General features: G+C 52.4%; 7 protein-coding genes across 28 annotated transcripts; 2 read left to right on the forward strand and 5 right to left on the reverse strand.

Moving 5' to 3' along the window:
• Positions 1–1,173: 1,173 nt before the first annotated feature.
• Positions 1,174–15,597, forward strand: GRK6 (G protein-coupled receptor kinase 6). 4 transcript variants are annotated; one of them, XM_087816449.1, is made up of 17 exons: positions 1,174–1,272; positions 5,139–5,234; positions 6,186–6,298; positions 6,406–6,483; positions 6,821–6,921; positions 7,240–7,332; positions 7,435–7,498; positions 7,638–7,778; positions 8,065–8,255; positions 9,018–9,055; positions 9,147–9,236; positions 10,166–10,374; positions 10,467–10,604; positions 13,744–13,881; positions 13,962–14,096; positions 14,289–14,290; positions 14,768–15,597. In XM_087816449.1, the coding sequence occupies exons 1-17, from the start codon at positions 1,221–1,223 to the stop codon at positions 14,856–14,858; spliced, it is 1,770 nt and encodes a 589-aa protein (XP_087672575.1). In that variant the 5' UTR covers positions 1,174–1,220; the 3' UTR covers positions 14,859–15,597. The 4 variants fall into 4 exon arrangements, with proteins under 4 accessions (XP_087672575.1, XP_087672571.1, XP_087672572.1 ...); XM_087816445.1 differs by lacking the exon at positions 14,289–14,290 and having other exon boundaries at positions 6,144–6,298; XM_087816446.1 differs by lacking the exon at positions 14,289–14,290 and having other exon boundaries at positions 14,768–15,596.
• Positions 15,598–18,947: 3,350 nt separating this feature from the next.
• Positions 18,948–28,174, forward strand: PRR7 (proline rich 7, synaptic). Its single transcript, XM_087816453.1, has 3 exons — positions 18,948–19,033; positions 26,817–27,472; positions 27,630–28,174. The coding sequence occupies exons 2-3, from the start codon at positions 27,061–27,063 to the stop codon at positions 28,025–28,027; spliced, it is 810 nt and encodes a 269-aa protein (XP_087672579.1). The 5' UTR covers positions 18,948–19,033; positions 26,817–27,060; the 3' UTR covers positions 28,028–28,174.
• A 573-nt stretch (positions 28,175–28,747) lies between these two features.
• Positions 28,748–42,892, reverse strand: DBN1 (drebrin 1). 3 transcript variants are annotated; one of them, XM_087816452.1, is made up of 15 exons: positions 42,686–42,892; positions 37,915–37,970; positions 37,211–37,323; positions 36,970–37,044; positions 36,728–36,874; positions 36,510–36,587; positions 36,104–36,255; positions 35,935–35,998; positions 32,593–32,652; positions 32,381–32,504; positions 31,535–31,672; positions 31,030–31,200; positions 29,896–30,599; positions 29,510–29,612; positions 28,748–29,342 (listed from the first exon to the last, which is right to left on the reverse strand). In XM_087816452.1, exons 1-15 carry the CDS (start codon positions 42,769–42,771, stop codon positions 29,272–29,274), a joined length of 2,142 nt encoding a protein of 713 aa, XP_087672578.1. In that variant the 5' UTR covers positions 42,772–42,892; the 3' UTR covers positions 28,748–29,271. The 3 variants fall into 3 exon arrangements, with proteins under 3 accessions (XP_087672578.1, XP_087672577.1, XP_087672576.1); XM_087816451.1 differs by lacking the exon at positions 31,535–31,672 and having other exon boundaries at positions 42,686–42,890; XM_087816450.1 differs by lacking the exon at positions 31,535–31,672 and having other exon boundaries at positions 35,935–36,255.
• Positions 42,893–51,463: 8,571 nt separating this feature from the next.
• On the reverse strand, positions 51,464–66,154 carry PDLIM7 (PDZ and LIM domain 7). 7 transcript variants are annotated; one of them, XM_087816454.1, is made up of 14 exons: positions 66,088–66,138; positions 65,053–65,159; positions 61,224–61,408; positions 61,114–61,144; positions 60,581–60,699; positions 60,205–60,225; positions 59,815–59,951; positions 59,616–59,652; positions 58,602–58,663; positions 58,216–58,453; positions 57,059–57,239; positions 52,101–52,221; positions 51,897–52,012; positions 51,464–51,749 (listed from the first exon to the last, which is right to left on the reverse strand). In XM_087816454.1, exons 2-14 carry the CDS (start codon positions 65,146–65,148, stop codon positions 51,663–51,665), a joined length of 1,431 nt encoding a protein of 476 aa, XP_087672580.1. In that variant the 5' UTR covers positions 65,149–65,159; positions 66,088–66,138; the 3' UTR covers positions 51,464–51,662. The 7 variants fall into 7 exon arrangements, with proteins under 7 accessions (XP_087672580.1, XP_087672582.1, XP_087672583.1 ...); XM_087816456.1 differs by having other exon boundaries at positions 51,465–51,749; positions 58,602–58,672; positions 61,224–61,375; positions 66,088–66,137; XM_087816457.1 differs by having other exon boundaries at positions 51,465–51,749; positions 61,224–61,375; positions 66,088–66,136.
• Positions 66,155–73,201: 7,047 nt separating this feature from the next.
• DOK3 (docking protein 3) lies at positions 73,202–77,671 on the reverse strand. Of its 2 annotated transcripts, none has more exons than XM_016203248.2 (5): positions 77,191–77,671; positions 75,961–76,266; positions 74,248–74,347; positions 73,983–74,155; positions 73,202–73,888 (listed from the first exon to the last, which is right to left on the reverse strand). In XM_016203248.2, the coding sequence occupies exons 1-5, from the start codon at positions 77,437–77,439 to the stop codon at positions 73,202–73,204; spliced, it is 1,515 nt and encodes a 504-aa protein (XP_016058734.2). In that variant the 5' UTR covers positions 77,440–77,671. The 2 variants fall into 2 exon arrangements, with proteins under 2 accessions (XP_016058734.2, XP_087672075.1); XM_087815949.1 differs by having other exon boundaries at positions 75,961–76,263; positions 77,191–77,256.
• A 1,361-nt stretch (positions 77,672–79,032) lies between these two features.
• Positions 79,033–84,298, reverse strand: DDX41 (DEAD-box helicase 41). The gene is made up of 17 exons (XM_016203249.2): positions 84,163–84,298; positions 83,963–84,073; positions 83,548–83,707; positions 83,400–83,474; positions 83,211–83,271; positions 82,947–83,083; positions 82,486–82,558; positions 82,239–82,392; positions 82,025–82,161; positions 81,045–81,207; positions 80,788–80,919; positions 80,434–80,505; positions 80,205–80,301; positions 79,916–80,065; positions 79,765–79,836; positions 79,566–79,676; positions 79,033–79,388 (listed from the first exon to the last, which is right to left on the reverse strand). The coding sequence occupies exons 1-17, from the start codon at positions 84,187–84,189 to the stop codon at positions 79,252–79,254; spliced, it is 1,869 nt and encodes a 622-aa protein (XP_016058735.1). The 5' UTR covers positions 84,190–84,298; the 3' UTR covers positions 79,033–79,251.
• Positions 84,299–87,041: 2,743 nt separating this feature from the next.
• On the reverse strand, positions 87,042–119,315 carry FAM193B (family with sequence similarity 193 member B). Of its 10 annotated transcripts, XM_087816464.1 has the most exons (11): positions 118,079–119,096; positions 113,238–113,298; positions 104,903–105,136; positions 103,834–104,071; positions 102,312–102,699; positions 99,008–99,209; positions 97,882–98,121; positions 90,520–91,543; positions 90,311–90,386; positions 89,347–89,444; positions 87,042–87,430 (listed from the first exon to the last, which is right to left on the reverse strand). In XM_087816464.1, exons 3-10 carry the CDS (start codon positions 105,014–105,016, stop codon positions 89,348–89,350), a joined length of 2,379 nt encoding a protein of 792 aa, XP_087672590.1. In that variant the 5' UTR covers positions 105,017–105,136; positions 113,238–113,298; positions 118,079–119,096; the 3' UTR covers positions 87,042–87,430; position 89,347. The 10 variants fall into 10 exon arrangements, 9 of the variants coding, with proteins under 9 accessions (XP_087672590.1, XP_016058783.2, XP_087672586.1 ...); XM_016203297.2 differs by lacking the exons at positions 113,238–113,298; positions 118,079–119,096 and adding an exon at positions 119,106–119,315 and having other exon boundaries at positions 104,903–105,115; XM_087816460.1 differs by lacking the exons at positions 113,238–113,298; positions 118,079–119,096 and adding an exon at positions 119,106–119,315 and having other exon boundaries at positions 99,008–99,206.
• Between the last annotated feature and the right edge of the window lie 17,226 nt (positions 119,316–136,541).

Below are 136,541 nucleotides of genomic sequence, written 5' to 3' on the forward strand. Positions count from 1 at the left end.
CATCTTTATCCTCTTGCTAGCATGTAAGCAGGGAGCCCGGCTATCTTGCCGGCCGCCGCCTTCCCCTGCACCTGGCTCGGCGCCCGGCGCAAAGCGGCCGCTCTGTACTTTTGGACGAATGAATGGGGAGGTGACAGAAGCCCCGCGGACCCTGGTTCTGCCCTACTCGCTGCTGAGCCAAGCCTCCGTTTCCTGGCGTGCGAAGTGGGGGTGGCGGGAATAGGATGTTGAACTAGAAGGTGTTGATGAGCTGTAAAGTTTCGGCCTTGCTTTCTCACTAGTCTCCGGCCAAAGCGCCAGCCCCTGGTGCCTCAGCTCCCCACCTGTGTAATGGGTGTGAGCTCATCCCAACCTCTCGCGGTGGCAGCGCTGCCTTATAAGGCCGCGGAGGCCGAGGGAGGGCGAGGCTGTGTGGGTGGAGAGAAATCACAACATCCGGCAGCGGGGACGGGGGTGGGGGGTGTCCGCGGCGGCGCAACCCGGGGCCCGGGAGCCGCTGGGGAGGCCCGCAGCTTCCTCGGCGCCTCTCTCCCCGCTTCCGATGCGCGCCCTCCAGGATGGGCCAACCCAGAGGAATTCGGCCGCACACACGGCCCAAAGCAGCTCGCGGCCGGGCCACAGGAGGCCCAGGACGCCGAGCGTTCGCCCTACAAACCCCAGACGAGCCCAGGCCGGCCGAAGGGACCGGGCCACACCCCCGCCGGACGGCCCAATCAGAGCGCGCGCCCGAGAACAACTGCACATCCGGCCTCTGGGCGTGACCCAGAGAGCCCGCCTCCGTTGTCCCAGCGGAGGGCTCGGCCCTAATTGGCAGTTCGGCAACCTACGAAGGCCCAGAAATTCGAACCTAGGGGCCGAGCCCCACCTCAAACCAACCAGGAAGAGGTGACGTTTAAGTCCTGCCTCCCTGCTTCTTCGGGCGAATCCCGGGCCCGGGGGGCGGGGGATGATGGACGGGCTGTCTAATGGGAGGACGGCGCGGGGAGCGCCCTCCGGGCTACTGGCCGAGTAAACAGAGGGTGGGGCGGGGCGGGGCCGGCCGGCGTCGGGGTGGCCCCCGGGAGGGGGCGGAGAGTGCGCGGCTGGCGGCGGCGGCCGGGGAGGCCCGGGAGGCCGCTGTGCGGTCACTGCGAGCCGAGCGGAGCCGCGCCGATCGCCATCCGGCCCCGGCTCCCGCGCGCGATCCCGGCCGGCGGCGCGGCCCGGCGGCGCCGCAGCCCATGGAGCTCGAAAACATCGTAGCGAACACGGTGCTACTCAAGGCCCGGGAAGGTGAGGCGGCCGCGCGGGCGGCCGGGTGCGAAGAACGCGGGCGCGCGGCCTCTGAGCTCGGCGGGGCGACCCCGCCACCGCAGCTCCTAGGGCAGCGCGCTTCGTGCCCCGCACCCTGCGCAGACGCGGGTCTTTCCGGCCCGGCGCTCTCCTCCTCCACACCTGCTCCCGCGAGCCGGGCCCAGGAAGGGGCGGGGGTCAGGCCACCGCCCTCGCGGCGGGGGGGAGAGTGAGGGGGTGAATAAGCCGGTCTGGTGAACCGAGAGGAAGGAAGAGGGAAGGGTGAGACCTGAGACCCGGGAGAGCTTCTCCGAGGCCTCTCCCAGGTGAGAGACGAGAAGATGCCCCAGGAAGGGGCACCCTGCTCCCACGTGCCCGGCCCAGGTCCCGCGCACAGCCTGGACGGGCACAAAGTTGATGCAGGGTGAAGGTGCGGAGAATGAATGAACGGCCATCCGACTTGGGGAAACTGCTGGTCACGTATGCCACCAACATGATTGCCACTTGCTCGGGGCCTCATGACACTGGGGACATAGATGAATGGGTCATGGTTTTTGCCTTCAGGAAGCACTGTCTAGTGGGGCAGACAGGCACAGAAATAAGGGGGAGGCAGCTTCGGAAGAAGAAAGCATGCTGGCTGGCAGGACTGTAAGTGCAAGGGCTGGCCGAGTGAACCAAGTATGTGCTGAGCTCCTCATGGCTCCCACCCAAGATGTTAGCAGGCACCTGCTCTAGAGGGTCCTGGGAGACACAGAGGACCAGACCTGGTCCTCACTGCCTGGTGCTAGGCCTGCCCCTCACCTGCTATTGTCCACTTTGGTTACAAACACCCAGTCTGTGCTGTGTCCTGTCCAGGGTGCTGGCGACCAGCGGCAGTGAACAAGACCCTTCTTTTCGGAACTCTAGAACAGGGAGGTCATGACAGTTTCCTCACTCTGCTGGGCTTCCAGCCTGAGTCATCTGTTTCACCTTTCTGCCCCATTTTGCAGGGACTGCCCTCCAGATTACATAGCAAGACTGTGGTTGACCCAGGTGTAGCACATAGGATGCCCCGAATTCAGTCTGTAGGAAGCCCAGAGGAGCCCTCCACTGGCACAGCATCTGGTGCTTTCTGCCTGCCCAATAGGTATTGACCCAAGGGAGGTGCTGCCTGGAAATAGGCATGTCAGGCTGGTCCTTAGTGCCCAGAGCCTTCCTTATCTCCTGTCCCTTATCGAGTCGAGTCCGGTGCCGGGCCTTCCTCCCAGCCTCTGGGGGCATCTGCCGATTCTGTTCTGCCTCGTCATCCAGCCAGCCAGGGAGGAGGGGTGAGGAGAGCCTGGCCTGCCTCCCTCCTATTGCTGTAGCCAGTTCAGGCCTCAGGCCACTGAGAACACTGCCTTGCCTGACCAGAGAGTATGGGCACCTTCAGACAGGCTTCTTCAGGCCATGGGTGAGGCGTGGGGGGGATGGCCAAACCAGGGACCTGTGCCTCCACTGGGGAACCCTCACCCCACCTGGCTCTGTCCCTCCCACCTACTTGGCTCTGGACAAGTCCCTTCTCTCTGAACTTTACTAACTTTTTTTGTGGAATGGTTGGGGACAGGACATGAAAACTAAAGGAAATCCCGATTGTCTCTGAGTCCTGAACCCTGGTCGGTGGACTGGCTGCATCCAAATCCCTTCCTGAGCTGGCTGACAGCTTGGGGCCAGGCCTTTGCCAGCTTCCCAAGTGATATGAGGCCCTAAGTGGTTTGGGAACCCTGGGTGTATATATTCAGGTGATACCTAATAGATGCCTGGCATATTTGGGGTAGGAAAGGAGCTTAGGTTGTGGTCCCATGGACCTGGGTTTGAATCCTGCCTCTGGTACCTCCAGGTTTTGCAATCTTGGACACAATGGTTCATTTCAGGGTTTTGGTTTTCTCATGAAATTGGGCCGCGTCTGGCAGAGCTGCTGTGAGGATGAATGGGACAGCCCTGGGTGTGTGAAACCTCTCTTAGTCCTTCCTTTTCCAGGTGCCCAGAGGCACAGTAAGGGGACCAAGTTAGGGTGGGGAGGAGCCCTACTGACTGGTGGCAGTTTCAGGACAGGATATTTGCATGTGACTCTGTGCTGCTGCCTTAATGTGGCTGGGAGGGGGGGGAGGAAGTAACTGAGGGGAGGCAGGCGGATGGAGGGTTGGGTGAGGGATCTGCGGGGATGGGGAGGAGTTCCCCTTCTAAAGAGGCCTTGCCTGGGTTGGGGGTGGGGGGGTCTGTTGCTTACAGTGGAGCAATGACTGGGATTTGCTGGGTGTGGGCTGAGGAGGGCTGCTAGTGGGTTTCCCAATGGGTGCCCTGCAACACTTCCTCCTCCGGTCAGCTTGGGTCAGGGAGCACACGGAGGGACCCAACTCTGCTTCCTCCCTAGAAGGCAGCCTTCCCCTTGCACTACCTGCCTTCAGCAAGGCCAGATGGAAACAACACTGGGTAAACCAGAGGGGAAACTGAGACCAGGCAAGGGAAAGTGGTAGCTTGAGATTGCCATTGAGTTGTTGGAGCTGGGGCCCACCTCTTGCCACAGCCATACTGGGTGCTGGACATAGGCTCTCCCAGTCACCCTCATAATACCTCTGGAGGTGGCTTTGAACCCAAAGTACACATGGAGAAATTCAGGTTTATAGTGGGCAAGTGATGGACCTAAAGTGTGAATTGGAGATTCCAACTAAGGTATGTGACTTCAAGACTTAGGCCCCTTCCACCATTCTCAACCTCATAGCCCACAGGCCACATCTGGATAGCTTTCTTAACATGTTTTATTTGACTGCAGTGGGAATTTTTTAAAAATATGAACCAATATTTCATGTAACAGCCTGGATTCCCAGCTGCTTTTGAAAAATCAGAAGAGCTGGCCACACAGCCAGCATTCCTGCCTGGCAGCAACAAAGCATGAGCTGGAGTTGTTGCTGCAGCTTCCCCCATTAAAAAGGGGAAGGCGTGGCTCATTGGTTGAACATCAACCTAGGATCCAGGAGATCGAGGTTCGATTCCCAGTCAGGGCACATGCCTGGGATGCGGGCTTGATCCCCGGTTGGGGGCATGCAGGAGGCAGCTGATCAATGATGACTCTCTGATCACTGATGTTTCTATCTCTCTCTCCTCTCCTTTCCTCTCTCTCAAATCAATAAAGACATTTAAAAAAAAGAGGGGAGGAAGGCCTAGTTCAGTCGACCACACTCTCCACCACTCTCTGTTGTCTCCCATTTGGTCCACATTCACGATATCGGTCTGACTTTGTAGGCATTTGAGCTGTTACCGTGGTCTCAGCAGCTGCAGTTAGGCGGTCAGCTAGGTAAAATGAGACAGGTATCAGGGCCAGAAAAGCCCTTGTATGCAGGGGTAGGCATCCTGAGTGCCAGCCCTCCTGCTACCACCTTATTTTAGTCTTTTATAGCCCTGATGCAGGGCCTGATGACTCAGGTGGCCCTTTGACTCTGGCAACTCTCAGGCATGTCCCATACATCCTAGAATCTCTCCCTTCTGGGTGTTGATTTACACGATTTCCACCATTGTCATGTTCTTTTCTGTTTTCTTCACCTGGGAAACTCTACCTGGTAGGTAGCAGCTGAGGCTTGTTGAGGCTGCCCAGAAATCCCACCCTCCCCCAGTGTCCTGGCCTTACTGCCCTCTTGGCTCTTCCAGCCCAGGAGCCCCTAGCAGGAGGACCCAGGGGGCCATATGTATCGGAGAACCCAGCGAGGGTATGTTGGAGCATGTACAAGGAAGCCCTGGGGTGCCTCTTTAGTGAGCTGTGCCTAGGCTGGGCCCTGAAGGCCTCTGGATCACACTGAGGGTGAAGGGGAGGCATGGTGGTGGCCAAACTCAGCACCTGTTTGCTCCCACAGGTGGTGGCGGGAATCGTAAAGGCAAAAGCAAGAAATGGCGACAGATGCTGCAGTTCCCCCACATCAGCCAGTGCGAAGAGCTGCGGCTCAGCATTGGTGAGGCCTGGGTGGAGGCGAGGATGACCTGCTGGTGCCGGGGAGCCTCCCCTGAGACCTCACCCTGGGGCTGAGGGGCAAGGTTGGGGGCTCCAGGGAGTAGATGTAGGCTCACCACCCACCTCGGTTTCAGTTCCTGGGCTTGTGATGGGTGTAGGGCAGAGAGCAAACAGAACAGCAGGGGGCCGGTGGAGTGAGTGTTGGGGGGTAGGGCAGGGTCGGGTCAGATTTGGGGCTGAGAGAAGCAGAGGAAAGAAGGGCCAGGCCTAGAGGGAGCAGAGCTCAGGGGACAGAGAGTACAGTAGGGGCTGGAGCCAGCCCACAGATTGACTGTGTTGGGAGCTCCACCCAGTCGGGTCCTGGGAGGCCCAGCAAAGCCTTGACCGAAAGGGCCCAGGACTCCAGTTCCTGCTTATCTTGGCTGAGGCCACAGGTCTGAGCAGCTCTTGAGGTTGCCCAGGTCCCTCTGACAACCTACACCTGGGCAAGGAGTATATTGTGGCTGCTTCCACTGCCACAATAGGAGATCTAGCCTGGAGCTCGCAGGAAGCCACAGCTTCCTCCGGTACTTTCGCCAGGCAGGCAGCAGGTGTGGGCCCAGCCTGGGCCTGGCCGGAACCTCAGACCACACCCAGCCCCAGCACTGTGACGAATGCAAGTGGTGTGAACCAGGAGACAGTGGGGGAGGTGAGGGCCCTGATTCTGGAGCCACGCTCCTGGCTTTGTGACCTTGGACTAATCACTTAGCCTTTCTGGGCCTCAGAGTCCCAAGCTATAATGTAGTAGAGGTACCCACCTCAGGGTTGTGGTGAGGGTTCTAAAGGAAATAATGGGTGCTATACTATGGGGCTGGAAGCTGTTGTTGGGGTCCAGGGCCTGGTGGTGTGGACAGGAATGCCCCGCCGGCAGGCTCCAGGTCCAGGAACCCAGCAGCTCCCACCTCTGCTGCAGAGCGTGACTACCACAGCCTATGTGAGCGGCAGCCCATTGGGCGCCTGCTGTTTCGAGAGTTCTGCACAACAAGGCCTGAGCTGACCCGCTGCACTGCCTTCCTGGATGAGGTGGTGAGTGCAGCCCAGCCCTGAGGCTCAGCCCAACACCCACAGTGCCCCAGTACCCCACACCTAATTCTTTCCCCAGACCTCAAGTCTCTCCACCTCCCACCCTGTAGGCTGAGTATGAAGTGACCCCTGATGAGAAGAGGAAGGCATGTGGGCAGAGGCTAATGCAGAATTTTCTGAGCCACACGGTGAGTGAGCAGTGATGGAGGGATGACAGCGGGCAGAGCTCAGTGATGGGAAGAGGAATGACCACCACCTGGGCAGATATGCCCTGGAGCTGCTCCAGGCTCACAGGCAGCACTGCGGGCACGGGGTCTAAGGGGGGGCCAGGCAGCCTGCCAGCGCCTCTGCTTCTCCCTGTCTAGTGTAGAAGCAGGAACCAAGTTCAGCAACCAGACAGGCGAGGACACCACCAGCATGCAGCCGCCCCTAGCTTAGGCCCAAGATATCTGCCATCTCTGCATTAGGAGTGGGCAGTTGGCCAAGGGGGTCGCCTTCACTGACCTGTCTGTGGCCTGTCCCCAGGGTCCTGACCTCATTCCTGAGGTCCCCCAGCAACTGGTGACTAACTGTGCCCAGCGGCTGGAGAAGGGGCCCTGCAAAGACCTATTCCAGGAGCTCACCCGGTAAGCCTCTCCCTCCCACAGGCCTAAAATTGTGTCTTGAGGAGGGGACTTCTGTGGGCCTGGAAGACTGAACAGCTCAGCTGCTCAGCCTCTCATCCTAGCCTTGACCCTGCTGTGTGACCTTGGGCAGGTTGCCTCCCCTCTTTGTAGCATCCTCAGCTTCAGCACAGGTGTGTGTCTCCATCCTAGGTGGGTTAGCAGGAGGGTTGGCTGAGGATTCTGCCTTTTGTGCTGAGCATGCATGTAACAGGGGACCTGGTCCATCAAGTTGAGAACCTGGGGTATCAGGCTGATCAGTGGGCTGGACCTTCCCAATAGGTTGACCCATGAGTACCTGAGTGTGGCCCCTTTTGCCGACTACCTCGACAGCATCTACTTCAACCGTTTCCTGCAGTGGAAGTGGCTGGAAAGGTGAGCTCCTCGAAGGCTAGGCCAGGGCAGACCAGGTTGTTGGGGCTGTCATGGGCCTTGGACCCCTGCTCAGCCATTTGCTTCTGAAACCCTTGCCCACAGGCAGCCAGTGACCAAAAATACCTTCAGGCAGTACCGAGTCCTGGGCAAAGGTGGCTTTGGGGAGGTGAGTGGCCAGGCCAGAACCCTGCAGAGTGCAGAGGTGGGATGGGGTGGGTCCTGGACAAGCCCTTCCCCCACTAAGCCCCTGTACCCCCAGCAAGAGCACAACTCATTCCCATTTGCCCCATCTGCCCTGGCTATAGGTGTGCGCCTGTCAGGTGCGGGCAACAGGCAAGATGTACGCCTGCAAAAAGCTGGAGAAGAAGCGGATCAAGAAGCGGAAAGGGGAGGCCATGGCACTCAATGAGAAGCAGATCCTGGAGAAAGTGAACAGTAGGTTTGTAGTAAGTACAGACAGGAGACCCTGCCCTGCCCCCTGGCCACATGCTGGTCCTCCCCTCTCACCAGGCTAAGGTCCTTTCCACCCACCCCACCCCTCACTCCCTCCAAGCACCGCCTTCCATTCTTGGAGATGCCTGGGAAGGGCAGGTTTGGAGTGTTGACACCAGGCCTGGGAAGCAGGCTGGGCCCCTAGAAGTGGTACTGAGGATTTTTTGGGTGGCTGGCACCAGCCCCTCCACCAGGTGGCCTGTGTCCCCTGCCTGAGGGCTCGGGTCCCCATGGCCACAGGTGAGCTTGGCCTATGCCTATGAGACCAAGGACGCGCTGTGCCTGGTGCTGACGCTGATGAATGGAGGTGACCTTAAATTCCACATCTACCACATGGGCCAGGCTGGCTTCCCAGAGGCACGGGCTGTTTTCTACACTGCGGAGATCTGCTGTGGACTGGAGGACCTGCATCGGGAGCGCATTGTGTACAGGTGCGAAGCTGGAGTGAAGGTGGTGGAAAGATGTGGGTGTGCAGCCACAAGCCCATCTGAGCCCTGCGAGGCACTGGCTGGAGGCTCTGTACACGCCCACATTAGATGGACTTGAAAGACTCAGAACCCAGGCTCTAGGATCTGGCTGACGGGTGTGAATCGAGCATTGTCACCCCTCTCAGTGACTTTGGGCCAGTCTACTTTCTGCTCGTAACACCATTTCCTTTCCCGGAAAGCAGAGGCTATAATTCCTGTTTGGTGGGTTATAGGGACCAAATGAGATGATTTGGTAAAATACACTGGAACTGGTCCTGCAGGGCTCAGCAGTGAGGGCTCTGCCTATTACTGTTATTGGTGATTATTTTCTTGGAGCCTCCCAATAGCCCCAGGAAGGGAAGAATGAGCAGCCCAATTTGATGGACAGGAAAGGTAGAGTCAGGGTTGGAAGGAGGGAGGGGGGGAGCCCCTCAACACTGGGGTAAGCAAGGCTACTGATGATATCTGCGGAGCTTACCTAGGTGGGAGATGCCTTCCACTTACCTAGTGAGTCCCAGGAGTCCTGGCTCTATAGATCCTTTGTTTGCTCCCTTGAGCCGGGGTTGCTGTAGGTAGAGGGCAAGGCTCTCTGTCACCCTGACAGCAAATGGCTCCTACGCCTTGCTATACATCACACCCAGGAGGCAACCAAGCTGGGAGGGTATGGCCCTGTCTGGCTGCCTGGCAAACTGAGCAGCATCTGACCCTGCCCTTCTCTCCCCACAGGGACCTGAAGCCAGAGAACATCCTACTGGATGACCATGGTGGGTGGGGGGGGTCACAGAGGTAGGGTGGCGTGGGGTAGGGTCCAGCCCATCTGCTTAACAGGCTCCCCACTTTTCCACCCACATTCAGGTCACATCCGAATCTCTGACCTGGGGCTAGCTGTGCATGTGCCCGAGGGCCAGACCATCAAAGGCCGTGTGGGCACCGTGGGTTATATGGGTGAGTCTTCTCACTGTCCTGGGCCTGCTCCCCCCAACTTCTGAACTTCTGTTTGGGAGCCTCCTATGTCTCAGGGAATAGAAAGAGCTGTTGTCCCTCTTTCATAGGGCAGAAGGTCAAGACTCAGCCAGGGCCCCACACACATGTGAAACCACTTCCTTTACTAAATACTTACTGAGCTCCTATTGGCGGGGCTTACAGGTGGCTGCCAGTGAAGGGACTCAAACCCATGTCTGTGGTCCCAGCCCTCCACTCCCTTGACCTGCCCACACTCAGAGTGGGAGTGCCCATCTGGGGAGGGGCCAAGATGAGGTCCTGGATTCCCCTCTGGGACCATGTGATACAGTAGGCAGAGCCCCAACTACAGATGGCCTCTTCCCCACCCCCTGCTTATTTGTGTCCTTGGGCCAGCCACTCCCAGCCTCATTTTCCCTGACCTTCATCATCATACCTGCTGCCAGGGTTGCCTCGAAGATGAAGAGTCAATAGAGGCAACTCACCCTGCCCTGGAGGCAGTGTAGGCATCCAGCAAGCAACTTTCCTCCTCTTTCCTTGGTCTAATATTAAACCCATAGGTTGAAAACTGGTAGCCACGTGGGCCTCATTTGGCCTGCGTTTGTGTTTCAATCAAATTATTTTTAAAACAATTGGGATTGGTTGCCAACATTGAATAGGCCAGACAGCTTCACATTAAAAATACGGATTTCTGACTTCTTTGGAAAATTAGAAGACCTGGCCCTCTGGAGGGCCACATCAGCTCCCTTTGATGAGTCATGTGTTCTCCTACTCACCATGGTCCCCACCAGGCCACTGACAGTGCCTGCCTGGCTAGTGGGTGTTCAAGCTGATCCCCTGCCTTGACATGTGCTGGGCATTCCCGGGGCACCCCTAACTCCTACTTACCCCTAACTCCTATGCCACCTGCCCAGCTCCCGAGGTGGTGAAGAACGAACGGTACACGTTCAGCCCAGACTGGTGGGCACTAGGCTGCCTTCTGTACGAGATGATTGCAGGCCAATCACCCTTCCAGCAGAGGAAAAAGAAGATTAAGCGGGAGGAGGTAGAGCGGCTGGTGAAGGAGGTGGCCGAAGAGTACTCTGATCGCTTTTCCCCCCAGGCCCGCTCCCTCTGCTCCCAGGTACAGCAGCCAGTGGGAGACCCCCACCCCCCAGGGCTGGGACTGGGGGCACCTCTCCCAAGGCTACCCTGACCACCCCTCCCCTGCTACAGCTCCTTTGCAAGGACCCTGCCGAGCGTCTGGGGTGCCATGGAGGCGGTGCCCGTGAGGTAAAGGAACACCCACTCTTCAAGAAACTGAACTTCAAGCGTCTGGGAGCTGGCATGCTGGAGCCACCCTTCAAGCCTGATGTGAGTGCCACCCATTCAAAGTCAGGACCAAGCCAGTATGGGGGCTGGGGGCTCTTGGAGTCAGGACACCTTCCATTTGAATGTAAGAAAACCCAACTCAAATGGCTTAGCCAACAAAACATAATTCCCTGGGCTCACAAAAATGAAAAGCCCTATCTGGGGCTCCAACCGTGCTGTAGGAATTCTCTCTCTTCCTCTTCCTCCCCATGTACTAGTCAATGTGCAGTCTTTTCTCTCAGTCAGCTCTCCCCAGGGTGTGGCAGTGGTGAGCCCAGCAGCTCGAACCCACATCCTACCAGCTCAGCCACCCCAGTAGATAAAGAGAGTCTCTCTTGCCCAATAATTTCAAAAGTCCTAAAAGGGGGGATAAAAGGCCTAAGGCTGATGCTTATTGCCTCTGATTACTCAGAGGTCCCTCAGTGCCACATCCAGATCGTATGCCTACCTGAAGCACTGCCCATGGTTGAGGCCAGTTCCCCAAAGGAAAACCAAGATGTTGTTAACAGCAGAGGGAAGTGCTGTTGGGCTGGCATAACATCAGCTGCCCACCATACCTAGCCATGCTGACCTTCCATCTGTGGGCAGAACTCTCCCTCTTGTAGAGTCTCGCCAGTTTGCTGACATCTCAGTGGGTCAGGCATCCTGCAGGCAGGAATGTCCTTGAGTTATCAGAGTCCAAGTGGCAAAAACCCACCTCAGACTGACTTACGCCCAACGTGGAGTTTGTTGTTTCATTTGGCCAGGAAATTCCAGTGTAGGGCCAACATCAGGGTTTCATGCCGTGTTGCCAGGACTCCATCTCTTGGTTCTGCTTCAACCTGTTGACTTTCCTCCTACTAACTTCAGGCTTCTGTGTATGAAGTCACAGGGAAGGTTCTGACTGGCCAAGATTAGGTCATGTCCTTACTCTTCTCCCATGTGTAAGAAGCCTGGGTCCTGTGTTCACCAGGGACACGGGGGAGGCAGGAAGGTGATGGGCAGACTAGGTTGATAGCTCTCAACCACACACATGATCGTTTAGTCATTCAACAAATATCTGAGTGCCCAGATGTGCCAGAACTCTGAGATCATGGGGTCAACAGGACCCAGTCCTGCCTTCATGTTCTAGTGGGAGAACACGCCAGTATAAAGCAGTAAGTGAAAACATTTTAGGTAATGTGAAGTGCAGTGGTGAACAAAAAAGCAGGCTAAGGAGAAGATAAGGAGCCTTGGCCAGTTTGCTCAGTGGTTAGAGTGTTAGCCCGTGGACTGAAGGGTCCCAGGTTCAATTCCGGCCAAGGGCACATACGTCGGTTGCAGGCTTGATCCCGGCCCTGGTCAGGGCACTGCCATGTGGAAGGCAACCAATCGATGTGTCTCTCTCACATCGATGTTTCTCTCTCTCTGTCTCCCTTCCACTCTCTCTGAAAAGCAATGGAAAAAATATCCTCTGGTGAGGATTAAAAAAAAGAAGATAAGGAATGATGGGAGGGGGAATATTTTTAGACATTATGGTCTCTGAGGAGCTGATGGTTAAGCAGAAGCCTAAAATATGTGGAGAGAGCCCTGCCAAGATTCGGAGTGTGAGCATTCCGGGGGGAAGGAAGAGCCAGGCAATGAGGTCCTGGGTCAGGGACCAGCCTCAAGAAATGACATAGCAATGAGGGGCCAGTGTGACAGGCGTGTCTTATTCTGAGTGTGATGGGGGCCTTTGGGGAACTTTGAGCAGGAATGTCGGGATGGGGGTGGGCCATAGAGGAGGCGAGTGGACATGAGGGGCCCGCTAGCGGGCTGCGGCCTCTGAAGGATTGTGTCATGTAGGCCTCACTGGCACCCTGTGATGTGGGCATTGCTGTGGGTGACTGAGCCTGAAGTCAGCAGCTGCCTGGGCTGCGCTGCCACTCCTGCTTCCCATGCACATCACCCAATTTAACCTTAAACCACCCACTGCCCCCAGTTTTTCTTTCAAAGTTGGAAAATCAGTGCCTTGGACTTTAACTTTTTAGAAGCAGCGAGTGAAAAGCAATATTGTTTTTAACAGCTTTATTGGGATTTAATTCACATACCATGCAATTCATTCATTTTAAAGTATTTAATTAAATGTTTTTTAGCATGTTCGGAACTGTGCAACCATCACCACAATCAATTTAGGAACATTTTCATTCCCCGTTCTCTCCTTCCCCTGGCAACCACTAATCTTTCTGTCACTATATATTTGCCTATTCTGGACATTTTATATAAATAAAGTTATACACTATGTGGTCCTTGGTGAATGACATCTTTCCCTTTGTGTAATGTTTTCAAGATTCATCAGTATTGTAGCATATATCGATTCTTTTATATAACTGAACAATATTCCAGTGCATGAATGTTCCACATTTTGTTTGTCTTCATTAGTTAATGGGCGTTAGGGCTGTTTCCACTTTCTCCCTATTGCGAATAGTGCTGCTGTGAATGTGCACATACAAGTTTTTGTGGGGACACAGGTTTTCTTTTCTCTTGGGTATATATCTAGGAATGGAGTTGCTGGCTCATATGGTAATACTATGTTTAACCTTTGGGGAACTGCCAGAGTCTTTTCCAAAGCAACTGCACTGTTTTATATGATGATGTTTTAATTGATGTCCTTAATAGTAGGATTTAGAAGACAATGTAATGATGAAAAAGAAAGTGGCCTTCTGGAGTGAGTTGGGCTCCCAGCAGGGTGCTGGGGAGGTGATTGGCTGTGAGGCATGAGGGGATGGAGCAAGTTGCTGAACATCCCAGGACAGAGGACCCCTCAGCTCTGAGCCCTGCATGCAGGTGCCCCGCTGAGAGTGCCTGCTGAGATTCAGCCTGCACGCCCAGACAGCTGTGTGCAGATGCAGGGGGTACTTGTTAGTAGTTCCACCAGGCACTGTGGAGGCTGCTGGATGCAGTGGGTCAGGCACCACCAACTGGACAGTGAGGGAGAATAATCCCGTTTATAGAGGGGAAGCAGCCTTAGAGGGAAGGGACTGCCATGCTTAAGAAGTACATGGGTCGCTGGTTTCTGACTCCAAACCAGAGAGCTACAAGCAGCAGAGCACAACCAGGCCAAGACTGGAGTGATTCTCAGGACTGAGCTGCCCTCCCATGCACGGGTGGTGTTCTTATCTGACCACTGCCTTTGTCCCCCCAGCCCCAGGCCATTTACTGCAAGGATGTCCTGGACATCGAACAGTTCTCCACGGTTAAGGGTGTAGAGCTGGAGCCCACCGACCAGGACTTCTACCAGAAGTTTGCCACGGGCAGTGTGTCCATTCCCTGGCAAAATGAGGTGGGGCCTGCCCAGCTGGTGGGGTGGGCTCCAGGGGTCGGCCCTGGGGGCAGTTCTCACAGCTGCCTGTCCTACGGCAGATGGTGGAGACTGAGTGCTTCCAGGAGCTGAATGTCTTTGGGCTGGACGGTTCAGTTCCCCCAGACCTGGACTGGAAGGGCCAGCCACCTGCACCCCCCAAGAAGGGACTGCTGCAGAGACTCTTCAGCCGCCAGGTAACCCCCAGTAGTGTCCTACCTGGGCCCCCAGCCTTGCTACAGGGGACGGTGGGTGGGAGGCCGAGCCAGTGCCCACATGTGCTGTGAGTAGGCCTCCTCCAGCCGTGTCAGTGGTGCCCAGGGTCTCTGGCCTCATTCCCACCTGTCCCCCACCTCTGGCTGGGCTCACGGCCTCTTTTCTCTTTCCAGAGGTGAGCAGTGTAGGCTCCCCGTGGGTTGGCCTTGCTGCCTGGCCTCGGGGAGCCACAGGCAGCCCTTCCATGCAGAGGCGAGATGTGGGAGAAAGAAGTCCGGTGCCCGCTCCCCACCTTCCCCTCCCCACTGCTTCAGTTCCCTGCACCCCAGCACCTTCAAGTTGCTAGCCTTGCTTAGCCATCTGTTTTCCCATGCCCTGCCTCCACCTGCCCCAGGGAAGAGTGGCTGGATGGGGCCCTGCCCTGGCAAAGCCTGGGTTCCACCTGGTCCCCCTTACTTCAGCCTATAGTTGGCAGCCTCTGCACTTCTGTCTGGCCTGAGCTGCTGCTCCAGGCCCCTCATGAGGTGTCCCTTCCCCAGAGCATGGCCCTGGGCAGTTCCTGGCCTGCCCTGGCAGGGCCACTCAGTGATGGCACTAGTGGCTAACAGCACTTGCTCTGCCTCTCTCCCTCCGTGTCTTCCCTGCCCTCCAGGATTGCTGTGGGAACTGCAGCGACAGTGAAGAAGAGCTCCCCACCCGCCTCTAGCCCCCAGCCTGAGGCCCCCACCGACAGTTGGCGGTAGCAGCTACTTCGAGTGCTGTTTACAGTTTTGCACAGTGGTCCTCCCCATTGTCCACTCAAGTAGTGGCCTGGGGAACACAACCGGAGCTGTCCCCAATGTCCTCTGCCCCTCAGCCCCTGGTCTGGCTGAGTTTGGCAAGGCCTAGGCTATCCCTGGGACAAAGGTGCGTCCCTTCAGCTCTCGTCTGTGGAGCTCGGGGCTTTCTGTATTTATGTATTTGTATGAATGTATATAGTGACTAGAGCATTCTGAAGACCCACGCTGGAGCTGGCAGAGGGGCCACTGCCAAACTCAAGGCTCCTCAGGCCCCGGAGCCCCCAGCACTGTGCTCACCACCGCGGACCTCCGAGTGAGACTCGTGCCTGCCCCTGCTGCCCTGGGCTCAGGCCACCCTCTGATGTCCGATGCTGTCCCTTCTCAGCACTTGTCAGAGCTGGATCTGGGGCATGTGCCAAAGTATGCCCAGAGTCTGGGCTGACCCTGGGATCCATCAGTCCACTGCCCAGGCTGTCCCAGATGGGTTTGCCTCTGCCTTCCAGCTCGCAGGGCTCCTTGCCCTCATGCTGGGCCCTGTCCTGAAGACACCTCTTACAGAAATGCCCCATCCCAGGCAGGGGAGGAAGAGTATCCCTGGCCAACCCTCAAACATTCCAGACTTCCCTCATAACAATAGACACATGTGCCCAGCAATAATCCACCCCTCCCTATATGCGTATGTGTGCGTGCGTGCGTGCGTGTGCGTGTGTGTGTGTGTGTGTGTGTGTGTGTGTGTGTGTGTGTGTGAGGGGGCAGGCTGAGGCCATGTGCCTATACCCCAGACCCCACCCCAGCCCTTCCCAGACTGGATGGCCACCCTCGTCCAAGTATTGGGGTATTATAGGACCCTGGTTTTTCCATATTTAAAGCCAATTTTTGTTACTCATTTTGTCCAATGTAAGCTGCCACATGTCTCTATGTGAATACAGTCTGAGCACAAAGCTGGCCAGCTGCCCCTGCCTGCCTCTTTCTTGCTCCTGGTGCTTGAAGGATCTTCCTGCTTCCCTGGCCCTGCTAGAAGTGGGGAGGGATTGGAGGTGGCCCTGGTGGGGGCTGCCCTTGCAGCAAGGCCCAGGAGCCCCAGGGCTGATCTTGGGGCAGCCTCTCCAAGCACGCAGGCCTTGGTGGTCTTTGGGTTCACCCTTTGGGTTTCTCAGCTTTCTAAGTGGGGTGAGGCCTGAGGGAAGTGGGTCCCCACTGAGGTATGGGCCTGGCTCTGCCTGTGCTTGAGAGGCAGGCTTAGCTGGCAGTCCCCCCTTCCAAGGCCAAGGTGGCCTGGCCATCCATTGTGGGCTTGGAGCAGCCTAGAGAGTGTGGTGTGAACACCTGCCCAGTCTGTCTTACCTGGATGCCTATTGTGTGCCTGGCCCAGGGCCAATGCACATGGATTAGAGCCACCCTTCTGTGTGCCCTTCTGTTGAAGCAGGAAATGTGGCCAGGCAAAGATAAGACAGTGGTGATACTGGGCATTAGGCTGTAGCAGAGGCATGTGGGCATCAGAGAAGGTCTTCTGAAGATAGTTGAGCCAGGCCTTGAAGGAGACACTCAGCTGGGGACAGAGAGATTAGGAGAACATTCTATTCCATAGCGTCCCACCTATGCAAAGGCTTGGGGTGGAGGCAGTTTGTTAACCACAAATCTGTCCAAGACTTAACAGCTATCATTCCATAATCTCCCACCTCAGCCTCCCACTCCCCACCCTCTGGGATGCCCTGTAACCACCATAAGGATTTGTTCATTGCCTCTGGTCTGGGTGCCCCATTGCCATAAAGGCCACATAAGCTTTGCTATTAGTTCTGGGTTCAAGCCCCAGCCTGTTTACTTTTCAAGCTGGCTTTGCATAGGCCCTTGTCTGGAAAGATGAGTGTGATACCCATTGCCTCCTCACAAGGCGACTATGAGAAACCACAAAAGCATCCAGTCACCCCTCCCCTTGAGCCCTAAGGTCACTGACAGGACTCTTGCCTGCCAGGGGAGTGGGTGCTGGGTGCCAAGCTGATAGTTACCTCAGGGGCAAGCAGAAAGAAGGCTCCAAGCAACAAGTCAGCAGATGGAGCCTCTCGGGCTGTCCCAGGTCTTGATGGTGAGTGAAGTGTACACTACTTCTTGATGGTAAGAAGAGGGCCTTGCCAAGGTCTTCCAGCTGGTGAGTGGCTGTTGCAGGGTAGAGGAAGGCAGCCAAAAATGAAGCTGGATCCTGCCCATGAGGTTGAGGCCCTAGGTGCATTTGCTCCTCTGCTCCAGGCTCTGAGGAGAAGGGCAGTTAGGAGATACCAGCATGCAGAGGCTGAAGCCTAGCCCTCAGCAGGTGTGAGTGACAGTGGATAAGAAGGACTCTGTGGCACACCACCTGCAATGGGTCCAGACCTCCCATCAAGCCCCACCTTGGGCTATGGAGGCATCCAGGCTAGGGTTCAGCTTACCTTAAAGCTCACAGTACACTACTGGCAGAGGAAACTCCCAGAATCATTTTCCAACAAGCCTTCCTTAAGCTCACCTCCTGCCTATCCAGCTCTGAGAAGGGAGCTGGGGACTCTGAGACAAGGCCCCTGCCAGCTTAAAGCTCAGCCTGGTAAGGAGGCAGACATGGGAACAGTGTGAGCAGTGTGGCAGAGATAATTCAAGGGCTGGCAGGGCTGGGACTGCCATGGGACTAGGGAGGGAAGCCCCTTGGGCCACAAAGGTGTCGGAGTTGGCGCCCTCCAGGACATAGGACTAGATGTATCTGGATAGTCTAGGGCCTCTAGTGGTTTAGGATGGCTGAACGTGGGGTGGGGTGGGGTGGAAGAAGGGAGTGACTGGAGCTGAGGTTAGTGAGACACAGCTATGTAGGGCTTTGAAAGCAGTGTTAAGGATGTGGGGCCTCATCTGGAAGGCAGTGGAAGGGTGCCTGTCCAGCATTTATAAAAGCACCCCAAGTTTCCTTTGGGAAACCCTCCACTCAATATATGGGTTTAGATGGGGCCAGGCTTGCACCCACTGTACACATACACCATGCACACCTAGAACTGTGTGACTCAGGTGGGACTGTTAGGGGTCCTTGGTTGCAAGTTAGAAAGTGTTCTTTTAAAAAAAAAAAAAAAAAAAGTAGAGGAAAGTGATTGATAGGAAGAACCAGACTGGCGCAGCTCTGGGGGCAGTCTTAATCGCAGACCCCATTCTCATGAGATATAACTCCCAGAAGGAAGATGCTACCTACAGTCATGTTTCTGTCTGCATTGCTGCGCCTGACTCCAAACCCAAGGAGTCTGAGTAACCAGACTGGAAACCTGCCCACTGTGCATTGGGAGAGCAGGGCACTTGGGTTCATCGGTCCACCACAATAACATTCCTGGGATGCAATGATTTCCCCCATGAAACAGAGAACCCGGTTAAGACTTTGGTAGACAACCAGGTTCAGGCCCACTCTAGACAGTGGAGCCCTCCGTGGGCTCAATTCTGTTGCTGGGAGTGAGCAAGGTCCATGGAAGCCAGCGCTATGGATCGACACTGGGTTCTCCTGCTATTTCTAAGTAGGCAAGTGGTGATGCAGGCTTGCTGGAGACACAGTGGGAGGGGCCTTGAGTTGGAAAGAGGCCATGAATTCTTGAGTTGGCGACACACTGGGGTACCTGTGTGCAGTGCCTGTCAGTATGTCAGGGCCTGGACTTGTGTGTGCTCTCCAGGCGGAGGGGGTGTGTGTGAGAGAGGGGTCCGAGCCTCGGCTGCTTGGCTGAGCATCCTGTGTGCTCTGCCGATTGTGTGCATTGGGTTTGCTTGCATGTGCCAGGCCCAGACAGCCTGTTGCCAGAAGGTGTGCTGCGTGGCGAGAGCACATCCCCTGTGCAAGGGGAGCCCGGCGGGAGGGGTACGTGGGTCCTCAGCCTTTGGCTCCGAGGACTGTCTCCTCAGCGGCGAGGCGCGGGGGGCAGGGGCCCTCCGCTGGCGGCCGCGCGCCCGCGCACGCCAGGCTCAGGACGCGCCGTGTACGCGCCCGTGCGCGCGCCTCGAGGCTCCAGCCCCTCTTTCGGAGCCACCTTCACTGCCACAGTCAGCTCCCCCGGGCCGCCGTCGCCTCCCCCCGGCCAGGGGCTCTGTCCACCGGGCCGCGCCGCTCCCCCGGAGCCAGGAGGACGAGCTCAAGGAGGATGCCTGGGCCCGTGAGTACCGCGGCGGCGGCAGCGAGCTGGTGGGCACGGAGTGCGGGTGGAAGACAGTCCCCGGGCCGGCCCCCCTTCCCGTGGGCAGCTCTGCGCCCCGGTTCCGGGTCGCTGCCCTGGACCCTCGCCCCGGCCAGCCCTCCCCCCAGCCCCCACCGCAGGGAGGGAGGGAGGCAGAGGGAGGGCGCCAGTGAGCAAAGGAGCCAGAGCAGGGCACGAGCAGCCACTGGTTCGCTTGGAAACGGTTGCCACAGCAACGGGGTTGCGCTCCCCGGTAACGCGGCTGTGGGGCCGCGACACCCCTTCCCACCCCTCCCCCACCCCACGCGGGGCTGCAGCCCTAGGGCGCAGTGGGAGAGAGGATGCGGGGACTCCCTCTCTTGCGGTGGGGGGAACTTCGCCCCTCTGGGCGGTCTGGGTGTGCCTGCCTCCACAACCCGTCGAGGGTGGGGGTGGAGGGCGAGTGCTCTGTGGAGCAAGATCTGGCTCCCACGTGGCTGCAGTCGTCGCAGCAGGGCTCCTGGGGTGGCTGCAAATGTGGGGGAGCCCTGGCCTGCCGTGGCAGGAGGAGGCATGGAGGTTGGGTCTAGGCCCCACCACCCCCACCGCCACTAGCACCACCTGCCTTTGAAATGGCCCAACCAGAGTTGGGTGCCCCAGAGACGATGTTCCTTACCTGGGGAGAGGAAAAAAGCTCGAATCCCTCGTCCTCACGGCCAGGGCATGTGCCAAACGCGGCTTGGGCCAATAGCGGGTCTCTGATCCTTATTCCAAGCCACCATTCTCCAAGGAGGGGTGGGAGCAGCGTGGGCAGAGGAAAGGACATTGCTGACCTGGGGAAGCTGAAGCTCCGGCCAGATGGGAGCGCCCCAGCCCATTGTCTGGATCACAAGTGTCCCTTTCTTGTCTGAGCACAAAGCCCAAACTGTGCTGGGTGGCATGCAGGTTGGCTGCAGGCTGGCCAGTTCCACATGGAGATGCCTTGACCTCCAGGAGAGCTCCTCTGGGAGGAAAGTGGCAGTGGAGACAGAGGAAATGACCTCTGGCTCCCCTCCTTACCTCCCTTCAGCGTCAGTGTGCTGGGGAGAGAAACAGTCTTCTAGCCAGTTCTCCTGGGCCTGACTCAGCAGATGCCAGCCCCTACTGACCACAGACCTCCACCACAACCGCCACCCTTGGCTTTCCTTTCCTGTCCAGGGAGGTGTCCTGGGCACCAGAGATGACCATTACCCTGGGCATTTGAGACCTTAGCATAGATGCCCATAGATGGGCGGTGCCCTGTGTTAGGCCCAAGTCTCCCTCCCACAGACAACAGTGCTTTGGGGATTATTCACAGGCCCTTTTCATTCTATTCTTGCTCTGGGGTGAGGGCTCTGCATCCATTGTTCCTAATCCTTACAACAGTTGAGCAAGGTAAGTCTGTTATCCTCGTTGTAGAGTTGAAGACTCCTCAGGTTCAGGGAGATAGTGACTTACCCAGGGTCGCACAACCAGTCAGTGTGGAGTTAGGTTTCCAGGGCCAGATCTGTTGGCATAGCCCCTCTGCCTGCTACACATCTCTTGTGAGCCAGGCAGGCAAAAATGGTGGAGCCTTCTAGAGGAGCATTCTTAACCTTCTTTCACATTCCTTCAGTGAGCAAATGTCATCTTTCTGGCCTTGGTACACCTTTCCTTCTAGAAAAATCAGCCAGATTCTTGCTCCCCCAGATGTTCTCTATAGAACTGTTCTGCTGCCAGGTTGGCTCCCTCCCTCCCTCTATTTTCTCTCTCTGGGAAAGACCAAGCAGTGAGGTCTGCCTCAGTCTCCTGGGAAACCCCCAAGGTCCTAGTCCTTAGTTTGTGGCCTGATCACCTTGCTGCCTGGCTGTGGGAGAAGGAATTTAGCAAAGAATGGCCCATGTGGTGCTGGCCCCTGTGGGTGCTCAGTCCAGCTCAGTGGTTGGAGACCCAAATGCCTCCAGGGCCCAGGGGGCAATGGAATGAATGAGGAATGCCAGGGAGCTACTCAGCTGCAGTCAACATCACCATGTGAGAATGTGGACTAGGTATGACCAACCAGATTGTCCAGTTTTCAAGATGAGCCAGAAATCCATACTTTTATGTAAAAACTCCTGGTTTTTAAATGTTGGCAACTAATTAGACTTTTTAAAAAAATTGATTGTGAGCCAACAAAACACATCCATGAACCTTGTCCAGCCTGTGAGTCACAAGGCTGAGATCTCTGGTCCACAGTAAAGTGATGGCATTTTTTGCCAGACCATGCCAAGCTTGTGTAGACATAGTACAATGGTCTGGTTTCCACATTTGAGCCTCTTGAGGCTACAAGATGCTAGCATTTGGTTTGTCACATGCAGCTGTATACACTGGTTTTGAGTATTTTCACCTCCCTCATCAGTTTTATTCCTCCTTGTGCTGCCAGGCAGGATACATCATCCTTGTCTTACAGGTGAAGGGTCTTCAGCTCAGGCCTGAGACTAGCTGGGATCAGGTCAAACAGCCCCAACAGGGAAGAGCAGGACAAAAGCAAAATTTGAACTCAGGGCTCCCCTTTCAGTGCTCTGTGTGTTACACCAGGCTGCCCCTCAGAAGAAGGGATCCTCATTTCCCCCTTCACCCCCCAGGTGTAGCCAACTCCCATGGAGGGACAGGTCCGAGTATAGTAGATACTGACCCAAGTAAGGTTTCTGTGCCCACAAGCCCCCTGGGGCACCAGTCTCTGTTGTCCTATTTGCAGTTCCCCAAGCCCTGGGTTCCTGGCCCAGTGCCAGGGTTGGGTCACAGAGATGCTATCTACAGGTAATGGGTGCCAAGCCAGTACCTTGGCCTAGCTAGAAAGGAGGTTCTGCCAGCTCCATGCCTGGCTGACTTTGGCAGCTGGGACAATTCCCATCATCTCTCTCTGGCCTGAGTTCATCTGTCTTGGTGTGGGAGGGGTGTAAAAATGTCACCAGTACCTTCCTGAAATGCCCTTCCTGCCAGGACAGTAGACTTTGCAGTCACCTGGGCTTCACAGTGTGGGCCTGAGCTGGCCCCAGCTCCTTGTCTGTAGAATGGGGATGGCAGTAGCACCTTCTGGGCGTCACTGAATGTAAAGAGGCTAGCAGTGAGCCTGGCATGTGCAGGGCACACAGGACAGGTTAGCAGCCACTTCCTTCTCTTTTTTTTATTATAAAGCATTTTTTAAATTGAATTTATTGGGGTTACATTGGTTAATAAAATTATTAGGTTTCAAGTGTACAATTCTATAATATATCATCTGTATATTATATTGTGTTCACCACCCAAAGTCTAGTCTCCTTCCATCACCATTTATCTCCCCTTTACCCTCTTCTACCTGCCCCACCACCTACAGCAGCCTTCTTCCACCCCACCTTCACTCCTCACACACACTGTCCTCCCTCCCGCCTCTGTCCCCTGGTCTTAGTCCCTCTTCCTTCACTTGGCTAGTAGCTCTGGCCTCACATGTAGGGAACCTCATGACCCAGAACCCCAGCTGCCTGGGATTTCCTCTGCCCAACCCAGAGATCCTGGCAAATGCTTCCATGTAGTCTTTTCCTCTTAGTTACTCAGATGTATGGTCCTCGACTTGCTTATAAAACAACCTGCAAGGACCCAGAGCTGGGTGATGGCCTCTTTCCCAGTGACATTTTGATGAATGGCCAACATTTCCCAGGAATGAATTGGATGCAGACCCGGCTCTTGAGGTGTTCCTTGTCCCTATGGCTAAGAGACCAAATAGGTAACTGGACACCTGCAATCACTCCTTCAGCAAGTGTTTTTTTAGCTACTGTGTGCCAGGTGATCAAGACAGATGCAGCCTCTAGTGTTGGACACAGGCCGCTAGAGAACACTGTAATATCTTTGGGCTTCTCATCCAGCCTGGGGGGGTGAGGTGGTTCAGGGCTGACTTATCCAGGGAAGTGACAAGTGAGGCCGTGAGGCTGAGTAGTGAGCGCTGGGGCACTAGCAGTGAGGCTGTATTGCAGGCCCCCTGGAGAGAGAAAGCAGAACTTTAGGCAGTGCAGAATGGAAACATGGAGCCCTGAGAGGTAAGGCTGAAGGGGCCTTGACAGAAGCTCATCTTAGAGTCCATAATCTAGGTCAGTGGTTCTCAAAGTGTGCTCCCTGGACCAGCAACACCAGCACTTGCTGGAAATTTGTTAGAAATGCCAGCTCTCAGGCCCCACCCCAGACCTGGGAGTGAAGCCCAGAACTCTGTTTTAACAAGCCCTCCATGTAGCTCTGATGCTTACTCCAGTTTGAGAGGCTCCCATCTAACTGTGTTAAAGAGCTGAGCTGTCTCCTGAGGCAATGGGGAGTTGCTGGAGGGTTCAGGCCAGAGAGGGCCTGGGGAAAATGGGCAATGTGGAGAGTAGGTAGACTGGGCAGGAACAGAGCGCAGAAGTAGAGAGAGTGGTGGCAACCATGGTAATATGGGCCTACGTGAGAAATGCTGGTGGTCTGGCCAAGACAGTGGCAGGGGGACCAGAGGGAGTGGACAGATGAAGACACATTACACTGTGAGTAAAAACAACAGGATCTGGTGGATAGAGTAACTGTTGGGTCCTTTGCTGAGATAAAGGACCAGTAGCAGATCTTTGGGGTCTGCGGCTGGGGAGCTGGGGTTTTTCATGCAGAGAGGCAGTGTGGTAGGTGCCTGTAGGGGTGCACTAGGCTCAGAATGAGAGATCTAGGTGACCTTGGGTATCATTTAATCTCTTTGAGCTAAGTGTTCTCATCTGTCAAATGAGAAAAATGCTAACGCGTTCTCAGGATGATTGCGAGAACGACCTGTGGGTGGGTGGGGAGCACCTTGGGGACACACACATCTCTGTTGAGCATCTCCAAACCCTTTGCATGGATTAGCTCAATCTTCACCATAGTCATTGAGGGGGAGACTGAAGGGACATGGAGTTTAGGAAACTCACTGCCTTGGGCCTCTCTTTCATCCCTCTGCTGTGCTCCTGGTGAGCATGTGCCATCAGAAAACTGTACAAAGCAATATGCTCACTCTACAAATAAATCAAGGCGGAATCCTAAAAAATGTTCAAATAACTCACAAAAAGGTAAGAAAAGAGAAAGAAGAAACAAAACAAATCATAAAATGGCAGATTTAAGGATGAGTCCATCTGAATGCATCACTCCTAACAGCTGGAGTAGGACACAGAGCAGGTATTTGCCATGAACCGTCTGGAGGGGCTGGGGAAGATGAGTGGCTTTGTACAAGAGGCTACAGCAGTGTCTTCTGGAAGCATGACAGAGGCCCAAGGAGCAAAGGGACAGCTCCTTGGGGAGCCCTTGAGCAACTTGGCCTGATCAGGAAGCAGTTTTAGAAAAGCCTGCACAAATGTCTTGATGATGATGGATTGAGCACCTACTGTGGATTAGATGAGATGGACTGAGTAATTCCTGTGGGCCAGATACTGGGCAGGAGGCAGGCCTCAAGCAGGGTCCCACACTGGAGTGTTGGTGCCAGTGTGGGGTCAGAGGGACAGCTCAATTGAAAGACTTCCTCTCATGGACACACAGTGGCCTAGTCTAAAATGCAACAGTGGTTTCTGCCTCCTGGAGGGCACAGTGGCACTCAGCTGGTCTTGGGTATAGCCTGCCCCAGTCTGTCCTAATGCCCAGCCAGCTGCTCTAGGCCCCTGAGAGCAGGGTCTCTGTGGTTTTTTTCCTGGTTAACGCTGGAGCTGCCATCCCGTTTCTCCTCCACCCTGTAGCCTTTTCCCACTCTTGAGCTGAGGGCTGATGGCCAGAAGGGCCAGGGCCTTGGTGGGAAGGAACAGGAAGGCACATTTTGGCTATAAGCTGGCCAGTCTGCCCATTGTCCCCGTGGCTGCCAAGTCCTCATGTACATGCTTATGTGCACCAGGCTTTTCATGTACTGCTCAGTTGTCATGTAGGGGAAGGTGTTTTGACACTGACTTTGGATTCAGACTCAGGCTAAATCTTAGCTCCTCCCTTATTAGCTGTGTGACCTGGGGCAAGTTCATTTCCCTTTCTGAGCTGGTCTCATTTGTCAAATGGACCCCCCACTGAGAAAGCACTGTTGAAGATCACACAAGATTCTGCATGGAAAGGGCCTAGAACAAGGCCTGACACGCAGTAGACAGGCCTTGGCAGGTATCTCTGTCTCTAATTCAGCTAAACATCACCTCCAGCCTCAGAAGTGCCTTTTCTGACCCAGAGCTGTTTCTGTTTGCAGGCCAAGGGGCCTCCTAGTTAGTACCAACTTCCTCTGAGCATTCCTGAAAATTCCTGCGGGCTCAGGAAAAGGAGAACAACAGATTTAATTAACTCCCAGTGACTGGCAGCATCGTGTTTTTATCTGGGCTTCGTCACCATGGCAGCCTCATGGCAAGGTTCTGGAGGGGGTGGGTGGAGCTATTGTTCCTGCCATTGTCTGTTCTGGAATGCAGGCCCAGGAGAAAGGGACTGGCACAGGCACCAAGTGGCACATGGCACAAGGCAGCGGTGTAGTCTGACAGGAACCCTCTTGGGGTGGCCTGTGCCCTGGCTTTTCCCGTTTGCTGCCAGACCAGTCTGAGATGGCTTGTTGTTGAGCACCCAGCTTGGGGCTCAGGCCCACCATGGCCCCCAGAGCTGAATGTGTGTGTTCCTTGGACATGCTGAGGATAGGGGTGTCCAAGAGACCTCATAATGTAGTGCAGGCAGCAGCACTCTTCCACCTCAGGCTAGGATTTTGTAGCCAGGCTTGGACTTAAATTACAGCACTGCCACCTGCCATCTACACAGCTAATTGCTTCCCCCTTCCTCATCTATAAAATAGGAATAATTAGTTACCCCAAAGGGTTGTATTTGAAAGCCCCTGGGTATAAGGCATTCAAGAAGGGCTCATTTCTGTTCTGCGGGGGTGGTGAACACTCGCTTGCCATCTGTCACTCCGCAGTCAGAGTTCCCTCCTACATACCTCTTAGGAATGCAAGGTTCCCCTCTCAACCCTGGCTGTGGAGGGGAGTTGGAACGAGAGGTGCCCATCTGGAGTGATGCGGGACCAGGTGGTACCGAAGACAGCTACTTTTCCTCCCCTCCGCGGAAAGGGAAAGGAATTGAGGAGAAGCGACCCAACGTCCTGGAGCTAGAAGGAGGGCAGGGCCAAGTGGGGCTGCGCAGGGGTAGGAGGCGAAGGAACTGGGATCTGGCGGTGGAGGCGCCTAGAGGAAAGGAAGAGGGAACAGCCCACGCTCGGCGCGTATTTGGCGCAAAGGCAGGTGACACGCAGTAGCAACCGGAACCAGGAACCACCCGCCCGAGCCCCGCTACAAGAGCGGCAACAACCGAAGGTCGCGGTGCTGGCTGGGATGTTCCGTGCTTTGGGCAGCCAGGAATGGGAACGGGTACAAGACCTAGAGTGCCAGGGGCTGCTAGGCACATGCATAAGGCTGAAGCTGGGCGCCGATGGTTGCTTGTGGGGCTCTAGAAGGTGGGCCACCCTTTCCCCGCCGCCAGGCAACGGAGCTGTGCCGGGGGATGGGGGTGGTGAGTCTCCCTTGCGCAGAGGCTGCCTGGCCTTCGCGCGCCCCCTGCCGGCCTGCCTGGGGTTCCCTCGGCTCAGCCGCAGCGGCCGAATCTCAGAGCCGGGAAAACCCTACACGGGAAACCTCGGGGTATGACGTCACCCTCCTCGGTGACGTCACCGCCCCCCGGGTTGTGTGGGGGTTCCTGCAAAGAAGGCATCCCCGGGACTGCGCAGGGCACCAGCAGGGAAGTCGTCGGGGGCTGCAGCGCGCCTTCACCGCGCCTTATGTCTGTCCCATAGGTCCCGCGCGGCCCCGGGTGAGGCCTGCCCGCGCGCCCGCCGGCACCATGGGAAGGAGCGGGCACCGATGCTGCTGCTCCCCGCCGGCGCGCGCAGGACTTGAGCCCCTCCCCAGGCAGCCCCCAGCCCCAGGTCCCCGAGTGACACTGGCGGCGCCTGGGTGTGTGGCGCGGGGGCCCGGGGCCACGTAGAGGAGCCCAGTGTCCAGTGAAGCAGCCGAGGACCCGCCGCCCGCGCCGCCGCCATGGTTATGTCCCAGGGCACCTACACGTTCCTAACGTGCTTCGCTGGTTTCTGGCTTATCTGGGGGCTCATCGTCCTACTGTGCTGCTTCTGCAGCTTCCTGCGCCGCCGCCTCAAACGGCGCCAGGAGGAGCGACTGCGTGAGCAGAACCTGCGTGCCCTCGAGCTGGAGCCCCTAGAGCTCGAGGGCAGCCTGGCCGGGAGCCCCCCCGGCCTCGCGCCGCCGCCACCACCGCACCGCGGCCGCCTGGAAGCGCCGGCGCACGCGCACCAGCACGTGCACGTGCACCCGCTGCTGCATCACGGGCCCGCGCAGCCACACGCCCATCCGCACGCACACCACCACGCGCTGCAGCATCCGCAGCCCCCGCACCTCTCAGTGCCGCCGCGTCCCTGGAGCTACCCGCGCCAAGGTAAGTGCTGACCGAGGCTGGACACCAACGGGGTGGGCGGGGCCTCGCCCACCGCCCAACCTAGGAGGGAGCGGGCTGGGCCTGGGGCTGGCTAAGGTTTCTGCGGGAGGCTGGGAACCGGTCGCCTCACGCCTTCGGACCGCTTCCCACTTCGCAGCGGAATCGGACATGTCGAAGCCTCCGTGCTACGAAGAGGCGGTGCTGATGGCCGAGCCGCCGCCGCCCTACAGCGAGGTGCTCACGGACACGCGCGGTCTCTACCGCAAGATCGTCACGCCCTTTCTGAGCCGCCGCGACAGCGCCGAGAAACAGGAGCAGCCGCCGCCCAGTTACAAGCCGCTGTTCCTGGACCGAGGCTACACGTCGGCGCTGCACCTACCTAGCGCCCCGCGGCCCGCGGCGCCCTGCCCTGCACTCTGCCTGCAGGCGGACCGCAGCCGCCGGGTCTTCCCCAGCTGGACCGACTCGGAGCTCAGCAGCCGCGAGCCGCTGGAGCACGGAGCTTGGCGCCTGCCAGTCTCCATCCCCTTGTTCGGGAGGACTACAGCCGTATAGAGGGGCGCCCGGCGACCCGAGCCCTAACAGCCGATTCCTGGTCTGACTGCGGGGCTTTTTAAATGCTTCCTTTGGACTGCGGGGGGTGGGAGGGATTTCTTACCCCGTTTGTTACATTTTGAGGATAATAAAGGTGTGTGATCTGGTTTGGTACAAGCGGAAGGGGACACCCACTGCTTGCGCCCAAGGTTCTGATGGCGAGGTGTGCCTGGGCCTTGGCAGGACGAAAGCTGAATGCGCTTTTCAGCTGTTAAGTGGCTGGAGGATGCAGAACTATACCTGAGGTTAGCCTGCTTCCCCCAAGAGCCTCAGACCCCACCTTCCCTGCTCAAGAAATCAGTGAGGGCGTCCCTTGCGGCCTTGGAGGTGGGAAGAATCGGGAAAGGGGGTCAGGGCAGGCGGCCCAGCAGCAGGCCCAAAGGGATCTGGATTTCTTTATTAACAGACATGAGCACGACCCGTTACAGAAGTTTGTGCTTTCCAAAAAACAGTTACTGAATGTGAAAAAGGAACCCAAGCAAAGAGGGAGGAGTTGGGGAGGAGCCACCCAAGCCCCGGGCCCCACCCATAGCCCTGACCTGAATCTCGCCTAAGGCCTCCAGCCTGGGACCCGCCCAGCAGGAGGGGGCAGGAAAGGGCTGGGAGGCTGAGGGGCCCCAGCTGGGCCTACTACTTCCTTTGGGCCAGGTGGGTAGGGGTCAAGAGAAGGGCGGGGAAGGGTTCCCAGGGAGCCAGAGCCCACGAGCCATTTATTGCCATGTTTTCAAATTCGTGCAAAATATCTGAAGCCCTGGACAGAGAATACAAAGTGATCTTTTTCCAAGAAACATAAAACTAGGAAAAGAGGTGGGGGACATTTTCCCACCAGAGCTCCCCCCTCACCAGGCCCCAAGCAGGGTGAGGCCTCCACCCCGGCCAGCTGAGTGAGCAGGGAGGGCTAAGCGCTACAATCCGGACCGGGGAAGGAAGGGGGTGAAATTTGCAACAGCGTCTCAACTACCAACGGGAGGAAAACCAGTCAACTGTACAAGTCTCCTATCAACTTTTTTTTTTTAAAAAAAAGAAAGAAAAGCTGTAAAAGTCAGGCCCTGTGGGTAGGGAAGCGGCCAAGTCCCGGGACAGGGCCGGAATCCGGAGTGGGTGCCAGGCGGAGCTGCTTCGAATGCAGGCGCGGCGGGCCATCTGGACAAGGCCGGCGCAGGTGGGTAGCCTTGGCAAGGGCAGCCTGAGGGCTGGCGCCACTGCTAATCACCACCTTCGAAGCCCTCCTCCTCTTCAGGGACTGGGTCTGCATCCCAGCAGGTGATGTCGATTTCTATGGTGTTGGGAAGGGAGGGGAGTTAAGGAGATAGCCAGCAGATCCACAGCTGTGTCCCCCAACCCTTGGCAACCGTGCCAGCTATGTGGGGGGGAGGGTGCCTTCCCACACTTGAACCCAGCACCCTCATCAGATTTCCAACCCATCATCCATACCCCTACTACCTGGAGGCTTATTGTAGAACACAGGAGGCGGAGCCTTTGCACATAGATCTTCTGATTGGGCGAACTCCTCCTCCTGTGATTGGCTGAAGTACCCCTCACTGGCCTGTGAGGAAAGCACCAGGTTACTGTGGCCCCACCCAGCAAGACTAGGGCTGACCTACCAGGCCCCAGCCCGTTTCCCGGGCAACCAGTGATTCCATCCATGGTTGCCAAGGAAACAGACACCTGCCTTGGGAACAAAAGCAGAGCTGGCCCAGGGAAGGGGAATGGAATAGAGCTTTCCCCTAATAATGTGGGTCACAGAGAAAGGGGGTGCTGCTGCAAGCCTAAACACGAAGGGTCAGTATCCTGCTCAAGCCCTGACTTCCAACCCTGCCCTGCCCTACCTGAGTCCCCTCCTTCTGGGTGGTCTCGCCATTGGTCAGCAGGTGGGGCTCAGACTCTGGCTCTAGCTCTGGCTCTGGCTCTGGCTCCAGCTCTGGCTCCTGATCCAGCTTCTCTAGAGCAGAGGGTGGAATTGAGGCCTGGGGGACAGCCAGGGGCTCCCCTTCCACTTCCTCCTCTGGGTCACAGAAGGTGGCCGGCGGCTCAGGTAGCTCATCAAAATTGAGGAGACTGGCACAGACTTCACCTGCTGATGGCAGTGGCTCCTGAGCCCCCTCATCCAGCAGGGGCACCTCTGCCAGAGTGACCTCAGCACCTGAGGGTGCTGTGGGGGCCCTAGGCTCAGCCTGGGGTGGGGAGGCACCATCCCCATTGCCAGGCCATAGGTCAATGAGGCTGGCAGCGGCAGGGGTGACGGTGTTGGCAACAGCGGTGTCAGCAGCAGCAATGTTGGTTTCAACGGCAGCAGCTGCCTGGGTGTCAGTTGCAGTGGTGTTGGCTATGGCAGGCTCCAGAGGGGCAGCCAGGACAGCCTGCTCAGGAGCCACCATGAACATAAAGTCCTCTATGGGGCTGCCTTGCCCCTGGGGAGGCTCCGGTGCCTGAGGGGGCTCCTCCACGGGGCCAGCCCAGGCCTGAGGGGCTGCAGCTCTGGCCTCCTTGCTGGTCCCTTCGCTATCCAGGCCGGGGTCAGGCTCCTGGGTCTCTGTTACAGCACAAATGGAGGAGAAATATGTGACCAACTTCCATCAGGGAAGGCCATGGGCAGCCACCCTACCTACCCTGCCCATGCATTAAAGATTTGACGACCTCCTGGAAAGAAGACCTCCACTAACAGCTCCATGCAGAGCACCCTCCAGCACCCACTGGGCCCTGCTGCCCCTTTACCTAGTGTCTCCAAGCCACTCAGCAGCCTTGGGAGGAAGGCCTGATTCCCACTCCACGGAGAGACACTAAAGTTCAGAGGGTAGATCTGACTGCCATACCAGGGCTCCTCCCTGCCACAGCTACCTCCAGGACAGTACAGTTTGGGTGATGGGTGGCCCAGGTCCCTGGGGAATTGTTACCATGGCCACCTGGGTTTCTCAGCACAAGGACTGGTGAGAGGCCCAGTACAGCTAGGGCCCCTCATTTACCTTGGGTTTGTGGGGGTGGGGGTGGCAGTGGTGGAGGCTGCGAGGAAGTGACCTCATCCAGGGCCCGCTCGATCTGCTCGGAGACAGGGGTAGAGGCTGTGCTGGAGTCAGATGGGCTCCGGGTGGGGATGGGGGTGGGTGCCATCCTCCGGTGGCTGTCCAGGTGGCTGCCTATGGAACAAATCCCCACACTGGTCAAAGAGGGCCCTGAAGCCACGTGGGACTAGGATTGTACACCTCAGGGCCTGGCCAGCATCTCTTCTCTGGAGTCTGGGTGGGGGCTGGGAGCTCACCAGGCCCCCCAGGGGCCACCACAACTCCAGACCCTGTAAGCCAGGCCCCTGGGGGCCAGTGCCCCTTCAGGGCCAGGGAAAAGAGGCAGGCAGTACCTGCTCTGGGGACAAACACCAGAGATCAGTGGTCAGGCTGGGGAGTAAGGGCAGGGGTGCTTCTGGGAAGCGGGGCCCTCCTTACCCCCCTGCCGAGGCCTGGGGCTGCTACCTACATGGGAGGGAGGAAGAGAGGTTTGGGGTGCGGTGACAGGTGATATAGGGAAAGGGAGTCCGTGGAGGGGAGGAGGAGGAAGAGGAGGAGGAGGAAGGCCCACTGTCCGATGCCTTTATGAAAGGGCAGTACGGACGACCTGCCGAGAGAGACAGACAGAGAGAGAGACAGAGGACAAGAGAGGGTCAGTCTCCCCCACCCCCGCCCCAAGGCCTCACCCACCCCCAGAGCTGACCCCGGATGTCCAAGCTGCCTTTGGCCAGGGTGCACATTCAGCCAAGCTGGGCTACAGCCTCAAGCTGTCAGATGACTCCCACCAGCACCAGCCACAAACAGCAAGGAGCCTGCCCAAAGCAGCCAGCCTCTGCTAAGCACACGCCCAGGGACAGCCTGCCCCACCCCTGAAGCCCCAGCACAGGCCAAGCACACACACAGTCAAACACTCAGACCAGCAGACAGGGAGCAGGAGGGTGCTTCTGGGAAGGCAGAAGCTATAAGAACCCTGACAGGGAACCTGGGTGCAGGCTCCAGGACGCCAGCCCACCTCACATGCACCATAGCCCTCAGGCAGGACCTGGTTCAACCCCAGCAGGGCCACCCCCTACTGTCAGGGGGGTGCCTTAGCCCATGCCAGAGCTGCCCAGATGGCCTCTAGCACTGCCCACTGCTCAGCCAGCCTTTTCAGTCCTGCCACCTGGGAGGCAGTGGGTGGGAGCACGTTTAATGAATAACCTTGCCTTCTCCAAGGTTCCTTGGGCAAGATTTCCCTTCCAAAAAATAGTGCCAAAGAGGCTCAGGGCCAAAACCTGAGGAGTGGGGGTCAGGTGGGGGTGGGACCTGGGACTACCTGGTCGATGGTTGAAGGGCGAGGGCACATCGCAGCTGCCCACAGAGGCTGATGCGACTCGTTCCTGCTGCTTAAAGAACTCCCGTGGGTTGTCAGGACGTTGGGCAATAATAGCTGCTGCCTCCTGGGGGCACAAGAAAAGGATCATGGCCAGGCTGGCCAGGCTGAGGCAGTCCCTGCTGGACTCACCTGCCCTGTCCCCCAGCTCTCACCTCTACCTCCGATTCTGACTTCTTCATCTGGGTCTCCTCCTCTTCATCTCTCCGGTCACCCTGGAAACCAAAGGGACAGTGTCCTGGGCACCCCCCACCAGCTCTTGCCTTCTTATAGCCCCATGCTTCCTCCACAATCTGGCAGGAAGAGGTTTGCAGGTGGCACATCTGCTCCCTTCGCCGCCACCACACAGCTCCTCTCCATTCAAAAGGCCCTCACCCACCTCATCTCCAGCCTGGACAGGTGCCTGGGCACCCAGCTCAGCTCCTCCTGCTCCTTCACCCCAGGCACCCAGGGTCATCCAGGAGTGCTCTCTGCTTTGTAGCCAACTTTTCCTGAGCCTCCTACCCCAGCACCCGGCCAACAGCGCCACGCCCATCATTGCTGTCTGGATCTCATAAGCATCGTGACTGAGGCTTCGTCATTAACCCCCCCCCCCACCTCCACCTCAGGCTTGGCCCACATTCCCCTCCCCCTGCCTGACCTAGCCCATCACCTCTCCAACAGCTCCCTTCTACCCTGACCTGCCCACACATGCTGAGATGTAGATCTAAAGTCATCAGCATGACATAACAGTTTTCATTCCTGGAACATGCATACCATTTACCACTTGGTATGACTCTCTCCTCTCAAATGCCCAATTCCCACCCCAGCTCCAACTCTTCCTGCTTCTGGCCTCAGCTTGGGCACTGCCTCCTTGGGAAGAGGTCCCTGGCCCATTTAGGTCATTTCCTTCTTTGGGTCCCCACAAGGTGTTCTAGGCACACACCACAGATTATACTGTGTCAGAAATCTCCTGTTTTGGGGATAAGTCCCCTGCCCTTTGTGGGTTACAGGATGAGAACTCAGGTCTGTGTGTGAGTGGCCAGCACGAGGTTGAGTTGACACACGTTTGCTCAGTTGAATTCACTACACCAAAAGCCTCTTAATCGGTGTTCCCTGCTGCTCCTGTGGCAAATGGAGCAGGAGACTGAAAGGCGCGAAGAAAAAGCTGCAGGTAAGGTGGAGAAGTAACAGGGCTCCTTTGTTTTTCAAAGTATCCCCCTTCAAGAGGGTTGTCACCCCAACCACAACTTCGAGTCTTCCAGAATGAGGTCTAAACTCCTCTGACCTTGCTCTGTCTTCCCAAATTCCCCGGCTCTTCATCCCACTGCGCTCCCATCAGTCTCGCCTTCCCATAATGTATATCCAATCAGCATTTTTGGATACTCTGCCCTGCCTAGTATAACCTCTCTAGGTTCCTCTGCCTCATTTGAAAAAAAGGCCAGAGGCGATTTTTCACCTACCAACAATGTGAAAAACACTGTAACAAGTTAGAGCTGTGCATAGGAAAAAGAGATCAGTACACTAACTATAAGGGTGACAGTACTGCTGTACCTGAGCATTTGCAGATCAGGAGCTGCCTGGCAGCCCAGGCATAAAGGGAACTCAGACAAGGAATGCAATTCTTATCAGAGGAGAAGAAGCATTTTACAGTTCTAAAGTCCAAAGTTTCTCACATGAGACCTTCCTTAGAGGACCTGAACTTGTAAGGCCACTATAATGACCTGCTAGAACATCCACTGTCACTACCACACGAGCCACACTTGAAGGGTCAGATGGGACTATAAAATAATGGTGTAAGTTCCTTAAGATTTTGCTTGAGCCCTAGCCCGTTTTGCTCAGTGGTCAGAGCATCGGCCTTTGGACTGAAGGGTCCCGGGTTCAATTCCAACCAAGGGCATGTACCTTGGTTGCAGGCTCAATCCCTGGCCCTGGTCGAGGCACGTGTGGGAGGCAACCAATCGATGTGTCTCTTTCACATCAGTGTTTCCCTCTCTCTCCCTCCCCCCCCTTTCCACTCTCTAAAAAAGCAATGGGAAAAAAATATCCTCTGGTGAGGATTAAAAAATATATATATATATATATATCCTTGGGCGAGGGAAAAATTTTTGCCTGAAATATTGATAATTAGTGCAGATAAGTGATCAGCTCAGGGGTACTATTCTTCCTACTTTGAGTGTGTGTGAAATTTCCCATAAAAAGCGTTTTCAAAAAAGCCCTTGCTCTGAACAAACTAAGTGTAGTATATAGATACAATGGAATATTACCCTTAAAAAGGAAGGACACATTGTGACACATGGATGAACCTTGAAGAAATTATATTGGGTGAAATAAGCCAGTCACCAAAGGAAAAATTCTGTATGATTCCATTCATATGAGGTACCTAGAAAAGTCAAATTCATAGATTGCCAGGTGCTGGGGGGAGGGGAGAGTGGGGAGTCAGTGTTTAATGAGTACAGAGTTTCAGTATGGGAAGATGAAAAAAAATCTGGAGATAAACAGTGGTGATGTTTGTACAACATGAATGTACTTAATGCCACCAAACTGTATATTTAAAAATGGCTAAGATGGTGGGACATGTCATGTTATGTGTATTTTGCCACAATTAAAAATAAACTCTTCAGTTAATTTCATCTTGCTCACCTTCTCCCCCATATTGCTAACACCTGGCACATGGCAGGTGGTGACAAGGGTTCGTTAAATGAATGAGGCTGGAGCTTACCAACTGCACATCACCTCCATCCATCCAGAGGCTGGTGGGACTGGAATAACCTATGATAGCTATTTAATGCCAATTCCTGTAGAGTGCCCTGCCTCCTCCATCCCAGTCCCTGTGGGTGTAGCCCTGAAGCTCCTTTGAGTCCCCAAGGCCCAACATTTGCCCATCCCAGTCCCAATCCAGAGGAATATCGCCCACCTCCCATCCCAAACTACCTCACCACTAAATGACCTTAATTCAAAGCATGAGGATTTGACTCTACTGTGATTTTCAAAGGGCCAATCCACTGGCCCTATGGGACACCCAATGTTTGAAGGTTCAGAAAGCATCCCTGGAACAAGGGACTGCTCCAAAAAAGACACTACACACACACAGTGCATTAGATGCTCAGAGCACCAGCCCAGATTCATTTGTGTGGCTCTGCAGCACTAATGTTGTGGGGACCAGGTCTCGAGCCCCCTAAGTGCAGAAAACATGTCTGATCTACCTGAGCCCCTCAGGCCTTGCTTGGCGGGGGGGGGGGGGGCAGGGGAGCCTGGTCAGTAAGGGTCTGGGTCAAGGTAGATTTTCCTCTTTCAGTCTAAATTAGAAGCTTCTCCAAGGATGTCTCTTTACACAGCCAGGGGCCAGACCTCACATAATAGAGTGGCAGGCCTGACACTTCATGACACCCTATGCAGCAGTACCCAGAATACCCAGCACTGTCTCCAAGCCACTGATATCCCCAAGAGGCTCAGGAACACAGGGACCATCCTCATTTCCCTGACCAGGAGACTGGGAGCCCTAGCTAAGCACTTACAAAGATAGACTGCTCCTTCAACCGCCTCTTGGCCTCCTCAGCTTCTAAAGTCTGCTGTTTCCTCCTGAAATGATAAGTGGGCATAAGTGGGCACACACCCCTTACTGAGGGCCCACGTGGACCTGCCTGCCGCAGAGTGGGGCCTGCAGCATGGCAGGGCTGGGCACACCTGTGTTCCTCGATCTGCTGTTCCCTCTCTCTGTAGCGCCGTTCCCGCTCCTCCTGCTCTTGCCGCTCCTGCTCCATCCGCTCTTGCTCAAACCTGAGTCTCTCATCCAGGGCCTTCTTCCGCTCCTCCTCCTTCCTTAGCTCTTCCTCCTTCTGCAACCACCCATGCCAAGGCAGTGTAGGCCCTGAGCCTGGGGGCCCCCTTGTCCCTCCAGCCCATCCCCAACCCAGGGATGGTGAGGTATGGGTTCTGGGAAAGGATGAGTCCTCTGGGCATAAGGTTCACACTTTCAGCTGATGGAGCACATGTGATGGGACACACTGTTGATAGGGGACTTGGGGAGAGCTCAGGGCTACCCTATGGGGTCAGGTCAGCTCAGTCTGCAGGCTGGGATCAGGGTCCACACCTTGGCCTGCTCCCAGAACTGCTCACGGTTAATCCGCTTCATTTCCACAGCTGCATCAGTCTTCTGATAGGTGGTGCCCTGCAGAGTCAAATGGCCTGGCATGAGCTCCGAGAGCAGGCTGAGTGCTCCGAGAGTTCCTACCAGAAAAGGCTGAGGACTGAGAGAGCCAGAGTAGGCAAGCCCCGGGCAGGGCCAGCCGGCCTCAGACACACACTGACCACCGGCTCAGCATTCTCATCTTCGCGCAGCCGAAGTCGATGCAGCACAGGGCTGGAGAGCCGTGCCAGTCCATTGGAAAGCCGCTGCCCAATGGCACCCGCATCTATGTCTTCCACGCTGCTGGCATTCACAATCACATCGACTCCCTGCAGCAAGAAGGTGTGTTCAGGCAGTGTGACTCCCTCCCATCACCACCACCAGCATACGGACCCTGGGTAGCTGGCACCATCCCCACTCGCACCTGGAAGAATTCAGCCACCTTAGCCACATGGCTGGCACAAGCGCATTTGCGGGCATCAGGCACGTCTTCACCAACCTGCGAATAAAGAGGGGGTTGGACAAGAAGGGACAGTAGCCCAAGGCCCTGGGCTCTCTTCCCAGGGGTGTAGTGGGGTTCTCTCCAGAAGTGTCAGTGGGTGGGGCAGGGTGGAAGATAACTGTTCTGGGGTCTCGGCCCCCTTCCCCAGCCCACAGCTGCATACCCAGTTGATGAGCACGTATTTTGGCAGAGCAGCCTGGGAGTCCTTGACGCTGCAGAAGCCGTACATCACCTTCTGGTTCTCAAAGTGGCCTGAGAGCTCCTGCAAGCCCCCATCTGGGGGAACCAGGAGGGTGTCAGGACTCCAGTCTCCTAACCCTTACCCCACAAAGGGCCTGGAACCCAAAGGAAAGACTCCTCTTGTGGGCTCTGCAGGCACCCCCCCAGGAATCTGGAGGTCGCAAGTTCTGTGTTGGTGTGAGAATGGCGGGCAGGTACCAGCTTTGCCTTTGAATCCCCAGGGCCTGATTTGGGGTAGGACTGAACCTTCACACATTCTCATATCTCACAACATACTAGTGCCCAGTTCAGCAAAATAAAGCATTTGCGCTCTGGAGAAAGTGGGGGAGATCTGGGCCATCCCTGCCAGGCCCCTAACCCCATAGCTATGTGATTTTGGGCAGTCATTCTCCCTCTCTGAGGTTGTCTTCTCATAATCAAATAGGGAACAAGGCCCCCACCCTCCCCACCCTGGGGAGCTTAGGGATGACCAGGAAGGACACTTGTCAGACAAGGGTGGGTCTGCTGGATGCAGGCGAGGAGGTGGCCAGGAGCCAGGCAACCTAGAGCCAAGTGGGTGGGGAAGAAAACAGAGGAGGGGGGAGGATAACCGGGAGAAAAAGCCAAAGGAATGGCTGGAATTCTTACCTCCTGATGCTGCAAGCTTGAGGTCATCTGAGCCATCCTCATATGTGTACAGTGCCCTGGGGAGAGGGAGGGGTGGCTCTTAGAACTGTCAAGGCCTAGGCTGCCAATTTTGGGTGGGGACAGCTGTAGGGAGGAGGAGGGACACAGAGGACAGGACAGGAAGGGGGTTTTGCCCCAGCACTCGCTGCCTGACAATAGAGCTAGGAACCACTTCTAGAGGGAGGGAAGCTCTGGAACCTGGTAGAGGGGAGCCTGGGTCAGGTGGGGAATAAACAATGGGGGTGAAGCAGAAATCACTGCCCATGTGTCACATCCTGAGAGCCCTGGTCCTGGCAGCCTACAACCCAGCAAGCCGGTGTGAGATGGAGATTCCAAGGCGATGGTTCCTTGGTTACTGTTCCCTGGCTACCACGCTCCTCATCCCCCATTGGCTGTTGCCAGGCATATGTCTTGGTACCCACTGCCCCTCCCCTCACAGCAGGGGAAGGGGAGGAGAGAGAACCTGGTGCTCACTCTGATCAGGGCATCCCCTCGTAACCATGGCAACCCAGCGACTGGCACATGACCGGTCCAACTGCAGTCTCCTGAACACAAAGGACCCCAGGGACACGCCCTCAGCCTTAATCTCTGCCTCTCTGAAATGTGGATGAGGTCACCCAAGTTACTCTTGCCCAGACTGTGGCCCCCAGGGTGATTTTGCTCTCCTGGTCTTCCAGCCCCTAGGCCACCTCTGCTCCAGCTGAGACCCTGGCCTCCTGGGATTGCCAACCTTTCCTTTGGCCTTAGCTTCACCAGAAAGCTGACCCAGCAGCCTTCCTCCTTCCTAGCTTTTCTTCCCCCCAGGTGGTAGTGGCACAGCATCCATTTCACAGAAGGGAAGGCAGAGACGTCTGCTCCCGAGGACCCCCTTTGAGAGAATAGGCCTGGGGCAAGGAAGACGGGCCTTGTTCCAGAGGCTCCAGAGGGCTCAGCCCCTTCCCCAGTTCCCTATTGCCAAGGCTGGAGGCATGGACTAGGAGGGGTGGCGGGAGCACAAGGAAGCCAGAGAAGAGAAAGGGAGTCAGTGGAAGAATCAAGGGGAGGAAGAAAGAGTCGACAAAAGAAAGGAAGTGAAGGGATAAAGAAGAAATAGGGGAAGGAGAAAGGAAGGGAAGGGAGAGAAAAAGGCGGAAGGGATAGAGGGAGGAAGCAGGAAGGAGAGAATGAAGGAGGGCCTGGCCTAGCCCCATGAGGTCAGTACAAGTCGTTGCTAGGGACACACACACACACACACACACACACACACACACACAGATTCCCAGGATCCCTCCCTCCTGAAAGGACACAGGTGGGCTGTGAGGCGGGCAGCTCTTGGTCCAACTGTTGCCCGGGCCCCAGTGCTAGCAGCTGCTTTCCAGAACAGCTGTCCCACCACCTGTCTGGCTACCCTAACCCACCACTGGGAACAAAGGGCCCTCAGAGAAGCAGGGTCTGTCCTTCCCAATTCCACAAATGAGAAACTGAGGCAGAACTCTGAGACCCTGGTTCCCAGACACTGCTTTAGACAGCATATCTCTCAGGGATGAATGTCAGCCTCTCAGAGGCTCTGAGGGCCCTTGCTACTCCCAGGAACACTTTCCCTGGCCCTTCCACCCTCAATCCCTGCCTACCTCCCTCCAGCCACCTTTCTGACTGTGGCCACAGCCATGACCTGGCAGAAACCATAGCTAAGTTCAAAGACTTCAACAGGCCTTCAATCCTGAGCTCTACCCACCTGCCTTTCCAGCTAGACCTCTGTATCCACACCATACACCTGGGTCACACTGGATGGCTTCCTGATGCCAAACACAATTCTAGGTATTTCCCACCCTTGAGACTTTGCATGTGATGCCCTTCACAGAAAGGTCTGACCTGTTTCTCCACCCCATGCCCACCTCTGGCAGAAATCCCTCAGGGTCCCAATGCCAGCTCTCCAGGAAGCTGTGCATCTCCCCAGACCACTTACCACATCCCAGCAGGGATGGGAAGAGGCATCTGAGCCCACCCCAGATCTCACTAAACCATGCTTCTTAAATACATCAGAGGCGGCCTGGGCCTAGATGGCACAAGAAATCAGGAGTGGGAGAACCAGGAATCTACATATCTCACCAGCTCCAACCTCTGGAGACAGACACTGCCTTGGACCTAAGCTTCATGAAGGCGGATGTCTGACTCAGTCAACCAACACTCTCTGGGTCCGGAGTCCAGCACACAGCAGCACCAGTAGGTATTTGTGATACTGACACAAACTCTGAGAAATCATCTAGGCCAGAGAAATTGGACTGAAGTGAGGTGGGAGCTGGAACATAGCAGCTCCAAGGAGATGCTGGGGCCAGCTGAGGTGAGAGGCTGAGGGTAGGCAGACCCTTAAGATAATCACACTCTCAGGATGTTAGAGCTGGAAGAGCCCTGGATGGTTGAACCCAATCCCCTCTTCTTTCCTTTTACTTCTTTTATTAAAAAAATATGTTTATTGATTTTAGAGAGAGAGGGAGGGAGAGAGAAAGAAACATCGATATGAGAGGGGAATATCGATGGGCTGCTTCCTGCACATCCCCTCCTGGGGATCGAGCCCGCAGCCCCGACAGGTGCCCAGACAGGGAATCGGTGGCTGGGAAGATGCTCCACCAACTGAGCCACACCAGCCAGGGCCCCTCTTCTTCTTTTCAAGAGGACCAGAGAGGAATGGGTCACACAGTAAATCATGTCACATACAGGGCAACACTTGCTCTTCCCACTACACTGACTTCCTGGGTTTCCTGCTCCCAGCGACTGGGCAGTGGTCCATTTCAGAGGCTCTGCCACCAAGAAGCAAGCTCCCTACCACCCTCACCATTCACGCAAAGTAAGGGAGAGCAATGACAAGCTCCCTTTACCCAGGCAGCAGTTTTATCCAAGACACCTTCCTCTGGCCTCTGAGTGCAGGGTCTGCTCCTGAGTCCTGAGACCCCACTGGCAGCTGGGGGCATTCATGCCCCCACTGCAGGATGTGATCTTCACACTTTTTACAAAATGCTATCTAGGCCCCCGAGAGTGAACAAATGTGTGCACATACAAGGGTGTGTTTGTGCATCTGCGTGTGTGTGTGTCCCACACAAAACCCAGATGGGAAGTGACACGTGGCAGTGATGAATAACTAGCTTTGGCCACATGGATACTGCTTGGTGATGGGAGCCCAGGCCTCTACTGAGCAGGATGCAGGCCAGCAGTGGCTGTGTGGTCCAGCACTGCGCCTCCAGAGTTCTGCTTTTGGGAGGTTAAGGACAATGGTATGGTGATAGACAGTACCCCTAGACTGAGGAAGAGGGGGGCATTCTGAGGTGGACAGTGCCCCTCTCCAGGCGGGGCCCATAATATCCCAAGGCCAGCTCCTCTACCAGGCCAAGTCGGCCACTTGCCCTGAACTCCTCTCATGATCTCAACCCCCAGGAATAGGGCTGGGACAACGGGCGGGCCGCCTGCCCACTTAGCCTGTACTGGCCTCTCCTGTGACTGACCTGCAGAACATGGGAGCTTGTCTCCCGCGTCCATCTCTCCAGGCAGGCCTGGCTGCCCGCCAGTGCTGCAGTACTGTGGCATGGACATGGACGTCTGGCCATTTACCCCTCCTCCAGCCCCCAGGTCAGTATCCCTATGGGAATGCCCTCCCTTACTTGGGCAAGGCCAGCCCAAGTGAGGTCCCTCAGGTCTGACCTCACTCTGTGCCTCGGTTTACTGCCTGCCAGGGGGAGTAAAGGTCTGGGAATAGAATGAGCACCTGGCCCAAAGATGAGTATTTTTGGGGGGGGTTCCTGAATGGGGCAATGTGGACCCCCTTGGCTTTCTAACCACCCTGGGGATTCCAGCCCCAGAGCAGGTGGTCCATCCTTCCTAGAGCTCAAGGGGAGACAATAGCTGGGGAAGTGGAAGAGGGGAGCCCAGCTCCTCCCCCACCAGGGAGCTGAGAGCCCCTTGCACTGGGTGATGAGGCCAAGGGCTTAGAAGATCTACTCAGCTCCTCATCCCTCCCAGGGGATCCCTCCAGGCTTGTGTGCTTGAAGGGTTCCTCCCAGGGTCTCTAGCTGGCCCTCTAGGTAGGCAGCTCAGCCCCCTTGGCATCTCCCAGTCCAGGTGCCCAGTTCCTGAAATCCCCTTCATCCCTGCCTCCTCCGCAGCCCCGGAGAACAGGAGTCACCCGGCGGCTGCCATGTGGCAATGAACATCTTTCCATCACACCCCAACTCCGAGAGCCCCCCTGGTGGGCGGGGCGCCCGGGCCCCTCGCCCTCTGCTCCTCCCCCGCCCTAGCGTTCCTTTGTGCTGTGGCCGGCGGTCCGGGCTGGGCCAGGCGGGCTGAGCTGGCTCCGCCGGCTGGGTCCCCGCCCCGTCCCCGCCCGGTCCGCGCCCGCTCGAAGGTAGCGAAGGTGCCCTTGGCCGCCCGGTGCACACCTGTCCCCCAGGCCCGGGGCGGGGGATGGGCTCCTGTAGGGCCAAGAGCCCGGGGCCACGCGTCCGGACCTCGCATCTCTCCTGCCCGCGTCCGGCCATCACTCCCATCCCGCTCCTGAGCGGCCTCGGGGCGCTCGGGGCCGGCCCGCACCGCTCGGCCCCTCCCCCGGCGCGCACAAAGGCAGCCCCGCTCGCCCCTCCCGGGCCGCTGCACCATTTCGGGTTCGCCCCCACCTTTCCCGACGGCCCGGTGACGGGCCGGATGGAAACAAAGGCGCGGCGGCGCGGGGACAAAGGGGCCGGGGGGCGGGGGCGGGGGGGCTCACCAGTCGGCCGCGCTCTCCTCCCGGATCACCTCCTCGTACGCCGCCAGCAGCTCCAGGCGGTGGCCGCTGAAGCTGACGCCGGCCATGCTGCGGGCCGGACCGAGGCCGAACGGTCAGATGCACGGACAGACAGACAGAGGAGGAGGGAGGGAAGGAGGGAGTCACCGCCGCCGCCGCCTCGGAGCCTCTGCAGCGCTGCGAGCGGAGAGAGCCAGCGGCCGGGGGAAGGGAGCCGGCCGGCGGGGGGCGGGGGGCGCTGGCTCCGCCCGGCTCGTCCCTCTGCGCTCGGTCCTAGCGCCGCCCTAGCCCGGCCCAGGGGGAGGTCCGCCCCCCCTTCCCGGCCTGCCTCGGGCGCCCCCGCGCCCCTCACCCAGCGCCCCTGCAGATCGTCCCCCCCGCTCTCGAGGCCTGTCCCACCCGCGTCCCAAACCCTCCCCTACCGTGGCCCCAGCCGAGGCGCTCACCCTCTTTCTCAGCCCCAAACCCGCCCTGTCCCCAACCTCACCAACCTCTCTCTAAGCCCAGCTTCATTCTTCTTATCAGCTCCAGGTCCCAATCCCAAATCCACTTCATTCCAATCCGGCCCAACCCCATTCCTTGCTTAATTTATCTCTATCCTGGCCTCACCCCCATCTCTGGTCCATCTCTACCACAGCCCCAACCCAATTCACAGATCAGCCCCCACCTCCCATCTGCCACCCATCCCCACCTCTGATAGGCCCATTCCTAGTCCATCCCGGTCACTGTCCATTGCCATCTGCGTCCCAATCCCAAATCCAGCCCCATTTCTTTCCTACCTCAGCTCCAGCCTCATTCTCAACTCTATGCTTAGCATGCACCCCCCCCTTCAGGAAACCCCATCCCTAGCTGCACCCTCCACAGGCCAGTCTATCTGGTTCCCATTCTGATCCCAGTTCCCAAACACACTCCTCCATCCCTGCCTCCTTGACCAGCCCTAGCCCCAACCCATATCATTACCCCAGCATTGCCAGCCTCTTCCACCACCTCTGCCCCTCGAAGAGGCTCAGCCCCCCTCCCTACCAGCTGCCTCCCGGGCCCTCTCAGAACCAGCCAAGGAAATCCTTTGCCTTGTCTCCCAAGCCTCAGGCCTCCCAGAGGATCCCAAGTAGACTTCCTTCCCGAAGTCACATCTAACCCGACTCCCAAGTCAGGGTTCCTTCAGGGACACTCTAGGACCAGCCTCCTGGCACCTTTATTTCCCAAAGTTCTGAGCACACAAAGCATTAGGGCCCCAGAGAAGTTCCCTGCAGGGAAATGGGCACCACCAGGGCCTCCTGAAACATCTCCACACCTTACTGAAGTGGGACCCTGGAACCCTCCCCAGCTCTTGGAAGCCTTTCCCACCACCTACAAAGCATCCCACCCCATCTTCCCACGGGAGGTGACAGAACCCGAGCCAACTTTACCTAGTCCAATTTGGGAGGTAGAGGAGAAGGTGATTCAGCTGGGCCTCTGGGTTCTCTGAGTTGGCCAAGAAGAGAAAGAGCAGTGTGTGTATTGACCTCCAGCAGTGGTTCCCAGCACTTTAGAGTAGGACGACCCTCTTAAAACTAACAACATTTTGCAGACCCCTGCCTGGGAAACTGTGCCCACTATGCCCATGGACCCCTGGCGCTGGCAGTTTTTCCACACTTGAAACAAGGTCCAGGCAGGGTCAGAGAATTTGGGGAAGAGAGAAGACCCCACGGCAGGGCTAAAGGGACCTAGGACAAGGAGGTAGAGAGGGATCTTGGACCTCAGCCCTGTCCTGCTTCGTTTGACTTGTCCCAGCTCAGAATTCCTCCCACCTCCCCTTCCCTGGCCCCCTTCCCAGCCTCCTGCTCACTCAATTTCACATCCTCAAAACAGAAGCCCTACATGCATGCTTTCCCTTCCTCAAATTCCTGCATCCCCCATCCCCCACCCGCCTACAAATTCTCTGCAGCCACACCCACTCTCACCTCTTTGCCATCTATATTTTCTCTTCTCTTCTCGAGCACCCGTGTGTGTGTGTGTGTGTGTGTGTGTGTGTGTGTTCAAATCCAGTTTTATTAAAATTTGGGAATTTCAGAGTAGTACAAAGTTTTTGACTGACCACTGGACACACCAGACATGAGCTTATGTTTTTGCTTTATTGTGGGTTTGGGTACATGTACTTTTCTAATGCGATCTATATTTTCAAATAAACTTCTAATTTCAGAACAATTTTTTTTTTTAAGTATATCTTTATTGATTTCAGAGAGAGGAAGGGAGAGGGAGAGAGAGAGATAGAAACATCAATGATGAGAGTCATTGATCGGCTGCCTCCTGCACGCCCCCGACTGGGGATCGAGCCCACAACCCGGGCATGTGCCCTGACTGGGAATCGAACCCTGATCGCCTGGATCCTAGGTCGACGCTCAACCGCTGAGCCACGCCCGGCCAGGCAGAACAGTTTTAGATTTACAGAAAAATTACAAAGATAGTACAGAGAGGCTGCCTATGTGGGAGGAAAAGGGTTACCTGGTTGGCTGCCCTGGAGCCCGCCCGTGGCCTTGGCACCTGATCCTCTCCACACCATCTTCCTCCTACAACCTGTATACCTGTGATCTGTCTCCAGACTCAGGGCCTGTTTCCTCGACCTGTGGGAGTGGGGTGGCTACTGACTACTCCCCCTGTAAGCCTGCCTCCCTTCAGCCCTGGAACCCACCCACCCAGCCTTGGTGGGCGGGTGCTGGTGCCTCCTTGGAGGTCTTCCCACCAGGACTTCATGTCTACCACCCCCCAGCACTGATCACCCGTTAGGTTGCTAACATACTGGTCGCTCCCACCCCCAGAACGCAAGCTCCCCACACACATAAGGGGAAGCTGGTGCACTGGCTTTTGGGTCCCCAGAGTGGAAAAGACAACGAAGAGGGGGGATTTAGATCCAGAAGCTGGTCACTTGCTGTGTGACCTTGGCTAAAGCACTTTCCCTCTTGGAGTTTCCTCTTTGGTAACATGTTGTAAGGATAAAAATGTGACTGGATGGAGGTTTGGAAAATGAGAACCCCTCCTTTCCTCCTCACAGACTCCCCCTCCCCCCTCCCCCACCTTCCTGTTCTGTGCTCCCCACACCTCTCAGGGAAGGTTTCAAAACTGACAGATCAGCTCAGGACTTTTTCAGCAGAGGCTGGTGGAGCCTTCTCTGCCCTCAGCCTGCCTCTGCAAGTTCCTGCCAAGCACACAGTCATAAGTGTTCCCTCATCCTTACTGAGCGCTTCCCAGGCGTGGGCCCTGGCATGGGATCAGCCATGTTCACCACATTAGCTGTGCTCCTGACAAGCCAACTGCTGCCCAGACCTTGCTAACCATGACCTTAGACTCATTGCTCAACCTTTCTTGTCTCATCAGGGATGGTAATGATGGTACCTACTGCATAGGGTCTGTTTGAGGATTTTAAAACGGTATCTAGCCCAGCCAGTGTGGCTCAGTGGTTGAGGGTCGACCCATGAACCTGGAGATCAGGGTTCGATCCCTGGTCAGGGCACATGCCCAGGTTGCAAGCTCTTTCCCCAGTAGGGGGCGTGCAGGAGGCAGCTGATCAATGATTCTCATCACTGATGTTTCAATCTCTCTCTCCCTCTCCCTTCCTCTCTCTGAAATCAATAAAAGAATATATTTTTTAAAAACAGATCAGATACTTAAAAAACAAAAAACAGTCTCTAGAAAGTGCTTAAAATGGCAACTGCGCATAATAGGTGCCATTGACATGTTAGATGTGAAATCTGAGGCTCAGAGAGGGGCAGTGACTTGCCCTGAGGCACACAGCTTGAGTCTGCATGGGAACCCACCTCTGTCCCAAGTCACTATAGGGTTTAGCACACCACATACCCTCCTCAGTTCCCCTTCTAGCACCCCCATTTTCACATGTAGGGGCTCGCCTGGCCTGGAGTGTAGTCAGATGTAATTGCTCAGGCTACAGCTAGCTATATGGTAAAAGGAAAGAGTCAGGGGGCAGGTGTCCTGGACATGAGAAGTGTACCCAGTGCAGTGGACATCCATGGTCAGGCATCCCTGTTACATAAAATTTCCTGGGGCTGAGAGACTGAAAAAAAAAAGGCTGACAACTCTAGCATTGTATCACGAGTTTATTAAGGGGCCCTAGCAGGTTTGGCTCAGAGGTTAGAGCGTCAGCCCTCAGAATGAAGGGTTTCAGGTTTGATGCCAGCCCAGGGCACGCACCTCTGCTGCAGGCTCGATCCCCAGCCCTGGTTAGGCCGAGTGCGGGAGGCAACAAATTGATGTCTCTCTCTCACATCAATGTTTCTCTCTCTCCCTTCCCCTCTCTCTGAAAAGCAATGGAAAAAATATCCTCAGGTGAGGATTAAAAAAAAAATGTTTATTAAGGGAACTTACAGATGAGATGCACCTTGAGCGACAGCAAGGTGAGGTGGATATACTGTGTGCCGTGTGCGGTGGCAGACACTAAGGGTTTACATAGGACAGAGCAGGATGGATGGGGCACTAGGGTGTGATCATCCCTAGACAAATGGAGATGTTTGCTCGGTGGGGCAATGGCCTGTTCCGGGAACCAGCATGAGGTGGAGTGCAGGGGAGGGGTAGATCAGACAGTCTCTGAAGGCATTTATGGGAAGGGATCTCTGTTCTGGCTCTGATCTAGCTGTTTCTCTAGCCTGCGGATCCAGCAACAGTCACATCGCTGAACAGTCAGTCTCTCTTCCACAGTCCCTGCCCTTGTCTTCTGGCTAATTTTCCACTCTAGGCTCCAGAGGGAAGCATGTGATCCAGGCTGGTGGGTCAGACCCAGTGACCGCTTCAAGGATGGACACATGATCCAAGTCAGTCCAATGGGCACCAGCCCCGGGACTTTCGCTGGAATCATTAAGAAAGCCTCCACTGGGGCTGCTGAGCTGGCAGGATGTGGGCCTGGAGCTGACTGAGGGGTGTCTTTGCCAATGCCAGGGAGAGCCCCCTGAGAAAAAGCACTGAGGAAAGCAGTGCAGAGAGATGAGTAGAGACTCCTGATAACCCCCATGGTACCAGATTCTGCCATATCTGAAGCCATTAACCTTTTCAGTTAGATGAGACAAATTCTCCCTGTTTGTGTTTTTTAAATACGTTTTCATTGATTTCAGAGAGAGGAAGGGAGAGGGAGAGATATAAACATCAACAATGAGTCATTGATCCGCTGCCTCCTGCACACCCCCACCAGGGACTGAGCCGGCAACCCCAGCATGTACCCTGACCAGGAATTGAACTGTGACCTCCTGGTTCATGGGTCGAGCTCAACCACTGAGCTATGCTGGCCTGGCCCTGCTGTTTCTAATTAAACTAGTTTGAATTGCAGCTAAGAGTCCTTCCTAATCTACTTAGTCCCTAAGTGTAGTCATTTTTGTGAGTGTCAAGGGAAATAGGTGAGTTGACCTTCTAGTCCCCCAGGCTTTGAGTGGGAGACCCAAGCTAGTCCTGGGGCCCTCCCTGAGCACTCTGTAGTAACCCCACTACACAATCTCCTAGGGCTGGCCCCAGCCTCTCAAGTTCTCCCCAGGCTCCCAGCAAGCTTCTTCTTGTCCCACTAGGACCCCTGGAACTCTAGCCCCCAACCAGTTGGGGAGGAGCCCCTCTCTCAGGGTTGGCTTTGGACTTAGCCTGGTTTCTGCTCCCTGTGTGCCATGAGGCTGGTCCCTTAGCCCATGGCCTCAGCTCCCTTCCCATAGCAGGGCTGCATAGAGGGGTCCACAGGGTTGTGTGTACCTTGTGTGTGTTCCAAGGCCACGCAGTACTGAGGAGGCAGCACCGGAATCATCAGCTCCTGGCCCTGTTCTCTGTACTCTGGTGAAACAGTTCCTCGCCCTCCACTGCCTCTCCCTGCTGACTTCAAATGAGCTCCAGCTGCTCTGAGCTGGAAAAAGCCCCTCTTTGCTGGTTGTCTCTCCAGTTACCCACTTAGAGCCCTGCCATGGGCTCTGCCCCCTCAGCTGCAAAGACTGAACTCTCCAAGGGTGCTAATGGGCCCCCTGCCTGACATCAGGACATTTCCCAGTCACCATAGCTTCCACACCATCGGCACAGCCTCGCATCCCAGCTTTGGAACACCGTGATCCCTGAAGCTGTGTGCTGGGGGGTAGCCTGGAGGTGCAGTGAGGTGCAGCAGATCCTTTGATCCTTGCAGCAGCAGACCTGGGCCATTCTGGCTTGTGGCTCTGGACAGGCCACTTTCCCTGAGTCTCAGGTCCCTTATCTGAAACATGCCTTTAATGAGATTTCCTTAAGTGCATTTCGAGGATTAAGTGAAATATAAGTGGTTGCTCTGCGGGTTCTGGCAGAGGTGACCGTTAAGAGCAGGTACGCCATGCTTGTTTTTACTTCCATCTAGGTGAGTTCCTCTTCCCAAGGTTCAGTCCCCAGCTCTCTGCTCTTCACTTTCCCCTTACATCCACCCACCTTCAACCACCTTCCCTTGGCAGACACCTCGCAGCTTCCTCCTTCCACGCCTCTTGGCACTCAGCTGAGTGAGAGGCTGCTAGTGGTCCTCCTAGCCACAGCAGCCCAGCCTTCTAAGAGAGCTGTCTGCACTCTCTTGTCTACACTCTCCCTCCACATCCTCACTACCCTCCCCCTTGTTCCTCTAACCTTGGCAGTGGCCCAGCTCTCTGCTAAACTGATCTGGACAAATGTCACCTTGTTGCGAAATGCCATGGGACTCCTGGCCTTATCTGCCTGGTTGACACTGTTGGCAAGTTCTGGAAACACTCTTGCCCAGCCCTGGCCACCCCACGCCAGCCACCAGGCCTACAGCTCTTGTCCTCCGTGGCTCCTGCTTCCTCTGCCCAGAGCTGTGATGCTGGTGCTTCCTGTTCTCTCATCTCTTGTCTATGCTGGGGCCCTGGCTGACATCACACTGGATTTGGCCCACATTTATTATTTTTTTAAATAGGATTTAAAAAAAATCTTAGTTGCCAACATTAAAAAACCAGATTTCACATAAAAGTCTGAATCTCTGGACGCTGTGATAAACTGGCAGATCTGGCCACACATAGCTTGCGTGTTACCACGTGGCAGCCCTTGGTTGAGGCTGAGGACAGCTGCCTGGGAGAAGGCTGCCCCTAGAGGACTCCCAACAGCACTCACCATCCACCCCTGTGATCTCTTACTCGCTTGTATCCATGGAAACCAAGTCTGGACTGAGGGCTCCATGGTTCAAGAGAAGTGGGAAAGAGAACATTTCACTGTGGAAGTGAAAGACACTGTTTAATGTGCTACGATGTCCACGTTGACAGAAAACCATATCCCACCTGCTTTTCTCTTGGTATGACCTGCCTGGCTCCACTCTCAGTCCTCTGTAGGCATCAATTACAAGCACTTGGGATGGCTGCCCTGGACCGGCCCCAAGCTCATTCTAGAATTGAATCCAAGGTGAATCCAGACTTGAATCTTCGGCTGCTCCCTGAATTTGTCTCCTGAGTGTTTCACAGGCACCTCATTCAGTCTTTCAATAAACATTTATTGGCCATCCACTATGTGCTAGGCACTGTTCAAGACATCATGAAAATAACACAGGAAGCCCTGGACTCATTCCCCAGGGTCCTCAAGAGAACACAACAGACTGTTCTCTTCTCTTAAAGGGGATGGGCCCAAGTTGTCAAGAACACCAACAACTTCAGATGTTCATGCCGGGGAGCCTGAAGAACAGGTGGTCATGGATATGCTGAGTTGTCTGGCCTAGTTTGGGCCCTCTCTTCAGTCCCTCTCCAGTCCAGGCTTGGGACAGGAGAGATGACAATCCCCCTAGGAGAGTGGAAGGCACCAGTAAGAAGCAAGAGCCCCCACACAGATAGGGCCAACACCAGTCTCCAGTGTCCAGGTACCAGGCAGCAGTGAGCATCCAAGAGGGGCACTCACTAGCATTTGGTGCTCGGTGCCGGCCAGTCCCAGGACAGTGCAGAGCTTCAGACCTGGCTTCTAGCCTGGATCATAGCTCAGTGGCTGTGCGAGCTTGGTTGTCTCCTAACTTTACATCTATAAAATGAGAGTAAGTGCAACACCTCACAGGGCTGCTGGGAGGATCGCATGAGATGATGTAGGCATCCAGATGCCTATCAAAATGGCCTGCTTTCTTCTCCTCACCACTCATCCCTCAGGGCCCCCGCTCTAGGCTCCCTGGGACCTGTCACTGGGTCCCATCTCCGCTGTGTAGTTTTCCGCTCCTCCCTTCCCCTGACCCTTATTCCTCCTCCCAGGCTCCTTCCCTCTGTTCACCCTACTCAAGGCCAGGGCTTTCTACAAGTCTGTCCTGGTTGCTTCACTATTTCAAACCCTTCTGTATCCCGACAGCCCCACCCCACCCTCCCAACCCCCACCTTGCTCTCAGGAGGCAGTCCCAGCTCCTCAGCCTGCCACTGTGGCCTCCCAGGACCTGGGACCACCTTTCCCAGCCCCACCTTCCCCTGCAGCAGCTCTCCAGCAGACAGATGGCACCTCCAGGTCCCATCTCTGTAGATCCATTTCAACTTTTCTTCTCTGACCCCCACACCAGGCCGGACCAGTATCCCTCCACTTCTGTGGGTACCTGGGTCCAGCACATGGGATCCCCCTTCCTCTCGTCCCGCTGGCCAAGAGCCCTCCTTGTCCCCATCACAAGAGCCTCTAGGATGGTAGGCCCTAGGAAAACCAGCTTAATCTCTACCCTGCTATGCGTCTCAAATCCCACCATTCCTCAGGCATAGGGGGGAAGCACACACAACGCACAGCTGGATACTTTTATTGAGGCACTGGATGTGAACAGGGGCCGGTGTGGCCAGCACCGTGTGCAATGGTGGTGGAGGAAGTGGGGGGAGGTAAAGGGGGTGAGGCAGGGCCCAGGGAACCCCAGGCTCGGGCCAGGAGTCGGGGTTGGGTGTCCTTTGCCAGCTCTATCCAGAAATCTGGTGGGATGACTCCAGAAACAGTGACCCCTCTGGCTGGGCAAGGCAAGGCAGCAGTGGGCTAGAAGGGCTCACACATGGGAGAAGGCATGGCTCTTGCAAAGGGGTTTGTCCTTCTTGGAGTAGAAAGTCTTTCCTTCCAGGTTGATCTGACATATCTGAGGACAACCAGGGTCCAGTCATTTGGGGATGGCAGGAAAGGCCCCTTCCCAACCTCTCATGAATCCCAGAGGCAGGCAGTGGGAGGACGGCTGGTGACAAACACAGGGTGCTGAGGGTAGAACCCAAGTATGAGGGGCACTCACCGCACACACGAAGCATGTGTCATGCCAGCTGAAGCCCAGGGCCTCCAGGAAGCGGTCCCCAGCGTCGATCTTGAAGTCACAGCCTCGGCATTTTGTGCCAAACATCTTCTCATAGTCTGGGAGGGATGGAGGCAAAGAGGAAGGAGCTGGGTTCTCATCTGCCCTGGCCGTGCCCCTTTCACTTGGCCCTGCCTTATTTCTTACCTCTCTCACAGTAGGGCACCCCTTCTTCCATGTAGAAGGCCCTGTTCCGAATGGGTGTCTTGCAGGCTGCACAGGTGAAGCAATGCACGTGCCAGGTCATCTTCAGGGCATGCATGATTTCCTGGGAGGAAGTGACAGTCACCTGGTAACTCAACCCGCTCCTGTCCAGAGCTCAGCACACAGGGAAGCTAGCCTCGGGCCCGCTTCCTTCCCACATAAATGTGACACCTGCACATCCACCCTCCCATTCCCTATCTTCTACCCTGAGGTCTCTTGGTGATTGATGTCCACTATGCCTCTGACGACAAGTCCAAAGCTCAGCTCCCGATCTCCATACCCCAAACCTGCTCCTCCCACAGCTGTCCCCATCTCCGTTTTTGGCAACTCCATCCTTCCACCTGCATAGGCCAAATTCCCCTCTTTTCTCACACCATATATCAGGTCTACCAGGAAATCCTGTTGGGTCCACCTTCAAGATGCATCCAGATTCTGACCACTTCTCACAGCCTCCCAGATGCAGGGTGTGAACCTTGGACATCTCTGGCCTAGGTGACCCCATAAAACCAGCTTCCGTGTTCCTCCCTCCACTCCTACAGATTGCTGTTAACCTGAGCCAGGCTACATCCCTTCTGCTGGAATCCCTGCCTGCTCCACATTTCTCTGAGCAAAAGCCAGAGCCCTGTGAAGGGCCCAGAAGCCAGCAGATCTAGTCTCTGTCTTCTGCTCCCTGCACATAGCTCTAACCCATGGTCAATGTACCAGGCACACAATCTTGGGGCTTCACACCAGCTGTCCCCTCTGCCTGTCTGCCCCCTGATATCTGCAAGGTTCAGCTCTTACCTCTTTCAAGTTTCTGCTCAAATATCACCCTCTCCATGAGGCCCATTCTGACAACGTGGGCTTATATGCTCATTTAAAAATGGAAGAGTTGCCCTAGCTGATTTGGCTCAGTGGTTAGAATGTCAGCCTGCAGACTGAAGGATTCTGGGTTCAACTCTGGCTAAGGGCACATGCCTCGGTTGTGGTTTTGATCCCGTCCCAGTTGGGGTGTGTGCGGGAGGCAACCAGTCAATAAGTCTCTCTCACATCAATGTTTCTCTTCCACTTCCACTCTTTCGGAAAAGCAATGGAAAAAATATCCTTGGAAGGATGTGGACCAAGCTAGATCTAAGTATGGGCAGCATCTAGCTCTCAGGTGGCCCATCTGTGCCCTCTACAACATCTGTGTCACCTCTCACATACCCTCACAACCACCCAAGACTTACTGCCACCTCATTTTAGAGAGGCCCAGAGAAAGTGACTTTCCCCAATAGATGGCAGAAATGGGTTGTGTGCTGTGTCGTTGACTCTAAAGCTGGCTTTTCCCACTGCCTATGATAGGACGGGGCTCCAGCAGGTGTGGCGGCCCACGGCCGGGCCCAGTGGGCACGTGGCAGGAAGGCAGGTTTCTGCTGGTACTCACAAGAGCTTATGAGCCAGTACTAATGTCTATTTTAACCCCTAGTTTCCTAAATCTGTCTGCTTCTCCCACCCCCATGGCCCTGGCCCCAGCAGCCTGCGTCCCTGTCTAGTTGTCTCTGCCTGCCAGGGAGGCCTGTGAGGCACACCTGACCTCCCAGCCCCCAGCTCCAAACTCCTAACACAGCCGCTGCCCACCTCTTCCACCGCACCTCACACCTTCCCGGGTGTTACCTTGTGACACAAACGATTCCTTCTGCCTACAGCCCTGCCTCTGATCTTTCTCCAAGCTAATTCCTACACATTTTAAGTTCAACTTAGAGGCCATTTCCACCCACTCATCAAGGGTTTACTAACCACCCCCCTATATATGGGCACAGTATAAAGTGTGAACAAACAGCCCTGGTCCCAGCCCATGTTCATACTTGGGGAAGACGTGGTACAAAAAGACTGGGGGGTAGTGAGTAAACTGTGTGGTGTCTAGCCTGGTAGGAACAGAGAGCATCAAGAAAGGTGTTCCTGAGGAAATATTTGAGTCCCAGATGAGAAGGAATGAGGTAAAGAGAGTATTAGAGTGTTCTTGCCAGGGGACAGTCTGCGCAAAGGCTCAGAAGTGAGGAGAGGAAAGCACCTGTGGTTGGATCACCAGGGTGAGGGAGGCTGGTGGTGAATGGTGATCCTTGAGCATGGGGTCCCAGATCAGAATGGGTTCTTTCTAATGTGTGTCCCCCGCCCCCCAGAGCTCCACTGAAACAATTTACCTGCCCTGTGTCTCTCCCCATTCCCCACACTGAGCTCTGAGGACAGGCAGTCTCCAGCGCTGGGTGCAGGAAGGGCATAGAGCCCATGGCAGGTTGGGGAGGTCAGCCTCTTGTCCCATCGAGGGTGAGGTGCTCTGTTGGGTCTATCAGGCCCTGGAATCCCTGTAAGAGGGGAAGCTGAGGCTGCAGGGCCACTCTGTGGAACCACTGGCCTGGGCCAGGGCAGAAGTAGGGTTTGCCATCAAAGTTCACTCTAGGACCCAGGAGCCAGCCTGTCCTGTGAGCCTCAGGTCCTCATCTGTGGCCTGGGTAATAAACCCCCCCACCTAGGACTTGGGGAGAGGGGGTAGGATGAGAGTGCAGTGTAATGCAGGCAGAGCAGTAGGACCTTGATCTGTAGGAAGCAAATCCAGATGCCCAGCTCAAGGGAGTTCCTGGGATCCAGCTCATTCTTCTAGAAAAGTCATATGGGGTATGGCCTAGGCTAGCAGAGGAATGGCTGTGCTCTTGGGCATAACTCCCTCATCTATAAGAAGGAAATAATCAAATGACTTCATAGTATGATTATAAAGCTGGATGCCTACACACAGTAAGTGCTACATGGTCTGTCACTATAATGACAAAGACTATAACATCTGTTCTCCTAATGATGGAATCTCTACTTTTTGCAGGCACACGGCTGCCCCAAATGGACTACATTTCCTAGCCTCCCTTGCAGCTCAGTGGGGTCATATGACTGAGTTCTGACCAATGGGATGGAAGCAAAGGGCTGGGTGGCAGCATCCTCTAAAGATGAATGACACGGGCCTTCCATCCCTCCCTCCCCTTCCAACTTCATGCTGGCTGGAATGTGAGAATTTTGGCTGAGGCCCAAGAGCCATGGACTGTAAGTGGTAAGTAAGCCTGTGTAGGGAATGGCCAAGCAACAAGATATAGGAACCTCGAGCCATCTACCAGTCCTGGACTGCCCGCCTCTGGACTTTCTTAGGTGAGAAATAAGCTACCATCATTTTGAGTTTTCTATCAGTTGCAGTCAAGGTAATCCTCACATACATGAGTGTCACCATAGAGCTTTCTGGCTACATCTGGCATCTCTGCCTCTGGATCCAGAAATAAGAAGCATGAGTGACAGGAAGAGCCCAAGCTGGAGTCAACTGGGCTCACACTGCCCACACTTAACAAAGAGAACAAATGGGGGGAGGCAGACAGCCCATCACTCTTAGCTATGACATGTGCTGACCTAAGTCCCAAGCCAGCTCCAGTTGCAGCTCAGTTGTCCTTCAGGAAACCTGGCCTGGCTATGCCATGTGTGTAGTCTCAGTGGGAAAACTAGGATTGTGTACCATAAGTTTTTGAGTCTGAATTTCTGGTTTTGCCCTCAATAGTCCTTTGTCTTTCAAGCATACCAAGTCATCTCTCAGGGGCTTCATTTTCTCATACATTAGGGGTGCAGACACTGGATCAGCCTCTCAAAGGACTGTCACAACTAACCCCCTTCTCTTTTGCCTTCCTCTCTTACAGGATTGCCCTGCAGCCCAGGTGCTCAAAAGGTAACAGCTCTAACCACTGAGGTAAAGATGCACATTCCTGGTTTTTCTTCCAGTTAAAAGGTGAAACCTCATGAAAGGGATACCATTTGCCCCTCTGCCTCCTTCCTGTCTGCAGCAAGAATATAAGGCCGGGGGCTTGCACAGTCATCTGGGAACCACGATAGGATAAGCTTGGGGACAAAGGTCTATGGGTTAAGGATTTTGGAACAAAAAGGCAGGAAAAGCCTAAAAGCAGTATCCTCGAGCTGTTATTCCAGCCCTGACATTCTTATGATTAAAGTATAACTCATTCTGCTTAAATCTTTGCAGTGGAGTTTTCTGTTACTGCAGCCAAGTGCAATGTCACTGACACAACAGCCAGCTTGTTTTAACCTGATCTGCATTTACTTCCCTTCTTCAGGGAACATCATGCTAGTTTTAATTCAGGGAACCAGTCCTCCCCCACTCTCAGCCAACTCCTGCTCCAGGGTGGGTGTCACCCAGGCCAGGCCAATCTGGGGCTTGGCCCAGAGATGGGCATGTCACGCAAGCCAGGCGGATGAGCAGCAGCACTGGCACTCTTGATGCATCAACTGGCCCAGAAGTGAAGCTCTTGTTCACTTTGTGGTGCTAAGCTGGAGAGATGTAACCTGAAGCTGCTGTGGCTCCATCTCTGTCGCCTTCTAGGGAACAGCAAGATGGGAATGAAGCCAACAATGAAAGTAGAGGCAAGCAGTAGGAAGAGTTCTGATGACCTCAGGACCTGCTGTCAGCTGGGCCTGAAGTTAGCACCCTTTGGGCTTGCCAGTTATTTGAGCCAATACACTTTTTTTTGTTGTTAATCTTCACCCAAGGATATTTTTTCCCATTGATTTTTAGAGAGTGGAAAGGGGGGTGGAGAGAGAGAGAAACATCGATTGGTTGCCTCCCATACATGCCCCGACCCCTGACGAGAGACAGGGGATCAAACCTGCAACTCAGGTACATGGGCCAATGCTCTAACCATTGAGCAACACCGGCCAGGGCTGAGCCAATACACTCTTGCTCAAGCCCTGGTCATTGTTAAAAGGATCCTGGCTAATGCAAAGTAAGGCCAATAGAGCAGCGCATTTATTAAGCTGCTAAGGATCCAAAGGGCTCATGCAGGGAGAGCCCCTCAATGTCAACAGGGTCAGACACACCTTCCCACCCACCCACCAACCCCACTCACGCCGGTGATCTTTTTCTTGCACTTGGCACAGCTGGGTGCGTAGCGCATGTCATAGCAGGGCGGGCAGAAGATGGCCCCCTTCTCCTCAAAGAAGCCGCCCTCTTCAAGGATCATCCCACACTGGCTGCACACAAACTCCTCGGGGTGGTACGCGTGGCCCAGTGCCACCAGGTAGCGGCCCCTAAGGGGAGGGGAGGGCAGTGAGAGGGAGTGTATACAAATGAGGTGGGAGCTCCTGGCCTGAGCCCCAGTGGGTTTACTGAACACCTATGCTGAAGCCTGGGAGGTGAAGTCCATTCTCCATGTTTCCCAAAGGAGGGAGAAAATAGGCTTGGAGGTGACTTGCCCATGGTCACACTGGGAGAATAATGAAGCTGTATCACTTTATGACATGAGGGAGTGGGGCAGTGTTGGAACAGGGAGGAGGGATACACTGGGTGGGGCTGCTGACTGGGCCCAATGAGATGAGCCCGACTGAGGCCCTGGAGAGGAGCAGGCCCAATGTGTCCATGAGTCCTGAAGACCAGTGGGTACCTGCGCTGACCCTGGTGCCCACGTTATCCTGCTTGCCTGTTCTGTCTGACCTGGGGAGAGGTCCACAGGTCCCAGATAAATGGGCATGCTCTGCAGAGTCTGAGCTGACAGGAGTCAAGAGCAGGGGTGGAGCCGAGAACTAGAAAGCCTCTAGAATCTGGTACTTTGGCTCAGGGGTGGGGGGCAAGGGGGTAGGTTGTGACCCTGTTGGACCCCAGGGAGCAGTACAGAGGAGGGAACCCTGGCCTGTCTGCAGAGCAGAGGCTCAGTAGAGAGAGACCAAGCGAGCGGGAGGGAGAGAGGCAGAGGGGCTGGGAGGGGCAGGCCCTTCTTTGCCTGAGAGCAGCAAGTCTACGGGGTGTAGCTCTGATGCATCGCTGGCACTTCCTCCATTTTGCTGGAGCAAACACTGATAAAGGCTGATGTGGGGAGAGGGGGAGTGATGCAGGATTCAGAGTCTGAGGACTCAGGCCAGGTCCCTACCTCCACTCTAAATGGGAACTGAGCCCTTATCCTTGTGCAACAGGATAAGGCTGAGATGAGTGGGGAGACTGACGAGGGAACAGTGGTTAGAAAGACACTGGGACCAGGCATCAGGACAGGAAAGGAACAGGGCCACCCACCGGATGACCTTGTGGCACTGATGGCACACAGGAGTCTTGCCGTTGCTGCCACCGCCCCCTCCTGTGCCCCCTCCAGCAGCCGCCTGCACGATGGAGGTGCGGTTCTGCAGAGGCGTGGGTGTGGCAGGCTGGCTGTGCCGGGTCAGCACCGTGCTCGTCTTGTCTGGGGCGTAGCGCTCAGCAAATGCAGGGTCCACAGCCCAGGGTGGGCGGCTGGTGGGGCTGGGGGTGGTAGGGCCTGCCAGGGCCAAGGAAAGCGGCTCCAGGGGGATGTCCAGGGACCCCAAAAGACAGGGGATAGAGCCCAGGGGAGCTTGGAGGGGCCCACCACCCCCATAACCCTGGGGGCTACCCACCCTTCCCCAGGCCCAAGCCCACTCTCTTACCAGGCCAGGGTTCCTGGGGTGTAGCTGAGGCTGGGACTGGGGCTTCTGTCCTGGGCACCTGGCTGCAAGACCTGCCATTCAAGGCACTGCACAGCTGGGTCTCCTAACAAGACCCCACCCCACAACCTTGGTCCTACTGGCCCCATGGGAGCTGCCTGGGTGCATGAGAACTCCTGGGCTGGACCCCTGGTCCCACTGGGGTAAGGATGGGTAAGGCAGCTTACCCAGAGGGCTTGCCTGTTGTATAGGGTTGGGAGGTGGAGCAGGGATCTTGCTTCTGGGGCAGCTCTTGGGACTCCCTCGTCCCCAAGATCCAGCTCTGATGGCAGGGCCCCCTTTTTCAGGTACCATCTCCCACTGAGTCCCAAACTGGCAGGGTCCACACTGGGTCTAAACAATCTAATACCCACACCCAAGACACAAACCAAGCCCACAAAGAGAGAAGACAGAGGCAGAGAAAGCAGAACTGAGAGTGTTTATTTCCATGCCCAAGCCAGCACAGACCTGGCAGACAGCAGCACCAGAGGGCAAAGAGGGAAGGCAATAGAAGATGAAGCCAGGCCCTGTGCCAGGCGGGCAGCCAGGGCCAGGCCAGCAGGAGGCTCAGTGCAGGAGCAGGAAAGGGGTGGGTCAGGTAGGCAAAAGTTGGAGGCACCAGGGGGTGCCCTGGCCAGGAGGAAGAGAGAGAGGCAGAGAGGACAGCTGGCCGGCCAGCGCTGGGGCTACGACTGCACGTTGAGCACGTGGGCAGAGCGCTGGTGGTGCCAGTCCCGGAGGCGGGTGTAGCGTGGGCTCTGCAGCTCCAGGACATACTTTTCCCTAAGGGGCAGAGAGAGAAGGAGGAGGAAGTGGAAGGAAGAAGAGATGGAAGGGAGAAAAGAAGGGAGGGAGGAAGGAAGGAAAGAAAGGAGAATGGAGAGCTCTGGCTGGGGACCCCCAGGAGCAATCACAGGGTGGTGGCTGGAATGGGAGAGGCAGGAGATGAGAAAGAGGGACTGGTGCCTGTCCTTTTACCTTGACTTCTTCATGTGCTCCTCATCCGGGTCTTGCACTGAGAAAGCAGAGGCAGGCATTGACCAAAAGAAGACAGAGGGCCATCCAAGCCCTGAGCCCTGGCAAAGGGTTACAGGGTGCCTAGCGAGCTCTGGCTGAGCCCAGGCGGAGGCTGGGGGCCAGGAGGAGAGTGTGCCCCTTGCCCTGGGCTGTCACTTACTGAACTCAGTGCCCGTGAGATGGGCAAGGATGCGGAAGGAACGGGACTGGCCTGTTCCAGGCCGCGGCCGCCAGTCTTCCGTGTCCTCCATCAGCCGCTGCTTGCTGGCATCTGGGACCAGCGGTCGGAGCGGCTGTCTGTGGGGAGGGTGTGGCTCAGAACCTCATGCTAGGGGTGAACAGTGGGGTAGCCCCTCCCTGGAATTCATACATGTGGGCTATAGTGATGGGAGAATGGGGAAGGGCAAGGCCAGGACCCTGCTGGGTGAATGAGGGGGTAGATAAGTGAGAGGGGAGGGGGCAATCAGGGTGAGAGGGAGCCACGGTAGGGAGGGGCCGCCACCCAGAATGCCAACAGCAAGGAAGAGAGGGACAAGCAGAGGGGGCTCACTGACTTGTCAGGGGTCTGCACCTGTGAAGGAAATAGACAGATGGGACAGATAAAGGAAAAAAGGGAGATACATGGGAAGAAGAAAGATAGCAAGGGGTCAGAGTGGCCAGGGGCAAGGCTGCACTGAGAGTGTCTGGGGCTCAGTGGGCCCAACACCACACCCCAACCCCGGGCTGCCACTGGGGGGCGCTGCCTGGCTCAGAGCTCCCAGGAGGGCAGTTGCGGGGCAGGAGCAGAAGAGGAGCCCTGAGCCTGCAGCCCCGACCCCGGCCGCCAGGGGTCAATGCGGCATGGTGCCAGCCGGGCCAGGGTAGAGAGCAGACAGAGCAGTGGGGGGGGACAAAGCGTGGGCGGTGGGCGGGCGCGACCGACATACCCATTCTGCTGTGGGGCGCTGTCAGCCAGCGGGGACGCCCCGAAGGGCCGTGCAGTCTTGTTGAGGGAAGCGCTGGGTGCAAAGGTGTACCGCGGGGGGTCCGAGGCAGGGGCCAGGGCCTGGGCAGAGACAGGGCAGTGCAGGCCAGGGCGGGCGGGGGTGGAGGAATGGGAGGGGCCTTGGGCCGGAGCTGCAGAGAGGGATGCCCCGCCCCTACACATCTGGATGAGGCTTTGGGGGAGGGGGTGACTCAGGTTTCAAGGGGCCCATTTGGGAGCGATTTCAGCCCAGGAGTGCGGCTAGCAGTACAGGCCGGTGGAGGCAGTGTGGACAGACAGGCAGACGCGCATGGTCAGACAATGCAGCAGCCCCAACCCAACTCCCAGTTCCCCACACTCTCCCAGACTCCGGCTTTTGCCCCCTACTCCCATACAGGGACGGGTGTACGGAGGGGCCTGTGCAGGGAAAGCAGGCCAGCCAGGAATCCCGTGTCACCCCACCGCCACCCAGATGGCCCAGGCCCTGTCGCCTACCTTCCGAGGTTTGCTCTGAGCTGGCTGGGCCCTGGAGGAGAACAGGAAGGGGTGACAGAGGGCCAGGACCCAGAACACCTTACCCACTAGGTGGGCCAGAGCCCTTATACCTGCTGAGACCCAGGCTGAGGCGCTCCCCACAGGCTCGGATCTTGTTTTGGGCTTCGATGTGTGTGAGGCCTCCAGCATTCTCACCATCGATATTCAGCACCCAGTCACCCACAGCTACCCCAGCCTGTGCAGCTTTGCCTCCAGGAGTGAGCTGTGGAGAGAGGAGGGTCACCAGACCACAAGACTGCCAATCAAACTGAGGCCAACAGTAGTCAACCTGCCTAAACTGCCTGGCTTCCAGAACCCAGAGGCCTCTTCATTCAGCATATTCTGGGCAGCTGCTGGATACTAAAGTGACCTGGGAGGGGTGGGGCTCACCTGGGCTTCACAATCACTCCAATCACCCAGTTCATTTAGTTATTCACCTCCATGACCCTCCCCACAGTCTAGAAACTGCCATGATGTCAACAAGCAGCCACCCTCAGGCTAAACACCAAGCTTCTCTCAGCTCCAGTTGGCCTCTTACCCAGGCTGTTTCACCTACCAGACATGTCCTCTGGCTTGGGCATGTGGCAAGTTCCTCCCTGACACCCCTGGGTGACCTCTTACACCCCCAGCACCCTGTGCTGGGACCACCTCCAGGGATCTGCAGGAATCCCCTGAGAGCCAGGAATAGGCCCCATCATCTTCAGGTTCCCAGTGAACAATGCCTGCTTGAAGGGGGCTCATGGTGTCAGTTGGGGCTTCTTGGCTGTAAATGTGTCACCTCAAGCCTTCAATTGCCATTCACCCTCTCCCCAATCCTTTGGACTCTAGTTGGAGATCCCTGGTTACTGTGGCAAATGAGGGGCAATAGCAGGCTGGAAGGAATGGTCATCACCAGCGTGAGCTGAGACCATCAGGGGTGACTTCTGGGAAGTGGTGGGCCTTCGTGACAAGAGTGACATGTGCTGCCCAGGGGGTGAGAGTCCACCTATGAAGGCCTTAAAGGCAGCGGGGAAGGAACCAGGACTGGGCCCTGAAGTTAGGCGGTGCCATTAGCATTTCGAAGGCATAGGTTATGGTTATTTCTCAGGTCCCTGATAGAAGTGGCCCTGACAAACCCCACTGGGCCCTCCCAGCCCTCTAATTCAGCAGCAGCAATCCAGACAGGGGCAGTACTGCTATTCATGGGTCTAAGCTTTCAGGATTGTCTGGCCAGCTGACAAAGGGCCTGACATTGAGCAGACTTCTGTGGGGAAGTACTAGAAGGGGGATTCAAACTGCACAGCTGGGGGGAGTGGGGGTTGGCAGGTACAGGCTGCCCAAAGCCCCAGGAGGCTCCTTAGGTGTATGGGTACACACACTGAGTTGAAGTAGGGAGAGGGGAGGCAGAGAGACCAGACACAGAGACCGACAACACTGGGACAAGAAGGAAGAGATGGGTTTGGTGGCTCTATTTCATGCTTAGGAGGTTGGAATGATAAAGCACTGGGTGACTGCTTCTTTACCTTCTAAATGTCAAGGATACAATCTACATTTATTGAGCGCCTAGTATTGCCACATACTAACACTGAATCCTCCCTGAGGAAAAGAGTCTGAGATTATCCCCATTTTACACATGGGAAAACGGAAAGGTTAAGTAACTTGCTTCAAGTTGCCCAGCTAGTAAAAGGTAGGGCCCAGACCCTGACCCTAAGGCTCCACTACACCAGGCCACCTCTGCTGAGTGTTGGGGCCCCCAGCCTACCTGGAAAGACTCCCTGATCCCCTGGCTGGGTTTGGAGCCTACATTCCCTATCTCACCTTTAGTTCAATCCAACCCCTTACAATGGGCATTAGGAAAGTAACGCCCTTGAAGGGAAGTGACTTACTCAAGGTCATGGTGAGTCAGTAGAAGGGAAACCTGGTCCAGCCACTCCCTACCCACAGGGATGGCTCCTGGGAAGTGTGGACTGAGCCTGAGGTAGGGGTCTTGGGGTGGGCAGGAGCAGCTGGCTCCCAGAGTTGGGACAACTTCCTTCCTAGGAGTGGGAGTTGAGGACAGGAAACACAAGAGGGACAGGGGAGTGGTCAGAGAGGTGGAGAGAAAAGCTCGAGAGCTGGGAGGGCAGGAAGGGGGCGGGAGATGGCTGGAAAGAGAAGCAAGGAGGCCAGAGGGACCAAGGAGGGGAAAAAAGCCAGGGGGTTGGACACTGCATGGGGTGAGGGGTGAGTCAGCCTGAGGGCTCCACAGAGCAGCCCAACCCCCCAGTCCCAGACATTACCTCATCTCCCAGGCCTGGGCCCACAGCCAGCCCTAGCCCCTCCCTCCTCCCTCCATGCTGGGGTCAGGGGAGAGGGAGAGGGCTATCCCACCTCTTAAAAGACCACCCCACCCACCCACCCACCTAACTCCTAGGGCCCAGGTCCAACTCCAGGGCTGGGCTTAGCTGGTGGCCCCACCCACTTCCTGGGGCTGCTGACAAAGGAGCCAAGAGTGCCCCCAATAGGCCACATCTGAAAGTCCATCCCAGAGGCTACTACATTGCCCATCCCCACCAATGAAGAAACTAAAGCACAGAGGCCAGCTAAGTTCTAAGCCCCCCCAGACATACTGGACAGCACTTTCCCAGGGAGGGGATGTAGGGTAGGTTTTTATGGCTGGCAAGGCTTGAGAATTGTATAGGGGTGGGTTTGTATGGTAGGAGGACCACTGCCCTTAGCTGCCCTGCTGGCAGGGCAGTTTCCAGGGAACACTGAGGAAAGGTCTGTTGGAAAAACAGTGACCACCTCCCTTCCCTGGCCATCAAGCCCAACTCCCACACACAGACCCCGCCTTGGGGCCCCTCTCAGGCTGGGCAGTGCCTGAAGAACCTTCTGACCCCCTCTGGATTATGCTTGTCCTGGGCTTCCCACCAACAGCTGCCTGCCCACTGGGTGCCTAGGTGGGCCTCTCTGGACAGGCGGATTGGGCACAGGAATTCCCTACTCCTCATAACCCCTAGACCACAGTCAGAGACACCAGCACAAGGGCTGGCCTCACTGTCTTTGAGCAGGCAGTTTGTTCTCTATACCCCACAACTGACCCTACAGCTGGAGCCATGGCCTAGTGGTCACCGAGACACCCACCAATATGGTTGAGGGGTCCAGACCTAGGCCAGCCATTTTTGGCTCCGCAGACTCCAGTCACCAGTTGGTCATCCCAGTGTGGGGCTGCATTCTTGGGCTTATAAGGCAATCCCCCGGCCACAGGGAGGAGCCAGCCCCCAGCTCCACCCCTACTAGGGCAGGCTCTCAGGGGCTGAAATTAGAGACCTAGAGCTCTTTCCACACCTACTTGGGGTCAAAGGCCACTGCATCCTGAATAGGACCAGTGGAAGGGAATGGAAGTCCTCAAGTAGACGGCAGAAACAACCCCACCCACCTAAAAAACTGCGGGCATCCCAGGGCTGGAATTCTAATCCCTGCATGGCCATGGAATCTCCGAAGGAGCCCTTCCAACTCTTAGCCCTGACTGAGTTCCCTCATCTGGAAAAACAGATGATAATGGCTCTTTTCAGGATGGCAATGAGATTGTAGTGAGATCCTGCAGTCAGAGTGCCCTGCCTGGGGCCTGGCTCTCTCAAGCAGCTTACACACTTCCTAGAGACCTCAGGTTCCCCTCCTGCAGAATGGGCATTCCCTGGGCCTCAGAGGTGGCCCTAGGAGCTTTGTGGAATGGCATCAGGTAATGCAGTGCTGGAGAAGTGTGAGGGCTCCTCTCCCAGCATCCACCTAGTTAGTAGTCTTTGTGGCAAGCGCCCCCCACACCTCTGGACCTGGACACCTCCTGGTTTACTGGCCCTGGCTCAGATTCCTTCCATCACCCACAGGCGACCTGAGTACCCAAAGACTCCTAGGGGAGCCCCTCCCCCAACCTAGGCTCACCCGGGAGATGGAGAGGGGCACATTGAAGTCCTTGCCCCCTTGCAGCCGAAAGCCCCAAGGGGCTGGTCCCTCTAGCACCACCTTGAAGGAATCCATGGTGCCTGCCCCTGAGAGAAGAGAAAGGTGAGTAGCCCACATGGTAGGGCAGGTAGGCACAGCTCCAGACGCCAGACTTGGACTGGTGGCAGGCAGGCAGGGGCAGATGCTGAGCACACCCAGGGCACTGGTAGGCAAGCACCTTGTCAGGTTTGGCTGGGCTGCTGGAAAGACAGGGGCAACCCCCATCCTCCAGGGGCTGGGAGGGTGAGGAGAGCCGGCATCCAGGCTTGAAGTTATCTGCATCCAGGAGCGGACCGCAAAGCTAAAGTGGCACGACCTCCCCACAAGCCAGCTTTGAGTCTCGGACAGCGGGGTGAGTCAGGGGCCCGAACTCCTCTCCCCCGCCCCCAGGTCCCGGCAGGCAGGCCGCGGCTTGAGCCTGCTCGGACTATATAAGGCGTGTAAGCTGACACTATGCAGAGCCAGCCGAGGGAGCACCCGGGGGCTCGGGACTCGAGGGGGAGGGGTGGGAAGGGAGGCTGCTGGAGCGGGTCCTACTCACTCGGGGACTGGTCGAGGCTGCTGGGAGCTATGACCGGGGCGCGGGGAGCGGGGCGGCGGCCCTAGCGGAGATCAACGGGGGTTGGGACCCCAAAGCGTGGCCATTATGGGAATTCATCCCCGAGCGCAGTGGAGGTGGTACCTTCCACACTGGCCTGCTACCATCCCGGCGTGACTCAGTTTCCCCCTTTCTCCCCGCCCAGGCCCTATGCCGCGACAGAGTCCCGGGCGCAGGAAGCGGCGCAGGCCGCGATCTGCCTCGCCGCAGCCGGCTCCGCCGCAGGAAGGCGGGGGCGGGGGCGGGGTCGGCGCAGGAGCCCGGGCCCGCGGGAGGAAGCTCAGCGCTGGCCAGGACCCCTCGCGGCCTCCGTGGCCCCTAGAAGGCCCTGCTCCCTGCCTGACCCAGCCCCAGCTGCCTCTTGCAGTCGCCTGTACCTGCTGTGCCCCGCCGGGGCGCTGCTCGACGGCGGGCTCCAAGGAGCTGCCTTAGGATCGGCCGCCGCGCTCTGGCCCCGCCCCCGCAGGCGCCGTCCGCTTTGAGGCCACGGAAGGGGGCGGTGCCTGAGGCCACGCCCCAAAAGTCGTGCCCACGAGCAGCCTCTCCCCTCTCCCCCCTCTGTGGGAAGCCCCACCCATCCTTCCGCCCCGCCCAATCACGAAGTCGGATCCCGCTTTGAGCTGGAAACCGCGGCCCGCCCCAGTCCCCCGGTGGTGCGGCGCCCTGTGCTGCTCGCCCGGCCGCTTGCGCCTCCCGCTGGCCGAGCGAAAAGAAAGCAGCCTTCGGAAGCAACGTCTGTGAGCCTTTATTTCCTCCTCGGAAAAATGGGACAATAATACTCTCCTCGCAGGGCTGCTGCAAGGACAGGCATTGTTTGGCGTAAGGCTCAGACATCGGCGGCTCCAGAATTTCTAAATCGGAGAGACTTGGTGGGGGACACATATCGCAGCGGGGTTAGTTGAGGGGGGAACAGGGGAGCTTGAAGCTAGGTTTGGAGAACACTGCGAAGGCAGAAAATAAAGGAGCGGACAGAAATGGAGGGGGCCTGGCCGGCGTGGCTCAGCGGTTGAGTGTCGACCTAGGATCCAGGTGATCGGGTTCGATTCCCGATCAGGGCACATGCCCCGGTTGTGGGCTCTATCCCCAGTCGGGGGCGTGCAGGAGGCAGCCGATCAATGACTCTCATCATTGATGTTTCTATCTCTCTCTCTCCCTCTCCTTTCCTCTCTCTGAAATCAATAAAGATATATTAGAAAAAAAAAAAATTAAAAAAAAAAGAAGTGGAGGGGGCCTTTTGCTGGACCCTGAGCTTGACCTGTGTCGTTGCCCTCACTCCCACCCCATGACCCCGGGAAAGTCAGGAGCCCGCTGCCCAGCGACCACGGCTCAGCATGGACCCCATACTGTCCAGATAGGCTGTGTCCTGGTACCAAGGGCAGGCAGTGCCTCCACTAGGAGTATGTTCCCACTAGTGGAGACAAAGAGTCCCCACTTTGCCGCCCCCCCCCCCACCTCAGAGCAGGTGTAAGAGGAAATAAAGCAGGGACAGGAGTGTTCAGGTGAGTGAACACCCCTTAGCTCCTCCTAGGACATGTCTGCCGCTGTCTCCCTCCTCCACCATCATCACATTCCCCTCTTCTGCATTATTTCCCTCACTGCACAAACTGCTGTAAGAGGCTCCTATTTAAAGAAATCCTCTCTTGACCCCACCTCCCTCTCCAGCTATGGCTCTTTTATTCTCCCCTTGAGAGTGAAATTCCTTGAAGGAGTTATCTGTGGCCCTGTCTCTATTTGCTTTCCTTCCGTTCTCTCTTGAACCCACTCATCAGGCTTTTGTCCCCCCAGTCCTCTGAATGCATTGCCTCTTCTCAAGGTCTACAATGACCTAGGGTTATCAAATCAATGGTGCTTTCTCAGCTATCCTCTGCCTAGGAGCACTCCAGGTGCACTCTCTCTTCCCCTGGCTTCATGCCTCCTCCTGCCCTACTGCTGTTCCTTCTCCGCTTCCTTTGGAGTTTCCTCATCTGCCTCCCAATCTGACCATCAGATCTTTCCGCTCTACATTCACTCTCTAAGACCCCATCCTGTTCTGTGGCTCCCAATAACACCTACATGCCAAGGACTCCCAAGTTATATGTCCAGCCCTGACTTCCCCCCAAGAACTCCAGACTCTATTATCCAACCACCCGTCCATTCTCTACTTGGATGTCTACTAGATATCTCAAATCATCATGTCCCAATTTAAACTTGTGATTTTCCACCTCCCTAACTCCTTTCCCACCTCAGTAAATGGCACCACTATTCATCTGCCTGGCCCAGTAAAAACTATGACGTTATTCTTCCTTTCTCTTCTGGTATACTCCAGATTCTGCAGATGCCACCTTCAGAATATGTTCCACATGTAGTCACTACTGCCACTGGTGTTGCGGCCACATGTCTAGAGTCTGGAAACCTTAATAGTCTCCTAACAGTTCTCCCTGCTTTTACCCTTGCTCGCTCTAGAATTTTCTCCTCGCAGCAGCAAAAGTGATATTTTTAAAGCAGAAATCACACCACATCACCCTCAGCTTTTAGCATGTCTAAAACATTGCACCTAAAATAAAACTGAAGTCATTAAGATGTGCATGACACTAATAAATTGGTTCCACCTCCCACTACTCTTCTCCTGGCTCATTCCACTCCAGTCACTGTGGCCTCTTCCCTGCTTCTCCAACAAGTCAGGCCTATTCCTGCCTGAGGGCCTTCTGTTTAAAATACTTTTCCCCAGATATCTAAACAACAGTCTCTCTTACTTTGTTCAGGTCTCTCTGCTCAGATTTTGCCTTTGAGGGGCCTTCCCTGATCACACTAAAACAGCAGACGCCTGATACCTCACCTGCATCACACATTAGTCCCTTATCCTGCTTTATTTTCCCCCATGGCACTTACTACAATCCAACATTATATTAAATGTTTGTTTCTTCATTGCCCTTTGTCCCCATTAGGCCATCTGTTCCATGAGAGCAGGGGCTCATCTGTCTTGTCAACCATTTCCCCAGTGCCTGCACATAGTGGGGATGAAGGAAGGACTGAGAGAGTGAAACAGCAAATAAGCGAAGGAAGAAAGGGAAGCCTGGGGGTCCTAGCAGTCCTCCAGCAGAGAGGACCCTGGTATCTATTTCCCTTGGCTTGTTGTGCAAGGCTCAGGCCTAGATAAAGGCATCAGAGCTCCCGGCAGAGGCAGCCCCTGGGTAGGAACAGGCCGTGGGCTAGGGCACAGTGCCCCCTGGTGACCAGGACACTTGCAGCTCCAGGGCAAGGCCCCTAAAGTTCTGTTCCAGGCTAGTTGGAACCCCAGAGCAACTGCCATGAAACAGAGAGGCTTAGATTTTTTTAAAAAATGGATTTGAGAGAGAGAGGAAGGGAGGAGAGAGAGAAACACTGATGTGAGGGACACATCGATTGTGATGCCTACCTTATCGGGCTGCAACCTGGGTATGTGCCCTCACAAGCTCCAACCAACTGAGCCACACCACCAGAACAAGAGGCTTAGATTTTTAATAAAAAGCATGCCAACCCAGCCACCGTGGCTCAGTGATTGAGCATTGTCCCATTGCACCAAGAGGTCGCTGGTTTGATTCCCTGTCAGGGCATATGCCTGGGTTGCAGACTTGATCCCCAGTAAGGGGTGTGCAGGAGGCAGCTGATCAATGTTTCTTTCTTTTTCTTTTTTTTTTTTTAATCCTCACCTGAGGATATTTTTTCCATTGCTTTTCAGAGAGAGTGGGAGGGAGAGAGAAAGAGAGAAACATTGATGTGAGAGAGACACATAGATTGGTTGCCTCCCGCAGAGGCTCCTACCTGGGCCCTGGATCAAGCCTCCAACCGAAGCATGTGCCCTTGGCCAGAATCAAACCCTGGACCCTTTCGTCCACAGGCTGACACTCTAACCACTGGGCAAAACTGGCTAGGGCCTGATCATTGTTTTTGTATCATCAATGTTTCTATCTTTCTCCCTATCTCTAAAAAAAAAAAAATCAATAAAAACATATTTAAAAAAAAAGAAAGAAGGAAACCATGCCAGCCCAGTTGCTGTGGCTCAGTGGTTGAGTGTTGACCCATGAACCAGGAGATCATGGCTCCATTTCCTGGTCAGGGCACATGCCTGGGGTTGCGGGCGCCACCCCTAGTAGGGGCCCTGTAAGAGGCAGCCGTCTATCTCTCTCTCCCTTCCTCTTCCTGAAATCAATAAAAATATATTTTTTAAAAAAAAGAAAGAAAAGCATGCCATACTGGGTACCCAGAGTCCTGGGTTCTAGTTCTGGCAGTTCCTGACTCTGGGTAACCTCCAGTGTGAAATGAGATTTGCTCAGCTGGCAAGGGCTGGCTTGCACTGTGGGGTGGAGGGGTCCCTGCTGCAGCCATCCTTTCTGGGAGCCTCCTTTCTTCTTGCTCTATGGCAGGCAACCTGATTGTTCATGAGAAGACGTTGTCATCAGGAGGAGCATTCTTAAGTGGGGCCGAAATCTGCCCCTCCACTTGTGGCTTCAACATCTTTGCAGGCTTTGCCCTCTATGGCCACAGACACCCTGGGAGAGCACTGCACAGAACACTCGTCTTCCCTCAACCTCCCTTCACACATGACATTTCGAGATGCATTTTGGACACCCAGAGTCTAGTATCCAGTTGCACTCTTTTTGTTGTTGATGCTGTTAATCCTCTCTCAAGGATATTTAGAGAGAGGGAGGGAGGGAGGGAGGGAGGGAGGGAGGGAGGGAGGGAGGGAGGGAGGGAGGGAGGGAGGGAGGGAGGGAAAGGGAGAGAGAGAGAAAACATTGATTGGTTGCTTCCTGCTCATGCTCTGACCAGGGCTAGGGATGGAACCTGCAACCCAGGAACATGCCCTTGACCAGGAATTGGACCCAAGATCCCTCCGTGCTCGGACAGGCACTCCAAACACTGAACCACACTGACCAGGGCCAGTTGCACTCTTAAATCTGGAGCTCGTGGGAGATGTCTGTGGTGAAGATGTGCCTTTGGTCTGTGAGATGTAGAGACAGGATTGGCTCACTTAGGGCCATGGTTCTCAACCCTAAACACACACTGCAATCACCTGGGAAACTGAGGACTGAAGCCCCAGCCCATGGGTGTGGGCCCAGGCATGGGCATTTTTTCAAGGCTCCCAGGTGATTCTGTGTGCAGCCAGGGTGGAGCTGCACTGTGTCTGAGCCCAGATCTCCAAGCAAAACTCAGGCAGAGGAGGAGGGAAACCAAGTGAAGACAGCGTGTCAAAGAGGGCTGTCTCGTACTGCCGAGAAGCTGGGACAGTCCAGGTCACAAAGGGAGTCCAGGTTGCTTTTGTTTTGGGAACAGGAGGTTGATGACCCCAATAAAAGCAATCTAATGGACTAGTGAGTGCCACTGGGAGACTGGAGTTGGTGGAAGGGAGAATGGGAGGTGAGAAAGTGGAAATGAGAGGAATCAACAACTCTTTGAGGACTTTGTCTGTGAAAAGAAACAGAGAAGTGGGGAGGTGCTGAAGGAGAATTCGAGGTCAAGGGAACGTTTCTTTTATAGATGTGAAAGTAGAACATGTTGATGTTACTGGAAATGATGATGATGACAATGAAATTAATGGATCAAGGAGAGGGGACAGCTCCATTTGCTGAGCTGTGAGGTGAAAGGAGCTGGGATCAGAGCACAGATGTCTTGAGAACAGATACGTCTCCTGTCATAGGTCATGAAGGAGACTCTGCAGATGCTGGTGCTCCTGTAGGTGAGGTGGTGGGAAGTGGGTGTTCACCTCTTTTTTTTTTTTTTTTTTAATATTCTAAATAAACATTTTATTAAATTTTTAAAAAAATTTTCAATTGCAGTTGACATTCAGTATTATATTAGTTATCTGACAGAGCGTTCACTTCTGTCAGATATCTGCAAGGTGAGAATGAACAGGGATCGAGGGGAGAAAATGTGAAGGTCTTGGGGGGGAGAAAAGCAGCTACTCTGGGTTGCAGGATCTCTGGGCAGCATGGAGAGCCTGCTTATGTGACGTTTGCGATCACTCTGGTAAAAACAATGCAATCAGCCTGGTTGCATGACTTTCTCTGGCCGTGGGCAGCTGCCAGGCACAGAGGAAAGTTGGTCCACCCAAGGCTGGGGTTTTGCTGGACAAAGAAGATGGAAGGAGAGAGGAGTGCGAGGGGGTGGCTCCATTGGTGGAGCACAGAATCTAAGTGGGACAAGGATAGAACAGTGGACAGCAGTCACACAGAGAGTCAGAGAAGGGTCGCTGCAGTTCGGGCAGCTGGGGAGGAGCCGTATGTGCCATGCTAGAGGAAGTGGGCAGGAAGGAGAGAAGCTGGCCAGAGGCAGATGATTGGAAATAAGATTGTGACACTGTGAAGTGACAATGGAGGGTCACTGTCATAAAGACAAAGTTCAAGGGTGTGCCAAGGGTGTGGGTAGCTGAGGCAGAGTTGTGGTCAAGGGGCCAGGAAGCCAGGTCCTCAGGAGCATGATACTTATGTATATAAGGTCCCAGGGAAGGTGACAGGAAGTAGCATGAGGGGAGGACAGTAAGGAAGGCACCAGAGTTTTCATAAGACTTGCTTATCTCCCTCTGGTTCTGGGGCTCCTTGAACACAGCAATGTTTCCAGTGCCTGGCACAGAGTGGGCATGTGGTAAAATATGCATGAGAAAATGAATGAATGCATGTCTAATGTGTAATTTGATTTTTAGCCTTGACAGTTGAGGAAACTGAGGCCAGGGGTCCCCCAGAGTGTCTGAGCACTTGTGCTCCTCAGCAAAAGCAGGGTTTTTGGGTGTGCACACATGTTGAAGTCCCTTCCACCCGCCCCTCCCGGCACCTCGATCACCTTCTCCCAGCTCAGTCTTCCCAGTTGGGCTCCCTCAAGTTTGGCCTCCACACTGTTCCTTCCATAGTCCGATTGTCCCTCCACTGAGGATGAGACCAAGATCATTGCAGGATGGTCAGGCTTCTCATGCTCAGCCACTAACCCCCCCCTTAGCCCCTTGGGGCCCTCTGTATATACCTCTTCCCTTCCTCTCTGTGCCTGGAAGCCCTGGGGCTCCCTGCACCCCTGGTGCAACCTGCCCTTCACACTCCATCCAAAGGAAACTTCACTTCTCCTCTGCCCAACTGTCTGACTCTATTGCACACAGAGCCATAATTATCTGCATCCTGCCCACTGCTGCAGTGGGCTTGAGACCCACCAGGTCACCCGTGTCCCTAGAACTCAGCAGAGGGCACTGGTGTCTGCTGCAATGCATGTGAGGGCGGGTCTGTGTGCCTGTGTGAATCCCAAACGCCACTGCCAGGAACTGAAGTGAGGAGGTGCAGGCTGTGGACCACAAGGCAGAACCAAGAGGGGAGCTAAAGGCTTTATTCTCAGCAGACCTGTACACTATACATTGGGGGACAGGCAGGGCTCTTGAGGGGCCTCCTCAGGCCATCCGCATTGGCCCCAAAGGCCAGCGTGGATGCAGGGACATGTCCTCAGATATCCATTGCTCGCTCACCCTCTTGTCCCATCCCAGGCCACACCAGGTGTTCAGGGCCGGTCGCAGGGGACTGGGCCCTTCTTCCGCTCTCGGCTCAGCAGTGTCACCAACTTGGCCTTGAAGCCAGTATGGGCACCGGGGCGGCCCGAGACTCCAGCCTCATCGCCATTGTCGCCAAGCTCCAGCTCCAGCAGCCGCCTGTACTGGGCCTCCAGGCTGCTGTCATGGGCTGGGCCAGGAAAGCCCAGGTCCTCGCTGTTGTGGTAGATGGGGCTGGCCGGGGGACTGCAGCCACCTGGGCTCTCCTGTGCAGGACTCCCCAGGTCAAGTGGTGTGGGGCCAGCTTCCAGCCCAGACAGATTCTCGTAGAGGTGCTCGGTGGCGGCCAGGGACCCGCTGGCTGGCTTGCACACGGCAGCATACAGCCCAGTCTCCACAGGCAGCGGGGGCAGGCTCTGCGGCCCAGGGTCTGCCAGGCGTGCCCTACGAGAGCCTGAAGGCTCAGGCCCAGGGGGCAACTCCCGCAGCTCTCCAGGGGGCTCAAGTGAGGGCAGCGAGGTGGCCCGAGGCAAGGGGCAGGGCCTGGGCCCGGGCCCCACAATCTCAGGCAGCCGCTCCCGCTGGCGGGTGATGGCGGCCGCCACGACCCCACACAGGTCTCGAGCTCGGGGGCTGCTGAAGGCAAAGAGGCCCTCACCTGAGTCACAACGGCGGCCAGCTTCGAAGGAGAACACGTCCTGGTCATGGGTGACATGGGCAGGTCAACGGCCAAGGGGTCCCCCGATCTCCCACTGTACCCTAGTCCCCTCCACTGCAGGCCCTGTGCCTCACCTTGTCGGAGCCAAACTTGCGCAGGAAGTGGTAGGGCCAGGTGTAGAGGGCCTGCTGGCTGGCTGGCTCGCTCAGCTGGATGGCATCTTGGCCCAGCAGCAGGACGTAGGGCCCCTTCAGCTGGCAGCGGATAGCTGCCTCTGTCTTCTGCACCACCACCGGAAATTTGCCCACTGCAAGCAGAGGGCACAGATGCTATGGTCCCTAGAGGTCCCAGCCCTGGGTGTGGTGGCACCGAGGCTGCCCCTGTACCTCCCTGACTCACCTTCCTGCCAGGAAGAGTAGATGGAGTTCTCTTCCATGGGGACCAGGCCCCGCTTGGGAGCCTCTGCCTCCCCTGATCCAGAGGAACATTCCCCTGTGCCCTGGGGAATGGGCCAAGGTCAGAGATTAGAGTCCCCCATCCCCAAGCCTCTTCCTGCGCTCTTTTCATGGGCAGAGATGTCACTGGGAACCTGGTACCAGTCCCAGCTCTGCCTCTGACACACTGTACAAGCCTGGGCACCCCTCTGAGCAGATTTCCCCGAGAGCTGTAAATCAGGGACACACAATGGCATGGCCCCCTCACCCTTGCACTAGGCTAGGGACCAGGCCAGACCATGTGTGTCCCCCACAGCTTAGAGTGGTGAAAGAGCAGGAGCTTCAGGGGTGAGAACAAGTGAACTGGCCACTCACTCCTCCCCAGGCCTCTGGCTCCATTTCAACCCTCCCTACTCCTAGTTCCCTCATGTACTTCAAGCTGACTCTTAGCACCTCAACCATGACCACCTTGGCCCATGGTAGCATGGCCAGGGCCAAATGCAACAGGTTCCTCACTGTCACCTTGCTCCTGTTCCTTTTTTTTTTCTTTCCAATTTTTAAACTGAAAAAATTTAAATGCACAATATAAAATTTACCATTTTAATCATTTTAAAGTGTACAACTCAGTGTTTTTTAGTAAAGTCACAAGGTTGTGCAACCATCACCTTTCTCTAGTTCCAGAACTTTTCATCACTCCACATGAAAACCCATACCCATGCCACATTGCTCCCTGCCCCAGCCCCTCGCAAACACCAACCCGCTTTCTATTGCTATGGAATTTGCCTAATCATACAATAGGTGGCCTTTTGTGTCTGGCTTCTTTCACTTAGCTTAATATTTTTGAGATTCATCCACTGTGTAGCCTGTGTCACTACTGCATTCCTTTCATGGCCGAGCAATGTTTCATTGTATGGACAGACACATCTGGCTTATCCACCATCAGCTGACAGACATTTGGATTGTTTGCTCCTTTGCCTTTTGGGAATAGCGCTGCTCTGAACATTCTTGCACATGTTTTGTTTGAACATGTTTCAATTCTCTTGAGAATTGCTGGGTCATATAGTAACTCTATGTTTCACTTATTGAGGAACCCACCAGACTCATTTCCTTTTGGTCCATTACAGACTTTGTGAAGTTTTAAAACTCAGTCCCTAGCTCAACCCCTCCCAAAGGCTTCTCCTCTCACTCATAATAAAACCTCAAACTCCACATGTGACCCAAGGTGGTTTTAGCTGGCCCTCACCAGACTCTGCCTCCTCCTGGGCCCTCCCATTCCTTGCCCTCCAGCCAAACCAAACTTTTCCCAGCCTCAGAGCCTTTACTCACACTGCTGTTCCCTCTGTTCAGGACACTCCTTAGACCTGTGTCTGGGACACTTTCCTCAGATGTTTCCCTGGTGGGCTGTCCTGGAGGACTCCTGAGAGGTCTTCTTAGACCATTCTGACTAATGTCCTCTGTTTCACTCCTGGTCCCACCCCAGCCTTTCATTTTCTCCATAGCATGTATGGCCATCTGAGACTTATTCTGTGGTGTCTGGGCTGTTTCCCAGGCTCATAGGTGCTTGGCAGGTGCTTGCTGAGTGACAGGATGTGAATGAATATGGAATAAATAAGGCGGGGGTGAGCTGGTCCCCCCAGGGCCAGACCTTGGATGCCCTGCCCGCTTGCCCTGTGCTCACCGGGAAGGCCAGCTGGCAGATGGGACCCATCCATGACTGACGGTGCTGTGCGGCCAGGAGGTGGCTTCTCTCAGTGGTGGTGAGCAGGAAGGCACCAGTGTCCCGGGGGCAGCTCTCACCGTCAGCTGGCAGCACTGATACGCAGTCAGCCAGGCGGATGACCCGCCGTTCTCCCCGTCGGCTAGGACCTGCAGACCTGTCACCAGCTGGCCCGGGGCCACCATCCCGGACTTCCCAGCTCTCCAGCCGCGCCACACCTGATGGGCCCCCTGCATACAGCAGACCCCACACTTTCCGCCAGGACTTCTGCAGGAGATGAGGATGGGGGTGAAGGCCTTCACTGCAGCTCAGCTCAGCACAAGCCACTCAGCAAACACTCGTGGCCACCCAGGCTAGCCTCTGCCTCCCCCAACTCCTCAGGGCCTCAGAGAAGGAGGCCTTGCCACAGCCAGCCTAGCAGGGGGAAGAGTCTGTGCTTGGAGTCAGCCAGCCATGGGTTTAAATCCATCCCTTTCCTGATACCCTCATAAGCACTAGTGTCCTGGTCTCTCAAAAGGTCATGACACGGTGAGGTTGGGGCTTCTACTGGATAATGTCCGTAAAGTATCTAGTGACTGAAACAGACCACCTGACAATGTTATTCCGTTGGTGCCCCAACCCCCGCCAAGGTCACATGGGCCATGGACAAGGACTGTGGTGGGAGGGAGGCCTCACTCTCATGATGGCAAGGAAGGAAACATGCAAATAGCGTCAAGCAAAGGAAACAGACCGTTTATCTGCTTGAGTAGCAGTTGCAGCTGAGCTGTGGGGGTGCAGGGCCTGCTGCCTGAGGAGAAGTGAACCCCCTATTATGTCCCATGACAGTCTGGGAGGAGCCGAACTTCTGCAGGGTGGGGCTCCACCTCTGGGGGCTCCTCCAGCTCATCCCCTGGCCTTCCAAAGGGTGGAAGGCTGTTGGATTAACAAGCCTCCCGGCTCTGCCCTGTGCCAAGTTTTGGGTTCTTACGCCCTCCCAACTCCTGGCTTCCCCATCTATAAATGAGGTAGGGTCTCCCCAAGGCCCACTCAGGGTCAGCCCTCCTGCTCAGGATGAGAAAGGGGCTCTCTCCTACCCCATACCTGGGTTAGATCCCCCACCCTGACTCCCATCACCATTCTCCCTGGTCCAGGTGGGCTGTCTGAGGCTGGGGTGGAGGCCCACCGATTATCCTGGGCAGCCAGGGTCCCCACCTTGCCAAACTTGACGTGCTGCTGGTAGAGGATGCCATCCTTGACGGGGGTCTCCAGAGGCTCCATGGCCGCGGCGGGCCCCAGGGCCGCCACTCCGAATGCCTGAGGAGACTGGTGACAGGCCGAGGGGAACTCCTCACACTTCCCCTTCTGGCCACTTCCCCTCCCTCCGTCCAGAGAGGCAGCTGTATGACTGGGGGAGGGGAGCCCCTTCTTCAGTAGAGGAGCTAGAATAGGGGGTGAGGGCATTACATATTTTTACCTTAGGGTTCTGACTGACCCAGGTGCTCACACATGCCTGGTGGGGGCCTCAGACTGCCTGAGGGCAAATGACCCTTGCTCGCAGCTGGATCAGCTGGGTGTGAGTAAATATTACACTTACAGGCTGGGTCCCCAGCCATGGACTGACCCCTCCCCTTGCCCCCTCAGGGCAGTTGTACACTGAGGCCTAAGATTTCCACAGCCAGACTGGCAAACTCCTTGCCTTCCCACTTGCAACCCTGGTTGGTAGGCTTGTCCTTATCTCAAAATATTCCTAATCACTTGCTCTCTTCTATCTTCACAGCCCACTCCAATGGCAGAGCGAGCATCTCCCCTTTGAACCACCGCCCCACCAATCTCTCCCCTTTCTAAACGTTTTTCTTGCTCCTCACTGCCCTCAGGTGTAGCTTGGGCTCCTCAGCCCAGTACCCAGTCCAACCTCTCCAGGGCACCCACCACTGTGCTCCTCTGGGGACCAGCTGCCTCTTCCTCTGGGAGGCCTCCCCTGATCACTCTATGCTGAGTGCAAAGGCCCCAGCAGTGCCCTAGTCCTCATGTGCAGCCTTGGCCACATGAATGTAGGTGGCAGGCTATATATATATTTTTTTGCCTTGCTTTGCTGAAGGCCAGTATGATGGCTTTGCATGTGGCTCTGAATTTTGGAAATAGCTTCATGCCATTCATTCAAAGATACCTCTGAAAAGGAACATGTAAACAGGCTAAGAAATCTAGTTTGGGGGTCACATATGAAGTGCTGCTTCTGGGGCAGGAAATCTTTCCCAAGGGCCTCCTGCACCCGGCTTTGTGCCAAACATGGACCAGAAAACCCTGAGCTCCAGCCTACAAACCCAGCCCTTTGCATTCTCACTGTCATTTCAACAATGAGGAAATCGAGGCCCAGAAACATTAAGTAACTTGCCCAAGGTCACACACAACGTGACAAACATGGCTTGAGCAACTGCTGTCCTGGGATAAGCATGTGGCCTTGCACATGAAGTGCCTGGCACAGAGGAGCTGCCACCAGCACTGGTCCTCTTCCTACCCCTTGCTAAATGTGGAAATCCCAATCCATTTGCCAACATTCTCATGACTGCTGCCCATGTTCATTACGTCTACTCTCTCTCTGTCACCTGTGAGCCGCCCAGCAGAGAGCTTGGTACAGAGCATATCAGGGAGTGCTTGTGGCCTGAGTGGCAGTCCTATGGCACCGGCTACCCCTTAGCAAATGGAGTGGAAGATTCCCTACCAGGAACAGGGGGCTTAAGGCAGGAAGTTGCCTCTCAAGGGGCCCTAGGAGCTTCATACAACTGAAAAAGGGAGGCTGGGACAGGGCTGGAGGTTATGACAGCCAACCAGAGACCCAAAAACCCAACCAAGGATTTTGCCTTGTTTACCAATGTGGTGCCTGAGTCGAATAAAGCTCAGAGGGGCGCCCCAGCTAGATGCCTTCTTCCACAACTGAGCAATCTGGGTGTTGGGGAGAAACCCAGGCCCTGCTTCAGAAGGGCTCTGGAGGTCAGAGGATAAGGCTACCAGGAAGTAGTGGGCAGACGAGGTGAATCACAGAGGCAGGGCTGGGGCTGAGACTAGAGAGGCTTGTGCTTTAATGGCAAGTGGGGTAAAGGGGAGCAAAAATATTAATTCCAGGGTCACAGAGGGCAGGCAGGCAGCCAGGCCCAGCCTGGCCCAGCCCAGGCCAGCTGGGCCGAGGATGCTGGCTTCTTGTCCAGGGGGCTGGTATGTGGGAGGCAGCTGGAACCCAGGGACTGAAGCCTCTTGGAGAAGAGGGATGACAGGCGGCTAGAAGTCCATGGAGCTGTGGGCCAGGTAGTCCTTGCGGCCGATGTTGCTGACCTGCTTGGTCTGCATGGCCTCGAGTTTGGGGCAGTCGGTGATCCGATGGCCCAGGCCCCCGCAGAAGGCACAGCCACGTTCTCCTGGGGGCATGAGGTATAGGGGAACGGGGATCAGCATGGTGACAGGGCCAGGTACCATGCTCCAGACCTGGCCCCGCCCCACCAGACCCCTCCATCCACTCATGTGCAGTGTGGACTTGTTTCGTCGTGTTCTGGTCATGCCCCCCTCTGAACTACTGTTTCCCATTTTGCAGTCACCTCCAATGTCCAGCATGGACTCGTCCCCACAGTGCAGCACTTGCAGCACAGGTGGCACCTTCTGCTTGGCCTCCAGTAGCAGGGCTTTGAGGTCCATCAGCACTGACTCATCTGTGGGAGCAGTGGGGAATCATTAGGTCCAACCCTGGGCCCTGTAGGGCTCGGGGAACAACTGATGTGGCCATGGCAGTAGACTCACCGCAGGCCTTGTTGATGAAGGTGGTGGCGATGCCTGTGTTTCCTGAGCGCCCGGTACGGCCTATTCTGTGCACTGCAGAGAGAGGAAACAGCCTCTGGCCCACTGCCCGGGACTGGGGCCTAGCCCACACCCCAATCCCGTAAGCTCCCACCGTAGTTCTCAATCTCCTCAGGCATATCGTAATTGATGACGTGCTGGATGGCAGGGAAATCCAGGCCCTTGGAAGCTACGTCTGTAGCCACTAGAACATCCTTCTTGCCCTCCCGGAATGCCTCAATGGCCTTGGTCCGTTCTTCCTGGTCTGGGGAGGGTCAGGTATTAGCTGTCACAGTGACAGCAGGAGTCTGGGGAGTAGTGGCAAGCCAGCCAGGCAGGGAAAGGGGTTAGGTGAGGGGCCGCTATAGCAGCAGAGTCCATGCCTACACACATGCCACCCTGACCTTTGCCCCCATGGATGGCCACAGCCTCGACCCCCTTGAGCAGTAGGTACTCATGGATGGCATCCACATCTGCCTTCTTCTCTGCAAAGATGAGCACCTGTCCAGAAAGGCCAATTCCAGTCACAGGGACTGCCTCCGCCCAGTGTCCCCAACCTTCCCGTGTGCTGCCCCTAACCGCCCTCTTCCTTCATCCTGAGGGTTCTGGGCAAGCCTGGCCAGCTGCACTCACCGGCGGAGGTGTCTTTTGCAGGCACTCGAGTAGGTACACCATCTTGGCCTCCTCCTTCACGTATTCTACCTCCTGCCACAACAGGGGCTAGGTCAGGTGGTCCTGAGAACAGGCTCACCAGCCATGCCCTACCACAGAAGCTTGGCCCCCCAATCCTGGCCAGGAGGTCATCAGAAGCCTCTTGCAACCAAGGGCTGGACACCCTAAGAATGTTTCCTGCTAAGGGTTGGGGCTTTGAATGAAACCCCCAGTGTCCCCAAGGTTGACCACCCACCCTGCTCCAATTAGCTTCAAGGGAGTCTCACTAGACCCAGTACTCAGTGATGAGAATGCCTACCAGGAGTGCTTGCCTACCTGTATGACATCTAGGCTGGCGGCCCCAGCACGCCCCACATTGATTGTGACAGGCTTCACCAGGGCGCTCTTGGCAAAGTTCTGTATCTTCTTAGGCATGGTGGCACTGAAGAGTAGGGTCTGTCGCTGGCCCTGAGGAAGGGGAGAGCTGGGGCTGAGGGCACATGAGGGCTGGGGAAACTGAGCAGCTGGGACAGTGGGTGGGGTGGACAGCCCTGAGGGTGGCAGGAGTGCCCTGGCCAGGCAAGGACAGGCACCTTGAAGTAGGAGAAGATAGTGCGGATATCGCCCTCGAAGCCCATGTCAATCATGCGGTCAGCCTCGTCCAGTGCCAGATAGCGACAGATGTCTAGGCTGACCATCTTCTTTTGCAGTAGATCCATGAGGCGCCCAGGGGTGGCCACCATCATGTGCACACCACTGGGGACCAAGGAGAGACACTGAGGTTGGGGCCACCTGCTCAGCCCTACTTAAAAGCCGACACTGTGACTTCCCCCCTCTGGCCTCCTTCCTGTCTCTCTTCACCTGTCCCCTCCTCATCACTCCCACCACCTTGCCCTATGTACAGCATACACCTCTACTGGAGCAGGCTGCAGCCTTCTCCAACAATGCCATCTGTCGTCTGGAGCTCTTCCCACCCACATGTTCACCTCTGCCTGGCACACCTTTCCCCCTTCTCCTGGGTCATTCCGCTTGCCCTCGGTAGGGGGCTGTCTTGAATCTTCAAATAGGCCTCAACCTGCAGTCCCCCAGCTCCCTCCATAGGGCTGGGAGGGCTCACTTTACTGGTATGCTGAACTCAACTGTTCTGTGTCTGAATCTTCCCTGAGACCCTGATGCCTATCAAACAGTGACTGGGTGTGACCTGTCTGTGACTCCAGACAGCTGGGGACTGCACTGTGTGGAAGAGCACAGGTCCAGCCCTGCCCCAGTGCCTCAGCCTTCTTGCTGGACTACACACTGAATGACCCTAACCTTTCTGGACACCCCAGGCACCCCACCTCTGTCTTCTGCCTGGAATGCCCCGATCCACTGACTTCCCAGATGCCTCTGTTCCATCTGTGTCCCCTCAGTCCCTCACCACATCCCCTTGTCCCACCCCAGCTGACCTCTCTGTGAGATTGGGGGCTCCTTGAATTAGGCCTCTGCAAGAATCTGCGGAATAGCTAAAGCAAAGGATCATTCAGCTTATCTAGGGGCTTTGAGGAGGCCCTGGGTAGGGGTTGCTTATGCTCACTGTCGGATGGTCTCCATCTGCTCTTTGACAGACATGCCCCCGATGCAAAGTGCACAGCGCAGGAGTGGCGAGCTGTCCTCCTGCAGCAGGCGGCAGTAATACTCCAGGATGCCGTGGGTCTGCCGGGCCAGCTCTCGCTATAGATACAGGGGCAAGGGCTGGTACCAGAAGACAGTCTCATTGGTGCCCTGCCCCCCAGGCCAGCCTGTCTTACCGAGGGACAGATAATGAGTCCATAGGGCCCTTCACGCTTGGAGAAAGGTAATCTCTTTTCCTGTTCCAGGCAGAACATGATGACGGGCAAAGTGAACACCAGCGTCTTGCCTGAACCCGTGAAGGCAATGCCTATCATGTCACGGCCAGATAGACTGTTGGTAGAGGACAGGCCTGCAGGTCAGGTTCAGCAGAATACAGGAACTGCCCGTCACAGCCCTTCTCAGGGCCCCCAGGTCCACACTCACATAGTGGGGATGCCCTGGATCTGAATAGGTGTTGGGTGGTGGATGCCTTTCTTCTTCAGGCCTCTCAGGATGGCTATGGAAAACAACCCGGACATCATCCTTGTGTCTCACAGGTACTTTATCAGGCCCCAAAGCCTGTAAAACTACTACCATTCCCCTCAAGTTACAAATGATGAAACAGAGAAAGAGGGGAAGAAAAACTGACAGACAGGCCTGTTCAAAGCTCCTAGGCTAAGTGGAGGCAGCATTCACACCCAGACCTAAGGCCAGCCTTATTTGCCCCATTAAGGTCCCTAATGGCACAAAATAGTGAATATCTTCAGCTGGCACAACTGAAAAAGGAGCCTAAAGAAACCCCTCCTCAAATCCCTCCATTACCACTGGCTATGCTGCAGCTGCTGAGCTCAGTAGCGGCTAGGATATAACCTTACAGATGTTTGACTTTCCCACTTCCTAGGTACCTGCAGGGAATTTCATTTCCTTGAAGCTCTTGATGGGTGGTGGGATACCATCTCCTTCCACCAGGATGTGGTATTTTTTCCGGACACGCTCATGCCGCTCTTCAGACATGCTCAGGACATAACGGGGAGGTGTCCAACTGTGAGCGGGTGGTAGCAGTCAAGAGAGGCCCTTGGCATAGCTGGCTTTGGCATGTTCCTGCCAGTCTCAGTTACATACTATTCCAAGTAAGGGTAACTGCTTTTCCAGAGACTATAAAGACATACCTGGTTTTGATGGGATCATCATATGTGATTCCCTTAGCCATCTCCTTCACTGACATCAAAGCTGAGAAAAGAGATGTGGCTCAGGGCTGGCCTCTGCTTGCCAGAGACCAGGCCCCTTGAGATATAACATGCTTGGGGTTCGCGGAGGAGGTTCAGTCCAATTCCTCCCCGCCCAGGCTATAACCATACCTCGGCCCTCAGCCACACTCTCCAGGATCTTCTCCTCTTCCTTCAGCTGCTTTTCCTTGGCAGATTCCTTGCGGGCTGAGAAAAAACGCAGTCAGAGGGACACCAAAGCAGTGAACCAAGCTGAGCCTCCCACAACTGCTAAGCCCACCTTCAGCCTTCTCTTTGAGGTGCTGGTGTTGATCCAGGAGGCTGACGTTGGACTGTGGGCCCAGCGGGATGTCGTCCTCATCTCCCCGGTGGTCACTGCCACTGTCCTGCTGCTCCTCCTCGGCAACTCCCTTGCGTCTTCGCTGTAGCAGCTTCTGGAGCTGAGGTTCCACCCCCCCCCTCAGAGCCGAGCCCAACACAGGGTGCAGCACCGCGCCCAGAAGCTGCGGCCAGGATCCTGGCTTTTGGGAGAGGATCGTGGCCCGAGGTGCAGCGCTGCCTTACCCCTCAGTCCCTCTGGTTTGTGCCTGGGAGCCAAGCTCCCATGTAGACCCCTCACTCCGTAGACCAGGGGTAGTCCCCCATCCCTGGAAGACCCATCCTCTACCCTTACTCCTCAGACCCCGGGCCCTTACCAGCAGCTGCCGGCGCTGTCGCAATGGCACATAGGGCACATAGTCCTCGTCGTCCTCATCCTCCGCCTCGGAACGGCTTCCTGAGGCAGTCGCCTCGTCGGTACGAGCCCGCTGCAGAGACACACGAGTCAAGCCCGGAACCCCTTCCTCCCGGTCTTCACTGCAGCTCGCCAACCGCGGGACCCCAGGCCCGCTCCCACCTTCCGCTCAGGTTCCGACTCCTCCATCCTTATGTGCACGCATGCGCCCCACGGCAAAAAACCCCGCCTTATCTCTGAGCTCCAACCAGATGTGAAGAAGCGGCCGTCGGCGCCTAGCAACGAACTCTGAGTGCCGGATCGCGCCGAGGGACAAACTTTCTCCCGAGTGGGGCGTCAACGTTCTCTGTGTGGCTACGCGGCGGATGCCAGGGCTGAGGGCGAAAGCGTCAGGCAAAGCATTGTGGGAAGCTGGAGGATTTGGAGCATGCGCTAAAGGTTCACACCCGGGCCGGTGGCGGGGGTGGTTCCCGGAACGCAGACCGCGGATCCCTCCAGGTGCCCACCCTCACTCAACAGCATGGCGTCTGGCGGCGCTTCCCTGCCGGCGGACACAGTGCCCTCTAATGGCCGGGGAGCTCTGGGACCGGGACGAATCCGGCTTAGGTCTCCATTCCTCGCAAGGTCTTGGGGGCAGGGTGCGCCTTGCGGAATAAATGACTCAAGTACTGCCGCTCTGACTGGTGTCCTCTTCTGTGAGACACCTATGTTCATAGTAGTGAGGGGTAAATAAACTACCGATGACGGTGATTTTCAACTGAGGGTCTCTCCATATGCGTGTAAGCGATTATTGTAAATGCTGTAATAGAGCTCAGAGGGAACCTGAGGCGACTTCGAAGAAGCACTGACTGGATCTGAGCTTCCAAGGAAGTGTGGAATCTCAGGGCAGGGAGAGAAGAGGAAGAAAAGAGACCCCCTGATAGAGGGTCCAGCAGGAGTGGTTTGTCCATGTGCAAGTGCAGATTCCCAGGGAATAAAGAGACCACTTGGCTCACATGGGGTGGGGGTAGCCAGAGCAAGAGTTGGAGAGGTAATTTGGGCTCAGAGCATGCAGGGCGGTGACTGTCAGTGATGGGTCAGTGCTGTCTTCTTCATATATTTAATGTGTGTGGTGGGCATTGTGCAGTGCTGAAGCAGATAAAAGATGAGCAAGACACAAACCTGCCTTGTGAGATTATGGATTAGTTGAGGAAACAAAAAATATAACCAGTCTTAAGTTTAAGAAGTATCAAAAGACATGGTACCACTTTTGGAATTATCGCAAAGGCAAGGCACACTGAAGTCTCATAGTAAAAGTGGCTTCTCAACTAGAATGTAAAGGATAAGCAGGAATTTATGAAGGAAGGGTAATCCAGGAAGGGGGAAGTATGTGAGCAAAAGTCAGGAGATCTAAGGGTGCCAGGCCAAGCTGGAGACTGAGGTTGTAGGTATGGCTGGAGTGAGTGCTGGAGGCAGAGGCCAGGCCCAGGGGGCCCAGAAGGTCCAGAATGTCACTCACAGAAGTCTTTATCTATAGGAAAATCACTACTTCAATAAGACCTGCAGTTTTCAAATGAGGCGGAATTTTCATTATTTTTAAAATGTTTTTATTCATCTTAGAGAGGGAGAAACATCAATTGGCTGCCTCCTACGTACCCCCACTGGGCCTTGGGCCCCAAACCTGGGCATGTGCCCTGACTGGGAATTGAACTGGTGACCCCTTGGTGCATGGGATGACGCTCAACCCACTGAGCCACACTGGCTGGGCGAGGCAGAATTTAACATAGCTGTGCCAATTCAACTTAAGGGCAGGAGGCTGGTGCAACAGAGAGTGAGAGGAACACAGGTAATACACAGAGAAAGGTTTCACAGGAGACTATCCATACTTCCTTGGGGCTGGGAAAGGCAAGGGTCCAAGAATTGTGAGCCTGTGGGCAGTGCTGTTCCACTTCTTTAGGAGAGGAAGTTGGCACTTACTGCCAGCTCATGGTGGGGCTTAACCAGGTGGAGGGGTGGGGTGGAAAGAGGGAGTGGTTTCTAGTCCTGCTCCCAACACTCCATAAAAGTATCTTAGTGAGTGTGTGGCCACTGCCTCCATCACTCCCCACATGAGCTGAAGTTAAGAGTTGGTTTTAGTCGAGAAAACACTGGGGGCAAGCAGCTGGGACACATACGTGTGTGAGGCATTTTTATTTTATTTTTAAAAAAATATATCTTTTATTGATTTCAGAGAGAGGAAAGGAGAGGGAAAGAGAGATAGAAACATCAATGATGAGTCATTGATCGGCTGCCTCCTGCACACGCCTGACTGGGGATGAAGCCTGCAACTCAGGCATGTGCCCTGACAGGGAATCAAACCCCGATCACCTGGATCCTAGGTTGATGCTCAACCGCTGAGCCATGCCCGACCGGGCAGTGAGGCATTTTTAGCAAACCTATTATATTAAAACCTGACTTTATAAACCAGATCTACTGGATGGGGGTGGGGTGGGGTGGGGTGCGTGGTAGTTTGCTTTACTTTACAGAAGGGTTCATTATCCTCTTAACTCTCAAGTACTTAAGCTACATGTCTTATTCCCATTAGAAAGTCAGATCCAATTTATAAAACCTCCATCTACCCCCCCCTTTCCCTGACAACCCCAAATACCCAGGCTAAGCTTTCCCCAAGCTCCTTCTCACATCAGCTACTCATAGACCAAGTCCCATTCCTCCAATTCACCCAACTTACAGGGGGGAAAGAGACAGTGTGGGGAAGGGGTTGCTCCCGTACAAGGCCTCACAACAGGAGGAAAGGGCACAGAGACCAGTCATAGAGGCCTGTGCTCTACCCCTGATCAGGCAGACTGAGTTTACTACACTTTCCTATCTTAGCTTTAGGTTCATCTATAAAATTCCCACTTAACTGTCCCACTTAGAACATCAAGAATTAAATGGAAACAATGCCAAGCCATTGATACATAGTATATGCCTAACATGGTTAGTGACTAAGGCAGATCCCTTGCTTCTGATTACATCCTTCACCTCACCCCTGACCCAGCCTAGCAAATGACCAACACACCGAGTCTGTGTCCAAATGTCGCTTTATCTTTCGGCAGGAAAGATCTTCACAGTATCAAAAGTAAAGAATTAAAAAACAACAACAAACAAACAAAATAAAACACAAAAAGAGCAGTGTTGGGCCAGCAGTACCATCAGCCCCCGGCCCACAGGCCAGCCCAGCCCCCGGGCTCTGAGTGTGGAGGCTGCGTAGCACCAGGAGGCGGCTCTGTGGAGGTCCTGAGGGGCCCCAGCCCAGCACGGCATCCAGTCAGCTTTTGGTTGGTCCAGGATGGCGAGGAGCAGGGAGGGTCTTGGGCAGGTGAGTAGGGATGTGGAGGAGGAAGAAACTGTAGACCTTCAGCTGGCAGTTGGGGGTCTCAGGACACCCTGAAGAGGCTGGACCCAGCAGGGGCTGAGAAAACAGAAGAGCATGGCCACATGGTGAGTAATGGCCTTCCCATGCCAGCTCTGGGTCTCCGAGCGTCCTCGTGGAGGCAGAACAGTTGCCTACTACTTTTGCTCCCACAGACGTCCTCAATCACCTCCAACAGTGGATGAAAGTTAAGACCTTGTCAGAAAACAGCCCCAGTCCTGGTGTTCTATCAACATGTGAAACATCCTAGACCTCCAGGAATGTGGGACCATCCCTGAGGAGCTCATGGCCCCCTGTGGCAGCATACCCCTCCCAGGCCAGTACGGAGCAAAAGCCCAACCTCTGGCATGTGCTCTCTTGGGTACAGGCAGGGGAGAGGCCACCTCTGCTCTCAGACTTCTCCTATAAGCTCCAGTTACACAGCCTGGGTTGGTCCCAAGTCTGTGCTAGCACTACTTTCTCTTGCACTCAGGGCTCCCTGTCCTGCTCTGAGGAGGGTAAAGGTCAAAGGAGATCAGGGGGTAGGGGGGGTGGAGGAAGCGAGCATCTCCTGTCATGGGAAAGAGATCAGCCAAAGAGGGAGAATATGGCTGGATGAGGTTTCTTGGATGACAGGGGCATTGGGCCTGTGGGAGGAGGTACACCTTTTTCTCTCAGAAGGGACAATAAAGTGCCTGAGGTCCCCACCACTCCTGGTTTCAGTGGAGGTAGAGAAGAGAGGCAAGAGGGCACCCTGGCCCCGGCAGAAGCTCTTGGGAGTGTACATATCTGTTTGGCAAAGGATCAGGGAACTCAGCCCCTCAGAGCAGCAGGGTTGAGGAAAGTCCTGACTCTGGGGCAGCACAGGGGTACCAGAGGAAGCCCAGCCCCAAAGGCTGCACCTGGGGAGCTGAGGCCAACATCAACAGTGGGGGGTCCTGAACCAAAATAGGAAAAGGAGACTCAGCCAAGGATCCAGGAAGTCTGCTGCCCTGGCCCAAAGAGGCACTGGGAAGAGGAGGAGGGGGACAGGTGAGGATACCCTCCTGGCAGTGGGGTGGTCCTGGGCTCAGCCCACCTGCCCCAGCATCCTGTTCCCTTAAGGGCACTATGCAGTTACCAACCAGAAAAGGCCTGACCTGAGACACAGCTCAGCATTGAGATATGGCACCACACAGCCATTAGGCCCCAAACCCAGCATCAAAGCCTGCTTGCCAGCCACCCTTCTCTTCTGTACTATGGTTCTCAGCCTAGTGTCTTCTCCAGTCTTCCATTTTAGTCCAGGACATCAGTGGTCAATAATTCAGACAAAAGGGTTTGTACAGGTGGCCAGGAAGGGAGGCCAGAGCCCAGCTGGGGGCCAGGTCTCTTCTTCCAGGAGGCAGATTTGCTATCGATGTCCTCAAAGAATCTATCCTGTTGAGGGAGGGAACCCACCAACTCCTCCCTCCATGCCTAAATGACCTGTAAGTCCTTGGTCTAGCTTGACCATGCCTCACTGCTCCCTTGGGGCTGGCCCTGGTAGCCTGCATGGAGGAGCCAGGCGCAGCAAATGAGATTCAACTCTGAGGCTGATAATGTCAGGGGTGGGAACAGCCCTCTGGGGCCCATGGTTGTCAAGGCACTTTGGGAGGCAGCTGGCAAGGGAAGTAGAAGCCTGGCGGAGATACCCCAGGGGATGGCAGTGCAGGAAGAGACCCTTAAGGAGCATGGGCAGGAGAGCTCACAGGAGGGCCTGGCCCCAGGAGGAGCAATGAAAGGACAGAGGCCTGGGCATAAATGGCTGCAGAAGAGACAGGGCTTGTGCCTCTGGAGAGCATAGCCTGCTAGGTTGTCGCTGTGGAGGTGCAGGGGTCAGGGATGCCAAGCCCCTAGTCCAATTCCCTGTGCCTCAGAGCATGAAATGGGCTGGTGGGGGCACAGAAGCTGGCAGAACACTGGAAGAGGGTACACAGGACACTTGGGGGTTTCTATACCTCACTGAGCTGTGCTGGGAGTGGTTTTCTTGAGGCTGAAGTTGGTCCAGTTCACAGCAACTTTCTGACGTGTTTGCTTTGCAGAATCCAAACAGAATCTGTCAGGTTTGAGGGATGACACAGGAGAAGTACAATCAGAGATTCCCCCTGCCTACTGGACCCCTCTCGTAGACCTGTGTGTTCTAGTCACTAAAGAAGCCAGGTCAGCTCTGCACATCCTCTACAGTTCCTGGGTGTTGGGGTCTGGCAGGAATGGGAGCTGTGCTGGCTGGGGGGCTACCTGGATGGAGCACCCACAAGCCCAGGGGACAATATATGAAGAGTTGACACTGCCTTAGGATACGACGTCCTCTTCACCCTGCATTTTTCTCTAGCTATACTGGGCTGCCTACCGTTCCCCTAAGGATGTGTTTCTTTCACCCTCAAACCTCTGTATGTGCTGACCCGACTGTCACAAATGTTCTTTTATTTTGCCTGGCTGACTCATTCTCCAAGTTTCAGCTTGGCTACCACCTCTTCTGGGAGGGCTTACCTGGCAGCCCCCACCCCTCAGCTTGGTTTGCAGTCTCTTTTGTAGCCAACCCCCCAGCCCCACGCCCTTACTCCTTTAAGAGCACTTACCAGACAAGTGTTTATGCTCTCCCCCCATCTAGACTGTTTGATTCACCTCTGCCCCAGAGCTCAGCCCAGGCAGAGCAGAGGAAGTACAAGTGAATAAACAAAGTGAACGAAGCCAGAAAAAGCCCTGGTTCTTGGGGCCTGACATGCCTGCCTCCTTCAGTCAGTCCCTTGCACCTTCCCAGGTGCCCAATCCTGCCAAGTGGCCTCCTGGGTTCCAGTACAGAGTCTGGTAAGAAAAAGCCTGGAGGAGATGGAGAGGCTCCATCCAAGGGTTCAGAGCTGAGGGAGAGGCCTTTCTGAAAGGCCCAGGTGTAGGTGGGACAGCAGGTAGCCCCACACCTACCTCTTGAAGTATTCCACCTCCCGGTCAGTCTCATCCATCTCCACCCCATCCATGTCCTTGGGCAGGAACACATCGTCTAGGAAGACACAGCCAGGAGGGCTCAGTGCCCACAGCCAGGCTTCTGGGTCAGCGCTGCCCACACATGAGGACTGCCCTCCACCCCGTGGGCTGGCAGGGTGGGGGTCAGCCACTGTTCCTGGTGCACTCACCCAAGGAGGAGGCCGACTTCTCCTGCTTGTTGCGGCTCCGGCGGCTGCGGCCCTTGCCCTGTGGCAAGCTCTGTGGCCTTACTGGGCCTGGGGGCTGTACAGACTCCTGTTGCAGAGGCCGTACCTTGGCCTCACCTGGCCAGTTTCGCCAGGAGCTGCCCTTCTCCTTGTCAACTTTTGGGCTGCCAGCCCAGCCTGCTTCTGGCCAGCTCCCCTGGCTCCCCTCTCCGGCCTCAGCACAGCTGCTCACTTTGGGAGGCTCCAGGGCCTTGCCTGGCTGCTTGGGGCTAGAGGTCTGGTTCTTAGCACTGGGAGCCTCCAGGCTGGCTGAGGACCGGGGGGTTGGACTCGCCTCACTCTTTTTAGCCTGACTGCCCTGTCTCTTGCCTTTCCGAGTCTTCCCACCTGAGGCTATTGGCTCAGGCAGCTCCTGCTTGCAACTAGGGACTTCCTTTGGGTTTGGCTCCTCAGAGCTGGCGTTGCCTGGCTTGGGTGTTTTGACCCAGATCACTCGGGACAGGTTGGGCACAGTGTTGAGTCTCCTCACTAGCCCGTTCTCAGGGATGATACCAGGAGGGGGGCCCTTCACCTCTGTCCACAGTGGTTGGGGGCCTCTCATTTCTGCCCATGGTGGGGCTGACTCGCTTGGAGCTTGTAATGTGTGGTTCTGAGGGGAGCCCAAAGTCAAAGGGGACAGGTCAAGGTTGATATCAGGCCGGTGCTCTGAGGAGCCATTGAGGTTCGAAGGGGGTAGACTCTGGGTCTCTGGCTCAACAGCCCCCTCCTTAGAGAAGCCATTGCTGTCCATGCTGAGCTCACACACACTGAAGCTGGCACGGATGGAGTCCTTGACAGTGTTCTTGATCTCCTGCAGACGGCTGCTCAGGAAGCTGTTGACCCGATCCAGCTCCCGGTCAGGCCACTCCAAAAATCTCTCCCTGGCAGGCCTCAGTTCCCGGCTTCCAGAAACACCATGATTCACCTGCTTTAGAGCGTCTGCTGCCAACTGGGCCTTCTCCTTTTCCTGCCAATACAAGAGGCGGTTTCAGCAGGGTCCTGGCAGCTAACAGGCACAACGTGACATTTGACACACCAGCCTGGGGCCCAGCTCTACTACTAATTGGCTAGAGGCAGGGCCTGGCAATCCTGGCCTTCCGCCCTGCAGGAGTGAATATGAAATGCAATCAGACAGGTACACATTCTGGGGGTGGAGGCAGTTAGACCCAGTGGGCAAGGTTTTTACAGCTCGTTCATCCAGAGCCGCCCTGTCAGTCCTAGGGCCTACAAAGGCTGGACTCAAAGGGGTAGGAACAAAGCTCATTGAATCTTGCCTTCCAGGTCTGAGCTTGAGCAATCCACCTATTTGCTGTGTCTCAGTGGAGTGTGTGTAAAATGGGGACAATAATCTGGAGTGAAGACCAAAGTGGGGACACATGTGAGGAAGATGGCTGCTACAGAAGGATTCCCTCCAATTCTACAGGCGGTGAGGGGGAAAAGCTGTGCCATTATATGGGTCTTTCAGAAACATGTGGAAATGTTTCTGAACTGCCAAGGCAGATCAGACTACTTTCGGTGGTTGAGAATGTGTGCCCATCTGATGCTGTGCACAAGTGTCACTGAAGAGGGCCAAGTTCCTATAGGAAGGCCACTCACTGCTCAGTTGGTCTCAAGTAATCAAGGCCACACCTAAAGTGTGCCCCACAGCATACAATGGACAGCCACACGGGGCCTCTAGGGCAAGATGTAAAAGCAGCCCCTTTGCCCAGGTGAGGCCCAGGAGGCTCAGGGAGGCTGGACCCTGTTGATTAGTGTTGACAGAACCAGATCTGGAGAGTGAAAAGGAAAGTCACCCTACCCCTCTGCCCAACCTCAAAGCACCAGCAGACCAAGGAGACCTTTATAGGAAGACAGGAGACAGATGTCAAAGGCCTATGGGAAGGTGGTGGACTGGTATTGTGCTAGGGGCTGAATGACTTCCACAATTTCACATATTTCCAGCTGACTTGGGACTGAAGGGGAAGAAACAGAAAAAGGAAAGTAGGGACAGAAAAGAAGGCATGCCACCACCTCAAAGTCAACTTAAAGAGGGTGACCCTGTGTACCAACGGGCATACATTTATCCTCTTATCCTTTTTCCCCCCTTTAAAGTATTTTTGTAAAGTTCTCTCATTGTTTTTGAACACTGGCTCCACAACTGACTAGGACCACAACCGTGGGACCTTGGACAAATCACTCATTTTCTTTGAACTTTACTATCCTCATTTGTAAATCTGGGAGAAAAATGACCTACCTATACTTCATAGGGTTGTTATGAGGACACCTGAGAATGTGTGTGTCCCTCTCACAGGCCACACGTAAGGCTACGCACCTTGACACCGTGGTGCTCAGATGAGGGAGCAGCTCAGTCTGGAGCAGTGTCTCCAGCTACGCACCATCACGTTCAAGGCCATGGGCAGAGCACTGAGGCCATGGGGGTGCACAAAGGATTGCAAGGCCCTTCTCTTCAATCCTCCCCTGTACCAGAACATCTTTGCTTTTGTTAAAAGTGGAGTTCCAGGGGACTAGGGGGTGGGGAAAGGTGGAGGAGAGTATAGGGGGGGATAAATGGTGATGGAAAACTTGACTTGGGGTGGTGAACACACAATACAGTGTATGGATTATGTGTTGTGGAGTTGAGCATCTGAAACCTGTATAATTTTGTTAACCAGTGTCACCCCAATAAATTCAATAAAAAGGGGGGGGGAGAAACTGAGTTCCTTTTCATTTGCAGAATAGAGTAAGTTCTGCTGCTAAGCAAAGATGTCTGAAAACTGGTGTAGAGGGAGCAATATGGAACAGCATACAACTTGGCAGTGAAAAGCAGGAAACACATTTTCTGCCAGGCACTATTTGTTGAGCTCGGTATTTCCCACAGGTTGTCTCATTTAATCCTTATAACTGCCCTTGCTGCATCATTTTCCTCAATTTACAGATGAGGACACTCGACTTTGAAAAGAATAAGGAACTGGCCCAAGGTTACATGGCTAGTAAGTGGCAGAGTTGAGACAGCACACCCAGCTGTGATCTGCAGAAGTTCTTATGTTTTTCAATCCCGTCTGATAGTCATTTCATGATCATTGACTCTGAGGCTCTAGACTGGGTTCTGAGAATTCAGCTGTGCAGAAGACAGTCTCTGCTCGTTGACTTGAGTGTACTGGGCGAGAAAGACATGCAAACAGGCTGTTTAATTCTGAGTGACAGGGACATTCTGAGTGATAGTGATAAGAGCTACAGGGAAAAAAGCACGGGGTGCTCTGGGAACCCAGACAGGGCCATCAGGGAGTGCTTCCCAGGGGCGGTAATATCTCCCTGAGCATGAAGGGTGAGGGGGATTATTCTGGAGAGGGCGAGACAAGCACTTTCCAGACAGAAAAGCAAGTGGAAAGGCTGGGAAATGGAAAAGCACAAAATCTTTAGGGAGTGCAAACCACTTAGAGGTAGAGCTGGAGCCCAGATTTCTTCTGGGGGTAGGTAGAGTAGAGGTGGGCAGGAAGGCCAGAAGGGATAGACTGAAGTGAAGCTGGCAAACTAAGCAGGGGCTAGATCTTGAAGAACCTTGGAGGCCATGCTCGAGTCTAGGTTCAATCCTAAGGGCAACATTCAGCCATTGAAAGCTTTTGAAGTAGTGGCCACGCATGGAGAGAAGTGGATGGTTTGAGCTACTCGGGAGGTGGCATGGCCAGGACTCTCAGTGATGGGTGGGGAGAGAGAATGAGATGAGTCACAAAAACAACTCCAACAACCATTACTGCCATAGCAGCTACACTGACCAAACGCTCACTCTGCTGAACCTTTTCCATGCATCACTCCATTTCATTCTTGCAACAATCTGAATTAGGTTCTACTGTTCTTCTCATTTTATGGATGAAGAAACTGAGGCTTGGAGGTTAAGTGATTTGCCCAAGGTCATACAGCAAGGGTGGCAGAGCCAGGTTTCAAACTGAGGTCCAATTCCAAGGCCCACTGCTCTCGATCACCATGATGCAGTCCTCCCAAGATGGCACCCAGGTTCTGATTCAGGCGGCTGGGTGGATGGTGGTGTATCCAACTAGACAGACAATGGAGGAGGAGCAGGCCTCTTGGAGAAAGACAAGAAGCTCAGTTCTGGATGTGCTGAGTTGGAGTACCTGTGGAACGGCGTGAGGAGGTGCCTGGTAGCAGTAGTGGACATCAGTGTGAAGTGCACAGAGGAAACAGGTGGCCAGACTGAACTGGGAGGCAACACCATCTAAATGGCTTCTCTTTCCCAGGGATGTGTCCTCAAGGGGGAGGGTCGGGTAGAGGAAGAGGAGCTCACAAAGGAGACAGAAAAGAGGGCAGAGAAAAAGACGGGAAATGTGGTGAATTTGGCATTCCCATTGTCCTTTCCTGCACCCTCCAGCTGAGAGTGGTAGTGCCAAAGAAAACAATGTTTGAAAAGGAGAACAAACACAAAATGCACTATGTTGCCTACTGGACAAAGAAGATGGGACAGGAGAGTATGACTTGGATTTGGCAACAAAGAAGTCACTGGTAGCTTTCTGGGGGGTAGGAGTGGAAAAGAGTTTGCTGTGAGATTGGAGAAGTAAAGAGAGTGAATGGAGAGACCATTTTTCAAGAGATTTGGCTGTGATGAGAGGAAAAAGATGAGTGGGGTGAGACAGAGGCTGTACGCTCAAGGAACAGTTGGCTGTTCAGTTTCAAAAGAGAGTAGTGGGCACAGTGGAATGCTGGTGGGAAAGAGCCCAGAGGAGAGGCTGCAGGCACAGGACAGGAAGTTGCTGGTAGCCTGAAGAGGCAAGAAAGGACTGCATGAGCCTTAGCTAAGAAAAGGGGCAATTCATCCTCATGACAAGAAAACTTGCAGGTGGGGCAGTAAGAAGTTGACAGAGTGCCTGTCCACTGGCCTTGTTGAAACAGGAAATGAGGTTATTTGCCAAAAATAAGGCGGGAGTGGGGAAAATGTGGAAGCTGGAGGAGAATGGAGGTCTAACAAAAGGGCTGTGATGAATGAAGTGATGAGGAGCAAGAAAACTAGGGAGCTCCAGAGGCCTACTGGGCAATGTAGGGGCTCAGGCAGGCGGAGACCATGTAGCCCAGGTGCCACAGATGGATTTGAGTCAGTGTTCTGCTTGAGGTATGGGAGAGGTGGGTTGGGTTCAAACCCAGGGCTGCAGTTTTTCTGAGTGGGTGGTTAATGGAAGGGCAATGGGGCAAGGAATTAATAATGGTAAGAGAGCGGGTAAATTATCTCACCTGGACTGGGAAGGGGAGAACAGGGCAGGCGAGTTTTCAGTGGATAAAGAGGAGTGGCTGGGAGATGACAGAGCCAAGGGTCACTTCCAGAGGAGCAGGGGAGAGAGTTATGGTCTGGAAATCGTCTAAGGAGACAGAAAGACACTCGACTATATTTGTTCCCTGAGGTGGGACAGAATGAGCACTCTCTTGGATGACTAGCAGGGGAAGCTGTGTTTTCGGTGAACAGCCATGTTGTAAGGCTAGGGGACAGGTAGAGGGACATGGGGAGGAGGATCATGTATAAACAGATGGCCTATCACATGACATTGAAACTGCCTGCTTCCATTGTATCCTGGCCTCTACAATGTAATGGGCAGACAGTAGCTGTGCAGTAAGTTTTTGAGCGAGTAGTGTGTGATAAATGGGGACTAGAGACATGTACGAGGTGTTAAGAGGAATACAGTGGGAGAAGTTACCTGAGCAAGGCTGCAAAAGAGGAGACATCTGAACTGAGCTTGGAAGGAAGTTGTCAGAAGAGGAGGGGAGAGAAGAGAGCATTATTGGTGAAAAGCACACGAGGCCTGGGAACTGTGAAGTGTGCTGTCTGAAACATAACTGCCTTAAGAAGCCAGGAAAGGTCAGAGAGACCACTGCTGCCCACAGGACACTTCTGGCCAGGCAATGCTGGATGGGGGGAGAAAGTGCTGACCATGTTCTGAAGGCAGTGGTGAGACCCCTTGGCTCACTGCATCAGGGTGCAGGACAAAGGTCCTGGGTTGTCCTTTGGGTTGGAAAAAGATGGAGAACCACTGCTGCTTTCCAGAGCACCAGGGCTGTTTGACCACCCAGGACCTGGAGCTAGCTGGTTGTGAAACCCAATCTCCTCAGCTGCTGGGCTACCAAGTATGGCACTGTGCAGACGCAGCTGGGGGTGGACAGGCAAAGAGGTAATGAGGCAAGGGACCAGCCATTAAGCCCTGGGGCTCACCTGACATCAGGGCTGCCCAGGAAGAACTCACTGGCCTCAGCCTGGGTCATTCCAATGGCTTCAATTACATCTCCATATTGGCAACTTCCAGCCCCACACCTCCATCTCTCCACTTGGATGTCTCGTGAGAACCTCTGAGGCAACATACCCCAGCTGAATTCCCATCTTCTTCCAATCCCATCCTTGCTCAGTGAAAGGCATGCCATTCTGCCAGTCACCTAAGCAAACACATGGGAAAAATCCCTAACTCCTTTGTCTCCCTGTCCTGTAATCATATCACCAAAGCCTGTTACTTCTGCTTCCTTTGAAAATACACCTCTCCTGCTCCAGTCCCACCATCAGTCATCTCTACTCTGGCCCTCAGCTTTTTGGTCTGGAGTATTACCCCGCCAGGCTACTTTCCATATTGCCACACAATAATCTTGAAATACTGAATTGACGAAGTGTATATTTTGATTAAAGCCCTCCAGTGACTCCCCCTCAGCTACAGGATCAAATCAAAGCTCTTCAGCAGGGCCTACAAGGCTCTTCCTCACCTCCACTGTCTGTCTAGTTTCTCCTGTTTGAGCCCTGGCTGCACCAAGCTGCTGTGGATGTGCTATGCCCACTGCCAGGAGGGCCCTCCTGATGAATTTATATTCACTCCCTGTGACTCAGTTCCTGAGTCAGCCTCTTGGTATGACCATTTCCAGCAAGCCCAGGAAGGATGGGGGGCTTCCCTCATCCCAGTACTTGTCACACACTAATGTGCTCACCCAGTTTTGTGTTAGTCTCTCCACTGGACTGAGCTTCTCCAGGGTTAAGAACTTAACAAATGCTTTGACATCCAGTATTTATAGTGTTTGCTGAATGAATAAATGACTGACTGAAGCAAGTCCTGGGCTTGAAGGAGTCCAGCAAGCTGCTGCTGAGGCCAGGACTCATTTGTCCTCTAGTCATTGGCCCCCAGTCTCCTTGACCCTGATGCCTCCCAAACTCATTCAGACCTTCCCAGAGCAGTGAGCCATGCCAAGGTCTTTGGCAGTCAGCACCATTCATGCCCCTGAAATCTCGAGGGTTGGGGCAAGAGATTCCTTGGGAAGAAGAGGTGGTAGAGCTGGGCTCCCCTCCACACCCACCTTCTTTTTCAGCTTGTGCCGGGCCCGCTTGGCGGCCCTGGCGCTGTTGGGGACTTTGGGCTCCGTGCTGTTGATGAATTCCAGCAGCTCATCCACATCTCGGTGGTCCACGGCGGGCTCCCCAGGGATCCCGCCCAGGGCGCCCCCCTTCATGGGCAGCTCCTCTTTCCGCCTGGTCAGCCTCGAACGGAGCTTCTCTCGGATCTCGGTATAATTCCGACTCGTCGGGGCAGCGGGTGGCTGGGGGAGGGGGAGGTGCTGACGTTATACCCTGGGCCTGGGAAGCCCATAGGACTCCCACCCGCTGGCACCAAATGTGGTGAGAAGCAAGACAACTGTTCTTTCTACCACAGCCAGACGCCAAAGGGCTTAACCTCAGGCAGTGGGGGAAGAGAGTGGGAGATTCATGACAGTGTTGGGAGCACATTGGCATAGGAGCCAGGAAAGCAGGTTTGAGCCCAGGCTTTGTCACTTGGAAGATGTATGACCTTGGGCAGGTCACTGAGTCTTGCGAGCCTCAATTTTGTCATCTCTAAAATGAAGATAACTCCTAGCTCAAAAGTGACCAGCAATGTAATTACTTTCATTTCTTCTATTCTCAACTGCTCTCCCCTAGCCGGCGGCCCCTTCCACTTCACCTTAGGAGACTTCTGAACTGCTTCCTTCCCCTCTCCAGAGACAGCATGTACTCTGCTCTGTGTCTCCTTCCTGGCACCATTTGTGCACATGGCCTGTCCCTCGGCTGGCTCTCACACTTGGGGGACTGAGAGCCTTTGCTTCCACTCTGCCTTCATCATGCACAAACATTCACTTCTCTGTGATTATACATGTACACAAACTCATCAGAATTATAGCTTTCCTCTCTGCTATCTCCTTTCCTTTTGCTTAAGGAAAAAAAGTCAATCTTAAGAGAAACCACGAAAAGAGCAAAGGTAGCAAAATGTTTAAAAATCCCTACCTCACCAGTTTGCTGTGAGGATCACGTGAGCAGTCACAGGTGTGAGGACTCACAGGGTCCCAGCGTGGCTTAATATCCCCTTGAGCAAGGGGTTTCTGGGGAGAGCAGGCACTCCTCTGGCTCACCTCGGCCGGCCCAGCCCTCTCTGGCGTGGGCAGGTTCACTCACCGCATTGTGGCCGAAGAACTCACAGTAGCAGCAGTCGCAGAACTTCCCATCTCTCTGGTGGGTGGAGGACGAGGTGCAGGAGCTACGCTCTGAGCTGCTGTCCTCTTCCTCGCCCAGCCCCTCATCTGCCTCGCAGGGCTGGGGCAGTTGGCAGGCCAGGCCACTGTGTGTAAACTTGTGCCCCTTGCACCCGGGGTCTCTGCTGACAGGGGAGAAAGGCCCAAAGGTGAGAGGGCAGAGCAGGAGGAACAGGCTACAACAGGAACCTGGAGAAGCAGCCCCACCACCATTGTCCCCACTGCCCTTAAGTTGCCACATCCCACAAAGGTCAAGGCAGTCAGGATGCATCAGTGCCTCTCACAAGAACAGGGCTAACACCCTCGCTGTCCTTCAGGGCCCAGCTCAATGGCACTGTTCTGGAAAGGACCCCATGCCTCCCCCCGCCCACACCCACGTGACCCTCCCAGACTCTGATGGCACAGCATACATTTGTCTGCATCCTACTGTCTACCACACTTTACCGCGATGATCTGTTTGCCTGCTTGTCTCAGATCAACTGTGTACTCTCCAAGGGCTGCTTCTATTTTTTGGTACCCAGTGTATAGCATAACAACAACCTTGCACACAGTAGGTGCTCAGTAAGTAGGTGCCTGAAGAGATTAGTGGGCTGATGGCTCCCCTGAAGCATCCAAAGAAGGTAAACAAGGTCAGTCTCCTTTCACTGTCTTTAAGGTCCTATGCCTGAGTCTGCACCAGTGGGCAAGTTGCCTTAGCCATGGAGCCTCAAGGTTAGGAAAGCAAATGTGCCTGTGGGCCACAGACTCTATGAGCTACTTGTTTGTGCCAGGTACTGTATTCAGTGTATTATTTCTAACCATCCCCTAAGGCCTGCAACACAGGTGTTGCTATCCCCACCTTGCAGTGGAGGAGACAGGCTCAGAGTGCTTCACTGCTTTGCTCAAGAAGTGGCCAGGACTCAGCCCGTGTCTGTGCACAAAGTTCATGCTCTCCCACTGCACTGCTGACTCTGGATTTCAGGAAGCACAGGACATCTTGTAACATAGACTGGCATCAGCAGTGGGAGCCAGGTGGAAGGGCGGGGCAGGGGGCCAGAAGGAGGCTTGTGGGTGGAAAAGGAGGAGCAGGAAGCCATTATCAGTGGTGCTTAGGGAAACTTAATCCAAATTGACCACTCTTCATCTGCTACATTAGCAAAATTACAATGCCGAGTGCCCCTGAGAATATGGAGAGATCAGCACCCTAACCTTGGTGCTATGGCATCACTGAGAGCTTTTTGGGAAGCAATTTTTCAGTGTATTAAAAACTCTTCTTAAAAAACAAAACCAAATAAACAAAGAAAGAAAAAGATATCCCGAGACTGATGAATTTCAGAGGGAAGGAGGAGGTAGGGGTGGGGGAGAGATTAATCAAAGAATGTATATGCATATATGCATAACCCATGGACACAGACAATAGCATGGAAAAGGCGGGGGGGGGGGCTCAAAGCTGGGGGGAGGGGATCAATGGGGGGAAGGGGATATCTGTAATACTTTCAACAATAAAGATAAATTTAAAAAAAAAGAAAAAGAAAGATATCCTGACATCCTATAAACAGAACTTTTTTTCATTCTGAGGGACCTATTCCAAGGAAGAAAATCCAAAAGACAGAAAGAGCTTTAGGCAAAGACATTTTTAGAGGCATTTTTTATAATATTAAAATGTTGGAATGACCTAAATGTTCAGCAACTGGAGAATGGTAAAATGCACTGTGGAGAATATTCTCCCACCTGTGAAGCTGAGGCTCAGAAGACCCACAGGAGCCTAACAATGCTAAGTGAAACCACCAACCGTATAGACACTACCAACGCATGTGGGAGAGACATGGGAGGAAAACTGCTAAGAATGGTGGGATTTTAGAGTGGGCAACTATAAATGTATAATAAACACAAATCTGATTTATAATAAAAAATAGACACCTATCTTCTCCAAAGAACTGTATCTTTCAAATATATATTAATAAGACCTTTCTCAGTAACTAGAGTTACTTCTAGGACATAATTCTTACCTCAAACACAGATTTGGGTACAAGGATGCCTTGTTTATAATGGTTAAAAACTGGAAATGCCTAAATTTCCAGGGGTAGAGGAATGATAAAAAAGAATTATGCTAAAGCTATACAATGAGACATTATGTGGCCACTGAAGTGTTTTGAAGAATTTTTAACTGGAGAAATGCTCATGGTATAATGTTAAAAAGTGGTTACACAAAAATGTATATTGCCCTGGCCGGGTAGCTCATTTGGTTAAAGTGTCATTCCAATGCACCAAGGTTGCAGGTTCAATCCCCAGTCAGGGCACATACAAGAATCAACCAATGAACGCATGAATAAGTGGAACAACAAATTGATGTTTCTCTCTTGCGCTCTAAAATTAAAAAAAATTTTAAAACGTATATCGAACAGGGACCTAATTATGTTACATACAAAAACATCAGGAAGACTATACCACAGCATTAGAAGTTTATCTTTAGGTTAGGGACATTTTTTCTTTAGACATTTCTAAATTTTTCCAAGTTTTTAAAAATTTTTGGTTAATCCTCACATGAGGATATTTTTTCCATTGGTTTTCAGAGAGTGGAGGGGAGGTGGTGGGGAGAGAGAGGGAGAGAAAGAGAGAGAAAGAGAGAAACATCACTGTGAAAGACACACGTTGACTGACTGCCTCCCACACTTGCCTCAACTGGGGGCAGAGAGTGAACCTGCAACACAGATACGTGCCCTTCACTGGGAGTCGAACCCACAACCCTTCAGTGGCTGACGCTCCAAACAATTAGCAATATCAGCCAGGGCAATTTTTACAAGTTTTAAAGAAATAATAAACACAGCCTTAGCTGGGTTGGCTAAGTGGTTAGAGCATCAGACTGAAGGGTCCTGGGTTTGACTCTGGCCAAGGGCACGTACCTCAGGTGCAGGCTCAATCCCCAGCCCCCATCAGGGTATGTGCGGGAGGCAAACAATCGATGTGTCTCTCTCACATCAATTTCTCTCTCTCTCTCTCTTCCCCCCCCTCCCTCTCCCTCTCTCTCCCTCCCCCTTCTGAAAAGCAATGGAAAAAATATCCTTGGGTGAAGATTAAAAATAATAATAATGATAAATACATATTTCTTTTATAATTGCAAAAACTATGAAAAAAACATAAACAGAGTCTACCCTTTAAGTTCCACCCCAAAGGTAGCCTTTGCAAAGTTTTCCAAAACTCGTAAGCCCAAGTTAGCAGGGAGTTTGCCCTTCAGGCCACTCGCTCACCTGTGAGTACTAGAGAGCTGCTGTGAGCTCGGTGGTGGGAGCAGAGGCCCGCCGCAGTGCCCACTGCAGTGCCCACTGCAGGGGTGGCTGCACCCCGAGAAAGGAGGAGGCATCTTCAGGAGTGGCATGCTGGTGGAAGGCAGGTGGGGGCTCTGACATGCCCCTGGAGTGTGTGGGGTGGCAGCAGCAGCAACAGGGCATTCTGAAACCTGCGTAGGGAATGGTGCTGTGGGGGTGGTGGGCAGCAGGTGTGGGTGGGGTGGTGAGCCAAAGGATCCAGAGTGAGATGGGATCAGCGATGCTGGCTGTGGGTGGTGGCCGGTGGGGCTGTTAGGTGGAGCAGTGAGGTCTGAGTGTCGGCGGTGCTCTGAGATGGGGAAAACCTCACCTGTGGGCACATGGGAGAGAAAGGTATCAGAGTGGGGGTCCAGACCTCAGGGAGGAAAGCCCAAGGACCCACTGCCCCAGCACCCTGCTTTTTGTGACCAGAGGGACCTATCTGGGCACAGTGCCTCAGCACAGTAGAACCATGAACTTTTGGGAATGTCCAGTAGTTCCACCTTGGGCTGGAGAGGTTTTTCTGAAGGCAGCAGCTCGGCTGAATAGGCTTGAGAAGCACAGGCCTGAGTGAGAAAGCACCAGGAATGCCAGCCCCACAGAAGGCCACACACCTCTACTGTGGCACAAGCAGGGAAACATATTCTGTTCACCAGGGTCTTCCTAAGACGTGCTTGCTCAGGCACTCCTCAGGCCCAAGACAGGATCTGCAGAAGCAAGCAGAACAGCAGGCTCTGTTCTGCCTCTGGGCTATGAGGAGACAGCGCAGTGTGCCAGACACTCTGGTGGCCCCAGATTTCAGAGAAGTAAAAAAAGGCCTTCATGACACTCTCTGGTTTATGCACCGAAACAACTGGAAATATGTACTGCTCAACTCTCACAGTTGAGGGGACAGCATCCCTCTGAAGAACTCAGCCCCTCCACTTACAAGTAGACAGTAATTCTGTATTTATACAGTATATCAATAAACTTTTTTTTCTTTTGGTCTCTGATGGTTACCTCAGGGTCTAAAGAAGGCATATAGAGCTGCAAAACAGGCTAATAATCATGGCAGCTTGCACTGTCAACCTCTTATGGATGGAAGTGCAGCCTTTTATACCAACCCCTTAGGTAGAGAAAAGGATGCCTAGGAAGACAAAGGCACCCAGGGCCTCTGTGTTGCTGCAGGGGTCAGGTGGCCTGTAGTTTAAGTCCTAATGCCCCAAGGGCCCTCCCAGACTCCACTTTTTATTCAATCAGTGCTCCCAGGTCCCTTTTTGGCTCCAATGGGAACAGCTACCAGAGCCAATGACAGCAGTGTTTTTCAACTTCAGAGTCCTGAGGAAAGAAGTGTCCCTCTGCTTCCACCAGAATAGCTCAACATTTATTTAATTTAATAACTGATCTTCTGGTTTTTTGAACAAAGTGGTTGGGAAAACTGTCTACATTTATGAGGACTGTGTCTCTCTGGAGCTTGGAGACTCACCCGGGATGGAAGGAGGACTCCCAAGTGAGCTTCCTGGCACAGCCCCGCTGGAGTGTGGGGAGTTCCAGAGGCCCGAAAGCTTATGTGCTGACAGGAACGAGCTGGGATCCCAGTCCCCTGAGTTCCCATGGCAGGACGAGGATGAGGACGAGGACGAGGACGATGAAGAGGATGACGAAGAGGAGTGAGAGTCACCCCCACAAGACTGTGATTTGCAGGATGTGTGTGACAAGGAGATCTGGAGAAGAGGGAAGAAAGAGGCTCATGATGAAACAGCAAACATCAGAGTCGATCCTCTGCTGCCTAAGCTTACCCAGGAGCGCCTCCTCCTCTAGGTCCCCGTGCCTGGCCGAAGCACAATCACCACAACTGAGGTGCAAGGGCAAATGTGGGCCAAGCCTTGGCCGGGAGGGGCTGTGCTGCTCCCAGTGAAGTAAAATGTGTGGATACTGGTGAGAGGCTGGGGGGAGGGGCACAGAGAATGTCTGTCAACTGTGGGCCTCTGGGGAGTCCTGAGAGCTGCTAAGGAGAGAAGAGTCTTTAAGCCAGGAGTCCTGCAGCTGAAATGATCCTGGGTAAAAGAGAGGGGCTGGAAGGGAATGAGAACCGAGTATAGTCTGACTGCTGTGATTCAGCAGATGGCAGACTTAGATGGCTCCCAGAATCTCAGAGGCCTTCTAACTGATGCACACTAGAGACCCTCAAACTGACCTTTGTTCTCTGTCATACTGGTTGGCTTTCAAGCCACCAGAGCTAAAGGCAGCCTGGTCAGTCACATGGAATGAGCAGGGTCTCCATCTACCAATTCCTATGAGCTGCCCCTCACACTGTGCACAGACTCTCCTCAGGGGCCAATGGGCTGCCTTAGGCCTCTCTCTTCTTCCCCCACATGTGAACCCAAGCCACTAACGCTGTGTGGATACATCCCAGCAGCCTCTCAGCACCTGGGCATAGTGGCCATCTGAGGACAGCCACCTGAGGACAGGGAAAGAACAGCTCAACAACACCCTGACTTGTTTGGGCAGGCAGCCCTCCTGCACTCAGGGACCCCTTCACAGTAGTTACCTACCGCCACTGCATGCTCTCGACCTGTCTGCCTTTCATCTTCTTCCATGCTCCTTCGGCAACTCTGGCAGACCCATAGAGGCATCTCACCTAGGAGATTCTTGACAAGCTTTGGCATGAAGTCAGGGGGCAGCTTCTCACCCTGCAATACCAGTCCATTTTGGGAAGGGCCTTCCTCCCAGCCTTTGCGTTCCCGATGACACAGCAGGCAGCAAGTCTGCACAGAGGAGGGGGGAACCTGTCCAACAGACAGAAACAGGGTTTCCCAGGAGGGGAAAGGCTGCTTAGAAATACTAACAGTACTAATAATGTCACTTATTATGTGCCATGCACTGGGTTAGGCACTTTATATACATAATTTTAGCCCTTGTAACTGCTCTGCAAAGTAGGTGTTATTATTCCCATTTTTTAAAGATGAAGAAACAGATTTTAAAAAGTTAAATAAGTTGCCCAAGGTTGCAGAGCTAGTGAGTGGTTGAACTAGGATTTAAATCTCAGTGAGGCTGTACTCCAAAGCTCATGCTCAAATGCCTTAATGTCTCGATGTCCCCAAATCTTGAAGGCTAAAGAGATGGCCCCTTCCTTCTCTGACATGTCCACGAGAGGTCACAATCCTTGTGCTGTCTGTGCAGTCTATGGACCAATCCCCATCTGGAAGGAAAGAATATTTCAGGTAATGCAGAATGTGGGAGGACATGTGAGTTTCCTGAAGAGCTACGTAATTTCATTAGGATCACAGTAGCATTTTGGAGGAAGAATTTGTATAGCTAGTCAAAAGGCATCAACTGAATTGAAAACAGCTGAAGGGAAGGGAAGGCAGACACTGGTGCTTCTGAGAGGCAAAGGTGTGGTGAAAAGAACCTGGGCTTTGAGGGCCAGACTGACTTGCACCCTAACACCTGCCTGACACATTATTAGCTGGATGACCTTGAGCAAGTTATTTAACCTCCCAAGCTCCGATTTCCTACCCACCTTGCAGAGTTGTGAGGCTTGGTACATAAACAGGGAAAGCGCCTAGCCCTGCATATGCCCATAAGGTAGTCCCAGTACACAGTAATTCTTATCTTGACTTTTTTTTTTCCTTCTAGGAGAAACTTGACGTGTGTGTGTGTGTCTACAGGTTTTTTTTCACATTGAGGGGTACTGACTAGGAGGCTGACTGGATTTAATGACCCTAATTTATGGCATTCCTATATCCTACAACTTTGTAGCCCCCTCTCACTCTGACCCTGGGCTTGGTCATGTCACTTTCTTTGGCCCACCAAATGTGCAGCCAGCATAAGCTTGAAAAGTAAATGCATTTCTACTGGCTTCCTTGCATGGCTGGGCTTGCTCACTCTTGCACCTCTGCTATGTCATGAGCATGACCAGGCTAGCTGTTGGAGGGATGTGAGAGACATGTGAAGAAAACTGAGTCTTTCTAGCTGATTGGCCAGCAGATCAGATACATGAGTGAGCACAGCTGACATCATCCACGCCAGCCCCGATCTGCAGAAATACCCAGTCAACCCATACATTCGTGAGAAAAAATAGTGTTGTTTTAAGCCACTGTGTTTTGGGATGGTTTATTACATGCAATTGTTAACTGATATACCTTCCAGACTTACCCACCACTAGACAATAGGTGTCTGCAGAGGCCAAACAGAGGAATAATAAGGGTATCATCCTCATCCTACCAGTAAAATTAATAATTCATCTTTTTAGAATAAAATCACCTCCTTACAGTAAGTTGGAATCAGAATATCCTTAAATCTGTCACATTACAATTACACTGACCTTGGTCCCTGATTTCTAGGGGAAAAAAGAGACCAAACAGTAGTACCAGGAACATAAGGAAACATCTGGGGAAGTACAAGGACCTCAGAAAAGAGTGCCAGAGACAGAGAAACCTTACATGTGAAACTCATATGAGATACTAAGAGTCTACAGGGTCTCTGCCAAGGGAATGTTTCAGTGAGCAAGGCAGCTGCTCAGTGGCAATTACAAAAGGGTACAGCCTCTTAGAACCCATTGGTGATAAGTATCTCATGGAAAGGGTGGAAGGTGGATAGAGAAGGATGATGGTAGAGAAATTAAGGCAAAGGCGGCCTTTTTGCAAAGTGTACCCAGGAAACTTTCCATAGCTGCAAGGTGCCATAGTAACTGCAGGGGGAGAGGTGAGGCCAACACCCATGCCTCTTTCCCTGTAATAACAGTGACCATAGTCTTAAGGCAAACATCTGGACATGTACTATTACTACAATAGAGTTTCATTTCATTTGGGTGTTAGGTTCTAAAGTTACTACATAAGATGAAAATCTTTTATGAGTAAAATTATTCTTTTTATACTTTATATAGCCTATGAAGTACAGCATATGTGTTTTGGGTATGACCAAGAGTTCAAATGTATAATATACAGTATATGGCAATATATGATTAAGTGGTTTTTTTTTTCTGTTTTCTTTTAAAAGCAAATACAGAATTCTTATAAGTTAAATGTGTTATCAATGGACTGCATTTAGTGCCAGAGTACATGTGGAAACTACTAGTAGTGGAAACAACACAGGCTTTGGCATTAATCCTGGGCCTCTATCACTTACCAGTTGTATGATGCTAGGCAAGTTATACTTACTCTCTGTCTCCTCATCTGTAAAATGGGATTAAGTCCCAAATTGTACGGTTGGCTGTGAGCATTAAATGTGACAAAGCACCTAGTCTGGTGCCAGGCCCATATGTTGCTCAACATATGGTACTAATTATGAACTGGGAGCAATAGAAAACAATATTTAAAATCAGGACTAGGGTGGAAAATATAGAAATACAGACCCTATATTTCTATATTTTGTAAGAATCCAAGAATTTCTGTATTTTATAAGAATGCAAGATTTTCTCATATGCCGTGACTCTGATTTGTTAGACATCTTAATCTCTGCCCTCAACGCCATGAAGTCATAGCTTAAGTTCCCTAAATACTCTCTGTACTCTCTTACCTCACGTCTTTGTAGAAAACTCCCTTCTTTCCCATGTTTACCAATAAGGAGCTTGGCAGGGCTTAAATGCCCAGCTTAATCCAACCTCATCCAAGCTTTCCTAGAGAGTCCCTCTTGAAATTCACCTTCCTTCCCTTATCCCACAGCACCTGTGCCTTCTACTTAATTTACCTACATCTTCTGTCCCTTCTACTAGGCTGTGTTCCTAGAAGGTCTGATTCTTGTCTGGCTCCCAATGCATCACAGTGCCTAGGCTCAGCTGGGCACACAGTGGTTAAATCAGATCTGTTACATGTTCCCATGGCAATAGTACTGGCATGTAGCTTGGTGAGACACTGCTTGAAATTATTGCTTCCCACAGATAAAGGCCATCTCCCTATCCTGGACCTTCACCCAAATGGTTCCAATCTCGTGTGAAAGAATGGAAGACTCCATTCCTTGGAGAGTACAATGAGATGCCTCTGTTCATAAAAATAAAGTGACTTTCCCTAGAGCCAAACTGGTATATACAATAAATGAGATAAATGAGATTAGCCATCAATGGAAGTGAATTCATAGGACAGGCTGTCTTTCCAGTTAAAGGGAAAAACACAGGAAGCTAATTAACTCTAACCGAAGCAGGGATGATACCACCTACATTGCATAAGGTTGCCCAGAGGATTAAGTAACATTAGAGATGCAAAGCTTAGCTCAAGGGATCCACAGTAGATAGTCAATCTAGGCCCCTGGGCTGTTCTGTTCTTAATAAGTCTACAACAGGAACTAGCTTATCCGCTGACCTGAGTTTGGTATACTTGAGTCCTTCTTTCTAGGCAACCCCCAAAGCTGTCTTAACCCTCGGCCTTGGTGCCTGCACTTGGGTACAATACCTGATAGGGCCTGGGGTCTTTTCTGACATTTTCATCTCTCTTGACAGAGGGTGGTGAGAACCCCAAGCCATGGAGATGTTATTATATTCGGTCGGTACTACCACTGTTCCTTCATTTTTGCTTTGGCAGAGAAAAGCTCTTGGTTCAGAATTCCCTTGGACTGCAATCGCCTGTCATTTTTCAAATTCCTGGAACTCGTGCCCCGTTATACCCTGAAGTCAACCCAGACTTTCAACAAGCTGTTCTCAAGACGTGTTTTTAGCATGTGGCACAGTATTCCCAAACAAAGAATATGATCAATAAATATTTATGAAATGAATGAAACATCCAATCATTCTTCTTCACCACAAAGGCTGATGGGCCTGGCTGGTGTGGCTAAGTGGTTGAGCATCAACCCAGGAACCAAGAGGTCCCCAGTTTGATTCCTGGTCAGGGCACATGCCCTGGTTGTAGGCTTGGTCCCCAGTAGGGGTTGTGCAGGAGGCAGCCAATCGATGATGTTTCTTTCTCATGGATGTTTCTCTCTCCACCCTTCTTCCCTTCCTCTCTCTAAAAATCAATAAAAAAATATTAAAAACAAACAAAAACACAAAGGCTGATGGAATTGATTCTTAAATGCAGCAGCCCTGTGCAACAACTAATTATTCCTTGTCACCTCAGTTTAAATTTCAGAGCCTCTCCAGACACAGGTCTAGACTTAGGCAAAAGATGGGGAAGAGGAAGGAAAAGGTTCTAGGGTTCTCTTGAGTTGGAATTAGTTCAAACAAACTCAAAGATAATTCTGCTTCACTCTCTGAGCAAAACCAAAATCTCTGGAGAGTGTGGGGTTACTCACGCGGGATCCATGTTATAGCTCGAACATCTCCAGAGCAGACAAGCAACCAGGTGAGCCCTAGATTCTGGCCACTCCCAGCCCAGGAAGCTGGCATGTGCAGCCATTAAAACCAGTATCTATCTCTGCTCCCTCACCTGGCCAGGCCCAAGACTTTTCATCTAAGAAGCATTATGCTAGACATTCTAGTTTTTTCTGAATAAAAAGAGATAAAAAAACAAAGAAAGGGGAAGGCACTTTTTTCATAGAACACCATTTTCACTTAAAAGAATGACTGACATACTGGTTATTTGAACTTGGATACTGGAAGACATTTTCTAAAAAAACACACACACAACAAAACAAGTTGTGAGTCTGTCACTTCTAGGAAAACAATTTATTTTTGGCCAATGATAAAATTCAACCTTTCAAACAAAACTTCCACCACCATGAGTTTGACAACTTCCCATACTTAGACTTTTCTGATGTAATTGGAATTGATATTAACAAATGTCATCTTTTTAAAATATATATATATATATCTGTATTGATTTCATAGAGAGGAAAGGAGAGGGATAGAGAGATAGAAACATCAATGATGAGAGTCATTGATCGGCTGCCTCCTGCACGCCCCCGACTGGGGATCGAGCCAGCAACCTGGGCATGTGCTCTGACCAGGAATCGAACCCCAATCACCTGGATCCTGAGTCGACGCTCAACCGCTGAGCCACGCCCAGCTGGGCAACAAATGTTATCTTTTAATACTATAAAATGAAATGGGAAAACATCTGGAAAATCTGCATAGCTCAGTAAACCTATTTTCCGAAAGATCAAAGCAGATGTTAAAGAATCACACATTGCCCTGGTCAGTGCGGCTCGGTTGGAGCGTTGTCCTGTACACCAAAATGTTGCCGGTTCGATTCCTGGTCAGGGAATTGGTCCCCAGTGGGGCATGTATGGGAGGCAACCAATCTATGTTTCTCTCCCTCTCAAAAAAAAAAAGTCACACATTGGTTAAAAATCCAATAATTTTAATGTAAATGAATATTTTCACTTCATTGATATGGTCACAGATTCCATACTGCAAAGAGGAATATCAACAATCATCAGAAAAGTCTATTAAAATACCCCTCCCATTTCCAACTAGGTATCTATGTGAAACTGGATATTTTTATATACTCCATTAAAACAACATATTACAACAGTTTGAATACAGAAGCATATATAAGAATCCAGCTTTTTTCTATTAAGTCAGACATTTAAAATTTTGCAAAAATGATAACAAAACCATTCCTCTTTTTTGAAAATAGTTATTTTTCATTTAAAAATTATGTTAATGTGATAGGTTTAATACTGCTATTCTCAAATGAATTAGTAACTAAATATTTTTAAACCTTTTCAGCTTTAATACTTAATTTGGTAGATATCAATAGATATAACCAACAAAAGCTCTTTTGGGTTCTCGATAATTTTTAGGATTGTAAAAGGGCCCCAAGACCAAACAATTTGAGAACTGCTGATGTAAAGCATCTAATGGTGCCTGTTACCCACTGGATGCACAAAAAACAATAGCAATAAACAATGATATAGTTCACAGCATTACCTGGATAGCTCTTTGGGGGTATGAATAAATTTCCAACCCAGCCTTTCTGTCCACAATTTAGGGATTAATGGGGAATAGCTTGGGTCACCAGACCAGGCAGCTGTCAAGGACTGCTCTGAAGCTGGATCTAATTTCCAGCACTAAACCTGCTTTCATTCCTCTCACAAATTCCTTATACAGTACTTCCAAGAGTTCATGTATGTTTGTAGAGGGTTCCCCAAGACATGCTGTATGTAAACAGTGGCTCTGCAACAGCTTCCCAATTCTATTCTGAAATGGCCCATTAGAGCACTCTACTCTGAAGGCACCCACTCCCAAGAGCCTTCCTGTCACCAAGGCAGGCAGAGGACAACAGTAGCAGCTATAATTCCCTTCCAGAAGCAAAGAAAATAATTAATTCCCAGCCTGGAAAAACTCATCAGCTCAGTCATCACCATTTACTCTTCCGTTCACTCATTTATTTCCTCATTCAACAAACATTTTAAGTGCCCCTACCTGGTGCCAACCATTGTGCTAGGTGCCGGAAAACATAAAACTATATAAAATTCCTGCCTTAAGAACACATGCTTAAACCAGGCAGGCTCATGCACTGTGTTGTCAATGCTCCCAAACTACCAGGATGCCTCATATTTGTTCGAAGAAACAGGCAGGAACATAAATTAAAATAATATACAATTAAAATACACTATTTAAAAACAACCAACCAACCAACCAACCAACAAGGACACTGGGCTTCTTTACTTAATGTAAGCTTATTATTTGCCTTCTTGAATACCTATCCAGTTTGATGACCTTCCTTTAGCCCCTCTTTCCTATCTTGGTCTCTTCTTTAATCTCCAGGCTCCTTTTTGGTTGAGCTTACTCCAGGGTGCTCTCTAGCACCTGGCATTCATGATGTGGCCCCAGCTAACCTCTCCATGCTCCATTTCTACCTGAGAACCTTAGGCTCTATTCATACTCAGAATCTCAGCACTACTCCTCAGCAAATTCCTACTCATTCCCTAAGATCCTGGTTAAAGGGCAATGAATATTTTTTGGGACCAGACTAAGCAGAGCTAATTCTATTAGTATGGTAGCTATTACTTTGTGCTATAGACATATTCTCTGTCTGTCCCCAAACCCCCACCTTCCCAGGAACCTAAGCTTGGCTTGGACCTGGCACACAAAAGGCCTTCACTGAATAAATGAACAGCTCTGGCGAGGTAGCTCAGTTGGTTAGAGCATCATCCTAATGAGCCAAGGTTGTGGGTTTGATCATCGGTGAGGGCACATACAAGAATCAACCAATGAATGCATACATAAGTGGAATAACAAATTAATGTTTCTCTTTCTCTTTCCCTTTCCCTCTCTCCCTTTCTTTCTAAAATTAATTTTTTAAAAAAAGGTGAAATAAATGAACAAATGCTTAAAACCCATCTGGCTCATGTCTCAGCTGTCTACACAAATAGAATCTAAAACATAGCTGAACCAGACATGCTATGTTAAAGGAATGGCTGTGTCACTCCAGGCCACTGATGAGAGGGCTTCAGTGCTAAGAACCTCAGACCATTCTAATGCTGGCAATCAGAGCTGCAGTTAATTCTTAGGGAGCTGATATAACTGTACCTCAGTGCCCTGGATGTTTCACCCAAACTCCCACCCAGGCTGTTGGCTCAGGTTCTCCCAGGAGGCAGAACAGTTATTTCATATCATAAAGCCAGTCTGTGGAGAATCTGCTTGTTATACAAGCTGAGTCAAGGAAAGGGCAGTGAGTCTCTCTGACCTCAGCGGCCTTCCACCCTCCTAAACCTAACTCATCTGTTGAACCTGCTTTCTGGGTGCAATCAGCCACAGAAAGGCTGCCGTTTACTGACCTGGAACCGTATTACCTACTACCCTATAACCCCAGCACAGATATCTCATAGGTGGAAGAGTATGAATTTTGGAGACAGACTGTTGTAAGTTCAAATCCCAGTTCTGCCATTTTCAGTATGATCTTGGATAATTACTCAATTTCTTTGAGTATCAATTTCCTTATTTATGAAATTAGAATAAAACCATACTTCACAGAGTTGTGAGGACAGAAGGAAATAAATTATGTAAAGTACCTGGCCTGGGCCTGGCACATAGTAGGTGCTCAATACCCGTTAGTTTCTTTCCTCTTCTGTCCTAGAAGAAATGACAGGGAAACTTACTAAGTGAGACTTGCCCAATCCAAAGTTATTACTTGAAGCACAGGACAGAGGACCAGACAGGTGACCTTAAACGCCTCTTCGAACCCCTCAGAATATGTTCTTTAGCTATAATTTCCTAATAAGAACCTTCAATGTATCAGAACCCTTCTTTCTGCCTTAATTTCCCTATATATATTCATTTCAGAATGGAGAACCAGAAGGAGAGCTGGAGACCTAAGATTAGGGAAGAAAAAGGAGATGGCCTATAGGACAGCAGCATGAGCAAAGAACCGAAGGGTGCAAACACAGGGCCTTTCCCAGGAAACAAGTACAGTCCTTTTCTGCTCTGCACATCTTGCCACAAAGAACCATTATTCACTTCTTTTCGCAAATACATATAGCATTCACTCACACTTCCCTCTGCCTCTTCCTTTTTAGGATCAGTTTGCATGTTACATCCTCCTAAGTCCACAGGCAGGATGAACTGTGCTTTGCTCTGGAATGTCCTAACACTTACACATATCCTGAATAGAGCTTATCACAGGTATCCCAGTTGTTGAAATCTACCTTCTCCACAACACTGTGAGCTTTCCAAGGGCAGGGCCTGGGTCCCACAGTTCAATGCATCCCAATCATTCAGCAGAAGTGGCAGTATGAAGTAGGCATAGGTAAGTGCTCTGATACATAAAGGAAGATTAGCAGTTGCAGAATATTATTAATAAGGCAACAACTGAAGAACCAGGGAAAGTCTGTGTTCTGTTTCTTTAAAACTAAGGCTGTTTCTATTCCTGCTCATGGAAAAACTCCCCTCTGGGATGCCCCATTCTTTGAAGATATCCTAGGCCTCCACAAAGATCCCTTTGGTACCCTTAATTCAGCAGTTTCTAGACCCAGAAGAATCACCTGGGGCAATTTAACAACAATAGGCTCCAATTCTGTGGGTCTGGGACAGGGTCCAGCAAAGCGCAGGGGATGTGATGATTAGACAGGCTGGGCTGAGCAAGAGGTGGAAGCAAGCAATCACAGCTGCCTTTCCCACTGAGAATTACTTGCTCCTATGGTATCAGGGAATTTACTGAAGCACCTCACATTCGCTTTCCTACTTAAAGCCTTTCACTGATTCATCATTGCCTACTGGATAAAGCCTAAACTTCTTGGTGTGGTTTTCAAGAACCCTGCTAACCTCTCCAGCCTGACCTCTTGTCACCCTCCCATGGGTTGGGTGCTTCTTGCCTCTGGGTCTCTATGCTGCTTTTTTTGTTTAGACACTTTCTCCCACCTTGTCATCTGGAGAAACTGCTACTCAACCTTGAAGCCGCTCTGAAAAACCTATCATGTCTGTGCATTCTCAGGACGCAGCAGCACCTATAATAATCACAGCTACCACTTGTGCTCAGTACTTGACATGCAATACTGGCTGAACCCTAATGTGAGCCTGGAATCACTGCTATTTTACACATGAGGAAAAAACCCAAGAGGCTAAAATACTTCCACAGACTGGTACTAGGTTCCAGGATTTGAACCTTAACACAGAGGAAGTGATGCTCTTCTAGCCTTACTGCAATTACTACATACGTGTTCTCTAGACCATGAGCCCCTGTGGGAAGGGACCATGTCTGATTCACTTCTGCACCCCCCAGCTTGCCCAGTGTTTGGCACAGATCAGGTGTCCATTTGTGTTTGCAGGATAAATGAGCACCCAGGTCAGGGAAGAGGAAGACTGGGCTCAATGATGTACGCAATAGGCCTAAATGAAGGACTGCCAGCAGTGGGGGCAGGTAAGAACAAAGTGGTAAAAACGTAACTTACTTATTATAATTTAGTTTAACAGACATTTTTTGAGCAAATTTAAGGACCATGGACAATAAATACCCCAGAAATGAATTAAAATATTACCCCATCCTCACAAATTCTAGGTTTAGTAAGTAAAGGTTAGGATCTTAATAGTCCATCTATATCAGATATTGAGCTTATAGCTCTGGGAATGTTTTAAAGAAATTAAAATTTTAAAAATCTTTGCAGGTAAGCTTTTATCTTCAGAAGCCTTTTGGCATTTCTACACAGTGAATCTCTATGGGCTTACAAAGAAGAACCAGAGGCAGCAGGAATCCACCCTCAGTATCATTTCCCCCCTATTTGCAATGAAAGTGCCCAAGCTGGGTGGCCATGATTTTAAGGGCAGGTCCCTGGGTATCTGTGTGTCCCGAATGAAGACCCTGGCACAGAGGTCACAATGCTGAGTGTATTAAACATAATGAGATGGTTTTAATAAAGACACTGACTGATCATCTGCTCCAGTCCCTTGAGAGAGCAGGTTTAACTCTGAGCAGTGGGGGAACCATGCCTCTAGAGTCCCTTTAAACTAGCCTGGGGACAGTCCCAGGGGATGCTATAGGGAGATCATAGATGGGAAGGGCAGCATGAGTTTAACCCCCACCAACTGCTGATTTACAGTTTAGCAAGTCTCCTAAGGGTTTACTGAGAATGCACACCTGGATTACAAAGAGAAACCTAAAGACAGCTAGCAGAGCTGGCAGGTGAGAACACTGACTTTGGTCATGTGGCACAGCTTCTGTTGCACACCACCACTGACTCAATGTACTAGGTGCTATGTGGGTTGCTTCACATTTTCTTTCAAAGTTGCTGATGAAGCTTAGAGAGGGAAGGAACATGCCCAGAGTCGCAAAGTCAGAAGTCTGAGCTTGGAGTTCACCTCAAGTCCCTAACACTGAACATTATTTCTTATGCCTACTTCAACTGCATTTGTAAGGTTTTTTTTCTTTGCTAATAAGGCTTTGTCTTCTTGTGAAGTAAAGGAGGATTTGGGTTCTTAGTGAACAGATCAATGTGGTTTAGTGGCCTGAAACAACTGGAAGTAGACTTCTGGGATACCAATTAAGCTCAAGATACTGCATTTAAATGTGTACAGGTTATGCAAATGAGTAAAGGGGATTTGATGAAACCAAAGTGAGTGGCCTATGACCTTAACTCAGAGGAAAGGAAACTCTTCTAGCCTTACTGCAATTACTATACATGTGTTCTCTATACCCTGAGCCCCTTGTGGGCAGGCACCATGTCTGATTTAATTCTGCATCCCCAGATAGCCCAGGGCTTGGCACAAATTAGGTGTCCTTTACACGCTAAAGGGGACAGACACCACTCAGAGACTGCAGATAACTGCCTCGTGGAAAAGTGGGTCCAGCAAGCTGCAGCGGCAGACTTTTAGGGTTTTTAGAGATGGCACAAATCTATTTTTGGTTCAAATCAAAACAAAACCAGAAACAAAACAATGTGTGACTTGGGACATTAGAACCTGTCTGTGGACTGGAAATGGCCTGATTTGCCATCTTGGGCTTCAGCTCAGCACAGAATACTGAATTTCACTTTACTTACCCACTTTGTGTACATAAACAGGGTTATAAGTGGCAATGGGAGCCAGAGATCCTTGCCTGTGGGCAGAGTAATGACTGACCCTGTCAGCAGGTGCTTTTCACTAGGACACAAAAACCTGCTTCTGGTATCCAGAACCCCCCTCCCAAGGAAAAAAGTGGGCACAATCAGAAGAGAGTTTGTCAGTCTGTTTTACCTCTTTGTGGCTACAGTGAAAAAAAAAAAAGCTGTGTTAAATCCCCCACAGGACACAAGAGTGTCCTTTGGGCGGGGTGCAGAGACCTATAGTGGGAGTTATTTGGGCAAATGTTTAGTTGTTCTGAGTTTCTGTTTCTTCATCTGAAAAATGGGGTAATAGTATTTATATCCTTCAGTTCACTCATTAACATTTGTTAAACACCAAGCATGAAGTATAATGGTGATTGACAGAATTCCTGCACACTCAGAGTTTATGTAGCAAAAGCACACCAATAATTATAACAATAGTTAACTCATCACATTTGTGCTAAATGCTGAGGAGAATACAGGGGTGGTGGGAAGATTAGAAGTAAGGTATGTAAAGTGCCTGGCATGAATAAATGAATGAAATGGAAGGTCAAGCAGTGGGGTAGGTTAAGAATATGTTAGAAATGTACCATGTTAATGAAGGTTATAACTCTTAGGAAAGATTCATCCTAAATAAAAACTAAATGATTAAGCCACCACCAAACTTTCTGGCCATGAATACTTTAAACTGGCTAAGTGGCAGGGGACCCTAAAGTATTATATGGTTTGAATGAGGAGAGAAGACAACAGCTCCCTGGCTCTCCCTTCCCCCACTCTCCCCTTTTGGATAACGGCACTCCCAGAAGGGACCAGAGAAGGGAAAGAAAAAGCTAGAAGGGGAAGCAGATTCAGCGTCAGAAGTCAGACCAGGTGAGGATGGGGTCCAACCTGAGCAGTCGCATCCCTTGGAACCAGTCTCAGCCCAGGGTAGGGGATGAGGGTGAAGGTGGGACTTCTGACACTCAATAAGTATAATATTTTCATTAATTAAAAATCTTATTGTGATCTGAGACACAAAGGAGACTAGCATCAAAACTGGGTTACAATAAGCACAGGTTCTCAACAGATTTGTTCTCTCTCTCATTCACCTAGTTCTACTTCATATCAGCAAGGCCCTGGGCTAGGAGCAGAGGACCAGGTAGATGACATAGACTGTGCGCCTGTGGAGTTCACAGTCCAGTGTGGGAAGAGACACATCAACAGAATGTTTCATCACAGAATGGGGAGTGATACCACAGGAGAGCACAGGGGGCTGTGGGCACAGAAGGGGCACCTCACACAACTGGGGAGGTGAAGGAAGGCTTTCTGGGAATGGTACCCCAAATGGCATCCCCACTCACATGCACAATTCCAGAGATTCTACTAGAAGGCTGTCAAGAGCCATGCCTTCTGGCTGCACCAGCCTCCCAGAGTCCCCTGCTGCCCGATGCAGTGTCTGCAGAGCCAAACGCATCTTCCGCCACGCCTCAGCCTCATCCGGCGCCGCATCGGACCCTCCAAGACTCCTGCAGGAGCCTGCCTTCCCTGGCAAGCTCAGCCAAAAGACCAACTCAAAACTCTTTTGTCAAAGCAAGCTTAGGGCAAGCCACCCAGCCCCAGGTGCCACAACCCTCCCAGAGCAACTGTGGCTCATGCCACCCGGGCCTCTTGGAGAACACTGGCAAGGTACCTCCCACCTTCTTCCAGGTGGTAAGCTGGAAGCTTTGGCGAGTCCTCCTACTGCTCACTCTCAGCAGAATTCGCCAAACCCAGGGATCTGAGGGTCAGGGCAGGCGTCTTGTGGTTCAGGGGTATAGAGGAGAGAAAAGGTAGGCTCTGCTGGGTTCCCACCCCAGTGAGGAGCATCACCAGATAGTCTTCTGGACAGCCTGGCTGTCTGCTCCAACTGCTCCGCTGGGCAGGGAGAGGAGGGAGGCCCCAGGAGACATATGCTGGGGGCACAGCTGCTGAGGGGACAGCGGCTGCAGGCAGAGAGGGGAAGGGGTGGAGCCGCTCTCAGGGGGGGAAAGGAAAGAGCCTGCAGCCTTCCAGGCCTCAGCGCCCTGAGATTGCCCGTGGGTGGGTGGGGAATCAGGTGGGCCTGGGGAAAGTGAAGAGCAGAGGGCTGTGCTGTGGCCTTAGGATCAGAGCCCGGTCCCAGTGTGGGTTACCACCAGAACATTTAGCTTCGGCTCCAGCCGGGAGGCGGCGGGAAGGGGCAGGGAGTCTCGGCTTTGGAGAGAGGGGTCCAGCCTCGACTCTTGCCTCAGTGGAGAAAGCCTCAGCCTCAGCCCTGGGGGTAAGATGGTCCATCCCCAAACCCGTCCTGGCCCCGCTCTGGCGAGGTGAAAGAGCCAGAGCAGCCAAACTAGCCTCGCTCGCTCCTACCTGAGAGCCAGGCGCCAACTTGGGCTCTTCCTCCTCCCTGGTTCCGTCGCGGTCGGGCTCCACCAGCGCCTCAGGGGGCCCTGCACCCGCTCGGGCTTCCAAGCTTGGCGGCGGCGCGGGCTCGGGCACCTGGGGCTTCTGCGGCCCCGCGGCCCGAGCCCGCTCGCGCCGTCCCGCGCCGCCGCTCGGCCTGCTCCGCCTCCGAGTCATGCTGCTGCCCGCGCCTCTCCCTCGCTCCACTTGCGCCGCCGCCGCCGCCGCCGCCGCTCCCCTCTCAGGACAACAGCCAATATGGCGGCGCCCGGCTCCCCCTCCGCCGCTGCCAGCAGGTCAGAGGGCACACGGAGTCCGCGCCGCCGCACTAGCCCCGGAGGCTGACTGCGCCATTTTGAATAAGGTCACCACCCGGAGTTCCGTGGGAGAAAGAACGTGGAGGGGAGACACCCTCTGGGTCTCCGGACGTGCGCGAGGGGAGTGTCCTCTGAGGTAACCGCTCTGCACTGCCCTTGTCGCTTAATAGCGTAAGTGGATGAGTGAACTAATTTCTGCAGTGCTACGGCACTTTCACATCGGTCACCTGACTTCTCACATTCACACGGAGAGGCAGGTACGATCGTTCCCATTTTGTAGCGGAGAAAATTGAGGCCACAGAAGGCAGAATGGTTGTTCAAGATCATCCAAGCTGATGGGCTCGTGGACGGCCTGAACTGAGAGGGACGAAGGGATCGTCCAGGCCTTTATTTACAATGTGTGGTCCACTGGGAGTCCAGTGTTTGGTGCTTGGGACACGGGACTCAGACCCTCTGGTGGGGAAAGTGGACACCTACACAGTAATAACCTGTGTGATGAAGATTGGATAACGGGCGGTACTAGGTCAGTGTTTCAAAAAAAGTGTTTCCAAAAAAGGAGAGGATTTTGAGTAGTACACAAAGGAACATTTTTAAGAATGTAATACTTGTGTATTGTTAAAAATGGGATTTTCCACCTTTTCCTTCTTTTTTGAATATATAACACATGCACATGGTACAGATTTTTTTAAGTTGTTTTTTTCTTTCTTTTTTTCCATCACCATTTATCCCCACCATACCCTTCTCCACCTTCACCCCCCCCCCCTGCAGTCACCATGCTGTTGTCCCTTGTCCATGAGTTTTTTCTCTCTTTTTTTTTTTGCTGGTTCCCCCTACCCCATCCCCTAGCCCCGGAGCTGTCAGCCTGCTCTCCATGAGTCTGTCTCTATTTTGCTTGTTAGTTCAGTTTGTTCATTAGATTCCACATATGAGTTACATCATATGGTATTTGTCTTTCTCTGACTGGCTTATTTCGCTTAGCATAGTAATTTCCAGGTCCATCCATGTTGTGGCAAAGGGCCAAATTTTCTTTTTTATGGCCGAGTAGTACTTCATTGTGTAAATATGCCATAGCCATTTTATCTGCTCATCTACTGATGGACACTTGGACTGCTTCCATATCTTGGCTATTGTAAATAACGCTGCAGTGAACATAAGGGTGCACATATTCTTTCAAATTAGTGTTTTGGGTTTCTTTGTATATATTCCCAAAAGTGGAATCACTGGGTCATAAGGGAGTTCCATTTTTTATTTTTCTTGAGGTATCTCTATACCACTTTCCACAGTGACCTCAGCAGTCTGCATTCCACCAACAGTGCACGAGAGTTTCCCTTTATCCACATCCTTCCCAACACTTGTTTATTGATTTATTGATGGTAGCCATTCTGATAGGTGTGAGGTGATATCTTATTGTGGTTTTAATTTGTATTTCTCTGATGATTAGTGATGTTGAGCACCTTTTCATACGTCTATTGACCATCTGTATGTCCTCTCTGGAGAAGTGTCTGTTCAGGTCCTTTGCCCATTTTAAAATTGGGTTATTTGTTTTTTGTGTGTTGAGTTTTATAAGTTATTTATACATTTTGGATATTAACCCCTTATCATATGTATCAGTGAATATGTTCTCCCTTTCAGTGGGTTATCTTTTCACTTTGTTGATGGTTTCCTTTGCTATGCAAATTTTTAAAAAGTTTTGTTTTTAGTGCAGTCTGTCTCGTGCCAGGGCCAGTGGTACCCTGAAAGCATATGATGGTTATATGTAGTTGCTATTGATGTCATAACAAGAGCAAAATCTTTTTTTTTCTTTTTTCTCTTTAATAACCTGAGGATATTTTTTTCCATTGCTTTTCAGAGCGAGTGGAAAGGAGAGAGAGAGAGACACACACACACACACACACACACACACACACATTGATGTGAGAGAGACACATCAATTGGTTGCCTCCCTCACACACCCCAACCTGCAACCAGGTTGTACCCTTGGCTGGAATCAAACCTGTGACCCTTCAGTCCATGGGCCAACACTCTAACCACTGAGCCAAATCGACAAGGGCAACAGGGGCAGAATCTTGACATTGGCCTAAAGTAACTTGAGCAAGGGCTATTATTTGTTTATTTTTTAGATATGTTTTTATTGATTTCAGAGAAAGGGAGAGAGAGAGAGAGAAAAAAACATCAGTGATGAGAGAGTCATTGACCGGCTGCCTCCTGCGCACCCCCTACTGGGGATCAAGCATGTGCCCTGACCAGGGAATCAAACCGTGACCTTTTGGTTCCTGGGTCAACACTCAACTACTAAGCCACACCGGCTGGGTACCATTTTACTGGGGGGGGGGGGAATCTTCCCATTTTCCCCACACCCTGGCCTCTTGTAACCACTATTCTACTCTGTCACTGTGAGTTCAGGTTTGGGTTTTTAGCTTTTTTTTAATATTCCACATATAAGTGATATCATGCAATATTGTCTTTTTGTGATGACTAGCTTATTTCACTTCACAAAATGTCCTCCAGTTTCATCCATGTTGTTGCAAATGGCAGGATTTTCTTCTTTTTTAAGACTGTTATATTATTTTATATATATTTCTATATACAGTGTGGGGCAAAAGTAGGTTTACAGTTGTGAGTATGCAAAACAGAGTATATTTTTGTATTATTATTAATTATTGTATTATTTTCCATACAAACAACTGTAAACCTACTTTTGACCCAACCTGTATTTATAGATATACTTTATATATATTCCTTTATATATAAGTGCATCTGTATATAACACATTTTCTTCATTCATACATTGATGGAGAAGATAGATGGTCTTGAAGAGTGACAGAGCATTATGGATAAATTTGTTCTGGTAGGGACCCTATTGCAGGTACTTTTTCAGAGCAGTCATTCTTGGAGCAGAGAGCACAGTTGTTGGCCTCTAATAGACAATGTAAGTTTAGTCCATGCTTTTTCTTCTATACCAAACCTCAGGAGGAGTTTGTGTTCCTTTGGCAGGGGCAGCATTAAACCTTTACTGTCTTGCTTTAGGGGTATGTACTCTCTGGACACCCTGATGGACCTTGAAAACAGGAAGTAGCAGATTTCTTAGGTGACTGGGTAAGCATGATATGTGTGCTAGAGAGCAGATAATATATCTCACAGATATACAGGGGCTTATTTATTCAGTGAACTATCTAGGGGTCTGGGGTTTGTTAAGCTATTTCCTACGAAAAGAAGGACAAACTGTTGTATACCACACTTCCTACCACTAAGAAAGAGATGTAATACTTGGTGGGCTTCTTTAGACTTGGGTAGTAAAATATACCATATTTAGATACATTGTTTTTACCTGTTACTGGGTCACTTGAAAGCTGCCAACTTTAGGGGGGACCATACAAGGAGAGAAGGTTTTCTTATTGGATCAGGCTTCAGGGTAAGTAGTTCTGCCTTTGGCCTTTATATTCAGGCATTGGATTTTTGAAACAAAGTTATGTTCTCCTTCAGCAAATAGTTATTCTTTTGAGAAACAGCTCCTGTCTTTCTCCAGGTGTCTGGTGAAATTGGATGCCTGACCATAGCATGCTGACCATGGGATCTGAGCTACCATGTTATCTGATCTACTTAGCCATAATTTCAGGGGTGGCTTGCAGCACTCCATCATCAAAAGGAAATGACATAACCAGTGATCCCACTTCTAGGAATATGTCTAAGAAACCTGAAACACCAATCAGAAAGAACTTATGCACCCCTATGTTCATAGCAGTGTAATTTACATTAGCTAAGATCTAGAAATAGCCCAAGTGCCCATCAGTAGATGAGTGGATAAAAAAGCTATGGTACATTTATACCATGGAGTACTATGCAGTTGTAAAAAAAGAAGGATTTCTTATCCTTTGGGACAGCATGGTGGAACTGGAGAATATTATGCTAAGCAAAATAAGCCAGTCAGAGAAAAATAAGTATCACATGATCTCACTCATATGTGGAATCTAATGAACAAAATAAGCTAATGAACAAAATAGATCCAGAGACATAGAAGCATGGAACAGACTGAGGAACCTCAGAGGGAAGGTGGGGGTGGGGGAGCGGGTGGGGAGAGATTAATAAAATAATTTATAGAGTCAACAAGATGGTGGCATAGATAACAGTTGTACCTGCCACCCCCCACAACTACATCAAAATTACAACTAAAATATAGAACAACCATCACTCAGAACCTCCTGAAATCTAGCTGAACAGAAGTCCTACAACCAGGGAACTGAAGAAGCAACAAGACCGGTAGGAGGGGCGGAGATGCAGTGGCGGTGCGAGACCTGGTGCCACAGTTTAAAACCGGGAGGGATATCTCAGCAGTGGAGGTTTCCCGGAGGAGTGAGGGGTCCCAGCCCCACATCAGGCCCCCAGCCCAGGCTTCCAGTGTGGGGAAGAGAAGTTTTCACAACTTTGGGCTGTAAAATCCAGCGGGGACTCGAGCTGAGGAACACAGAGGTTGCGGGAGTCCCAGGCAGCTCCTCTTAAAGGGCCCGCGCACAGACTCAGATGCGCTCCCTGTGAACTCTAGTGCTGGGCAGCAGCTTGAAAGGAACCTGGGACATTTGGGGAGGAACTAACTTTAACTTGCCTGAAATCGGGGTGGGGGTTGGGGGGTTAGAGGGGCAGCTTTCTCCCAGACAGAAGAACTGACAGAGGCCATTGCTCCTTTGGCAAGCCCTCCCCCCATAGAGCTGGCAGGCAGGCGTCATAGTTGAACCTCCAGCACCTGACTCACACCTTTGGCTGCATCCTGGTGATTCCCAGAGATCCCTTCCCTCCCTACTTGCAAGCTCATCCAAGCCACTTCCAGTGGCTTTTCTATGCAAGTGGTCTCTGGAGCCTCATGCTTAGGATGTTCCTAAAATCTCTCAAACAAGCAGCAGCTGGCCTCAGTGTGCCCCATACCTCTTGATAAGTGGCCCCAGGCCTGGCGTGAGTGGCAGCCTGCATTAGTTCATAGCTTGGCTTCTCCTGGACACCTCCAAGCTCAGCACAAGTAGCAGCCAACTATGGTTTGCTGTGTAGCTCATGCTGGGTGGCCCAGGGCAAGGCACCAGCAGAGGCTGACTTTGCACCTCCCAGGAGTCCCCAGAGACAGTGCACCTGATGGTCAGAATGGATTACAACCCTACCACATCCACGAGTGACACACTCAAGGGGTGCACTTGGTGAACACCAAAGCTCCACTAAAGTAAGTCCTGCTCCATAAGGGTGTCTCCAGTACAGCAGCTCTTTGGCTGTAGTTGTAGCTGCTTCTCACAGCTGATTGGCCTGGGGGTCAGTTCCTCCCAGTGATGCCAGCAGCAACCAAGGCTCAACTACAACAGGACAGTGCACACAGCCCACACAGGGCAGCACCTAGAAGGCCCAGCTCAGGTGACTGGGGGGACTGAGCCACTGGACCCTAAAGGACAGCTACTACACAAAGTCACTCTACAAATTCTAGGAGACATAGCAGCTCTACCTAATACGTAGAAACAAACACCTGAAAGCATCCAAAGTGTGGAGGCAAAGAAACATGTCACAAAGGAAAGGACAAAAGAAATCTCCAGAAAATGAACTAAATGAAATAGAACCAAGCAAGCTAACAGATACGGAGTTCAGAATAATGGTTATAAGGATGCTCAAAGATCTTAGTAAGACTATTAAGAAAACAAATGAGACCATCAATGACATAATAAACTACCAATCAGAAACGAAAGCTACACAAACTGAAATGAAGAATAATTTACAGGGATTCAACAGTAGAGTAGAGGACGCTGAGAATCAAATCAGCAATTTGGAATATGAGGAAACAAAAAACACCCAACCAGAAGAGCAAAAAGAAAAAAGAATCCAGAAATATGAAGATAGTGTAAGAAGTCTCTGGGACAATCTCAAGCGACCCAACATTCGTATTATTGGGGTGCCAGAGGAGAAGAAAGAGAGCAAGAAATTGAAAACCTATTTAAAAAAATAATGACAGAAAACTTCCCCTACCTGGGGAAAGAAATAGACTTACAAGTCCAGGAAGCACAGAGAGTCCCAAAGAAGAGGAACCCAAAGAGGCCCACAGCAAGACACATAATAGTTAAAATGTCAAAGGTTAAAGACAGAGAGAATCTTAAAAGCAGCAAGAGAAAAGCAGTTAGTTACCTACAAGGGGGCACCCATATGATTGTCAGCTGACTTCTCAACAGAGACCTTGCAGGCCAGAAGGGAATGGCAAGAAATATTCAAAGTGATAAAAAACAAGAACCTACAACCAAGATTACCCAGCAAAGCTATCATTTAGAACTGAAGGTCAGATAAAGAGCTTCTCAGACAAGGAAAAGCTAAAGGAGTTCATCACCACCAGACCAGTACTACATGAAATGTTGTAGGGTCTTCTTTAACAAGAAGCTAATGAACAAAAGAATCTGACAAACTAAATAGATCCAGAGACACTCATGCATGCAATGGATGGGGTCAATTATGGGAGGGGAAACTTGTATAAATGTATGTGTAGCCCATGGACACAGATGATAGTGTGGTGAAGACCTGGGGTGGGGCAGGGGCTAGTTGAAGGGGGGCTTAGGGGTTGGAGATGGGGGACATCTGTAATACTCTCAACAATAAAAAATAAATTTAAAATGTGTTAAAAATTAAAAAAAAAAATCTTTCCTTCTGCCCTAGCTGGTTTTGCTCAATGGTTAGAGCATCAGCCTGCGTACTGAAGGGTCCTGGGTTCAATTCCAGTCAAGGACACATACCTAAGTTGCAGGCGTGATCCCCAGCCCCAGTCAGGGCACATATGGGAGTCAACCAATCGATGTGTCTCTCTCACATCAATGTTTCTCTCTCTCTCCCTCTCTCTCTCTGCCTTCCACTCTCCCTGAAAAGCAATGGAAAAATATCCTTGGATGAGGATAAAAAAAAAGGAAGAATCTTTCCCCCTGTGGGTTTTAGAGGCTGAAGTAACAGTTTCTGAAGGGGAGGGAGAAATTATGAAGCTTTCATGGAATGAATAGATTTGACCCAAGCCTTGAAAATTGGTTAAAATCTCCCTGAGCATCGAGGGTAAGAACAGTTTAGGTAGAGGGATCTAGGATTGCCTCGCAGCCAGTAGGCCAGTTAAGGGACTAGGGAAAGAAATTATGGGAACATGGAGGGAGGAAGTAAGAGGGGTTGAATCACTGAGGGGCAGGACATACCAGTTCTGCATGCACAGGTGGGGCCCTTCACCCTTCCCTCTGCAGTAGACCACAGAGAAGAGATTGCATGAGCCAGCGGGTGCAAGAAGGTGTCAGGAATGCAATGGGAAAAGGGAAGTGGGTGCACAACTGAAAGGGGTGGGAGAGTGGGGCCAACATGACAAGATGGGAGCCCAGGAAAAGCAAATCTCAAGAATTCCAGTGCTGCCCGGCTGGACATGGCTCAGCAGTTGAGCATCGATCTAGGATCCAGGATATGGGGGTTCGATTCCCGGTAAGGGCACATGCCCAGGTTGCGGGCTAGGCAGCCGATCAGTGACTCTCTCATCGATGTTTCTATCTCTCTCTCTCCACCTCCTTTCCTCTCTCTGAAATCAATAAAGATATGTTAAAAAAAAAAAAGAATTCCAATGCTCAAGGTGCCCTGCATAGAACAGTGTAGACTATAACATGTCAATATAAAGCTGTGGCCCTACCTAGGTAGCAGGATGAAGTCTTCCACCTCCTAGTGCCTGGTGATAATAGATGCTCATTGGTTTATTAAACAATATTTGATGATGATGATTATAATACTCTTTATTCTTCTGTGCCAGACACTGTTCTAAGCACTTTTAAGTGTATCAACTGAAGCATTTAAAAACTCTATAAGGTGTACCCGGCCTGGTGTGGCTCAGTGGTTGAGCATCAACCTAGGATTTAGGAGATGGCAATTCGATTCTCGACTGGGGCACATACTCAGGTTGTGAGCTCGATTCCCAGCCAGGGGTGTGCAGGAGGCAGCCAATCAATGAGGACTCTCTCATCATTGATGTTTCTGTCTCTCTCTCTCTTCCTCTCTCTGAAACAAATAAAGATACTTTTTTTAAAAACACACCAAAAAACTTCTATAATGTAGACTCTAATGTTATTCCAATTTAACAACTGGGAAACAGTGGCAAAGAGAAGTTGAGTAATAGCTTGCCCAAGGTCATCCAACTGATAAGTGGCAGGCACAAACTCTGGGCCAGGCCTTATGATACATGTTAGACATGAAAATTAATAAAACTTGTCTCCTGCCCTCTAAGAACCCACTGAAAAATGAAGGAGCAATGTCACTAGTGTTTTAAGATTAATAATCTGTGTTAGCTACCAGAATCATCCCCTCATTTTAGTGGCGTGGCCTGTTTATAATCCCAATTTTGCCAGTGGAAATGGGGTCCTTCTGGTGTTGAACGGAAAGCTTTCCAGGAGATGCACAAGGGAGGATGAGGTCTGGCGATAAGATGATTTGTGGGGCCAGATGCAAATTCAAAGGAGTTCCAAGATCCCATTTCTGTTCATCCTGCCATGGAAAGAGTCCAATCTTGCCTTCATTAAGGCCAAAGCAAAATCCAGTGTCCAGAGTTTCTGTGCCATTGGTCTGGACTTAGTGCTGTTTCTGGATGTGATCTGTTACTGTGCTGCTGTACCCAGGCCCCCACTTGGAGCCTGTGTTTGCAGTCCCAGCAGCTGCTGGCTCCATAGCTTCTAAGGCCACATGGTTGCTATGGAGAGAGAACGGGTGAGGAAAAGAGAGGGAGGGGGGCTAGTCTCAGGTTATATTATCTTGGGCTTGAAAGGACCTGGTAATTTTTCAGAATAACCAATCAACTTCCCAGGCTTTTGTGGGCTTGTATTGGGTCCACCTTCTAACCAATCCATTCTTTCCCCAGGCTAGACTGACAGGTCTCTTTCCCATCTTGGCTCCTATTGCATTGTTGCACTTACCTCACAGAAGCACCTCCCCCTGAACCATTTGGACTTATACTCATGGTTATCTTCCCTTGCTCCTCCATCCCCACAATCCTGTACTGGAGGTCGGGCTGCTTCCTACATGGGGGGAGGGAGGGGTGTTAATCCCCTTGGCAGGACTATACTGAGATCTCCTGGGAAGCCCATGAAGGCTGCAACTTCCTAGTGAAACAGGCTTATGCTCCCTAGTTGATGATGCTTAATAGTGTCTAATCCCCTTTGCTTCCCTTCCTTTATTAATGTCTGGCTAATTACGCTAACACCAGTGAAGATTTTATTCCTTCAATGGGAATGAGTCTAAACACAAATGACAGATGCAGATGTTAACAAAAGTCAAAAGCTTTAGAAAGGTCAATTAAGATAAGGGCTGATAACTATCCGTTGAATTTGAGAGCTAGTTGTTCAACAGGGGCATTTGCCAGAGCTGGGGACAGAGGTAGATGTCCAGATGCAGAGTGAGGTGCTGTCCACGGTCCTGAATTATAATTGTGTCCCAGACCAGTACCACCACCTGTAGTAAAGGATTGGTTTTGTTCCGTTTTTGGTAAAATGTCCAGTACCTCATGAACTGATACTTTTGTAAAGTACAACAAAAAATAAAACTGATCATGTGCATGGGTATCACATCAATGTTAAATTTGTATATAAGTTCCTCAACATTTATTCAGTTTCTGTACTTAACTCATTTCAGACCTGTAACAAGTGCTCATGGACCAGCACTGGCCCTCAGACCACACTGTAAGTAGCACTTTTCCATGGCAGTGGTTCAGTAGTCAGACTTCCCACAGAAACCCCCTAAAGCAGGGGTGGAGAACCTTTTTTCTGCCAAGGGCCATTTGGATATTTATAACATCATCCAACAGCCATACAGAATTATCAGCTTAAAAATTAACCTGCTAGCCCAGCCAGTGTAGCTCAGCAGTTGAGCATTGACCTAGGATCCAGGAGATCGGGGTTCAATTCCCGGTCAGGGCACATGCCTGGGTTGCAGGCTCAATCCCCAGTGGGGGGTGTGCAGGAGGCAGACGATCAATGACTCTCATCATTGATGTTTCTATCTCCCTCTCCCTTCCTCTCTCTGAAATCAATAAAAAATATATATTTTTTATAAATTAGCCTGCTAATTTTTGGTCAAACATCTAATTAACTCACCCCTAATGTGATGGCTGGAACTGCTACTCTTTGGTGAGGCCTTGGCAGGGCCAGACCAAATGATTTCATTCGTTCTCCACCCCTGTGCTAAAAAGACACTAGTGGAAAATTCTTGTGCCTGACAGTAACATGCATGTAAGATAGTGACCCAGTGACTTCACAACAAGATTTTAAGGCCTAGAACCCAGATGTTAGGATAGGGAATGTGGCTTCCCAAGTAGCTTAAGTATTGTGTTGATGAAAGGAAAACCTGTCTGTGACAGATGACAGGACTGGGACTATAAGAGCAGTGAGCCTGCCATTCTGGGATTCTCCCTCTTGGAAGAAATCTCTTTCCACATTGGTTGCCAAGACCGCTGAACCTGGGTTTCATTTGTGAGATTCAAAGGAGACACTGTGGAGCTACATCTACTTGCTACATTTGTCATTCCCCCAAGACCTCAGACTCTGGCAGGCCTCCACTACATGCTATGCCCTTTCTAGGGGATGCCCTGATCCCCCAACCCTGCCCCCTTCTCCACCTCCCTAATTCCTATTCATCCTTTCAAGGCTGAAGTCCAGCAGCACTCCCTTAGGTGTTTCCTCCCCTGGGCTCCTTGGGGCCTTGTAAATCTATCACAGTGTTAACCACGTTGAAGTGTAATTGTGCACAAACAAGTCCATAAAGACACAGGCTTCTGCCACATATTTATCTCTGTGCTCCCCAAAGCCTAGCAAAGAACTAGGAACAGCATGAATATGCAGGGAATGTTTGGTTAGAGAAAGAGAGAGAAGGGAAGGAAAGAGAGTATGGAGGAAGAGTGGGGATAGGGAGGAAAAAGAAGATGGAAGGAGAGAGAGAAGAGGGAAGAGGGAAGGAAGGAGGAAGAAAGAAACCAAGGATGAGGGAAGAAGAGAAAGAAGGATGAAGAGTAATGTGAGTCATAATTACAGAAAAAGCCAAAATCTCTATATACATGCCTGGTTTTTCTTGTGATGTCCCACCCTGATTATTCCCATTAGGCATCACGAACTAGGGGGGTGGGCATGGGGACATGTCATGGGTATATTGTTCTGCACATAAAATCAGAGCTGTGATGTGAACTCTTCTGCTCTGATGTTGGGTGGATTATTTCAGTTTACTGGTGACCTCCACACCATCCCCAGGACACTACCATGCCACTGTCCCTTCCTCTGGACCACTGGCCTCTACACTCATCTTTCTCTCTGGCCTGTGGAAAAAACACCTTGTATTCCTTATGACCATCTCTGCAATGGGATTTCCTATGAGAGTTCTTTCCTCTGTGCTCTCTATCCCAGAACACTTAGGCACTGGAGGGGATATGTGTGCTGAATCCAGGGACATCAAAAACAGTATCTTGGTGGACCTGAAGCCACCGGACCTGTTTCACCACCACTCTAGGCTCACACTGGTCCCTCTGACAATCCTTTCACTCCTGGTGAGTTTTTTCATACATCCCTCCTACAGGCTTTGGACAGTCCACCCTACAGGTCTGTGCCTGACCGAGCCCTAACTGAAGGCTGGATCCTCTTGTCTTCCTGTACTGTGGGGCTTCCAATAGGTAGGGCAAATCAAAGGGAGTGGCTGAGCTGTGCCTTAGTCCCTGAGATTCAGGAAGCCATTGAAATCTCAAGACTTCTAGGAGGAATGTGGCCAAATACCACATACCAGCCCACCTAAGTCTCAGCTCTACTCCAGCCAAAATGCCATTACACTTTCACACAGTAAATGTTTGCAGTCTCCTCCAGGGTCTCCACTGTCTTTCAACTCTCTCTCCTAGATGGGTAAAAAAATGCATAGACTTGGCTGAGGCACTAGGACACCTACCTCTCTGGGCTCAGCCACCCCTACCCCCCCCACACACACACACACACTCCTTCCACCCCCTGCCAAGGGCAAATCCTTTCCACTTATGCCTGGAGCTGTATAGATGAACCTAAACATGGGGTGCAGATTTCTCAGACCATCATCTGTTAATCACTGCCCGTTCTGTCAAGTTCCCTAACCTGTGACTGCTCCTGCCCTTAAAAGGAGACTTTCTCTCCATCATTCATGCATGTGGGAAGCCTCATTCTTCAGGCTCAAAGATTGTCTATGATGAGATAAAGCCTGAAGGAAAGGGAGGGGAGGGGACATGACGGGGAGACCAAGGTGGAGGGAAGAAAATGACAAATGCAAAGAGTAGTAAAGATGTACTCTACTTACTTCCCCTTTCTCTCCCTCCTTACCCACTTTTCCCTTCCTTCCTCCCCCACATCACCTCCCACCTCCATCTTCTTCTGTTTTAAAATGTAGATTTTATTATTATTTAAGTATGGCAAGGCCAACAGATCAGGAGATGCTTGTCATTGAACACAGTTTGTTACTCACAGTTCCCAGCAGGAGTTCTACATCATGACATACAAGGCCACGTGGGGAAATACTAGGCTGAGTCAGGCAGGAGGCAGAGGGAGTAAGTGGAAAGCTTGGGCAAAAGCCTTATTGTGGCTTTCCTGGGAAGCAAGGGGTAAGGCAAGGTAATCAAGCTTAGGACTGGCTAGTTTGAATAATTTCAGTGGGCTCGGGTGTAGGGGGCTGTCCTGAGTTGCCTGGTTGGACAGGTAAATGGATTCTCTATTCAGTTTCATTGGCCTATATGTCTGTCTTTGTGCCAGTACCACACTATTATGATTACTGTGGCTTTGTATTGTGTGTTTTTTAATTCTCACCTGAGGGTATTTTTTCCTTAGCTTTTCAGAGAGAGCGGGAGAGAGACGGAAGGAGGGAGGGAAGGAAACAGAAACATTGGTGTGAGAGAGAGACATCAACTGGTTGCCTCCCACGCGCACCCCAGCCAGCGCTGGGGGAATGAGCTTGTAACCAAGGTACATGCCCTTGGTGGAATCGAACCCAGGACCCTTCAGTCTGAAGGCTGATGCTCTAACCACTGAGCCAAACTGTTTAGGGTTGTTGGGAGATTTTTTACTACTGATTCAATCTCCTTACTAGTTATAGGTCTATTCAGATTTTCTATCTCTTTGTGGTTTAGTCATGGTAGGTTTTGTGTTTCTAGGAATTTGTCCATTTCATCTAGGTTATCCAATTTGTTGGTATACAATTGCTCATAGCACTCTCTTATAATCTTTATTTTCTAGAATGGTTTTAATGTCCTCACTTTCATTTCTGATTTTAGTAATTTGTATCTTCTCTTTTTCTTAGTCTATCTAGCTAAAGGTTCCTCAATTTTTTAAAAAATTGATTTTTAAAATATATATATATCTTTATTGATTTCAGAGAGAGGAAGGGAGAGGAAGAGAGATAGAAACATCACTGATGAGAAAGTAATTGATCAGCTGCCTCCTGCATGCCCCCCCACTGGGGATCAAGCCTGCAACCCAGGCATGTGCCCTGATGGGGAATTGAACTGCAATCTCCTGGATCCTAGCTTGATGCTCAACCGTTGAGCCACACCAGCAGGGCTGTGATTTCTTCTTGATCCACTGGTCGTTTAAGAGTATGTTGTTTAAAAGGGGAAAAAAGTATATAATTACAATCATGCAGCCCCTTTGCTAGACTGTAAGAACCATATGGCCAGAGAATGGTGTCTGTTTTTGAATCACCAACATATTTCTAACACCAAGTATAGGGGTTGGCACAAAATATGTGCTCAAGCCATAATGGTTAAACAAATAAATGAATAGCTCTAATCGCCAAAAAAAAAAAAAAAAAATCTATTGATTAATTTCTACAAATTTGTGAATTTTTCAATTTTCCTTGTTACTGATTTCTAACTTCATCTTATCATTGTCAGAGAAGACAGTTTGCATGATATTTATCTTTTTTTTTAATAAGGGAAACTTTTTAAAATATATATTTTTATTGATTTCAGAGAGAGGAAGGGAGAGGGAGAGAGAGAGATAGAAACATCAGTGATGAGAGTCATTGATTGGCTGTCTCCTGCACACCCCCAGTTGGGAATTGAGCCTGAAACCGGGGCATGTGCCCTGACTAGAATCATACCTCAATCTCCTGGATCATAAGTCAGTGCTCAACCGCTGAGCCACCCTGGCCGAGTGATATCTTTTAAAATCTAACGAGACTTAATTTGTCTCAATATGTGTCTAATAATTCATCTATCCTGTAAACTGTCGATGTACACTTGAGAAGAATGTGTATTCTGTTGTTAGGTAGAGTGTTTTCTGCATGTCTGTTATTGCTATGTAAATGTTTATAATTTTATATCTTCTTGTATTGAACATTTTATTGATATAGCATACTTTATCTCTTGTAACATTTTGTAAAATTTAAAGTCAATTTTGCCTGATATAGCATAGCCACCCCTGCTGTCTCTGGTTACTGTTTGCATGGAATATTCTTTTACATTCTTTTATTTTCAAATCTGTTTGTGTCTTTAGATTTAAAGAGAGCTTCTTATACACAACATATAGTTGGATCATGTTTTTCATCCATTCTACCAATCTTTGTCTTTTGATTGGAGAATATAATCCATTTACATTTAAATTGCTGATAAGAAGGGACTTACTTCTATCATTTTGCTATTTGTTTTCTATTTGCTTTATAGCATTTTGTCCCTCATTCCCTACAGATATTTTCTTCTTTGGTGCTTAATTTTTTGTACTGAAACATTTAAATTCTTTTTTCACTTCCTTTTGTGTATATTCTTTAGATGTTTTGTTTGTGGTAAACTTGGGGATTACATTCAATATCCTAAAGTTATAATACTGTAATTAGAATTTATACCAACTTCAATAAAATACAAACATTCTCTTTTTAAAATATATGTATATTTGCTATTCATTTCTAGAAAGAGAGGGAGCAAGAAACACATCAGTCTGCTGCTTCCTGCTTGCCCCCTACTGGGGATGAAGCCTGAAACCAGGGCATGTGTTCAGGTAATTTTATTTTATTTTTTAAAAATATATCTTTATTGATTTCAGAGCGAGGAAGGAAGAGGGAGATAGATAGAAATATCAATGATGAGAGAGTCGTTGACTGGCTGCCTCCTGCAGGCCCCCGACTGGGGATGGAGCCCACAAAACCCAGGCATGTGCCCTGACCGAGAATTGAACCTGCAACCTTTCCGTGCATGAGATGTCACTGCTTCTTTAACACCTCTGTTCTCAACCCTTTCAGTTGTTGATATTACAAAATTGTATCTTTAGATATTGTGTGAAATGGCTACTTTTTACTATAAAAGGAAACAACTGTGGATACATGCAACAAACTGAAATCTCCAGAGAATGATGAAAAAAACATGATTCCATTTATATAACATTCTTGAAATGGCAAAAGTATAGAAATGGAAAACACAGATTAGTAGTAGTTGTCTGGGGTTAAGGAAGGGATAGGGAAGTAATGTCGCCATAATAGGACAACATGAGGGATCCTTGTGGTAATATTCTATTACTTGATTGTATGAATGTCAGTATCCTCATTGTGATATGGTATTACATTTGGGCAAGATGTTACCATTGGGAGACACTGGGTGATGATATATTGGATCTCTTTGCATTTTTTTTTTACAACTGTATGTGAATCTATAACTATTTAAACTCAAAAAGTTTAATCTAAAATTACCTGAGCTGGGCCGGCATGGCTCAGCAGTTGAGCATCGACCTATGATTCAGGAGATCGTAGTTTGATCCCTGGTCAGAGCACATGCTGGGGGTTGTGTGCTCAATCCCCAGTGGGGGGGTATGTGTGTGCAGGAGGCAGCGAATCAATGACTCTTTGTCACTGATGTTTCTATCTCTCTCTCCCCCTGTACCTTCTTCTCTCTGAAATCAATAGACATATTTAAAAAAATAAAATAAAAAATAAAATTATCTGAAACTGATATTATAAAATGTTACCATTTATTAATTATATAATCATTTGTTAATTCTGAATAGTGGTTATGTCAGTAGTAATAATGTGTAGTTATAAGAGCGCTAAGAAAAACCAACCAGCAGTTCATAGAAGAAAACAAATGACCAGCAAAAAAAAAAAAAGTTTGGTATCTGAGGAAATAAAAATGAAAAGGACTGCCAGGCTGGTGTGGCTCCACAGTTGAGCATAGACCTTTGATCCAGGAGATCGAGGTTCGATTCCTGGTCAGTGCACATGCCCAGGTGCTCCATCCCCAGTAGGGGGCGTGCAGGAGGCAGCCAATCAATGACTCATCATTGATGTTTCTCTCTCTGAAATCAATAAAGATGTATTTTTTTTTAAACTGAAAAGGACAGTAAAATACAAATTTTTATCCAATGATTTTGTAACAATTAAAAAGGCTGACTTGTCCAGGTAGCTCAGTTGGTTAGTATGTCAGCTGGATTACGCCAAGTTTGCAGGTTTGATCTCGGTCAGGGCACATACAAGAATCAACCAACAAATGCATAAATAAGTTGGTTTCATGAGAATACTTGTTTCTCTTTCTCCAGAATCAACTAACGAAACAAAACAAAAGGTTGAGAACATTTTACCAGGGTGTGGTAAAGTAAGCACTCTGACACATTGCTGGTGGGACTGTAATTTGGCACCAAGTTTTTGAGAGGGCAGATTTGTTATCTCATCAGTAAAACTATGTCCAACTGTAATGCTTTTAAGTAAAAGACAAAACTATTTTTAGAGAGAGAAGAAGCGAGAAAGAGAGAAACATCTATTTGTTCCACTTATTTCCGCATTCATTGGTTGATTCTTGTATGTGCCGGGACTTGGGTTGGAACCTGCAACCTTGGCTATGGGGAGGAGGCTCTAACCAACTGAGCTACCCGGCCACCGCCAATGAACAATAATTTTTATTGAAGCATTATTTGTAAGAGCAAATAACTGGGGGGGGGGGGGGGGGGGGGGAAGAAACCTTAATCACTTTCATAAGAGGAATGCTTAAAAAATAAAGTACAATCATATTAACAAATACTATTTTTAAGAAAAATGGGATAAAGACTTCCCAAGGATGGAGAAATGTGAACACATCCCCACTAAACGTCCCTCCGTAGGG

Source organism: Miniopterus natalensis, chromosome 4, assembly GCF_054644295.1.
Source record: "Miniopterus natalensis isolate mMinNat1 chromosome 4, mMinNat1.hap1, whole genome shotgun sequence".
NCBI lineage: Eukaryota > Metazoa > Chordata > Mammalia > Chiroptera > Miniopteridae > Miniopterus > Miniopterus natalensis.

Coding starts and splice junctions, on each gene's coding strand:
- FAM193B (XM_016203296.2), bottom strand. CDS start 119,315: ATGACTCGGAGGCGGAGCAGGCCGAGCGGCGGCGCGGGACGGCGCGAG. Junction 102,700..103,833: donor GAGTCCTCCTTCCATCCCGG/GTGAGTCTCCAA, acceptor ATGTGCCCACAG/GTGAGGTTTTCCCCATCTCA. Junction 91,544..97,881: donor GGCACAAGCTGAAAAAGAAG/GTGGGTGTGGAG, acceptor TTGTATTGGCAG/GAAAAGGAGAAGGCCCAGTT.
- PRR7 (XM_087816453.1), top strand. CDS start 27,061: ATGGTTATGTCCCAGGGCACCTACACGTTCCTAACGTGCTTCGCTGGT. Junction 27,473..27,629: donor CTGGAGCTACCCGCGCCAAG/GTAAGTGCTGAC, acceptor CCCACTTCGCAG/CGGAATCGGACATGTCGAAG.
- GRK6 (XM_087816445.1), top strand. CDS start 1,221: ATGGAGCTCGAAAACATCGTAGCGAACACGGTGCTACTCAAGGCCCGG. Junction 7,499..7,637: donor GCAAAGGTGGCTTTGGGGAG/GTGAGTGGCCAG, acceptor CCCTGGCTATAG/GTGTGCGCCTGTCAGGTGCG. Junction 9,056..9,146: donor CATCCTACTGGATGACCATG/GTGGGTGGGGGG, acceptor ACCCACATTCAG/GTCACATCCGAATCTCTGAC.
- DBN1 (XM_087816452.1), bottom strand. CDS start 42,771: ATGGCCGGCGTCAGCTTCAGCGGCCACCGCCTGGAGCTGCTGGCGGCG. Junction 36,256..36,509: donor AGTTCTGGGAGCAGGCCAAG/GTGTGGACCCTG, acceptor GGGTGGTTGCAG/AAGGAGGAAGAGCTAAGGAA. Junction 31,201..31,534: donor CCTCTCTTCCTCCCTCCCAT/GTAGGTAGCAGC, acceptor TTTGTTCCATAG/GCAGCCACCTGGACAGCCAC.
- PDLIM7 (XM_087816454.1), bottom strand. CDS start 65,148: ATGGATTCCTTCAAGGTGGTGCTAGAGGGACCAGCCCCTTGGGGCTTT. Junction 59,653..59,814: donor TCTCACGGGCACTGAGTTCA/GTAAGTGACAGC, acceptor CTGCTTTCTCAG/TGCAAGACCCGGATGAGGAG. Junction 51,750..51,896: donor ACACATGCTTCGTGTGTGCG/GTGAGTGCCCCT, acceptor GGTTGTCCTCAG/ATATGTCAGATCAACCTGGA.
- DOK3 (XM_016203248.2), bottom strand. CDS start 77,439: ATGCCCTCACCCCCTATTCTAGCTCCTCTACTGAAGAAGGGGCTCCCC. Junction 74,348..75,960: donor TCTGCCAGCTGGCCTTCCCG/GTGAGCACAGGG, acceptor CCCATTCCCCAG/GGCACAGGGGAATGTTCCTC. Junction 74,156..74,247: donor CTACTCTTCCTGGCAGGAAG/GTGAGTCAGGGA, acceptor CTCTGCTTGCAG/TGGGCAAATTTCCGGTGGTG.
- DDX41 (XM_016203249.2), bottom strand. CDS start 84,189: ATGGAGGAGTCGGAACCTGAGCGGAAG. Junction 80,506..80,787: donor CCAGCCTAGATGTCATACAG/GTAGGCAAGCAC, acceptor CTGTTGTGGCAG/GAGGTAGAATACGTGAAGGA. Junction 79,677..79,764: donor CTTCATCAACAAGGCCTGCG/GTGAGTCTACTG, acceptor CTGCTCCCACAG/ATGAGTCAGTGCTGATGGAC.